Here is a 117,283-nt window from a genome sequence, read left to right as displayed (position 1 = left end):
AGGAGGCTGAGACAGGAGGATCCAGGTTCACGGCCGGCCTCAGCTACTTAGTGAGTCCCTTTGCAACTCAGTGAGACCCTATTTCAAAATAAAGAATAGAAGCCAGGCGTGGTGGCGCACGCTTGTAATCCCTGCACTTGGGAGGCTGAGACAGGAGGATCACACAGGTTCGAAGACAGCCTCAGCTACTTAGTGAGGCTCTCAGCAACTTAGTGAGACCCTGTTTCCAAAAATAGGTCTGGGAGTGTAGCCCGGAGGTAGAAAGCATCTGGGTTCCACCCCCAGTACCACAAAAACAAAAAAATAAAATAAAATAAAATAAAGAATAAAAAATAGCGCTGGAGGTGTAGCTTGGAAGTAGAATGCCTCTGGGTTCTATTCCCAGTACTGCACAAATAAATAAATACATAAAAAATAAAACAAAGAATAAAAAATCGAGCTGGGGATATATCTCAGAGGTAGAATGTCCTTGGGTTCAATCCCAGCACCACAAAAAAAGGAAAAAAAAAGAGGGCTGGTCTGTCTCGGGTGTGGAATGTGTAGAATGTCACTGGGTTCGATCCCCAGGACTATTGCAGGAAAGCAGGCAGGTAAGAAGAAAGGAAGGAAGGATGGATGGATGGGTGGATGGGAAGGAGGGAGAGAGGGAGGGAGGGGAAGAAGGGGCGGACGTGAGCATTAAGGGGAGGATGTGGGTGCAGGGCCCGGCTGGCATGTGGCACAGCAGGTGCCCAAGAGAGGCCACTGCCCTGACGCCCCTTACCCCGTCCAGAGGATGAAGTCTGGCTCCGGCAGGATCTCCTTCATGGCGTAGATGGAGGAGTTGATGAGGACCCAGGGAGAGTCGCAGAGGTAGTCACCCCAGGGGCCTGCATTGGGCACGGGCTGGGAACCAGCCGATGGGCACACCTGGAGGGGGTCTTTGGAGACCGTGTAGTTGGGGTCAAGGTGCAGGTCAGAGATGTGCCAGAACCGCCCTGCAGGGGAAGAGACTCCCTCAGTGCCGGTCCTCCCTGAGCCTGGGTGGGACGGGGTCTGGAGGTGCCCGCTGGGCACCGGTGGACAGAGGCCTTCTCTTTGCACCCAGGTTCAAGGAGGGCCTATGGGCTGGCTTTGCCCAGCACAACCCCGAGCGAGCAGAGGACAGCTGCCCTGTCCTCAACCCATGTGACTTTGGCAAGGCCCCTTATTTTTTGGGGGGGTCTGAGAATGGAACCCGGAGACATTCAACCTCCAAGCTATACCCCTGCCCTATTTTTTATTCTTTATTTTGAAACAGGGTCTCACTGAGTTGCAAAGGGCCTAAGTAGTAGCTGAGGCTGTCCGTGAACCACGATATTTCTGTCTCAGCCTCCCAAATGCTGGGATTTAAAAGCGTGGGGCACCAGGCCTGGCTAAGCCCCCCTCCTTTTTTTTTTTTTTTTTTTTTTTTTGCAATACTGGGGATGGAACCCAGGGGCATTCTACCTCCGAGCTATTCTCCCAGCCCTATTTTTTTTTTTTTTTTTTTTGGTGGTACTGGGGTTCCTGGAAACCCTTCTACCTCCGGGATACACACCCTGGAAACCCTTCTACCTCCGGGTTACACTCCCAGACCTATTTTTTCTATTTTTTTTTAATTTAGAAACAGGGTCTCTTAAGCCAGCGAGGCTGGCTTTGAACCTGCGCGATCCTCCTGTCTCTGCCTCCCAAGCGCGGGGATGACAAGCGTGCGCCACCACGCCTGGCTTCATGACCCCCAAGGTACTCTGAGCAGGCTGCTGGGCTGTTTTATTTTATCTTATTTTACTTTATTGTGGAACTGAGGGGCATTCCACCTCTGAATTGCATCCCCAGACCCACTGTTTGTTTGTTTGTTTGTTTGTTTGTATGTGGGGGTTAAACCTACCTGGTAGAGATTACCTCTACCTCTGAGCTTCATTCCCAGACCTATTTTATTTTTTATTTCGAAACAGGGTCTCACTAAGTTTCTGGGTCTGGCTAAGTTTATGGGGCTGGCCTCAAACCTGTTCCTTCTGTCTCAGACTCCTGGGATTGTGCCACTATATTCAGTGTGGGTGCTGGGTTTGTTTGTTTCTTTGTTTGGGGAGTTATTTTTGTTTGTTTTTGTGTGTGATACTGGGCACAGGCTGGGAGGCATTCCACCTCTGAGCTACACCCCAAACCTTTTTAGCATTTATTTATTTATTTATCTATCTATCTATTTTTTAAATTTGGAATCGGGGTCTGGTTAGGTTGCTGAGAGTCTCATGCCATTACTGAGGCTGGCCTTGAACAAGGGACCCTCCCGTCTCAGCCTCCCACGTACTGGGATTACACATGTGCGCCAGCACTCCTTGACAGATTGGCAGATCTTGCTGGAGAATAGTAAACCCAGGAGAGTATGTGCAGGATAGGCCTGCGTGCCAGAAAGGTGATCTCAGAAGTGGCTGACCAAAACCTGGACTCGTCTCCAAACCAAACAAAGCCAAAAATGCCAAAAAGCAGTTTCAACGGCTGTTTTTGGAAGGAGGGTTGAACGGGTCTGGTGTTTCTGGCTAAGACCGGGCTACAACTCCAGCCCGCTTTTATTTCTAATTTAGAAACACGGTCTCACTAACTTGCTGGGGGCCTCTCTAAGTTGCAGAGGTAGGCTTTGAACCTGCAATCTTGTCTCAGCCTCCTAAATACTGGGATCACAAGCTGTCACCACTCCCAGCTGACCCTGTTTCAAAATAAAAAAATAATAGCCGGGCGTGGTGGCACACACTTGTAATCCCAGCATTCGGAGGCAGAGACAGGAGGATAACAGTTCGCGGACAGCCTCAGCTACTTAGTGAGGCCCTCTGCAACTTAGTGAGACCCTGTTTCAAAATAAAGAATAAAAAATAGGGCAAGGGGTGTAGTTTGGAGGTCGAATGCCCTGGATTCCATCTCCAGACCTGCGGAAGAAAGAAAGAAAGAAAGAAAGAAAGAAAGAAAGAAAGAAAGAAAGAAAGAAAGAAAGAAAGAAAGAAAGGAAGGAAGAAAGAAAGAAAGAATAAGCAGGGGGTATAGCTCAGAGGTCAAATGCCCCTGGGTTCCATCGCCAGATCTGGAAAAAAAAAAAAAAATAGGGCTGAGGATGTAGTTCGGAGGTAGAATGCCCCTGAGTTCCATCCCCAGTACCGCAATAAATAAATAAATAAATAAATAAATAAATAAATAAATAAATAAAATAAACCTTGTCTCAGGAAAGGATTTGAGGCTCTCACTACGGTGTAAATGACTGACCAAGGAAATGAGCACTTCATGTACACTATATGTCATCTTCATCACAACCCTGGAGGGGGTTTTTTTGTTTTGTTTTGTTTTTTGCGGTACTGGGGAATGGAATCCAGGGACATTCTACCTCTGAGCTACACCTCCAGCCCTATTTTTTATTCTTTGTTTTGAAACAGGGTCTCGCTGAGTTGCAAAGGGCCTCACTAGGAGCTGAGGCTGTCCGTGAACTGCGATCCTCAAGTCTCAGCCTCCTGAATGTTGGGATTACAAGTGTGCGCCACCACGCCCGGCTTAACCCTGGAAGGTTCTGATCATTATTCCATTTTATAGCTAAGGAAGCAAAGGTTCAGAGGCCAGAACGCCTGATATTACATTGTAGACGGCGGGATCCTACAGCTCAGATCTTCTCCTGAGAAGATAGATGGAATTGCTAAGGAAGTAAAACGGGTACCTTTTCATTTGAGAGTGCCTTTTCATTGACAAGGCATGCCTGCATTTCGATTATTTTACCCAAACTGAGTCTTATAAACTGAGTGTAAGCCAGGTGTAATGGAACATACGTGTAATCCCAATACTTGGGAGGCTGAGACAGGAGGATCACAGGTTGGAGACCGGCCTCAGCAATTTAGTGAGGCTCAATCCCTGGTACTAAAAAAAAAGACAAAGAAAAAAGAAACATAGGATTTAAGGCACAACCAGACCTGTTCGATTTTTTTTTTTTTTTTTTTTTTTTTTTTTACCCAGGGGCATTCTACCTCCAACTACACCCCAGCTCCATATTTTTATTCCTTATTTTGAAACAGGGTCTCACTGAGTTGCAAGAGGCCTCACTAAGTAGCTGAGGCTGTCCGCAAACTGCGATCCTCTGGCCTCGGCCTCCCGAATGCTGGGATTACAAGCGTGCGCCACCACGCCCGGCCCTATTTGACTTTTCTTCAAAAGCGATTTTGTCTTTTCTGGGATGTGGCCTCCGGTTTCATCTGAAGGCCAAGGCAGACTATCCCTGTGGCTCTGGGTGGCTGTATTATCCCTAAGGAAAGGAGGATGATAAAATGCCATGTCCCTGAACATGTCCTTTCTGTCCCCCCCCTCCAACCTGGCCAAGTTAAGGGAACGAGGCGAGCAGCCAGGCGGGAAGGGCAGCCTCCTGTTAATTTGATGGCTGCCATTCCCCGCGTGCACTGGACCCAGGGTAGGCTGGAGTAGCCTCAGAAGCTCCTTCCTTGCAGGCTGGGACAGGTGCTCTCGGGATGTGGCCTCAGGAGCCAGCCGAGCGAGCCGAGGCTGATGGTCACTGCTCCTGCAGCCTGAGTGGGACGGACGGGAACCGGAGGCCTCTGTGCAGAGGGTGCGAGGCCCTGGTGCAGCGGCCACCGCTGGACGGGCACCCCGAGGGGAGGAGGCGCCGCCTGTCAAGGCGCCCGAGGACAGAGGCGCTACCTGGCAGCCTCCCACCGCAAGCTCCTGGTGGAGCTGAGATCGCTTGTGGTTCCCCCAGTAACCACAGTTCTCACGCGCTGCCTCCAGCTCCTTCTTTGGCCTGCCCACGACCCACCCCACTGCCCTTGCAACTGGCTGCGGCCGTGACAGCGGCTGTTTCTCAATTTCCCACAAACACTGAGCGGCTCCTGGCCCCTCCGACGTCCCGGCATTGAGCATTTCTCCAGACCGGGGTCTGCTGACAGGGGCTTGTGTCAGGTGCAAGTTTCCAGCCAGTGTGTAGAACTGAAACTTCTTCCAGCCCCCCTGGCACTTCCTACTGATGTGTACGTGTAAAAGAGAGCATGTGTGTGTGAGTGTGTGTGTGTGTGCGTGCGCACACATCTTTGCAAGTGTTCAGGGAAAGGCCAGAATTATGGTAAGAATAGCAGAGCATGCAGGGTGTGGTGGCGCACACCTATAATTCCAGTACCCACTCCATCTGGGAAGCCAAGACAGGAGGATCTCGGGTTCAAAACCAGCCTCAGAAGCCGGGCGTGGTGGCGCACGCTTGTAATCCCAGCATTCGGGAGGCTGAGACCAGAGGATCACAGTTCACAGACAGCCTCAGCTACTCAGTGAGGTCCTCTGCAACTCAGTGAGACCTGTTTTCAAAATAAAGAATAAAAAATATGCCCCTGGGTTCCATCCCCAGACCTGCACAAAAAAAAAAAAAAAAAAAAATACAGCCTCAGCAGGGCGTGGTGGCACATGCTTGTAATCCCCACACTTGGGAGGCAGAGACAGGAAGATTGCGCAGGTTTGAAGCCAGCCTCGCTGGCTTAAGAGACCCTATTTCCAAATAAAAAGTATAAAATAGATCTGGGAGTATAGCCCGGAGGCAGAAGGGTTCCATCCCCAGTACCACCAAAAAAAGAAAAAGGAAAAAAACCAGCCTCAATTTAGTGAAACCCTGTTTTTGTTTTTGTTGTTGTTTTGTGTGTGTGTGTGCATGTGCGTGTGTGTGTGTTTGGTACTGGGAATTTTTTTTTCTTTTTTTTTTTTTTTGGTGGTGGTACTAGGGGTGGGACCCAGGGGCTTTTTACCGACAGGCTATACTCCCAGACCTATTTTATATTTTATTTGGAAACAGGGTCTCACTAAGTTGCTGAGAGCCTCACTAAGTAGCTGAGGCTGGCTTCAAACCTGTGTGATCCTCCTGTCTCAGCCTCCCAAGTGCAGGGATTACAAGCGTGCGCCACCACTGGGGATTTGAAACTAAAGACATTCTACCTCCAAGCTATGCCCCCCAGCTCAGTTTTATTTCTTTATTCAGAAACAGGGTCTCATTAGTTTCTGAGAGCCTCCCACATTGCCAAAGCTGACTTTGAACCTGTGATCCACCACCAAGTCCGGCGTGGTGGCGCATGCTTGTAATCCCCGCGCTTGGGAGGCTGAGACAGGAGGATCGCGCAGGTTCGAAGCCATTCTCAGCTACTTAGTGAGGCTCTCCTCAACTTAGTGAGACCCTGTTTCCAAATAAAGTATAAAAAAAATAGGTCTGGGAGTATAGCCTGGAGGTAGAAAGCCTCTGGGTTCCACTCCCCAGTACCACCAATAAATAAATAAATAAATAAATAAATAAATAAATAAATAAAAGTAAGCCAGGCAGGGATAGCACACTCCTATAATCCCAGTAGTTGGGAGGCTGAGACAGGAGGATCACAAGTTCAAGACCCGACTCAATAACCTAGTGAGATCCTATTTCAACAACAACAACAACAACAAAAAAAGGGCTGGGGGTGTAGCTTGGAGGTAGAAAATAAATAGGCTGGAGTTCTAATTCAAAGGTAGAGCATCCCAGGGTTCTAGCCCCAGTAACAAAAACCCAAAAAACAAAAAAAGCCTAGGCAGCAGGAAGGCCCGAGGGTGCAGGCTGCGGCTCACCTCCGCGGCTCCCATGCTCGTGGGGCTCTCGGAGAGCGCACCCCCCGCTCCGCTGACTCGCCGCCTCAGCCGGGGTGCTCTCCTGGCGGGCCTGCCCTGCTCCCCCACAGCCTCCCGGGTCCTCCCGGCACCACCCGGCTGCTGCCGGTCTCCATTCCCTTCTCAGCCCCGGAGGCGGCCTGGGAGCCACCGGGTGGCAGAGGGCACTGCCGCCAGCAGGTGTCGCTGTCACCCCGGGGCGTTTTCTTTGGCAGCCCTCCTCCCTGCGTCACCACCAGAGGGCGCCGGACTCGTCCCCCCTTGTGTCCCCAGCACCAGAGCGGCCTCTGAGATGTGGACGAGGAGTCCAGGTGCACAGGCCAGGGCAGGACTAGACCCGGGGTGCGGGAGGGCGTCCGCGAGGCGCCCGCCCCTCACAAGCGCAGCTCAGGGCAGCCTGGTTCTTCTGTTTGTTTTGGTACTGGAGATTGAACTCAGGGCATTCTATCTCCCAGCTACACTTCCAACCCTATTTTATTATTTTGTTTTGTGATACTGGAGATAGAACTCAGAGGCATTCTACCTTTGAGCTACACCCCTAGCCCCCTTTTTTTATGGTACTGGGGATGGAACCCAGGGGCCTTCTACCTCCGGGTGGCGTGCGCCACCACACCCAGCTTTTATTTTTTATTTTGAAACAGGGAGTGCCTCACTAAATTGCTAAGGCTGTCCTCGAACCTGTGATCCTCCTGTCTCAGTCTCCCAAGTACTAGGATTACAGGTATGTGCCAATATACCCAGCTGTCACTGCACTCTTGCAGCTGTTCTGTGTTAAGGAGAGAGAGACAGACAGACAGACAGACAGACAGACAGACAGACAGACAGACAGAGACAAACAGAGGATTGAAAGGATTGAAGCCATGGGCATTCTACATGGGCTACACACCCACCCCAGCCCTATTTTTAGGGTTTTTTTTGGGGGGGAGTCTGAGGATGGAACCCAGAGAGGCATTCTACCTCCAAGCTACACCTTTTGCCCTATTTTTTTTTTAATTTATTTGAAACAGGGTCTCACTAACTTACGGAGGGCCTCACTAAGCAGCTGAGGCTGTCGGCGAACCGCGATCCTCCTGTCTCAGCCTCCCGAATGCTGGGATTACAAGCGTGCGCCACCACGCCTGTCTCTAGTTCTTTTATTTTTTTAAGTGGGAACTGAACCCAGAGGCATATTACCTCCAAATTATACCCCCAACCCAATTTTATTTATTTGGAAATAGGGTCTCACTAGACTGCTCAGAGCCTCACTAAATTGCTGAGGCTGGCTTTTTTTTTTTTTTTTTTTTCCTTGCAGTACTGGGGATGGAACCCAGGGGCATTCTACTGCATCCAGCTTTGAACCTGCAATCCTCCTGTCTCAGCCTCCCAAGTGCTGGGATTACAAGCGTGCACCACCACGCTGGGCTGGGGGTGTAGCTCAGGGGTAGAATGCCCCTGGGCTCAATCCCCAGTGCCACCAAGAAACTAAAAAATGATCATATGAGCTACATTCTGCCACCAGCTGGCAATATGACCTTGAAGATATTTACATAGAAATCTGTGGGTACCTGGGTCCATAAAACTTGCACGGCACTTTATCATGTACATGCATAATCTCATTTAACTATCACATTTAATCTCTCTGTGTTATTGTTCCTTTTTTTGTTCGTTTGTACTGGGGACTGAACCCAGGGGCATTCTACCTCCGAGCTATACCCCCAAATCTAGTGTGTGTGTGTGTGTGTGTGTGTGTGTGTGTGTGTTACTGAGGATTTAATTTTTTTTTTTGATACTGGGGATTGAACCCAGGAGCATTCTATCACCGACCTACACCTCTGCTTATATTTTATTTTTATATTGAAACAGGGTCTCACTAGGTTGATGAGAGTCTCACTATTTGCTGAAGCTGTCCTCACACCTGGCTTCCTCCTGTCTCAGCCTCCCAAGTACTGGAACTACAGGCAGGTGCCACTACACTCAGCAGTAGATTGTTTTTGAAAGGATATACAGCCCGGCATGGTGCTGCATGCCCGTAATCCCAGGGCTTGGGAGGCTGAGACAAGAGGATTGCAGATTCAGAGCTAGCCTCAGCTGCTTAGTGAGGTCCTCTGTAATTTAGTGAGACCTTGTTTCAAAATAAAGAATAGATAACCAGGTGTGGTGGTGCACGCTTGTAATCCTAACATATGAGAGGCTGATACAGGAGTATAGCGGCTGGGACCGGAGGATCACAGTTCGTGGCCAGCCAGGCCCAGCTACTCAGTGAGGCCCTGTGCAACTCAGTGAGACCCTGTTTCAAAATAAAGAATTAAAAATATGGGCTGGAGCCGGGCATGGTGGTGCACACTTGTAATCCCCACGCTTGGGAAGCAGAGACAGGAGGATCGCGCAGGTTCGAAGCCAGCCGCGCGCGCTGGCTTAAGAGACCCTGTTTCCAAATAAAAATGTAAAAATAGGTCTGGGAGTGTAGCCCGGAGGTAGGAGGCTTCCAGGAACCCCAGTACCACCAAAAAATAAAATAAAATAAATAAAAATATGGGCTGGGGGTGTCGCTTGGAGGTAGAGTGCCCTGGGTTCCATCCCCAAACCCGCAAAAAAAATAAATAAATAAATAAATAAAATAAAATTAATAATAAAAAAATAGGGCTGGGGTGTAGCTCAGAGGTAGCATCCCCAGTCCCACAAAAAAAACAAATAAATAAATAATAATAAATAAAAATAAAGAATAGAGCCAGGCGTGGTGGCGCACATTTGTAATCCCAGTATTTGGGAGGCTGAGACAGGAGGATCATGGTTTGCAAACAGCTTCAACTACTTAGTGAAGCCCTTTGCAACTCAGTGAGACCCCTATTTCAAAATAAAGAATAAAAAAATAAATAGGGCTGGAGGTTTAGCTTGGAGGTAGAATGCCCCTGGGTTCCATCACCAGTACCACTAAATAAATAAATAAAAAGTAGTTGAGGTTGGCCAAGAACCTTTGATCCTTCTTTCTCAGCCTCCCAAATGCTGAGATTACAAGCCTGCGCCACCACGCCCGGCTCTGATTTCTTGTTTTCCACAACACTATTTCTTTGACTAAAAGGAGTTTTGTGTTTTTCCTCCAGTGGAATGCTGCATGAAGACCAAGACTTGGTTTCCTTCCCCCTGATTCCCTGGATAACGCGGGGTATGGAGAAGGCCCTCAGCCAACATTGATTTTGTTTTGTTTTGCAGGGCTGGGGATCAAACCAGGAAATTGGCATGTACCCCTACACCAGACCCCCAGCCCTCAACCAGTGTCCACTGAATGAAGTCATGAATCTGCCCTGCCACCTTCTCCTTCTACCAATTGGCTGGAGTTTAAGTACCCAGACCCTTAGCAAAACCAGGGTCCCACCGCTGGCTAGCCGCCACCCTCACTTAAAACCTCCAGGTTCAAACAGCAGCCTCCAGGGCCAGCTGCCAGCTCTCTCCACTAGGCCTTCCTGCATATCTGATAGCACTTTGCGTTTTCTGGGAGCGCTTTTGAGCAGCCCGGACCCAAGTTCACAGTACAGAACAAAGACATCGCGGACATTCCTGCTGTGTCTTACCTGCTTCAGCCCGAGCGACTCCGCAGTGGGCCAGGAGAAGCAGCCACGTGGACGGCCTCATGCTCGGGCTCACCTCCCAGCCTGCACACCCTGGGACCGGCTGCCCACGGCCACTGCTGCAGGCCACGCGCGAGCAGGACTTCCCGTCCTGTTACCTGCCTCCCAGTGTCCCGGGCGACGGCCCCGCCGCTTTTCCTCCTCTGACCAGCAGGGTGTGAGCAGGGGCCGCCCCGGGACATGCAGCAGTCAGCAGAAAGCAGGCATCTGCGCCCTTCAGTAGGAGCCGCACCAGTCTCGCCAGGTGCTGTGAGTTGGGGGAAAAAAAAAAAAAGTCTGTACCTTTTAGAGATACGTGCTGAACGGTGATGGGCAAAATGATATGTTCTCTGCGCTCTGCTTTGAAATAATCCAGTAGGCTGTGAGGTGTTTTAGTCCAACGGGCAACTGCAGTTTGCAGGTAACTCACCCAGCCTCTGTCACTGAGGCGGGGGTCACCCACTTTCCGATTCTCATTGCCCCGTCCCGGCAGGACTGACCAGCCTGCGCGGCACGGCTGGCTTTGGCCACCAAGGGCACGGAAGTGCTAGTTGGAGTCGCTCAGACACAAATGAAGGGGAACCTAGAGGCCATCCATTCATTCACTGCTGGGAACCCTTTGGCAGGGAGAAGGTGGGGCAGGCAGCACCACCCTGGAGGGCCAAAGGTAACCCGGGCTCACAGCTCAGCAGGTTAGATCAGGGCCAGCTCAGGGGCGGGCGCTCACTCAGAATGAGGCAGGGGAGGAGGCAGAATCCGAAAGAGCACAAGAAGAAACACACAAGAATGGTAACTTTAATAGGATCTGTTTAAGTTTTCCACTTTATTTTGTGGTGGTACTGGGGATGGAACCCAGAGGCTTTCTACCTCCGAGCTACATCTCCAGCCCTATTTTTTTACTCTTTACTTTGAAACAGGGTCTCACTGAGTTGCAGAGGCCTCACTAAGTAGCTGAGGCTGTCCGCCAATTGTGATCCTCCTGTCTCAGCCTCCCAAATGCTGGGGTTACAAGCATGCGCCACCATACCTGGCTTTGCTTCATTTATTGTTTATTTATTTGCACTGAGGATGATTCCATTTCTAGCACTACGAAAAATAAAAATAAAAACAATAAATAAAACACATACACACAGACTTATTCCTGCTTGGGAAAAGAACTTCCAGGTTTGTGTGAAGTCCAATTGTCCCCAAGTAAGAAATGATGGGCAGACTAAGAAGAGCTGGCGACTGGAGGGCTTGTGGGCAGTTACCAAGCAGATGGTGGGGTCAGCAGTGTTCTGAGAAGTAACCGGCCAACAGCCTACGGAGTCTGCGACTGGGGGACTCCATTCCTCCTCTTGCAGGAAGCGAAGCCTCCAGGTGACCCTGAGAATATAACAAAGAATGTGTTCATAGGCATAAAGATAAAATTTTTTGCAGTACTGAGCATGGAACCCAGGGACATTCTACCTCCGAGCTACACCCCCAGCCCTATTTTTTATTCTTTTTTTGAAACAGGGTCTCACTGAGTTGCAAAGGACCTCACTAAGTAGCTGAGGCTGTCCGTGAACTGATATCCTCCTGTCTCGGCCTCCCGAATGCTGGGATTATAAGCGTGCGCCACCACACCCGGCCGGAATAAAGGTACTTTGATGGTGGATGGTGTTACATTCTGATAAACCCGCCCTAAGATGAAAACATCATAAGTTAATATTGCACTGGATCCAGCCTCCTAACTACAGAACAGCCTCCCTTGGCCACGCAGCACACTGGAGCAGGAGCGGCTTCCCTTTGTGGTCACGGGGCTGCTGACCTGCAGGAGGGTGTCAGCAGCTGTGGCCAGCCTGGCAGAAGGTCAGAACCCAGGAACCGAAGGACAGTCGTTTCTCAGTCTTCTGGCTAAGCTCAAGTAAAAACAGTTTCTTTTTCTTCTTTTTTCTTCCCTCCTTCCCTCCCTCCCTTCCATTCATGTGTGTGTGTGTGTGTGTGTGTGTGTGTGTGTGTGTGTGTAGGGAGATGGGATTAAATCCAGGGTCTATCATTTAACCTCCAAACTACCTCCCCATCCCGGGCCCCAGAACTTTTTAATTTTTTCCAGTTTCTCGTTAGGTTGCTGAGAGTACCCCTATGTTGCTGAGACTGCACTGAACCTGTAATCCTCCTGCCTCAGCCTCCCAAGTGTTGAGAAGACCAGTGAGCGCCACCATGCCTGGCTTGTTCTGGCATCTTTTATGTGGTTTCAGCAGTGGTAGAGAGAGAACTCTGGGTGGCCCCTTGGTGTGGTGGGAGCAGATGATTGAGCGGTATGACTAACCGTGTGTGTGTGTGTGTGTGTGTGTGTGTGTGTGTGTATGTGTGTGTGTGTGTGTGTGTGTGTGTGTGTTCAGAGGGGCAAGAGATTGAACCCAGGGGCATTCTACCTCTGACCTACATCCCCAGCCCAGTTTTTAAAATACTTTTTATTTATTTGTGGAACTGGTGATGGAATCCAGGGACATTGTACCTCCCAGCTATACCCCCAGCCCTATTTTTTTTTTTATTTTGAAACAGTCTCACTGAATTACAAAGAACCTCACTAAGTAGCTGAGTCTGGCCTCAAACCATGATCCTCCTGTCTCAGTCTCCCAAATGCTGGGGATCAGAAGCGTGCGCCGCCACCAGGCCTGGCTAAAATGCTTATTATTTATTTGTTTTGGTACTAGGGATTTAATTCAGGGGCATTCTTTCTCCAAGCTACACCCCCAGTCCTATTTTATTTTATTTTATTTTATTTTATTTTATTTTATTTTATTTTATTTTTGCAGTACTGGGATGGAACCCAAGGGCATTCTACTTCCAAGCTACACCCCCAGCCCTATTTTTTAAAATTATTTCTTTTGAAACAGGGTCTCACTGAGTTGCAAAGGGCCTCACTAAGTAGCTGAGGCTGTCCATGAACTGCTATCCTCCTGTCTCAGCCTCCTGAATGCTGGGATTATAAGCATGTGTCACCACGCCCGGCTTATTTTGACTTTTTATTTGCTTTTTTTAAAAAATTTTGCGGTACTGGGGATAAAACCCAGGGGCATTCTACTTCTAAGCTATACCCCCAGCTTATTTTTTATTCTTTATTTTTTGAAACAGGGTCTCACTGAGTTGCAAAGGGCCTCACTAAGTAGCTGAGGCTGTCTGTGAACCACGATTCTCCGGTCTCAGCCTCCTGAATGCTGAGATTACAAGCGCGTGCCACGATGCCCAGCTGGCTTATTTTTATTTTTGAAACAGACTTGCTAGGTTGATGAGAGTCTCACTACTTGTTGAGGCTGGCCTTGAACCTGTGCTCCTCCTTTCTCGGCCTCCCAAGTACTGGGATTATAAATCTGCACCACCATGCCCAGCTTTAAATTTTTATTCTGAAACAAGGTCTCTAGGTTGATGAAAGTCTATTTACTCAAGCTGTCTTCAACCCTTCAATAGTCCTGTCTCAGTCTCCCAAATACTGGGATTATAAACCTGAGCCTCCACACCTGACTATGACTACATAATCTTCTCTCTCCTCTGCCTGCATTACCTAAGAAGGGGGTAAACCCATGGGGAGGGGTCTGTCAAAACCATTATGCCAATCATATTACAATTAGGCAAAGATAACCTGAGGTTAGTATTTAATTTTTTGTTGTTTTGTTTTGTGGCATTAAACCCAAGGTTATTCTGCCTCTGAGCTATATCCCCTATCTCCAACCCTATCTTTTCTTTTCTTTTCCTTTCTTTTCTTCCTTCCTTCTTTCTCTTTCTTTCTTTCTTTCTTTCTTTCCTACTGCAAGTTGAACCCAGAGGTATTCTACCTTTGAACTGTACCCGCAGCCTGACTGTATTTCTTATTTGGAAACAGGGTCTCGCTAGGTGGATGAGAGTCTCAATACTCGCTGAGGCTGTCCTCGAACCTGCCGTTCTCCTGTCTCAACCTCCCAAGTACTGGGATTACAGGCGTGCATCACCACACCCAGCTCTAGCCAAGCTGCTGGGTCCTCGATGAATTGCTAAAGTCGGGCCTCTATTCTGTGAGCTCTGCCTTTGTTCTGTAAGCCTCCTGTTTCAACCTCCCAAGTATTGGGATTAAACTCCGGGCGCTCTACCAAGCCCCACCTCAGGCACTAACTTTTAGCGTGCACGCGTGCGCAGGGACTTTCCACAGGGCTTCACCTTGTGGGTTTTCCTCTCCTGAGCTCCTAGACCACACTGATATCCTGTGTTGGGTGTGTCTTAGACGCTGTTAACTACAAGGAGGTGTCTTTGAGGTGGCGAGGGCGGTCCTCTCTTGCTGCTTGACCTCCCTCCCACGCATCCTATCCTGCCTATATCAAGTCCTCGTCTAATTTATCAGACCATCATGCTTTGCATCTTTATATTTTATTTTAGGGCATTTTGGTTTCTTTTGGTTTGTTTATAAGTGTTATGATCTTTCCAGGCGATTTTTTTTTTTTTTTTTTTTTTGGTGGTACTGGGGTTCCTGGAAGTCCTTCTACCTCCGGGCTACACTCCCAGACCTATTTTTACATTTTTATTTGGAAACAGGGTCTCCTAAGCCAGCGCGCGCGGCTGGCTTCGAACCTGCGCGATCCTCCTGTCTCTGCCTCCCAAGCGCGGGGATTACAAGCGTGCGCCACCACGCCCGGCCTATTTATTTATTATTTATTTATTTATTTATTTATTTATTTATTTATTTATTTATATTAACAGGGTCTCACTGAGTTGCAAAGGGCCTCACTAAGTAGCTGAGGCTGTCTGTGAACCACGATTCTCCGGTCTCAGCCTCCTGAATGCTGAGATTACAAGCGCGTGCCACGATGCCCAGCTGGCTTATTTTTATTTTTGAAACAGACTTGCTAGGTTGATGAGAGTCTCACTACTTGTTGAGGCTGGCCTTGAACCTGTGCTCCTCCTTTCTCGGCCTCCCAAGTACTGGGATTATAAATCTGCACCACCATGCCCAGCTTTAAATTTTTATTCTGAAACAAGGTCTCTAGGTTGATGAAAGTCTATTTACTCAAGCTGTCTTCAACCCTTCAATAGTCCTGTCTCAGTCTCCCAAATACTGGGATTATAAACCTGAGCCTCCACACCTGACTATGACTACATAATCTTCTCTCTCCTCTGCCTGCATTACCTAAGAAGGGGGTAAACCCATGGGGAGGGGTCTGTCAAAACCATTATGCCAATCATATTACAATTAGGCAAAGATAACCTGAGGTTAGTATTTAATTTTTTGTTGTTTTGTTTTGTGGCATTAAACCCAAGGTTATTCTGCCTCTGAGCTATATCCCCTATCTCCAACCCTATCTTTTCTTTTCTTTTCCTTTCTTTTCTTCCTTCCTTCTTTCTCTTTCTTTCTTTCTTTCTTTCTTTCCTACTGCAAGTTGAACCCAGAGGTATTCTACCTTTGAACTGTACCCGCAGCCTGACTGTATTTCTTATTTGGAAACAGGGTCTCGCTAGGTGGATGAGAGTCTCAATACTCGCTGAGGCTGTCCTCGAACCTGCCGTTCTCCTGTCTCAACCTCCCAAGTACTGGGATTACAGGCGTGCATCACCACACCCAGCTCTAGCCAAGCTGCTGGGTCCTCGATGAATTGCTAAAGTCGGGCCTCTATTCTGTGAGCTCTGCCTTTGTTCTGTAAGCCTCCTGTTTCAACCTCCCAAGTATTGGGATTAAACTCCGGGCGCTCTACCAAGCCCCACCTCAGGCACTAACTTTTAGCGTGCACGCGTGCGCAGGGACTTTCCACAGGGCTTCACCTTGTGGGTTTTCCTCTCCTGAGCTCCTAGACCACACTGATATCCTGTGTTGGGTGTGTCTTAGACGCTGTTAACTACAAGGAGGTGTCTTTGAGGTGGCGAGGGCGGTCCTCTCTTGCTGCTTGACCTCCCTCCCACGCATCCTATCCTGCCTATATCAAGTCCTCGTCTAATTTATCAGACCATCATGCTTTGCATCTTTATATTTTATTTTAGGGCATTTTGGTTTCTTTTGGTTTGTTTATAAGTGTTATGATCTTTCCAGGCGATTTTTTTTTTTTTTTTTTTTTTGGTGGTACTGGGGTTCCTGGAAGTCCTTCTACCTCCGGGCTACACTCCCAGACCTATTTTTACATTTTTATTTGGAAACAGGGTCTCCTAAGCCAGCGCGCGCGGCTGGCTTCGAACCTGCGCGATCCTCCTGTCTCTGCCTCCCAAGCGCGGGGATTACAAGCGTGCGCCACCACGCCCGGCCTATTTATTTATTATTTATTTATTTATTTATTTATTTATTTATTTATATTAACAGGGTCTCACTGAGTTGCAAAGGGCCTCACTAAGTAGCTGAGGCTGTCTGTGAACCACGATTCTCCGGTCTCAGCCTCCTGAATGCTGAGATTACAAGCGCGTGCCACGATGCCCAGCTGGCTTATTTTTATTTTTGAAACAGACTTGCTAGGTTGATGAGAGTCTCACTACTTGTTGAGGCTGGCCTTGAACCTGTGCTCCTCCTTTCTCGGCCTCCCAAGTACTGGGATTATAAATCTGCACCACCATGCCCAGCTTTAAATTTTTATTCTGAAACAAGGTCTCTAGGTTGATGAAAGTCTATTTACTCAAGCTGTCTTCAACCCTTCAATAGTCCTGTCTCAGTCTCCCAAATACTGGGATTATAAACCTGAGCCTCCACACCTGACTATGACTACATAATCTTCTCTCTCCTCTGCCTGCATTACCTAAGAAGGGGGTAAACCCATGGGGAGGGGTCTGTCAAAACCATTATGCCAATCATATTACAATTAGGCAAAGATAACCTGAGGTTAGTATTTAATTTTTTGTTGTTTTGTTTTGTGGCATTAAACCCAAGGTTATTCTGCCTCTGAGCTATATCCCCTATCTCCAACCCTATCTTTTCTTTTCTTTTCCTTTCTTTTCTTCCTTCCTTCTTTCTCTTTCTTTCTTTCTTTCTTTCTTTCCTACTGCAAGTTGAACCCAGAGGTATTCTACCTTTGAACTGTACCCGCAGCCTGACTGTATTTCTTATTTGGAAACAGGGTCTCGCTAGGTGGATGAGAGTCTCAATACTCGCTGAGGCTGTCCTCGAACCTGCCGTTCTCCTGTCTCAACCTCCCAAGTACTGGGATTACAGGCGTGCATCACCACACCCAGCTCTAGCCAAGCTGCTGGGTCCTCGATGAATTGCTAAAGTCGGGCCTCTATTCTGTGAGCTCTGCCTTTGTTCTGTAAGCCTCCTGTTTCAACCTCCCAAGTATTGGGATTAAACTCCGGGCGCTCTACCAAGCCCCACCTCAGGCACTAACTTTTAGCGTGCACGCGTGCGCAGGGACTTTCCACAGGGCTTCACCTTGTGGGTTTTCCTCTCCTGAGCTCCTAGACCACACTGATATCCTGTGTTGGGTGTGTCTTAGACGCTGTTAACTACAAGGAGGTGTCTTTGAGGTGGCGAGGGCGGTCCTCTCTTGCTGCTTGACCTCCCTCCCACGCATCCTATCCTGCCTATATCAAGTCCTCGTCTAATTTATCAGACCATCATGCTTTGCATCTTTATATTTTATTTTAGGGCATTTTGGTTTCTTTTGGTTTGTTTATAAGTGTTATGATCTTTCCAGGCGATTTTTTTTTTTTTTTTTTTTTTGGTGGTACTGGGGTTCCTGGAAGTCCTTCTACCTCCGGGCTACACTCCCAGACCTATTTTTACATTTTTATTTGGAAACAGGGTCTCCTAAGCCAGCGCGCGCGGCTGGCTTCGAACCTGCGCGATCCTCCTGTCTCTGCCTCCCAAGCGCGGGGATTACAAGCGTGCGCCACCACGCCCGGCCTATTTATTTATTATTTATTTATTTATTTATTTATTTATTTATTTATTTATATTAACAGGGTCTCACTGAGTTGCAAAGGGCCTCACTAAGTAGCTGAGGCTGTCTGTGAACCACGATTCTCCGGTCTCAGCCTCCTGAATGCTGAGATTACAAGCGCGTGCCACGATGCCCAGCTGGCTTATTTTTATTTTTGAAACAGACTTGCTAGGTTGATGAGAGTCTCACTACTTGTTGAGGCTGGCCTTGAACCTGTGCTCCTCCTTTCTCGGCCTCCCAAGTACTGGGATTATAAATCTGCACCACCATGCCCAGCTTTAAATTTTTATTCTGAAACAAGGTCTCTAGGTTGATGAAAGTCTATTTACTCAAGCTGTCTTCAACCCTTCAATAGTCCTGTCTCAGTCTCCCAAATACTGGGATTATAAACCTGAGCCTCCACACCTGACTATGACTACATAATCTTCTCTCTCCTCTGCCTGCATTACCTAAGAAGGGGGTAAACCCATGGGGAGGGGTCTGTCAAAACCATTATGCCAATCATATTACAATTAGGCAAAGATAACCTGAGGTTAGTATTTAATTTTTTGTTGTTTTGTTTTGTGGCATTAAACCCAAGGTTATTCTGCCTCTGAGCTATATCCCCTATCTCCAACCCTATCTTTTCTTTTCTTTTCCTTTCTTTTCTTCCTTCCTTCTTTCTCTTTCTTTCTTTCTTTCTTTCTTTCCTACTGCAAGTTGAACCCAGAGGTATTCTACCTTTGAACTGTACCCGCAGCCTGACTGTATTTCTTATTTGGAAACAGGGTCTCGCTAGGTGGATGAGAGTCTCAATACTCGCTGAGGCTGTCCTCGAACCTGCCGTTCTCCTGTCTCAACCTCCCAAGTACTGGGATTACAGGCGTGCATCACCACACCCAGCTCTAGCCAAGCTGCTGGGTCCTCGATGAATTGCTAAAGTCGGGCCTCTATTCTGTGAGCTCTGCCTTTGTTCTGTAAGCCTCCTGTTTCAACCTCCCAAGTATTGGGATTAAACTCCGGGCGCTCTACCAAGCCCCACCTCAGGCACTAACTTTTAGCGTGCACGCGTGCGCAGGGACTTTCCACAGGGCTTCACCTTGTGGGTTTTCCTCTCCTGAGCTCCTAGACCACACTGATATCCTGTGTTGGGTGTGTCTTAGACGCTGTTAACTACAAGGAGGTGTCTTTGAGGTGGCGAGGGCGGTCCTCTCTTGCTGCTTGACCTCCCTCCCACGCATCCTATCCTGCCTATATCAAGTCCTCGTCTAATTTATCAGACCATCATGCTTTGCATCTTTATATTTTATTTTAGGGCATTTTGGTTTCTTTTGGTTTGTTTATAAGTGTTATGATCTTTCCAGGCGATTTTTTTTTTTTTTTTTTTTTGGTGGTACTGGGGTTCCTGGAAGTCCTTCTACCTCCGGGCTACACTCCCAGACCTATTTTTACATTTTTTTATTTGGAAACAGGGTCTCCTAAGCCAGCGCGCGCGGCTGGCTTCGAACCTGCGCGATCCTCCTGTCTCTGCCTCCCAAGCGCGGGGATTCCAAGCGTGCGCCACCACGCCCGGCCGATTTTTTTTTTTTTTTAACCAATGATCTTTCCTAGTACTATGCAAACGTGGGCAATTTTTTTGGGGGGGGGTCTGGGGATGGAACCCAGGAGTATTCAACCTCCGAGCTACACCCCCTGCCCTATTTTTTATTCTTTATTTTAAAACCGGGTCTCACTGAGTTGCAGAGGGCCTCACTAAGTAGCTGAGGCTGTCCGTGAACCACGATCCTCTGGTCTCAGCCTCCCGAATGCTGGGATTACAAGGGTGCGCCACCACGCCCGGCTTTCCAGGCTAATTTGTAATTGGACCCCAAATGAGGCCAATTAGCAACTCCATCTTAAATTCCCCATCATATTGTAGTTTTAATTTCAAACATTTTTTCTCCCCTTTGGTGGGTCTGAGGATGGAAGCCAGAGAGGCATTCTACCTCCAAGCTATACCCCCTGCCCTATTTCTTTTTTAATTCTTTATTAGAAACAGGGTCTCACTGAGTTGCAGAGGGCCTCACTAAGTAGCTGAGGCTGGCCGTGAACCGGGACCCTCCTGTCTCAGCCTCCTGAATGCTGAGATTACCAGCATGTGCCACCACGCCTGGTTTAATTTCAAACATTTTATTTGACATGTTAGAAAAATGCTCTTACATAGAAGATATAAACTGGGTGTGATGGCACACGCTTTTAATCCCAGCATTTAGGAGGCTGACACAGGAGGATTCCGGTTCGTGACCAGTCTTAGCTACTTAGTGAGGCCCTTTGCAACTCATTGAGATCCTATTTCAAAAAATAAAAAGACTAAAAATTAGGGCTGGTGTGTGGGGGGGGTGTAGCTTATAGGTACAATGCTCCTGGGTTCCAGTTCTGCAAAAAAAAAAATTTTTTTTAATAAAAAATATATAAAAAAATAAACAGGTTAATGTTTAATGAGACTTTAAGTTGAGGAGACTTTGATGAGAGTCTCATTACTTGCTGAGGCCATCCTCAAACCTTTAATACTCCTGTTTTAGCCTCCCAAGTACTGGGATTACGAATGTTTGCCACCACACCCAGCTTTATTTTATTTATGTATCTATTTATTTATTTTTGCAGTACTGGGGATTAACTCGAGCTGAACCTTGGACCCCATTTTTTTGTGTGTGTGTGATATTGGGGGGTGGAACTCAGAGGCTTTCTACCTCCGGGCTAGACTCCCAGCCCTATTTTATACTTTATTTGGAAACAGGGTCTCACTAAGTTGCTGAGAGTCTCACTAAATAGCTGAGGCTGGCTTCGAACCTGCGTGATCCTCCTGTCTCAGCCTCCCAAGTGCGGGGATTACAAGCGTGCGCCACCACGCCTGGCTTCAGACCTCATTTTTTTTTATTTGAAACAGGGTCTCACTAAGTTGCAGAGGGCCTCACTAAGTAGCTGAGGCTGTCCAGGAACCCGACCCTCCTGTCTCAGCCTCCCGAATGCTGGGATTACAAGCATGCACCACCACGCCCAGCTAAATTTCAAACATTTTATCTTACATGTTAGAAAAATGCTCTTACATAGAAAATATAAGGCAGGCGTGATGGTACACTTTCAGTCCCAGCATTTAGGAGGCTGACATAGGAGGATCCCAGTTCGTGGCCAGTCTTAGCTACTTAGTGAGGCCCTTTGCAACTCACTGAGATCCTGTTTCAAAAAATAAAGACTAGCCGGGCGTGGTGGCGCACGCTTGTAATCCCCGCGCTTGGGAGGCGAGACAGGAGGATCGCGCAGGTTCAAAGCCAGCCGCGCGTGCTGGCTTAGGAGACCCTGTTTCAAAAATATAAAATAGGTCTGGGAGTGTAGCCCGGAGGAAGGAGGGCTTCCAGGAACCCCAGTACCACCAAAAAATAAATAAAATAAAATAAAGACTAAAAAATAGGGCAGGGGTGTAGCTCACAGGTACAATGCTCCTGGGTTGTATTTCCAGTTCTGCCAAAAAAAAATTTTTTTTTAATTTAAAAAATTTAAAAATATAGCGGGGCGTGGTGGCGCATGCTTGTAATCCCAGCATTCGGGAGGCTGAAACCTGGAGGATCGCGGTTCGCAGACAGCCTCGCTACTTAGTGAGGTCCTCTGCAACTCAGTGAGACCCGGTTTCAAAATAAAGAATAAAAAACAGGGCAGGGGGTGTAGCTCAGAGGTAGAATGCCCCTGGGTTCCATCCCCAGACCCGCAAAAAATAAAAATAAAAAATAAAAATTTAAAAATATAAAAAAATAGAGCCAGGCGTTGTGGCACACGCTTATAATCCCAGCATTCGGGAGGCTGAAACCAGAGGATCGTAGCTCGTGGACAGCCTCAGCTATTGAGTGAGGCCCTCTGCAACTCAGTGAGACCCGGTTTCAAAATAAAGAATAAAAAATAGGGCAGGGGGTGTAGCTTGGAGGTAGAATGCCCCATATATATATATATATATATATATATATATATATATATATCAGGTTAATGAGATTTTAAGTTGATGAGATTTTGATGAGAGTGTCTCACTACCTCACTACTTGCTGAGGCCGTTCACAAACCTTTAATACTCCTGTTTTAGCCTCCCAAGTACTGGGATTACAAATGTTTGCCACCACGCCCAACTTTATTTTATTTATCAATAATCATTTTTGCAGTTTTGAGGATTGAACTCCGAGCTAAACCTCAGACCCCATTTTTTATTCTTTTATTTGAAACAGGGTCTCACTAAGTTGCAGAGGGTATCACAAGTAGCTGAGGTTTGCCACAAACCTGTGAACCTCCTGTGTCAGTCCCCCAAATACTGAGATTATTATTATTATTATTATTTTTTTTTTTTTTGCGGGTCTGGGGGTGGAACCCAGGGGCATTTGACCTCCGAGCTACACCCCCTGCCCTGCCCTATTTTTTATTATTTTATTTTTGAAACCGGGTCTCACTGAGTTGCAGAGGGCCTCACTAAGTAGCCGAGGCTGTCTGCGAACCGCGATCCTCCAGGTTTCAGCCTCCCGAATGCTGGGATTACAAGCGTGCGCCACCACACCCGGCTCCAAATACTGAGATTATAAACTTGCACAACCATGCCTGTTCCAGCTTTATTTTTTGTTTTTAAAAAGTTTCACTATGTAGCCGAGGCTGTCCTCAAACCTGCGATACTCCAGTCCTGGTCTCTCAAACACTAGGAATTACAGTCATGTGCCACCCCACCTCGTGTGTCTCGTGTTACTTTGGCAGGAACAGAACACGGAACAAAGGAAGTGACGTTAGCAGAAGCGCTCTAGGACCGGACGGGAGAACCCGGCCTGCGTAGGAATTGTTCTGATTGGCTATTTGCTCGAGATGCCGGCTCATCAGTCTCCCGCACATCCTTCGGAGGATGCTCGTGTTTTGCCCTTAGTAAAGATGGCGGCGGCGACTTCCTGCCTCACTTGACGCAGTGCGCGTCTCCGGAAGTCAGGCCCTAGACGTCAGAAAAAAACCGTAATATCCGCGAGTGTTGATTGGCTGAAGCGGGAAGCGTCTGCGTTGGTGACTGGCTCCGGATTCGCGGGAAGGAGTTTGTGGCGCCAGAGAAAAGTAGATAACCTCCTGCGGCTGCAGCGGGTTTCTGGGGTGTTCGGCGAGCCCGCCGGGTCGGAACCTTCTCGGCCTCTTCCCTGCGGACCTGCGAGCAGCATGTGGAATAGTAATGCTGTGGGGCGGGAGGACCAGGCGGAGGGCGAGCCGAGCTCGGGAGGCGCCGCGGGCAGGTGGCGGGCTGGGGTCCGGGACACTGGTGGGGAAGGTTACGTTTGGGACGCGTGACGATGCAGGGAATCTCTGGATTACCCGGGACTTTGCAGGCAGCACCGAGATTAATACTGTTGTTCACACCCAGGTGGATTCGAGAGCTATAGCAGCTCCTCCGCTTTCGGGGGAGCCAGCAGCTACACGCAGTCCCCGGGGGGCTTCGGATCGCCCACGGCTTCTCAGGCCGCCGAAAAGAAATCAGTAGGTTGAAAGACTTGTTATGTTTTGGTTTGGTCTTGCTGTATCCTGATGCTCCCAACTCATCCTTAGGGACGTTTCTTGAAGCCAAGGAATGGTGTTAAACATGAACTCTTCTAAAAACTGTTGATTATTTTCCCCGTCTCTTCTAACTAAGTACTGTAAACTTTTAAAATTACTTTTGCCGGGCGTGGTGGCGCACGCTTGTAATCCCAGCGCGTGGGAGGCCGAGACCGGAGGATCGCACAGGTTCAAGCCAGCCTCAGCTACTTAATGAGGCTCTCAGCAACTTAGTGAGACCTTGTTTCCAAATAAAGTATAAAATAGGTCTGGGATTGTAGCCCAGAGGTAGAAAGCCTCTGGGTTCCACCCCAAGTACCACCAATAAATAAATACATAAATAAATAAAGCCCCTGGGTTCCATCCCCAGTACCATAAATAAATAAATAAATAAATAAATAAATAGGACTGGGTATGTAACTGGGAAATAGAATGTCCTTGGATTCAATCCCCAGCACCAAAAAATAAACACTTACATAGCTTTCTACAGGTCACACCTACATATTTCCTTACTCATCTATTTTCAGAACCAACCTGTGACTTGAATAAATAGTATTAGTACCCTCATCAGATGAGAACATTGAAAGGTCACAGAGTTCACGTTGCCATCTCTATATTCTGACTCCAGCACCCGTGGTTTTTTTTTCCGGGTCTGGGGATGGAACCCCGAGGGCATTCGAACTCTGAACTTCACTCCTTGCCCTATTTTTTTATTCTTTATTTTGAAACAGGGTCTCACCCTGGTCTCAGCCTCCCGAATGCTGGGATTACAAGTGTGCCCAGGCTCGGCTACCTGTTTTAATATCATAAACCATTTATTCAAAGTAAGTAAAGACAGATACTATGTATTTAATATTCAATCTCACAACAACCTTGTAAAGTAAGTATTAACTCCATTTTCTGGGAACAAAACTGACTTCCCAAGTCAAGAAATGTATACAGTGACACTTTGCAAGCAAAGAGTTAGTAGGGCACACCTGTAATCCCAGTACATGGGAGGCTGAAACAAGAGGACTGCAGGTTTTAGGCCAGCATCAGCAATTTAACAGGATCCTCAGCTACTTTGCAAGACCCTGTTTAAAATAAACAGGGCTGGGCGTGGTGGCATAGGGCTATAATCCCAGTATTTGGGAGGCTGAGATAGGAGAATCATAGGTTCATGGCCAGCCTCAGCAACTTAGGCCTTTCCACAATTTATTAGTGACAGTTTCCAAATAAAAAAATAAAACAGGGCTGAGGGAATAGCTCGGAGATAGAACACCCCTTGGTTCAATCTCCAGCACCAAAAAACAAAAACAAAACAAAAAAAATGAGGCAAGGGTGCAGCTCCTGGGGATGTAGGTGTCAGAGGCTGAATGCTCCAGTACCACTAAAGGGAAAAGGGGAGAGGATATTATATATATGCAGTGTTTTCCTGAGGCTGCTCCGAACCTGTGCGATCCTCCTGTCTCAGCCTCCCAAGCGTGGGGATTACAAGCGTGTAGCACCACGCCCGGCTCCTATTTTTTATTTTGAAATGGTCTCACTGAATTGCAGAGGGCTTTACTTAGTAGCAGAGGCTATCCATGAACTGTGTTCCTCCTGGCTCAGACTCTCAAATTCTGGGATTACAAGGGTGTGCCACCATGCCTGGCTTTTTTTTTTTTTTTTTTTTTTTTAACAGTCTTGCTAAGTTGCTGAGGCTGACCTCCAACCTAGGATCCTCCTGTGTCAGCCTCCCAAGTATTGGTATTACAGGCTTGCACTGTGAGGCCCAGTTCTAAATTTTTATTCATTTATTTATTTATTGCAGTTCTGGGAATTCAATCCAGGGGCATTCTACCTCTGACCTAGTCTTTCTTATTTTTTATTTTGAAACAGGGTCTCCCTGAGTCAGAATGAGCTCACTAAATTGTTGAGGCTGACTTTGAACCTGTGATCTTATTTCAGCCTCCTAAATAACTGGGATTACAGGCATGTGCCACAATGACTAGTTTACTCCCAGTCCTTTTTATATTTTATTTTTGAAAAACAAGGTCTTACTAAGTCGCCGAGAGTCTCGCTTAGTTACCAAGGCTACTCTCAATCCTGCAATCCTCCTCTTTCAGCCTTCCAAGTACTGGGATCACAGGCATGTGCCACCGCCCAGCTAAACTGGGATTTTCCCTTAAAAATCTCATCTGGCCTCAAATTGTCCTGCCTAACTCATCTGCACTCTGGCTTGTGCAATTGGACGAATCTGCAGAACAACACAAACGTGGTCAGTCAGCGGGAGTTTTGGAGTCAGATAAACACGGGTTTTAATTCAGAAGTGTGGCATTTGTTAGCTTTATGACAGAGCTGGGCATGGTTGTGTGCACCTGTAACCCCAATCCTTGGGAGGCCAGGACTGGAGGATCATAGGTTCCGGAACAGCCTCAGCAACCTAGTGAGATGCTGTTTCAGAAGCAAAAAATAAGCCGGGCTGGTGGCACATGCTTGTAATCCCTGCATTTGGGAGGCTGAGACAGGAGGATCACGGTTCGTGGATAGTCTCAACTACTTAGTGAGACTTAGTGCTTTACAACTCAGTGAGACCCTGTTTCAAAATAGATAATGACAGCCGGGCGTGGTGATGCACGCTTAGAATCCCTGCGCTTGGGAAGCAGAGACAGGAGGATCGCGCAGGTTCGAAGCCAGCCGCGCGTGCTGGCTTAGGAGACCCTGTTTCCATATAAAAATGTAAAAATAGGTCTGGGAGTGTAGCCCGGAGGTAGAAGGGCTTCCAGGAACCCCAGTACCACCAAAAAAAAAAAAAAAAATTATATATATATACACACACACACACACACACACACACACACACACACACTAAAAATAGGACCAGGGTTATAGCTTGGAGGTAGAATGCCCCTGGGTTCCATCCCCAGTACCACACACACACAAAATATATATATATATATTGGTGCATTGTAGTCTTAATGCGGTACAAGATGTGGAGGTGTACTTGCACACATCACTTATTTGGACTTTTCCCGTGAAAAATTCAAATACTTTATTTAAACAACTTGGCACTTGGGCAGGTTTTATTGAATGGGTCATACTTGTTTATTCTCCATTGAATCTCTACCTACCTTCTCTTTAGAGAGCCCGCGCTCAGCACATTGTGCCCTGTACCATATCTCAGCTGCTCTCTGCTACTTTGGTTGATGAAATGTTTAAAATTGGGAACGTCGAGATTTCACAGGTACGTAAAATAGTGTATAAAAGTCACTTGATCATAAGAATGAAGTAAGACTTCTTTTAAGAGAATATAAATGTTGCTTTTCTTTCCAGGAGAATCAAACTTTTTTTTCCTCTTTACCTTAACCTAGGTCACTATTGTGGGAATAATCAGACATGCAGAGAAGGCTCCAACCAACATTGTATACAAAATAGATGACATGACTGCGGCGCCCATGGATGTGCGCCAGTGGGTGGACACCGATGTAAGCCATTGTTTTGGGATCCGGGTGGTGGTACTTTGGAGAAGCTGAATTCTTTTAGTCTTACCTTTATTTGTTTATTTATTTATTTATTTTTACAGTACTAGGATGGAACCCAGGGGCATTCTACCTCCAAGCTATACCTCCAGCCCAATTTTTTATTCTTTATTTTGAAACCGGGTCTCCCTGAGTTGCAAAGGGCCTAAGTAGCTGAGGCTGTCTGTGAACCACGGTCCTCTCTTCTCAGCTTCCCAAATGCTGGGATTACAAGCGTCGCCACCATGCCCAGCCTGTGTCATTGTTTTTCTAAGGGTACAGATGCCATAATACTTGGAGAGTATGAATATAAACTCATATAACTGTTTTCCAAAAACAGCATTTATCAGCGCACGCTTGTAATCCCAGCATTTGGGAGGCTAAAACCAGAGGATTCCCATTCACAGACAGCCTCAGTTACTTAGTGAGGCCTTCCGCAACGTAGGAAGACTCTCTTTCAAAATAAAGAATTAAAAAATAGGGCAGGGAGTGTAGCTTCGAGGTCGACAGCCTCAGCTATTTATGAGGCCTTCTGCAACCTAGTGAGACCCTGTTTTAAAATTACCAAAAAAAAAAAAAAAAAAAAAAAAGGCTGAGGGTGTAGCTTGGAGGTAGAATGCCCTGGGTTCCATGCTGATCATAGAGCTGGGCATGTGGTGCACAGGCTGAGATAGGAGGATCATAGGTTCAGGGACATCCTCAGCAACGTGTTGAGACTCAGCAACCTAATGAAACCCTGTTTCAAAATAAAAATATGATGCCGGGCGTGGTGGCACACGCTTGTAATCCCCGCGCTTGGGAGGCAGAGACAGGAGGATCACGCAGGTTCGAAGCCAGCCGCGCGCGCTGGCTTAGGAGACCCTGTTTCAAAATAAAAATGTAAAATAAGTCTGGGAGTGTAGCCCGGAGGTAGAAGGGCTTCCAGGGACCCCAGTACCACCAAAAAAAATAAATAAATAAATAAATAAATAAATAAATAAATAAATAAATAAATAAAATATAATAGGGCTGGAGGTATAGCTCAGAGGTAGAATGCCCCTGGGTTCAATTCCCAGTACTAAAAAAGAAATAAGGTTAAGTAGAATGCCCTTAGATTCCATCTTTAGAACCATAAAAAAGAAAAGGAATGTTGATCATAACTGGGCATGGAGGATCAAAAGTTTGATGCCAACCTCTGCAATTTAGCCATGTCCTATCTCAAGGGTTAGGGATGTAGCTCAGTGGTAGAAGGCTAGTATGTGTAAACTCTGGGTTCATCCTCTAGCATCTTGATTTTTTTTATGGTACTGGGGATGGAACTCAGGGGCATTCAACCTCTGAGCTACACCCCCAGCCCTATTTTTTAGTCTTTTTATTTTTTGAAACAGGGTTTCACTGAGTTGTGATGGGTCTCACTAAAGCTGAGGGTAAGCCAGGCATGGTGGTGCACTTGTAATCCCAGCATTCGGGAGGCTGAGACCGGAGGATTGCAGTTCGCGGACAGCCTCAGCTACTTAGTGAAGCCTTCCGCAATTTAGCGAGACCCTGTTTCAAAAAAAAGAATAAAATATAGGGCAAGGGGTGTAGCTCAGAGGTCAAATGCCTCTGGGTTCCATCCCCAGACCTGTAAAAAAAAAAAAAAAAAAAAGAAGTTGAGGCTATCCTTCAACCGTGATCCTCTGGTCTCTGCCTCCCAAAAGCTGGGATTACAAGTCTGGTCCACCACACCCGGCTCACCTTGATTTAAAAAAAAAAAAAACAGAAGCTGGGCATGGTGGCATATGCCTGTGAAACTAGTTTTTGGGAGGCTGAGACAGAAGGATCGCAAGTTTGCAGCCAGCTTCAGCTACTTAGTGAGGCCCTCTGCAACTTAGTAAGACCCTGTTTTAAAATAAGGAATTAGCCAGGCATGTGGCGCATGCTTGTAAACCCCGCACTCGGGAGGCGGAGACAGAAGGATCGCGCAGGTTCGAAGCCAGCTTTGCTGGCTTAAGAGACCCTGTTTCCAAATAAAAAATATAAAATAGGTCTGGGAGTGTAGCCCGGAGGAGGTAGAAGGGTTTCCAGGAACCCCAGTACCACCAAAAAAAAATAATAAAACAATAAAACAAAATACAAAAACAAAGAATTAGCCGGTGTGGTGGCACACTTGTAATCCCAGCATTTGGGAGGCTGAGACCAGAGGATCGCGGTTCGCAGACAGCCTCAGCCACTTAGTGAGGCACTCCGTAACTTAGACCCTGTTTCAAAATAAAGAATAAAAAACAGGGCAGGGGGTGTAGCTTGGGGGGTCAAATGCCTCTGGGTTTCATCCCCAGACCCACAAAAATAAAATAAAGAGTTAAAAATAGGGCTGGGAACCAGGCATGGTGGCGTACACTTGTAATCCCAGCATTTGGGAAGCTGAGACAGGAGGATCTCAGTTTTGAGTGAGTTTGAGTGAGTTTGAGGACAGCCTCAGCTACTTAGTGAGGCCCTTTGTAGTTCAGTAAGACCCTGTTTCAAAAAATAAAGAATAAAAATTCTGGCTGCGGTAGCTCGGAAGTAGAATGCTCCTGGGTTCAATCCTCAAAAACACCAAAAAAAAAAAAAAAAAAATTAGGGCTGGGGGGTATAGCTTGGAGGTAAAATGCCCTGGGTTCAATCTCAGGTGCTAAATAAAAAAAAAAAAAAGATCTTGAGCTGTGTGGGTGATATTGGGGATTGAACTCAGGAACATCCTGCCTCCAACCTACACCAAATGCCTGGGCTCAGTGATCCTCCTGCTTCAGCCTACAAAACAGCTGGGATTAGCTGGGCGTGGTGGCACATACTTGTAATCCCAGCATTTGGGAGGCAGAGACAGGAGGATCACGGTTTGAGGACAGCCTCAGCTACTTAGGCCCTTCGCAACTTAGTGAGGCCCTGTTTCAAAATAAAGAATAAAAAATAGGGCAGGAAGTGTAGCTCAGAGGTCGAATACCCCTGGGATCCATCCCCAGACCCACCCCCCCAAAAAAAATGTGCTCACGAGTTTTGGATGGAAATGGCCATTAGAAATTGAACTTAAAAAAAAAAAAAACAGCTAGGATTATAGGCACCTACTATCACACCTGGCTGTGATAATTTTAAATCTTAATGTATGTTCTTATTTCCTTAAGTTCCTGAAAGTAGAATCACTTTGCTGAAAAGTCTCCACCAGAAAAATGGTCTTTTTTTTTTTTTTTTTTTGGTACTGGGGATGGAACCCAAGGGGCCTTCTACCTCCTGGCTATACTTCCTCCCAGACCTATTTTATATATTTATTTGGAAACAGGGTCTTACTAAGGTGCTGAGAGCCTTACTAAATAGCTAAGGCTGGCTTCAAACCCGTGTTGTTATCCTGTCTCAGCCTCCCAAGTACTGGGATTACAAGTGTGTGTCACCATGCCCGGCTGGCTTGTTTGCTTGCTTGCTTGCTTTCTTGCTTCCTTTCTTTTTTGTGGGCCTGGGGATGAAACCCAGAGGCATTTGACTTCCAAGCTATACCCCCTGCCCTATTTTTTATGCTTTATTTTTGAAACAGGGTCTCACTAAGTTACAGAGGGCTTCACTAAGTAGCTGAGGCTGTCCGCGAACCGTGATCCTCCGGTCTCAGCCTCCCGAATGCTGGGATTACAAGCGTGCGCCACCACGCCTGGCTTCTAATTCCTTCCTTCCTTCCTTCCTTCCTTCCAGTTTGGGGATGAAAGTAGAGGCATTTAACTTCCAAGTTACACCCCTGCCCTATTTTTATTCTTTATTTTGAAACAGGGTCTCACTAAGTTACAGAGGGCCTCACTAAGTAGCTGAGGCTGTCCACGAACCGCAATCCTCCAGTCTTAGCCTCCCAAATGCTGGGATTACAAGCATGCGCCACCACACCTGGCTTCCTGCTTCTAATTTCTAATTTTACAAAATAAGTTCTAAAACAAGATGGGCTAATTGGTTCTATATAAGGATTTAGCTTTTCTACTTTATAACTTTCTCTTTATAAATCGGGAATTTTAGCGAGGCTTTCACCAGCACCACTAAAACCTTATGATGTGTTTGTATTTATCTGTTAGGATACCAGTGGTGAAAACACCGTGGTTCCTCCAGAGACATATGTGAAAGTGGCTGGCCACCTGAGGTCCTTCCAGGTAAAGTCAGAATCAAATGGCAATTGAAATTTATTTGCTTGAAGCTATTTCTAGATTCCCCTCTGGGTTTGAAATTTTTAATAATCAAGTCTCCATGTTTAATGGGAAGCTATTTTATTATTCTCTTCTTTAGTAGGAAATAACTTTTTACCTTAATATAAAAGTAATAAGCCGCCGGGCGTGGTGTTGAACACTTGTAAACCCAGCATTTGGGAGGCCGAGACAGGAGGATCATGGTTCATGGACAGTCTCAGCTACTTAGTGAGGCCCTTTGCAACTCAGTGAGACCCTGTTTCAAAATAAAGAATAAGAAATCGGGTTGAGGGTGTAGCTCCGAGGTAGAACGCCCCTGGGTTCCATCCCCAGTACTGCAAATTATTTAAAAAAAAAAAAAAAAGTAATTAAGCTGGGAGTGGTAAGACACACTTTTGATTTCAGTACTTGGGAGGCTGAGACAGGAGAATCATGATTCACAGACAGCCTCAGCTACTTAGTGAGGCCCTTTGCAACTCAGTGAGACCCTGTTTCAAAATAAAGAATAAAAAATAGGGCTGGGAGGGTGTAGCTCGGAGGTAGAATGCCCCTGGGTTCAATATCTGGTACTGGAAAAATAAATAAACAAAATAAAATAAGGCTGGGGATGTAGGTTGGAGGTAGAATGCCTCTGGGTTCAATCCCTAGTACTACCAGAAAAAAGGTAACAGAATTATAGAAAAGAAGCAGTATCTCTACCCACGGTTGCCATACACGCCATTCATTAGGTATGCAAGGGAGAGCGCTGGGTTTGGAGTCCACAGATGCGAATTTGCTTGATTTTGTAGACTTGGGCAAGTCGTGGACAGCGCTGAGCTAGTTTTGTTGGTTCCTTCCTATTGACTAAATTTGGATGGCCCCTGAGTCAAAAAGTGTTAAGTGTGTAGCAGACATTTTTCCCATATTAGCAAAATCTTACAAACAAAAAAAGAAAGAGCCATGATGTTTCCACTGAAAATTGACTTGAATCTGCTTGTCCTCTATTAAGATTTTCCTCTCTGTTCTACTAGAACAAAAAGAGCCTGGTAGCCTTTAAGATCATGCCCCTGGAGGACATGAACGAGTTCACCACACACATCCTGGAAGTCGTCAACGCACACATGGTGCTGAGCAGAGCCAGCAGCCAGGTGAGCCGCGCCTTGCCGTCCCCCTTGAGGGCGGAGCCAGGAGAAAGGCTTTGCTCAGTCCTGGGAACGCTCTCCAGCAGGTTTGCCATTGAATGCTGTTCCCAGTAAAGTGTTCCTGTTCGCTCAGATTTACTTTGACCACCCTGGCCTGGAGGGCTGGGGCCTGAGCCGGCCTTCAGGTAGACACACAATTACAGGCTGAGCTCTTCCCTCCAGGATTGTTACATTGTTACTTTATATTTAGAGAAAATCTCAAGTAGAAAAGTGTGTGTGTGTGTGTGTGTGTGTGTGTGTGTGTGTGTGTGTGTGTGTGTGTGTTGTACTGGGGATTGAACCCAGGGACATTCTAGCTTTCAGCTATACCTCCAGTCCTATTTTTTTATTCTTTTTTTGAAACATGGTCTCACTAAGTTGTGGAGGGCCTCACTAAGTTGCTGAGGCTGGCCGCTAACCCGTGATCCTCCTGTCTCCGCCTCCCAAGTACCGAGGACAGCATTTGGTTGCTGTTCTTCCACCCTGTTGCCTGAGTTGAGAAAATATTATTTTTTCCCCTGAAATTATATTTCTTGGTTCATATTGAGATTTCTCTGTATTTGCTGTCGTGCAGATTGACTTTGGCAAATTTCTCTCAGATCACTCAAAGGGTTTGTTGATTTTAGTGTTAGAAAATCCTCAGGTGACTGGGTGTACGGGTACACACCTGTAATCCCAGTATGTGGGAGGCTGAGACAGGAGAATTGCAGGTTTGAGGACACTCTCAGCAAGTATGAGACTTTGATCAACCTAGCAAGACCCTGTTTCCAAATAATAAAGATGACTGGGGATGTAGCTCGGAGGTAGGATGTCCCTGGGTTCCATCCCCAGTACCACACAAAAATAAAAAAGCTCACTTGGAGCCAGGCCTGATGGCACACGCCTGTGCTCCCGGTGCTTGGAAGGCTAAAACAGAAGGAGTACAAGTTTGGGACCAGCCTCAGCAATTTAATGAGACCCTTTTTCAAAATAGAAAGGGTTGGGGGTATAGCTGGGAGGTAGAGTACCCCTGGTTCAACCTCCAGTACCTAAAAATAAGTAAAAATAGCTCATCTGGGTCGCTGCATGGGATTAGAGTGCGGGGCATTGTGAATGGCAGCGGAAGTCCTTCGGGGAGTGGTGGGGCTGCTTGGAAGGGGGCTTTGGATTCCATACACGTGGAAGCAGAGCTGATAGGAGGAATGGGTGGCAGGTCAGTGGCAGAATATGAGGGAAAGTGAGGGTTGAAGAGCAGCTCCTGAGCCTGGGGCTTGGGTGGCCACATGAAGCTAGCCAACCTGGGGGAGCAGCTAGACTCTGCTTTGCGCTTACCAAGTATGAGGTACCAGGTAGCTGTGCGGCTGGGCAGCTGACTGTAAGACTGGGACGTAGGGAGAAGTCAGGCTGCAGATAGAGCTCTGGGCCATCGTTGCCTAGGTGATATTAAGCTGTGGATGGGGAAATAAGAAATTCAGAGACCTGAGCTCTGGGAACTCGAACCTTTAGAAGGCTGGAAGCGGAATAAGAGCAACTGGAAGTCAAAGACGTGCTCGCTAAGCTGAAGAACACCAAGAAACTTGATTTTATAGAGTTTTGGGGGGTTATTTTGTGTGTATGTGGTACTGGGGATGGAACCCAGGGGCATTCTTCCTCCGAGGTACACCCCCTGCCCTAATTTTTAGTCTTTATTTTGAAAAAGGGTTTCACTGAGTTGCAAAAGGCCTAAGTAGCTGAGGCTGTCCACAAACCGTGATCCTCCTGTCTCAGCCTTCAAATGCGAGGATTATAAGCATGTTCCACCACGCCCTACTAGTAGTGGGCATTTAAGGGCATGTGTTGACTGAATGAGTGTGTGAGTCGGCCTGGATAGGACTCCTTTTTTTTTCTTTTGGGTGGTGGTACTGGGGTGGAACCCAGAAGCTTTCTACCTCTGGGCTATACTCCCAGACCTATTTTATACTTTATTTGGAAACAGGGTCTCACTAAGTTGCTAAGAGCCTCACTAAGTAGCTGAAGCTGGCTTCGAACCCGTGCGATCCTCCTGTCTCAGCCTCTGGAGCGCAGGGATTACACGCCTAGCTAAGACTCCTTGATGTGCTTCCATAGTGCTCTTATGTCTGCAGGGAGAACCTACTTTCTTTGATCCTCTCATTTTTATTTAGCCTAACAGATGAAACATTGACAGCAGGTGCACTATTTTTTATTTTGAAACGGTCTCGCTAGATTGTTGAGAGTCTCACTAAGTTGCCGAGGCTGGCCTTGAACCTGCAGTCCTTGTCTCAGTCTCCCAAGTACTGGGATCACAGGTGTGACTACCACATCTGGCTTAAAATACAGATTTTGATTTCTAGTTGGGGTGTCTTGAGTGTCTAGGTGTTGTGTGGTATTTTCACAGGTAGAGGGAGCCACTTGCAAGCTCTAGGTAGAGGGTGACGTGGTAGGAGTTTAAGACCCGTAGCCAAGGCCGGGAGTGGTGCAGAGCTTGTAATCCCAGCTTTTGGGAGGTAGAGATATGAGGATCACGGTTTGGGACAGCCTCAGCTACTTAGTGAGGCCCTTTGCAACTCATTGAGACTTGTTTCAAAAATAAATAATAAAGCTGGGCGTGGTGGCACATGCTTGTAATCCCAGCATTCGGGAGGTTGATACCGGAGGATCGTGGTTCGTGGACAGCCTCCGCTACTTAGTGAGGCCCTCTGCAACTCAGTGAGACCTGGTTTCAAAATAAAAAATAAGAAAAAGTAGGGCAGGAGCTGTAGCTAGGAGGTCAAATGCCCCTGGGTTCCATCCCCAGACCTGAAAGAAATAATAAATAAATGAATAAGTAAATAAATAATAAACTGGGCATGGTGGCGCACGCTTGTAATCCCAGCATTCGTGAGGCCCGAGACCGGAGAATCGCGGTTCGCGGACAGCCTCAGCTCTTAGTGAGGCCCTTTGCAACTCAGTGAGACCGGTTTCAAAATAAAGAATTAAAAAAAAAAAAAAAGTAGGCTGGGCGTGGTGGCGCACGCTTGTAATCCCCGCACTTGGGAAGCAGAGACAGGAGGATCGCGCAGGTTCAAAGCCAGCCATGCACGCTGGCTTAGGAGACCCTGTTTCCAAATAAAAATGGAAAAATAGGTCTGGGAGTGTAGCCCAGAGGTAGAAGGGCTTCCAGGAACCCCAGTACCACCAAAAAAAAAAAAAAACAACAGAATAAAAGATAGGACTGGGGCCGGGCGTGGTGGCGCACACTTGTAATCCCCACGCTTGGGAGGCGGAGACAGGATCGCGCAGGTTCAAAGCCAGCCGCGCTGGCTTAAGAGACCCTGTTTCCAAAAATAAAAAATACAAAATTAGATCTGGGAGTGTATCCCAGAAGTAGAAGGGTTTCCAGAAACCCCAGTACCACCAAAAAAAAAAAAAAAAGATAGGGCTGGGGGTATAGCTTGGAGTTAGAATGTCTCTGGGTTCCATCCTCAGTATCACAAAATAAAAAAGCCGGAGTGGTGGCACACATTTGTAATTCCAATATTTGGGAGGCTGAGACAGGCTGGCCACAGGTTCGTGGCCAGCCTCAGCTTAGTGAAGCCCTCCACAACTTATTCTAAATAAAGAAAAAATAGGCTGGGGTTGTAGCTCAAAGGTAGAATGCGCCTGGGTTCAATCCCCAGTACCACCCAAATAAATAAATAAATATAAAAATTAGGCCGGGCGTGGTGGCGCACGCTTGTAATCCCCGCGCTTGGGAGGCTGAGACAGGAGGATCGCACAGGTTCGAAGCCAGCCTCAGCTACTTAGTGAGGCTCTCAGCAACTTAGTGAGACCCTGTTTCCAAATAAAATAGAAAATAGGTCTGGGAGTATAGCCCGGAGGTAGGAGGCCTCTGGGTTCCACCCCAGTACCACCAAAAAAAAAAAAAATAAATAAAATAAATAAATATAAAAATTAAATAAAAATGATAATAGGGCCTGGAGTGTAGGTCAGAAACACACCACCTTTGGGTTCAACAAATAGTACCACAAAATTTAAAAAAAAAAAAAAAAAAAGTTATTTGAAATAGCGAAGACTGTGAGTATTCTACTGTGAACTTATTCCTTATTTCAGCCCCCTCCAGGGCGACCTTCTATCAGCAACCCAGGAATGAGCGAAGCCGGAAACTTCAGTGGGAACAGCTTCATGCCAGCAAATGGCCTCACTGTGACCCAGAACCAGGTAGCGTGCCCGCCTGGCTCCTGAAGTAGAAACCACCGACGGTCCTCGCCTGAGTACTTCCTCCTGGAGCCAAGCCTGAATTAGGGACTGGCTCCTTTGCTTTTCTTCTTTTCCTTCTCATAAAGGGATTCAAGTTTACAAAGGGTGGCTAATTCAGAGTTGTTGCTGACACCTTCCTAATCTGAATCGCCAGGTGCTGAATTTGATAAAGGCTTGCCCAAGACCCGAGGGGTTGAACTTCCAGGACCTCAGGACGCAGCTCCAGCACGTGCCCGTCGCCTCCATCAAGTGAGTGTGTCCCACGAGCGGGCCCGGAGTTGGCCCGTCTCGCCTCCCCAGTGCTGCCTGGGAATGAGCGCGTATAAAAGGCGAAGCTGTGCCTACCGATGGGATGTGGGTCAGCCCTGGAAGAATTTAAGATGTCTCTACCCGTCATATCAGAGATTCAGTTGCTCATTACATAAACACTAAAACTGTTATGTGTGGGGGATATAATTTTGAACAAAAATTGACCTAACGCTGTGTGGAATTTGTTTGGGAGGAGTGAGATTCCTAGATCCGAGTCCTCCAGGGCAGTAAAGTCAGTGCCCGGCGTGGTTCTGTGTGCTGTGGACTTGAGCACATCAGGCTATCTGGACCTGAAGCCGCTGGACAGTCCTTTCTGTATTCCACATGAAGGAGGAGGCCTCGTGATTCTCGAGTTGTAAAGTCATCGGAGCCGGGTGGTGCTTGTGTTAGTCGTTACTGTAAATCAGTTGATATTCTAGACTGATAGAAAAGAGATGCTGGGAGAGCCGGGCGTGGTTGGCACATGCTTGTAATCCCAGCATTCGGGAGGCTGAGACCCGAGGATCGCGGTTCGCGGACAGCCTCAGCTACTTAGGCCCTCTGCAACTTAGTGAGACCCGGTCTCAAAATAAAGAATAAAAAATTGGGCAGGGGCTGTAGCTCAGAGGTCAAATGGCTCTGGGTTCCATCCCTAGACCCCCCCCCCCCGAAAGAAAAAAAAAGAGATGCTGCGGTCTTTTTACAGTTCTGTCCTGTAAAAGGAAGATAATAATTCCTACCTCAGTTGCTGTGGTGATAAGGTACAGAATCGCCATCACATAGCGGATGCTCTCTAAGTTTGGCCGCTGCTCGCCAGGCTTGGCGTTGCACGTCTATAATCCCAGGAGACTGAGGCAGGAGGATCACAAATTCAAGGGCAGCCTGGGCAACTTTACAAGGCTTTAGCTCAAAATAAAAAAGGACCAGGAGTGTAGCTCAGTGGTAGAGTGCTTGTCTGCCATGTGCGAAGCCCTGCATTCAGCCCTCAGCACCACACACACACACACACACACACAAAAACAGTAAAGAAAAAATATTGTGGCTGTTACTAGACGTGATACTGCACTGGCCCTGAGAACCTGGAAGGATTTGAAGGTATAATACTGTTTCTAGAAGACCTTCCCTTTACTTCCAGCAACTTTCCTTCTTAGAGGAGGAAGGAACAAAAAGGGTTTCAGTGTGTGGGTAGGAAAGGGAGATTTTTAAGAGAATTGTGTAGACTAGGAGATTTCTACACGCACGTTGAACGACAGCTTTAGATTCCTGCTGCACTTTGTATAGCTAGTAATTAAGTGTCGCGCCCTATTTTCTTGCCCCTTGCAATTTGGGAGAAGGGGACAAGGCAGCCCCACGAGCCACTGCCTGCGGGGATTACCTTAATTTTACAATATTACTGGCACTCTCCCTGCAAGAGCCTCCTGTGAGCGAAATGGCTGTGAATTCTTCTTAGATTAAAAAAAAATGAAGAAGCCAGGCATGGTGGCGCACGCTTGTAATCCCAGCATTGGGAGGCTGAGACGGGAGGATCTGGGTTCGCGGACAGCCTCAGCTACTTAGTGAGGCCCTCTGCAACTCAGTGAGACCTGGTTTCAAAAATAAAAGAATAGCCAGGCGTGGTGGTGCACGCTTGTAATCCCTGCACTTGGGAGGCTGAGACAGGAGAATCGCACAGGTTCGAAGCCAGCCTCAGCTACTTAGTGAGGCTCTCGGCAACTTAGTGAGACCCTGTTTCCAAATAAAATATAAAATAGGTCTGGGAGTATAGTCCAGAGGTAGAAAGCCCCTGGGTTCCACCCCCAGTACCACCAAAAAGAAAAGAAAAGAAAAGAATAAAAAATAGGGCTGGAGGTGTAGGTCAGAGGTAGAATGCCTCTGGGTTCCATCCTCAGTACCGCCCAAAAAAAAAAAAAAAGAAGAAGAAGAAAAACTAGATGAAATTTGAATATTAGGCAATATCAAAAGGCAATTTCTTCTGCGCTGGTTTGAAAATGACTTTCTTTTTTCTTCTAGGCAAGCTGTGGATTTTCTTAGCAACGAGGGACACATCTATTCTACTGTGGATGATGACCACTTTAAGTCCACAGATGCGGAGTAACTAGAGCTCGTTCGGCACCTGAGGTTTTTCCAGCTGGGTCTGTGCGCAGTCTGCGGTCTCCAGCTCTGCCTGGGTTTGGCTGGGTGACTTCTAGGAAGGAGGTTTCACCTGGCATCTGTTTGAAACTTACTGCTCTTCTGTTTTTGTATTTCGTCTTTTCAGAGCTCAAAGGGAGATGGACAGTTGACAGGGATGTGCACCAGGGTGGACTTTCTTAAGGAAACCGTACATAAGCTAGTTAGGACAGCAGGAGGGACGGATGAGAAGATGGGTGCCTCCAAGAGAGCGGGCGGTTTGGCCGAATGCTGGGGAGTTTCTGTTCCTGAACCGTTTCCTGTTCAGAGCCGGTGAGCGGGCCGGGGCTGTGGCAGTGTCAGCGAGGGCGCCACCTGCTCCCTGTTTGGCTTCCCATTCTGGTTCTTGTCATCACTTTCAGAATGCACTTAGCGCCTCCTTGCCGTACCTCCCGCTCACGGTGGGTTTCTGTATCCTCAGTGCCCACCGCCCTCCAGAAAAAAGAAGGAAAGAAAGTGGTTTCTATGGACACAAGGTTCTAGAGAGGTGGACCAGGGGCGGAGGGGAAGAAACGTTAGTGCGTTGTGTAAAGTAAGCGCATTCGTGTGTTTAATAAAACAGTCCTGTTATTACGATGGGTTGTGGAGTTGTTCTCATTTTTCTTTCTTTCTCTGATCTATACACCAGCCCATTTATTTGTTTGTTTGTTTGTTTGTTTCTGCAGTACTGAGGATTGCACCCAGGGGCATTTGACCTCTGAGCTCCACCTCCAGTCCTATTTTTATTTTGAAACAGGATCTCGCCAAGTTGTCTAGGTCTTACTAACTTGCCAAGGTTGGCCTCAAACCTGCAATCCTCTTGTCTCAAATACTGGGGTCACAGGCATGCACCACCACACCCACTAAAAAAGATGTTTTGACCACCCCAGAAAGTAAACTGTAATTGAAGTCTAGCAACTGTTTGGGCAAGGCCCCACTGCCCCGGTTTCTAGCAATGGACATCCAGGTTTTATTGTTTAATTTTTTATTTTTTGGTGGTACTGGGGGTGGAACCCAGAGGCCTCCTACCTCCGGGCTATACTCCCAGACCTATTTTATATTTTATTTGGAAACGGGGTCTCACTTAGTTGCGAGAGCCTCACTAAGTAGCTGAGGCTGGCTTCGAACCTGTGCGATCCTCCTGTCTCAGCCTCCCAAGCTCGGGGATTACAAGCGAGCGCCACCACGCCCAGTTCAGGTTTTATTGTTTTAGTTTTTTATGTATGGAACTGAGGATGGAACCCAGAGGCATTCAACCTCTGAGCTACATCCCTAGCCCTATTTTTAAATCTTTATTTTGAAATAGGGTCTCACTGAGTTGCACAGGGCCTCGCTAAGTAGTAGCTAGTAGCTGAGGCTGTCCGCAAACCACGATCTTCCTGTCTCAGTCCCCAAATGCTGGGATACCAGCTTGTGACCCAGCAGTAGTTTCTTCTTAAGTAGCTATGCAAATACACAAAGCTCAGTCAACCAGTATTTGCAAATGTTTCCATTCTTAGAAAAAGAACAGCAGTGGCTAAAGAGGCTTTTCTTTCTTCTTTCAGTACTGGGGATGGAACCCAGGGGCACTGTTCCTCTCCCAGCTATACGGTCCTATTTTTTTATTCTTTATTTTGAAACAGGATCTCACTAAGGTGTAGAGAGCCTCACTAGCTGAGGCTGGCCGTGAACTTGCAAATCTCCTGACTCAGCCTTGCAAGTATTCAGATTATAAGCGTGCACCACCATGCCTGATGCAAGAGGGCGGGCATTCTACCTATGAGCTATACCTCTTGTGTGATTTTTTTTTTTTTTAAAACAGGGTCTCACTAAGTTGTGGAGGGCCTCACTAAGTAGCTGAGGCTGACGGTGAACCCAGATTCTCCTGTCTCAGCCTCCCAAATACTGAGATTACAAGTGTATGTCACCATGCCCAGCTTCAAGAGAGGTTTTAAACATATTTGGGTTTTTTTTTTGTTGTTGTTCTTGTTTTCGTAATACTAGAAATTGAACCAGGGGCGAAGCTATACTCCCATCCCTATTTTTTATTCTTTATTTTGAAACAAGGCCCCACTAAGTAGATGAGGCTGGCCACGAACCTGCAGTTCTCCTGTCTCAGCCTCCCAAGGACTGGGATTACAAGCATGTGCCATCATGCCTGGTTTAAGTGTACATATTTGAGTTTGGAATGTGTGTTAGACTACTTTATGGGTGGTGAACTTCTCTTTCATTATCAGGCTGGTGCCTTCAGGTGGGCAAGACTGTAGCAATGGTCCTGGGTGGAGGTCTCTTTCTTTTTGTAGAATTCAGACGATGACTTGGTAATTACAAAGCTTTACTTACAAATTCGATAAACATTTGTTGGATGCCCTGTGCCAACCCATCGGTCCAGTACTAGGGGTATAAAGCACCGTATGAGATCGGTGTTGCAGGACTTGCCGGTGCGGTGTTCCCGGCAGCACAGAGCAGCTCCACAGTGATTCTGACTTCCCTGCCACCTGGGCCTTTCATGGGCCCTTGGAAGATCTGTGATTGGTGAGCACTGCTGGGTCCTGCGGGGCTGAGCAGGCAGGAGAGCCGGCTGGGCCTCCAGGCAGAGTGGGGCTCCAGCTGTGTGCGCAGGAAGGACATGCGCCTGCGCACTGGTGCTCGCTGAGCACCAGCTCTCGGCACCGCGGAGAGCAGGCACCGCGGTATACCTCATGTTCCCAAGCCCCCGTGTTGTCAGCCTGCTTCTAGAAGTCCCCGGGTCTCCAGGTGGGGAACAGCACTTTATTTGGCTTGAGTAGTGAAACACCAGTAAGAGTTAGTGACGAGCCGGGTGTGGTGGCCCACGCTTGTAATTCCAGCATTGGGAAGGCTGAAACAGGAAGATTCCAGGTTTGTGACCAGCCTCAGCTACTTAGTGAGACCCTTTGCAACTCAGTGAGACCCTGTTTCAAGATAAAGAATAAAAAATAGAGCTGGGGGTGTGGCTCGGAGGTAGAATGCCCCTGGGTTCCATCCCCAGAACCATAAAAATAAAACGCAGCTGGTAGCAGGGCATGGTGGTGACATGGTGGTGCACACCTGTAATCCCAATACTTAGGAGCCTGAGATAGGAGGATTGAAGGTTCTTGGCTAGCCTCAGCTTAGTGAGGTTTTGCACTTAGGGAGACCCTGCTTCATAAATAAAAAGAATAAAAAATAGGGCTCAGAGCCGGGCGTGGTGGCGCACGCTTGTAATCCCAGCATTCGGGAGGCTGAGACCGGAGGATCGCGGTTCGCGGACAGCCTCAGCTACTTAGTGAGGCCCTCTGCAACTCAGTGAGACCCTGTTTCAAAATAAAGAATAAAAAATTGGGCGGGGGGTAGATGCCTCTGGGTTCCATCCCCAAACCCGAAAAAAAAAAAAAAATAGGGCTCAGAGATAGAATGCTCCTGAGTTAAATTCCCAGTACCACCAAAAAGAAAAAAAAAGAAAAAATGCAGCTGGTCCCAGGTATGGTGGTGCATATCTATAATCTCAGTATTTGGGAGGCTGAGACAAGGAGATCACAGGTTTGAGGCCACGCTAAGCAACTTGGAACCTGTTTCAAGATAAAAAATTAAAATAGGGCTGGGGCTCTAGCTCAGAGGTAAAATACCCCTGGGTTCAGCTACACCCCCTGCCCTACTTTTTATTCTTTATTTGTAACCGGGTCTCACTGAGTGCGGAGGGCCTCACTAGGTAGCTGAGGCTGTCGGCAAACCGCAATCCTCCGGTCTCAGCCTCCCAAATGCTGGGATTACAAGTGTGCGCCACCACGCCAGTCTTCAGCTTATTTTTTATTTTGAAACAGGGTCTGGGTGAGTTGAACTGATCCTCCTGTCTCAGCTTCCCAAATGCTGGGCTTACGAGCTTGCACCACCACACCCAGCTCCAATTCTTTTTTTTTTTTTTTAAACCGTCTTGATAAGTTGCTGAAGCTAACCTTGAACCTGTGATCCTCCTGTCTCAGCCTCCCAAGTACTGGGATTACAGGTGTAGGCCAGCATGCTGAATTGCTGAGGCTCCTCGAGTCTTCATCCTCCTGTCTCAGCCTCCCAATAGAAAATGTGTGTGTGTGTGTGTGTGTGTGTGTGTGTGTGTGTGTGTGTGTGTTACTGGGGATGGAACCCAGGGGCATTCTACCTTCAAGCTATACCTCTAGCCCCAATTTTATTTCTTACTTGGAAACAGGGTCTTGCTAGATTGATGAGCGTCTCAGTACTTGCTGAGGCTGTCCACAAACCTGCAATTCTCCTGTGTCAGCTTCCCAAAAACAGGGATTACAGGTGTACTGGGAAATTTAAAAACTCGTTGATAAAAAAAAGTTTAAAGCCAGTGTGGTGCTACACATGTATAATTCCAGTACTTGGGAGGCTGAAACAGGAGGATTTCAGGTTTAAGGACAGCCTCAGCAACCTACCAAGACCCTGTTTCAAAACAAAAAATAAGAAGGGCTGAGCTGGGCGTGGTGGCGCACATTTGTAATCCCAGCATTCGGGAGGCTGAAACAGGAGGATCACAGTTAGCGCACAGCCTCAGCTACTTAGTGAGGCCCTCTGCAACTTTAATGAGACCCTGTTTCAAAATAAGGAATAAAAAAATAGGGCAGGAGGTGTAGCTCGGAGGTCAAATGCCCCCGGGTTCAATCCCCAGTACTACCAAGAGGAAAAAATTTGAGGTCAGGCATGGCCTAGGTGTGGTAGCACATGTGTGCAGTACCAGCACTTAGAAGGCTGGGACAGGAGGATCACAGGTTTGAGACCAGCTTCAGCAAATTAATAGGACCCTTTTAAGAAAGAAAAAACCAGGCTGGGATGTAGCTCAGTGACAAAGCGCTTGCCTGGCAAGTGCACCGCCCTGGGTTCAATTCCCAGTCCAAGGCCGGGCGTGGTGGCACACGCTTGTAATCCCCACACTTGGGAGGCTGAGACAGGAGGATCACGCAGGTTTGAAACCAGCCTCACCTACTTAGGCTCTCAGCAACTTCGTGAGACCCTGTTTCCAAATAAAGTAAAATAGGTCTGGGATTATAGCCCGGAGGTAGAAAGCCTCTGGGTTCCACCCCCAGTACCACCAAAACAAACAAACAAACAAAAAAATCCCCAGTCTAAAAAGACCCCCTTTAAAAGAAAATCTGGCCGGGCGTGGTGGCGCACGCTTGTAATCCCCGTGCTTGGGAGGCAGAGACAGGAAGATTGCGCAGGTTTGAAGCCAGCCTCTGCTGGCATAAGAGACCCTGTTTCCAAATAAAATATAAAATAGGCCTGGGAGTGTAGCCTGGAGGTAGAAGGCCCCTGGGTTCCATCCCCAGTACCACACACACAAAAAAAAATCTGGAGGTAGAACACTCCTGGATCAATCTCTATTACCACAAAACCACAAAAACAGAGAGGCATGGTGGCGCACATCCCTGTAACCAGTACTTGGAGACTGAGTACTTGGAAGCCCGCTCCTCTCCACACTGCAGCATTTGCCAGCTCACAAGCTCACAAGGCCTGTTTCTTTTCTTTTCTTTTTTTTTTTTTTTTTTTTTTTGCAGTACTGGGGATGGATCCCAGGGGCATCCTACCTCCAAACTACATCCCCAGCTCTATTTTTTTATTCTTTATTTTGAAACAGGGTCTCACTGAGTTGCAAAGGGCCATGAACCTGGATCCTCCTCTCTCAGCCTCCCAAATGCTGGGATGGCAAGCGTGTGCCACGATGTCCGGCTTCAGGGCCCATTTCGGAGGAAATTTCTGCTCGTTTTGTTGCTCTGTTACATGCCTTGCTCAGTTTTGGACCCAGATTGAACACACACGACAATGAAAACGGGCATTTTGCATACAGGGGCTCTGCAAAGACTCTCCTGTCTCGCCGTCTTCCTCTCTGATGGCGCCGTCTTCCTCAGGGCCCTCCCATGCAGTGTAGCTTGATCTCTGGAGGAGGGCATGGGGATGGTGCCAGTGCTGGGGAGGAGCCTTGCAGCATGAAGGGGCCAATCAGGAGCCACCTGGAGGACCCCGTGGGGGTGTGAGCCCTGAAGGCTGTGCCCTGGTCCAGGCAGCCAGCGAGGGGCAGCGGAGGAGGATGCGCGCAGAGCTGCGCCTGGGATCCAGGGGCTGGCCTCTCCTTCCTGCTTCTGCCTCGGCTAGGGAGCCAGACCATCTTTTTGTCCATCTCCTCTCTTTTCTGCAGACCTTGAACTAAATTCTGGGCCTGTATCAGCTCACAACCCCAAACCCCAGTATTTCCCAGAGATGGTGGCCCCACTGAACAGGCCCAGAAAGATCTTGGCAGCTGAGTTAGTCTCTGCAAAGACAAAGGTCTGGATTTGTTCCCGCATCTTTGTTGCACTGGTCAGTGAGGCTCAAGCCAGCCAGTGCACTGTTTCTGTTATGTAGGGACTTGATATATTTTCTTTTCTTTTTTCTTTTTCCATACTGGGGATGGGACCCAGGGGCGTTCTACCTCTGATCTACACCCCGCCCCCGGCCCTATTTTTTATTTATTTTGAAACAGGGTCTCACTGCGTTGCAAAGGGCCTCACTAAGGAGCAGCTGAGTCTGTCTTTGAACCACGATCCTCCTATCTCAGCCTCCCAAATGCTGGGATGACAAGCGTGCGCCGCCACACCCAGCTCCGGTATATTTTCAATGTAGGATGAATTCCATGGTAGGAGACTGTAGGTGTGGGAAGAGAACAGCCTTTGGAAGCAGACGCAGTCACAGGATCTTGGTTAGCAGGAACAACACTAAAGCTTTCTGAGTGTTTACTGTGCGCCAGGCACGGTGCTAAATGCTCTGCAAAAGTCATCTTACTGGATCCTTAAACAGTCTCGGAATGTGTCAAGAAACTGAAGGTTAGCGAGGTTGAAATCACATGCTCACAGCCGGGCGTGGTGGCGCACGCTTGTGATCCCAGCATTCGGGAGGCTGAGACCTGGAGGATCACGGTTCGCGGACAGCCTCAGCTACTTAGTGAGGCCCTCTGCAACTCAGAGAGACCCGGTTTCAAAATAAAGAATAAAAAAAATAGGGCAGGGGGTGTAGCTCGGAGGTCAAGCGCCCCTGGGTTCCATCCCCAGACCTGCAAAACAAACAAACAAAAACAAAACAAAAAAAAGAAATCACATGCTCACGGTTAGAGCAGAGAGGTGGCGAGCTGGGATCCTAATCCCGGCTCTTGCTTTTTGGGTCCTCACCCTTAACCACTGCACGGAGCTTCCTCCTGAGGTGCGCAGTCACACCCTGTTTCTTCATCTTTAAAGTCAGGCCGATGTCTCCCTCCAACAGTTTGAGGATTTGGATATGGTTTATAAAGCGCCTGCGCATAGCCAAAACTCAATAAATGACACCACTGATACAGAAGCTCTAATGTCAGTCGGGCATGGTGGCGTACTACTGTAATCCCTATACTTGGGAGGCTGAGACAGGAGGATTGCAGGTTCGCGGCCAGCCTCAGCTACTTAGGCCCTCCGAAACTTAGACCCTGTTTCAAAATAGAGAATAAAAAATGGGGCTAGAGGTGTAGCTCGGAGGTAGCATGCCCCTGGGTTCAATCCCAGTACTGAAAAAGAACAAAAAAGAAAGACACTCCAATGTCTTTTTTTGTTGTTGTTGGCCGAACTGAAGATTGAACCCAGGGGCATGCTACCTCTGAGCTACACCCCCAGTCCTCTCTTTTTTTATTTTTATTTTTTATTTTTTGTGGTGCTGGGGATGGAACCCAGGGGCCTTCTACTTCTGGGCTACATTCCCAGACCTACTTTATATTTTATTTGGAAACAGTGGAACCTGCGCGATCCTCCTGTCTCAGCCTCCCAGGCGCGGGGATTACAAGCGTGCGCCACCACACGCGGCTTTTATTCTTTACAAACAGGGCCTCACTAAGTACCTGAGGCTGGCTGCAAATCTGTGATCCTCCTGTCTCAGCCTCCCAAGTATTGGGACTACACGTGTTCGCCACGACACTTGGCTTTCAATGTCATTTTTATTCTACAGCTTTAGAATGAAATAATCTTGGCAAATCAGCGCTTTAACAAGGGCACCACCCAAAGAAACCTGCCAGCTTTCCACATCTTCAGGTCTCCATAAGGTTCTTTATTAAATTGGTTCCCCTAGTTCAGGCACCAGCTTTTGAGGGTCAAGGGCTATACAGTTCTGTTTTATTTATTTATTTATTTATTTATTATTTATTGGTGGTACTGGGGATCCTGGAAACCCTTCTACCTCCGGGCTACACTCCCAGACCCATTTTATATATATTTTTTTTAATTTTGGAAACAGGGTCTCTTAAACCAGCAAGGCTGGCTTAGAACCAGCGCAATCCTGTCTCCGTCTCCCAAGCACGGGGATTACAAGCGTGCACCACCATGCCCAGCCTGCTTTACTTTTTATACTTAGGGATTCAACCCAGGGATACTCTACCTCCAAATTCCACCTGCAGCCTTTTCTCTCTCTCTCTCTCTTTTTTTTTTTTTTGTGATACTGGGGATGGAACCCAGGGGCATTCTACCTCCAAGCTATACCCCCAGCCCTATTTTTTATTCTTTATTTTGAAACAAGGTCTCATTGAGCTGCAAATAGCCAAACTAAGTAGCTGAGGCTGTCCGTAAACTGAGATCCTCCTGTCTCAGCCTCCCGAATGCTGAGATTACAGGTGTGTGTCACCACGCCCAGCTTGGAGCCCTTTTTGTGTCAAACATGGTCTCTTCTCACTAGGTTGCTGAGGCTGACCTTGAACCTGTGGTCCTCCTGTCTCAGTCTCCCACGTACTGAGATTACAGAAGTGCGCCACTGCTCCCAGCCAAAATTCTGGTCTTGAAGACAAATTCTCACATACATATATGCAAGCCCCAGTAGCAAGTACTGATCATATGCTGGGCGCTCTGTGAGGAGAAAGGCACAGTCCTGGTCTAGAGCCCAGGATGGAGGGCAAGGCGGAGGTAAACAGAGGGATCAGTCGGCAAGGTCAGTGGCCCTTTTTAACTCTTCTGCACCCCAGTGGAACAACTGGTGGGGACTCAAGACTGAGTGGAACCCAGCTGGCTCCTCTGGATGCCAAAGCTCCGAGCCTCAGGTCCTGTGCAGGATGCCGGGCCAAACAACAGCCCTCGACAGCGGGAACTAGAGCCCAGAGGCGCCGGGCAGCATGTGTCCGGGTCATTGTCCCCTGCCGGAGCCGGTTTCCAGGGGCCTGCAAGCGAGGCTGCTGGTGTCCCGATTCGCCAAGGAGAAGCAGCGGTTGTGGGGTGCAGCTCCTCCGGTACCTAGATGGTTTTCCGAAAGCATTCGACTACTTCTTCATAATCGTGTTCATCCACTTCTGCAAAAGGGCCCAGGTCAGAGAGGATCTTGGGCCTTGGGCAAGTTCCTTCCTCAATTTAGTTCCCTCACCCACACAGGGAAAGGCTTGGCCTGGATGCTTTAAAGTTCTTGCTAGCCCAGAACCTGCAGACTGCACCATTGCGTTGTCCCCGATGCCCCAGGAGGGCGTGTCTTGGGGACTGAACTCCGGAGGCCATGGGAGAGAGATTAGTAATGTAGGACCTTTCTACCTGCTCCACTCCCACCCTGGGGAGGGTCCCGGGGCGGGGCCATCAGAGACAAGCCGCACAGGGGTTAGAGTTGGGGGGGCAGCAAGCTCAGGCAGACAGGGCCTTGAAGGACTTACCTGGAGCCTGGGTTTGGAACTTAGGTCTGAGGCCCTTGTGGGCAGGAATCTTGCTGTATACCTCCAGTTTGTTCTGGGAAAACTCTGGCAAGGTCTTCGCCTTGGTTTGGGACAGCAGGGGCATCTTAGGACATTTCTGTTCTAAGACTTGAAAAGACTTTGAATGGGAGAAAAAGCAGAAATCAGCAAGGTGCCAAAGAAAGGGCAGCAGAGTCCAGAAAGTATAACTGACCTACAAAATCACTTCCCTCTGTCCCAAATGCTGGGATTACAAGCCTGCGCCCCCACACCCGGTTATTCTTTTTTTTTTTTTTTTTGGTGGTCCTGGAGGTGGAACCCAGGGGCTTTCTACTTCCAGGCTACACTCCCAGACCTATTTTATACTTTATTTGGAAACAGGGTCTCATTGAGTTGAAGAGGTCCTCACTAAGTAGCTGAGGCTGGCTTCGAACCTATGCGATCCTCCTGTCTCAGCCTCCCAAGCACTGGGATTACAAGTGTGCGCCATCACACTCAGCCTATTCTTTATTTTTGAAACAGGGTCTCATTGAGTTGAAGAGGGCCTCACTGAGTAGCTGAGGTTGGCCACAAACCTGTGACCCTCCTGTCTCAGCCTCCCAAGTACCGGGATTACAAATCTATACCACCACACCCGGCTCTCAGGTGGTTTAATTTGTGATTGGTGGGGGGCACTGGGGATTGAACCCAGAGACACTCCATCTCTGAGCTATATCCCCAACCCTATTTTATTTTTATTTGGAAACAGGGTCTCATAAGGTTTATGAGAGTCTCACTAAGCTGCCAAAACGGTCCTCAAACCTGCGACCCTCCTGTCTCAGTCTCCCAAGTACTGGGATTACAAGTACACCACCACACCCGGCTCCCAGGCGGTTTTAGTACAAGCACATGAAACTCTTTGGCAGAAGAGAAACAGGTCAGAATGGAGGATGAAGATGAGGCCAGGGGCTGAGACAGAGTGTCCCTGGAGTTTTCCAGGGCTCCCAGTGAATGTCTTGAATCCTTGGGGGAATCAAAATGGAGGTGCTCAAGAAAGCAGTGATAGGCCAGGCGTGGTGGCGCACAGCTGTCCTCCAGGACACGGGAGGCACAGACAGGAAGATTGCAAGTTCGTGGCCAGCCACAGCAATCTAGAGAGATCCTGTTTCAAAATTTAGAAAATATGGCTGGGCTCTCAGCAACTTAGTAAGACCCTGTTTCCAAATAAAATATAAGAAAGGTCTGAGAGTATAGCCCGGAGATAGAAAGCCTCTGGGTTCCACCTCCAGTACCACAAAAAAAAAAAAAAAAAAAAAAGAAAGAAAAAAAAAGAAAATATGGCTGGGGGTATAGCTCAGAGGTAGAATGCTTCTTGGTTCAATCCACAGTATAGCCAGATGTGGTAGCGCATGCTTGTAATCCCAATACTTGGGAGGCTAAGACAGGAGAATCATGGGTTTGGGGTCAGCCTCAGCTACTTAGTGAAGCCCTCAGCAATTTAGTGACACCTGTTTCAAAGTAAAAAAAATTAAAAAATGAGGTTAGGGGTATAGTTCAGAGGTAGAATTTCCCTGGGTTCCATCCCCAGTACCACAAAAGAAAGAAAGAGAGAAAGAAAGAAAGAAAGAAAGAAAGAAAGAAAGAAAGAAAGAAAGAAAGAAAGAAACTCCCAGTATAAAACAACAAAATAAAATAAAATAGAAAGCCGGGCGTGGTAGTGCACACTTGTAATCCCAGCATTCGGGGGGCTGAGACAGGAGGATCACAGTTTGTGGCCAGCCTCAACTACTTAGTGAGGCCATTTGCAACTCAGTGAGACCCTGTTTCAAAATAAAGAATAAAAAAATAGGGCTGGGGGTGTAGCTCGTAGGTAGAATGCCCCTGGGTTCCACCCGCAGTACTGCAACATAAATAAATAAATAAATAAATAAATAAATAAATAAATAAATAAATAAATAAGGCTGAGGGTATAGCTCAAAGGTAGAATGCCACGCCAGGCATGGTGGCATACACCTGAAATCCTAGTATTTTGGAGGCTGAGACAGGAAGATTGCAGGTTCAAAGCCAGCCTTAGCAACTTAGGCCCTTGGCAATGTGGTAAGATCATTTCCAAATAAAAAATAAAAAGGGTTGCAGGTATATCTTGGAGGTAGAATACCCCTGGATTCCATCCTCAGTAACACACATACACACACACACACACACACACACACACACACACACACAGAAGGCAGGGATGTAGTTCATTGGTAGAATGCCCCTGGGTTCTCCAAGCATGGTAGCCCACTCTTATAATCCCAGTACTTGGGAGGTTGAAACAGGAGGGTCGCAGGTTCGGTGCCAGCCTCAGCAACTTAGTAAGGCCTTTAGCAACCTAGCAAGACCCTTTTTTCACATAAAATAGGCCTGGAGGTGTGACCTGGAGGTAAGAATACCCCTGGGTTTACAATCCCTAGTACCACCACCACCAAAAGAAAAAAAGTGTGACTTTATAAGCTGCAGACCCCCCCACCGCCTCGGTTACATGGGTACCTTGCTGCTTCCCGCTTTGATGCTCAGTCTCTTCGGCTCTCTGAGGCTCTGGCTTTTGGGGGGCCGGGGCGGGGGCACTTGGGTCTCACAGGCTGGTAACTTCCGGAGGCTGTAGTAGAGGGCGTCCGACAGCTCTTCCACGGTGGCCATGGGGAGCGGCTGAGCCAGCTCGCCTGGCCACCCCTCGGCCTCCACCACAGTCAGGTCCAGCCACCGGGGCGGGATCTCGAAGCACAGCCCTGGCTGGGTGTCCAGGCCCACCACCAGGAAGGGCTCCGTGACCTTCTCCTCCAGCCGCAGGCCAGGGAAGGGGAGCAGAGGGTCAGCGGGGTGGCCGGAGTCCTTGGCCACCACCTTGGCCTCGCAGGGCAGGGAGAACTGGGCGGTGAGCTCCGCCAGGCTGTAGCGCCGGCTGTCCTGCATCTCCTCCACGAAGCCCCCGGGGAGGTAGAGGGGCAGCAAGACCTGTTCTTGGTCCTCTACCTCCTCTTCGCACTCTTCCTCCATTTCCCCCCCGGCCTGGCCACTGAGCCGCTGACAAACCAAGACGTCTATGTCCTGACCTTGAGCCCCGCAGACCCGGTCGGACCCCAGCACCTCCAGCCGGTCGCCCACTGCCACGGAGGAGCCCCCGGGGCTGCCCTCCCCCTCCCACTCCCAGTCTTTGGTGGCCACCACCCGGAGGGGCCGGCCCGGCTGGAGAGCGCCCAGGAGGTCATAGGCCGTGGGGAACTCCCTGGGCCGGCGCCGCAGCTTGCCCCGGTAGGCCCCGGACATCAAGAAGTGCCGGGGCGCCTTCTGGCCCTTGCTCGAGGCCAGGACGTGCCAGGGGGGCGAGGCCGGGCCGTAGATGCAGACCTTCTGGCCTTTCCGCAAGTTGCTGAGCCAGGCGCTGAGGAAGATGGGGGGCCCCTCGGGAACTTCCAAGATCTCCATGGGCAGGGGGAAGGGGCCTCCCTGGGCCAGGACCTCGCTCAGCAGCACTGGTTTGATGAAGTGGACGTGCTGGGAGGAGGCGGTGACATCCTGCACATCGACTTCCAGGGTGGAGGGGATCTTGACCACGGTCCTGCGCACTGCGGGAAGGTCAGGTGAGGGGCACAGCACACATGCCCTGCCTGTGGCAGACCCCAGGCCGGCAAGAGCGAGGTGGCCCGCGCTGGGCTTGCCCGCTCGCGCCCTCGAGTCTCAGCCAGCGTTTTCCTGGCACGGCGTACTGACTCTTCGCTGGCTCCTTCCCCCCAACATTCACTCATTTATTTTGGTGATGCTGTGAATTGAACCCAGGGGTATTCTACCTCCGAGCTACACCCCCAGCCCTATTTTGGTTTTTATTTGGAAACAGGGTCTCACTAAGTTAACCCAAGCCCCACTGAATTGCTGAGGATGGCTTCGAACCTATGATCCTCCTATCTCGGCTGGGATTACAGGTGTGCACCACCACACCTGGCTTTTTTTTTTTTTGGCCAGGCATGGTGATGCATGCCTGTAATTCCAGCACTTGGGAGGCTGAGATAGGAAGATCACAGGTTCAAGACCAGCCTCAACAACTTAGACCCTATTTTAACATAAAAAATAAAATCGGGCTGAGGGTATAGCCCAGAGGTAGAATGCCCCTTAGGGCAGGGGTAGAAAGAAAAAAAAGCTGCTAAACATGAACAGGTTGTTTCTTGGACTTCCTCCGGTCAGGCCGTGGCAGCGAGCAGATTGAAGTTGGGCCAACAGGCTGAACCTGGCCAGTCAGAGGCCAAGCGTAGCAGAGGTAGAAGAATGGGTGTCTGGGAATTCTACAGATAAAATATACCATCAGCCAAGGGTGGTGGCACGTGCTTGTAATCCCAGTACTTGGGAAGCTGAGACAGGAGGATCACAGGTTCGAGGACAGCTTCAGCGCGAAACTCTGTTTCAAAATAAAAATAAAGTAGGGCTGGGGGTGTTGCTTGGAGGTCGAATGCTCCTGGGTTCCATCCCCAGACCAGCAAAAAAAAAAAAAAAAAAAGTAAAGCTGGGCGTGGTGTAATTACTTGGGAGGCCGAGACAGGAGGATTGTGCAGGTTCAAAGGCAGCCTCAGCTACTTAGTGAGACCCTGTTTGCAAAAAAAAAAAAAGAAAAAAAAGAAAAAAAAAAGAAAAAAAGGTCTGGAGTGTAGCTCGGAGGTAGAAAGCCTCTGGGTTCTATCCCAGTACCACACAAATAAACAAACAAATAAAAAATAAGCTGGGCGTGGTGGCACATGCTTGTACTCCCCGCGCTTGGGAGGCAGAGACAGGAGGATCGCGCAGGTTCGAAGCCAGTCGCGCGCGCTGGTTTAGGAAACCCTGTTTCCAAATTTAAAAAATGTAAAAATAGGTCTGGGAGTGTAGCCCGGAGGTAGAAGGGCTTCCCGGAACCCCAGTACCACCAAAAAAAAATAATAATAATAATAATAATATGGCTGGGAGTATAGCTCAAAGGTAGAATGCCCATAGGTTCCATCCCCAGTACCACAAAAGAATATAATAATTAATTTAAAAAAATAAAAGTAGCTGGGAGTATAGCTCAGAGGTATAATGACCCTGGCGTGGTGGCGCACACTTATAAAACCAGCGCTTGGGAGGCTGAGACAGGAGGATCACGCAGATTCGAAGCCAGCCTCAGCTGCTTAATGAGCTTACTTACTTAGACCCTGTTTCCAAATAAAATATAAAATAGGTCTGGGAATACAGCCTGAAGTCGTAGAAAGCCCCTGGGTTCCACCCCCAGTACCACAAAACAAAAACAAATCCCAGGGTCAAAAAAAAAAAAAAAAAAAAAAAAAGAAAGAAAGAAAGAAAAGAAAAGAAGACGAAACCCCACACGCGGCAGCGCAGTGTGCCGGAGGCCCTAACACTGCTCGCTGGCTAAGCGCTGAGCGCTGCGCCGCACGGGCCGTCGGTCCACTGTCCACTCCAGGCAGAAGCCCGGCGCCCGCTTCACTGCAGCGCTGGGCGGCCTTGCCATCCAGCCTGCCCGGGTTCTGCCGGTTTCCCCAATCTCACTCTGCTTGTTGGCTCCAGCCGGCCCTGGGGAACATTCCAAGAAACAATCCACAAAACTGGCTGGGGGTCCACTCCGAGTGTGTCCTCTGTCACTCAAGAGGGGACGTTCAGAATAACCCTGCTCTTCCTCAAGTCAGAAAAAGCCATGTTTCTCCCAAGCCACTCGTCAGCTTGCCTTAGCGACATTGTGCCTCTGTGCCAGCTGCTGGTGAGTTCAGAACCCACTTCTGCCAGTTCTACAAGCACAGGGGACTGCACTACTGGGTGCACCCCACTTTCCTGTCTCCATTTACACCACATTTTCTAGCTTCTTGGGCACCTGTGTGTGTGTGTGTGTGTGTGTGTGTGTGTGTGTGTGTGTGCGCGCGCGCGTGTGGGTGTGGCACTGGGAATTGAATCCAGGGGCATCTCATCCCTGAGTTACACCTCTAGCTTGATTTTCTTTTCTTTTTTATTTTTCAGCACTGGGGATGGACCCCAGGGGCATGTTACCTCTGAGTTACATCCCCAGCCCTATTTTTTTTATCATTTATTTATTTATTTACTTATTTATTTATTTATTGTTTATTTATTTATTTTTTGCAGGGCCTCTAACCTGCGATCCTCCAAACTCAGCTTCCCAAGTTCTAAGTTCTGAGATTACAGGTGTGCACCACCATGCCTGGCTTTAACTATGGATTTTTTTTTTTCCGGTACCGGGGTTGGAACCCAGGGGCATTCACCTCTGAGCTACACCCCCAGCCCTTTTTTTTTTTTTTTTTGGTGGTACTGGGGATGGAACCCTTCTACCTCCGGGCTACACTCCCAGACCTATTTTATATTTTTATTTGGAAACAGGGTAATTTGGAAACAGGGTCTCTTAAGCCAGTGCAGCTGGCTTCGAACCTGCGCGATCCTCCTGTTTCCGCCTTCCAAGCGCAGAGATTACAAGCGTGCGCCACCACACCCGGCTCCCCCAGCCCTGTTTTTTAATCTTTATTTGGAAACAGGGTCTCACTGAGTTGCAAAGGGCCTCACTAAGTAGTAACTGAGGCTCTCTATGAACCGTGATCTTCCTGTCTCAGCCTCCCAAATGCTGGGATTATAAGCATGCACCATCATGCCTGGCTTCAATTTTATTTCTACTTTTATTTTTTAATTAATTATTATTATTATTATTTTTTTTTTTTGGTGGTACTGGGGATGAAACCCAGGGGCCTTCTACCTCCGGACTACACTGTCAGGCCTATTTTATATTTTATTTGGAAACAGGGTCTCACTGAGTTGCTGAGAGCCTCAATAAGTAGCTGAGGCTGGCTTTGAACCTGCGCGATCCTCCTGTCTCCGCCTCCCATGCATGGGGATTACAAGCGTGCGCCACCATGCCTGGCTCGATTTTATTTCTAACTTTGGTTTGTTTGTTTGTTTGTTTATGGTGGTACTGGGGTTCCTGGAAGCCCGTCTACCTCCGGGCTACACTCCCAGACCTATTTTATATTTTTGAAACAGGGTCTCTTACGCCAGCGCGGCTGGCTTCGCGCGATCCTCCTGTCTCCGCCTCCCAAGTGCGGGGATTACAAGCGTGCGCCACCACGCCCGGCTTATTTCTAACTTTGAAACAAGCTCTCACTAAGTTGATATGGCTGGTTTGAACCTGTGATCCTACTGTCTCAGCCTCCTAAATACTATGATTACAGGCATATACCACTCTACCTGACCTGGTATCTTTTTCCTGTTGTACTGTATACAGCTGGCTGGTGCCCTGGGGCCCCCTGGAGGGGGTGTCTTCTGTCAGAGCTGTGCCCCAGGGCCCTCAGCCCCCATGGGCTCTGTCCCCTCGGCTACTCACTGTGCATGACGGCTTGGATCTCATACTGGGGCCTCAGGACCAGGTAGAGCCAGGGCAGGCTGGGGCAGGTGAACGTGCTGTCCTTCAGGGCCGGGTCCTGCACGGCCTGGAGCAGAGTCCGGGGAGTACCAGGCTCCCATTTCCAAAAGAGCCCTGTCTGGGACAGGGGCAGGTGCAGGGTGACCTGCTGGGTCCCTGAGCCCAACACACAGCGTGCGTGGCGGGCCCCCAGGTGCGTTTCCACAGCCGCTAGCAGGAGGGGCTGGCCCTCAGGCAGCACCCCGGTCTTCGTGGTAATGCTGTGGCCCGACACGAAGCAGATGGGCAGTGGCCTGGAGCTCCGGGGCCTGGCCGAGACCACCTCCTCCAGGGTTCTGTAGCTCTGGGTACTTCCCAGGGGGCTGAAGTAGCCTGTGGGGTTCAGCAGAGGATGGGAAGGTCGTCGGGGTTGGGACAGACCTTTGCAGGGTCAGGGGCCCAGGCTCACCCTGCACACCCCGCCAGAGTCCCCTGAGGACAGGTTCAAGGGTGGGCCCACATCTGGACATCCAGCCAGGCTGCAGGGCAGACAGACAGAAGGCAGAGTGAACACATGAATGGACAGGAACTAGTGACACCCGGGGACTGTCGCCAGAGACACAGAGCACAGAACAGGGACAGGTTCCCAGCAGACACAGAATGACACCGCGGCTTCTACCTCCTGACCCCGCTACCTCCAGCTTGGACAATTTTTTTATTTCCTCCAAAGCCATACCACAGCTCCCATCCCACACATCCCAAGCCAAGGCCCCGGCCCGAGCCAGCACCAGTGTCCTCTCCCAAACTAGAACTCCAAAGCAGCTACTGACCACCCTCGACCCTCATCAGGTCTTGTCCGGACTACCAGCAAGGCCGCAGACTCTCCACCGTGTACATCCTGCCCGGCCATTCTCCAGCGCTGGCCTAAACACCCACTCCCGGAAGCGATGGCTTCCTGCCCCAGACTCACACCAATCTCATCAAAGAAACATCACAATATCGGACTGAGAGACATTCTACAAACGCACTGGGCTGCCGGGCGTGGTGGCGCACGCTCGTAATCCCAGCTTTCAGGAGGCCGAAACCGGAGGATCGCGGTTCGCGGACAGCCTCAGCTACTTAGTGAGGCCCTCTGCAACTCAGTGAGACCTGGTTTCAAAAGAAAGAAAAAAATAGGGCAGGGGGTGTAGCTTGGAGGTTGAATGCCCCTGGGTTCCATACCCAGACCCGAAAAAAAAAAAAAAAAGAAAAAAAAAGGGCAGAGGGTACAGCTCAGAGGTCGAATGCCCCTGGGTTCCATCCCCAGACCCGAAAAAAAAAAAAAAAGTTCATGTCGAGCTGGACGTAGGGACGTGTGTTTGTAAAATCTCAGCATTTGGGAGGATTTCAGTTGGCGGACAGCCCCAGCTACTGAGGCCCTTTGCAACTCAGTGAAACCCTGTTTCAAAATAAAGAACGGTGCCAAGCGTGGTGGCGCACACTTGTAATCCCCGTGCTTGGGAGGCGAGACAGGAGGATCGTGTAGGTTCAAAGCCAGCCTCAGCTACTTAGTGAGGCTCTCAGCAACTTAGTGAGACCCTGTTTCTAATAAAATAGAAAATAGGTAGGGGATGTAGCCTGGAGGTAGAGGGCCCCTGGGTTCCATCCCAAGTACCACAAAAACAAAAACAAACCCATTGTTGCCTCAATACCTTCAAAATGGAGACCAAAATGTCAGCGCACCTTAGGGCTAAAGGGCCCTGGCTCCTGCCTCCCCAACTCCTGTCACCTGGACACCACTGCCTTGACCTCACCTAGCGGAAGGGCTCCATTACAGAGGCGCAGCTGAGGTCCAGAGAGGCCCACAGCTGGATTCCCGCCCAGGCCGCGGGCTCCTGGGTGGCGGTGTGAATGTAGGGTGTCCCTGGGTTGGGGAGGAAGGAAGGAATCTAGCTTGTGCCGACTTCTACTGTTGCCCACTGTTGCTGCTGCCCCGGAAGCGCCCGGTTCCCCCGTGCCCCACGGGCAGCACCCCGCAGGGCCTGGCACACCTGGGTGTCAGCAGACATGTGCTGAGGGAGACAGAGAGCGAGTGAGTGAGCGAGCAGGCCTGGTGGGAGGCAGCAGGGGGCGCGTGGCCGCAGGGCTCTGGCCGTCTGACTGGAGGTGGCGGGTGTGGGGCCTCCTGAGCAAAGCCCCAGGGCTGGCAGTGGCCACTGGGGTCAACATGCCCGCCCACGAGGGCCGCAGGCGAGCGTGGCGTGCCAGGCCCGGGAAGGCATGGGGACCACCTTACCCTGGAAGTTGGGGGCCAGCTCCAGGGTCTGCCTGGTCCCGGGGTTCTCGCAGACCACCTTCTGGAGGCGAACCTGGGTGACCTTCAGCAGGTCCCCGGTGGAGAGGCAGCACTCGCTCCCAGAGATCTCGTAGATGGAGCCTGCGGAGACACGGGCTCAGTTTCCCCCTTTAGCCAGGGCCAAGCATCGCGCGGCTGGTGTTCGTGCTGGCAGCAGCCGAGGATGCCCTTCCCTGAATTCCCCCAGCTGATGGCAGGCGGCAGGACCCCATGGCTGCCCTCGCCCTCTGAGGCCCTTCTCTGGCCTCCTACACAATCTGCCTCCTCCGAGGAGGCACAGGTGAGGCTGCTCTCTCAGAGGCACTGGAGCCAGCAAGAGGCCGGCCTCTGAGTATGTTAAGTCCATGACTCTCAGCTCCCTCATCGTACAGCGACGGAATCAGGGCTCACAGATGGCCAGCGGCTTAGGTCGGTCAGCGGTTCCCGGCAGGTCACAGAGCCAGGCAGGGACAGGCCCATAATGCTTTGCTTTCTCCTCCAGAAGAGCTGCACTTACAGGCAGCACAGGAGGAGGCAGCAACGGGAGAGCCCGGTGGGCAAGGTTCTGGGAGCTGCCCTCAGGCTCAGCAGATACCCTTTCTGAGTTTCAAGCACTTGAAGCTGTGCAGAGAATTCAGGCGTGGTGGTGCACACTTGTAATCCCAGTACTTGCGAGGCTGAGACAGGAGGATGGCAGGTTCTCTGCCAGCCTCAGCTACTCAGGGAGGCCTCTGCAACTTAGACCCTGTTTCAAAATAAAAAATAAAGCCTGAGCCGGGCGTGGTGGCGCAGTCTTGTAATCTCCGCGCTTGGGAGGTGGAGACAGGAGGATCGCGCAGGTTTGTAGCCAGTCTGGCTGGCTTAAGAGACCCTGTTTCCAAATAAAAATATAAAAAATAGGTCTGGGAGTGTAGCCCCGAAGTAGAAGGGCTTCCAGGAACCCCAGTACCACACACACACACACACACACACACACACACACACACAAAAGCCAGAGGTCGGGTGTGGTGGTGCACACCTGTAATCCCCGGGCTTGGGAGGCGGAGACAGGAGGATCGTGCAGGTTCGAAGCCAGCCTGGCTGACTTAAGAGACCCTGTTTCCAAATAAAAATATAAAAAATAGGTCTGGGAGTGTAGCCCAGAGGTAGAAGGGTTTCCAGGAACCCCAGCATCACCAAAATAAATAAATAAATAAATAAAATAAATAATAAATAAAGCCGGGCATGGTAATCCCCGTGCATGGGAAGCTGAGACAGGAGGATGGCAGAGGTTCAAAGCTAGCCTCAGCTACTTAGTGAGGCGCTCAACAACTTTGTGAGACCCTGTTTCCAAATAAAATATAAAATAGGTCTGGGAGTATAGCCCGGAGGTAGAAAGCCCCTGGGTTCCATCCCCAGTACCAAATAAATAAATAAATAAATAAATAATAAAGCCAGGGGTGGTGGCACATGCTTGTCATCCTACCATTTGGGAGGCGGAGGCAGTTTGCGGACAGCCTTAGCTACTTAGTGAGGCCCTCTGCAACTCAGTAAGACCCTGTTTCAAATCAAGAATATAAAAATAGGCTGGGGGTGTAGCTCAGAGGTAGAATATCCCTAGGTTCAATCCCCAATACCACACATACACACACAAAAAAGGTGTACACTAAAGCTCTCTCAGCACACAGAAGCACAGGCTCCCCTCAACTGAAGGATGACGGGAAAGTGCCAGGGGCAAGGTCTTGAGGCCCACCTCACCCCAGTGTGCCCCAGAGGACCCTCACCAGCCCCGAGAAACTAAGAAAAACCCCAGTCTTCCCCGCAGGAAATGCACACAGGCTCACAAAGCAGCGCTGAAACCGGCGAGGTGGCGCACCCTTATAATCCCGTACTCGGGAGGCTGACACAGGAGGGTCACAGGTTGAGGGCCAGCCTCAGCAAGTAGTGAGACTCTCAACAACCTAGGGAGACTCTGTTTCAAAATAAAAGTAGCCATGTGTGGTGGCGCACGCTTGTAATCCCAGTATTTGGGAGGCTGAGACAGGAGGATTGCAGGTTCTTGGCCAGCCTCAGATACTTAGTGAGGTCCTCTGCGATTTAGTGGGACCCTATTTCAAAATAAAGAATTAAAAAAAAATAGGATTGGGGGTGTAGCTCGGAGGTAGAATGCCCCTGGGTCCAACTCCCAGTTCTGCAAAATAAATAAATAAATAAATAAATAAATAAATAAATAAATGGTGCCGGGGGTAGCTCAGCAGTAGAAAGCCCTAGGTGCAAACCCCAGTACCACACACATGCATACACGCACACACGGGCGCGCACACACGCACACAAAAGAGGTCAAAGAGGTCGAGAGGGCTGTCCAAGATGATAAAGTAACAGGAGGCAGAACTGGGGGTCAAGCCCAGGTGTTTAGTGCCCCTAAGCACGTGCACGGCCACTCCAGCGTGCCTGCCTGCACCGCCCCACCAGTGTCTGTCCTCTCCACACGCCCCATCTGCACACCCACACCCCTCCAGGCTCTTCTCTAATCCCAGCACCCCACTCTGTCACTTCCCCTCCCCGTTTCCTCATTCTGCCTTAGTATTGTGAAACAGATGTGCAGGGGATGCCGGGAGGACTGGGGGCTCCATCTGTCCTGGGCTAGGGAAGAACAGACCCCAGGGCCAGTCTGCAGGAAGCCCCCAGGGGCAGAGTCAGAACTTGACCCCGTGACCCAGAGAGCCTGGGAGGTGGTGCCCCCAGGGCGGTCTCCTGGAGTCTCAGACCCTCCCAGGTCCTCAGAACATCAGCTAGAGGCTGTGCTGTGCAGCAAGTTCACCCCTTACCCCAGCGGTTCCCTCTCTCCACCTCCCCTTCTCCCACTGGGGCCCACAGTTCCTTCCTCCCCCCAGGCCAGCCCCGCCTCCACCCTCCGTGCAGACACCTCTAACCCTGGCCGGTGTGAAGGGCCGGAGGGAGAGCTGAGAGTTGAGGTGGCGCTGGTTCTAGTACGGCCTCATCTAGCAGAGGCCAAGGGTGGCCGAGGATGGGAGGGCGCAGTGCAGGGAGGAGGCAGAGACTCCTTGGGGGAGACTCTGTCCTTCGGCAGTGGGGTGCTGGGGGCCGTAACAGTGACAGAAGCGTTTGTAGCATGTTCAAAGCCCTGGGTAGGAGCCCAGCACCACTAAGAACCAACCAACAGCGGGCACCGAGGTGCACGCCCGTAATTCCAGGACTTGGGAGGCTGAGACAGGAGGATCACAGGATCCAGGCCGGCGGCGGCTTAGTGAGCCTCGGCCTCAAAAAAAAAAAAAAAAAAAAAAAAAAAAAAAAAATAGAGATTGAGAGAGAGAGAGAGAGAGAGAGAGAGAGAGAGAGAGAGAGAGAGAGAGAGAGATGGGGGCTGGCGGTAGAGCCCCTGGGTTCGATCCCCAGCACACAACAAATCAATAATAAAAGCAAGCTTCTGCAAAGACCACGGGCAGAGGCTGGCCGGCCGGCCTGGCCCACTCACCCTCGGAGTAGACCCCGGAGGACACCCGCAGCACGCGCGGGAGCGAGGCGGGGTCCAGCGCGCGCGCGAAGTCCTGCAGCGACACCGGCTCCATGGTGCTCCAGGCTGCGGGGGGCCGCCCAGGGACCGCTAGCTGCGGCCGGAGCCAGGAAGCCACGCCCCGAGGCCACGCCCGCCAGCGGCCAGGCCACGCCCACCGGGTGGAGGCAAGTCCCCGCTAGGTTTTTGGCATCACCCCTGCTTGTGGCGGAGACCCAGCACTCCTGGGTAAAGCCCTCTCCTCTGGTCTCAGTTTACTCATCTCTAAAATGGGGTTACAGCTGGGAGCGGTGGCACACGCCTATAATCGCAGCTGCTCCGGAGACTGAAGCAGGAGAATCGCAAAATCGAGGCCAGCCTTGGCAACTTTGTGAGACTGTCTCGAAAGAAGACAATAAAGCCGGGCGTGGAGGCGCTCGCTTGTAATCCCCGCGCTTGGGAGGCGGAGACAGGACGATCGCGCAGGTTCAGAGCCAGCGCTGGCTTAAGAGACTCTGTTTCCAAAAAAAAAAAAAAAGTATAAAATAGGTCTGGGAGTGTAGCCCGGAGGTAGAAGGGCTCCCAGGAACCCCAGTACCGGAAAAAAAAAAAAAAAAAAAGACCTGGAGGTGTAGCTCAGTGGTAGAGCACTCCCGGGTTCAATACCCAGTACTGCAAAATTAATTAATTGGCTAATTAATTGAAACAAAATAAAATAGGTTACCTGGCATTGGTTGAACAGCTTAAAACATCTAGATCAGGGCTGGGAGCGTAGCCTAGAGGTAGAAAGCTTCTGGGTTTCATCCCCAGTAACACACACATACACACACACACACACACACACACACACACACACACACACATGGTGCTGAGTGAGGAAAGTCTGGCCCCTCCCCTAGGGCCCCACGGATGCGGACAGGACGAGGCCCCTCCGTGGTGCTGGAGGTTCAAACCAGAAACAGTCGCCTGGTGTCCTTGTGGGTCTCCTCCTTCCGATCTGAGCGAGAATGTGTAGTGTCAGGTTTCCTGAATCCCCTCCAGGCTTCCACCGCGCACACTTCTAGTGATGGGGCGCTCATTACCTGTCCAGGGGTCTCTTTTGGAGAGTTATGATTAAAAATTCTTCTTTTCCCTCCTGCCCAGCTGATTTTTCCAAGTTTTCTCTCTCTCTCTCTCTCTCTCTCTCTCTCTCTCTCTCTCTCTCTCTCTCTCTCTCTCTCTCTTGCGGGTCTGGGGATGGAACCCAGAGGCATTTGACCTCCAAGCTACACCCCTGCCCTATTTTTTATTCTTTATTTTCAAACAGGGTCTCACTAAGTTGTGGAGGGCCTCACTAAGTAGCTGAGGCTGTCCGTGTGTCCGTGAACCGTGATCCTCCGGTCTCAGCCTCCGGAACGCTGGGATCACAAGCGTGCGCCATGCTTCCAAGTTCTCTATCAAGTTAAAACTTATTTTGTGTGTGTGTGTATGGTACTAGGGATTGAACCCAAGGGCATTCTACCTCTGAGCTACAGCCCCCCAGCCCTTATTTTTATTTTGAAACAGAATCTAGGTTGATGAGAGTCTCACTACTTGCTGAGGCTGTCCTATGATTCTCCTGTCTCAGCCTCCCAAATACTGAGATTATAGGCTTAGGCCACCACGCCTGGCCCGAGGTAAAAATTCTTACCCAGGAGAGAGAGAAATCTTTCCACATTGACTGCCCACTTTGAACCCCACAGGATGGCCGAGGCTTTTCCATTTTCCTGTCACCTCGATGGCCTTAAGCAAGTCACTGGTTTGCTGTCTCACTCAATGTCATCATATGTAAAATAGCGGACAGAATCTTCTTAGCTGTGAGAATTCAGTGTGATAATACATGCAAAGCGGTTAATTTCAGTGTGTGCCATCACGCCCAACACTGTAAAAGTAATACAAGACTTCAAATCAGAGATGACAATGAAATCAACCTAGTGAGACAGTTTTTCTTTTAATTAATTAATTTATTTATTTATTTGCAGTACTGGGAATGGAACTCAGGGGCATTCTACCTTCAGCAGCCCTATTTTTTATTCTTTGTTTTGAAACAAGGTCTCACGAAGTTGCAGAGGGCCTCAGTAAGAAGGGGAGGCTGTCCGTGATCCTCCTGTCTCAGCCTCCCCAAGTACTGGGATTACAAGCGTGTACCACCAAGCCCGGCTTGATACTGTTTTGAAATAAAACAGGAGGCCTGGCCTGGTGGTTCACACTTGTAATCCCCCTGCTTGGGAGGCGGAGACAGGAGGATTGTGCAGGTTCTAAGCCAGCCTTGATGGCTTAAGAAACCCTGTTTCCAAATAAAATATAAAAAAAATAGGTCTGGGAGTGTAGCCCAGAGGTAGAAAGTTTCCATCCTCAGTACCGCCAAAAATAAATAAATAAATAAATAAATAAATAAAGTAAAACAGGAAGCCGGGTGTATAAGTATAAAATTAGGTCTGGGAGTATAGCCCAGAGGTTAAAAAAAATGCCCCTGGGTTCCACCCTCAGTACCACTAAATAAATAAATAAATAGTAATATGCAGAATCTAGGAATAAAAGGGGCCATAAGAGGAACTCTAGATGAAGAAGGACTCTAGATGAGCAAATAAGGCGACCTCGCTGAGGGGATGGGAGGGGAAGGGGGAAATTCCCTAACGCACAGGGTGTCCATTCACAGTCTTATCAGTCAGTCACTAAGCCAAGCAGGGGAAGGAGGGAGGGGAGGGAGGCTGAGTGAGTGGTGTGTGCACGTATGCCTCCGCCATCTTGCACCCATTAAGATGTATGATTACAACATGCCATAAAAATAAAACAGGGGTGTAGCTTGGAAATAGAAAGCCCCTGGGTTCCATCCCCAGTGCCCTCCAAAACAAATCTAAGGATTTTCTTTAGGTCACTAGAGGCAGAGATGTTAGGAGTGTGTGTGTGTGTGTGTGTGTGTGTGTGTGTGTGTGGTAGTGGGGATGGAACCCTGGGGTCATTCTACCTCCCAGCTACACCCTCAGCCCTATTTTATATTCTTTATTTTGAAACAGAGTCTCACTGAGTTGCAAAGGGCCTCACTAAGTCCCGGAGGCTGTCCGCGAACACGATCCTCCTGTCTCAGCCTCCCGAATGCTGGGATTACAAGCGTGGGCCGCCACACCCGGCTGAGATGTTAGGATTTTCGCCCAGGGCTGCTAGGTCTGCGGACAGAGCAGTTCAGTTCTTCACGGTTCCCGTGTGATCCAGTGGACTGCGGAGACCCCGCGCATTTCTGCCCAGCCCAGGCTTGCCTGGGACTGCGGTAGAGGATGAAAATAAAATCGTGTCCTTGGAGGCAGACACTGTGGGGCTCACATCCGACCTCTGCCGCTTCCCAGCTGTGTGACCTTGGGCGAACACCTCAGCATCTCTGAGCCTCAGTCTCCTCTCTGTAACAGGAACTGACAGGGCTGACTGAGGGTGTTGGTAAAAATAATGGTGTAACACAAGCACGTGGGAACCAACCCGGGGCTTGATGTCGGCTGTGGTTGTATTTCCCAAGGGCCTCAGCTGCTCTGGTCTGTCTCCAGTATGGAGAATCTCACTGACTGCTCCCAATACCACACTTCCTATTTCAGAAAACAAGATGGGGAAGAAACTGTCTTTCTTGTGGCTGCATAACCTAGGCATGGAGGAACAGAAATACAGCTGCGGGGAACAGCAGGGACACTGCGACCTAGTGCTTGGGAGGCTGAGACAGGAGGAAGGCAGGTTCAAGCACAGCCTCAGCAAGTAGTGAGACTTATTGACCGAGGGGGACCCTATTTCAAAATAAAAATAAAATTGGGCCAGAGGCAGAATGTTCCCAGTACCAAAGGGAGAAAAAAGCCACCTATTCTCTTTTGTCTGTTTTCTAGGATTGCGCATCACAAGGTGAGTCCATTAATTGTGGTAGTGGGGATGGGGCTGTAGAGCTGGGAGAAGAGCTCAGAGGTGAATGCTCCTGGGCTCAATCCCCAAAACCATCACCATGAAGAAGGAGGAGGAGGAGGAGGAGGGAGTGGAGGAGGAAGAGGAAAAAAAAATAAACCGGCTCTCGCTAAGTTGCTGAGGGCCTCTTAAGTTGCTGAGGCTGGCCTTAAATCTGTGATCTTCGTGTCGTAGCCTCCCAAGTACTGGGAGAATAGGCATATGCCACCATGCCCAACTACCTGCTTAGATTGTGTGTGTGTGTGTATGTGTGTGTGTGTGTGTTAGATCTTGTGTGTGTGTGTGTGTTAGATTGTGTGTGTGTGTGTGTGTGTGTGTGTGTGTGTGCGTGTGTGTGGTACCAGGGGTGGAACCCAGTGGCTTTCTACCTCTGAGCTATACTCCTAGACCTAGTTCTATATTTTATTTGGAAACAGGATCTAAGTTGCTAAGAGCCTCACTAAGTAGCTGAGGCTGGCTTTGAACCTGTGCGATCCTCCTGTCTTAGCCTCCCAAGTGTGGGGATTACAAGTGTGGGCCACCTGCTTAGATCTTAAACTCCCCCAGACTTTAACCCCTTTCACTTGTTTTTAGTTGTTGTTGTTATTGCTATTATTATTATTATTATTATTATTATTATTATTACTATTTTGCAGTACTGGGGATTTAACCCAGAGGAATTCTACCTCCAGCTATGCCCCCAGCCCTGTGTTTTTATTCTTTATCTTGAAACAAAGTCTCACTGAGTTGTGGAGGGCCTTACTAAGTAGCTGAGGCTGACAGCAAACTGTGATCCTCCTGTCTCAGACTCCCAAATGCTGGGATTACAAGCATGTGCCACCAGCCTGGCATTATTATTATTATTATTATTATTATTATTATTATTACTACTTTAATTGGTACTGGGGGTGGAGCTCAGAGGCTTTCTACCTCCGAGCTATACTCCCAGCCCTATTTTTTAAAAATATATTTTATTTGGAAACAAGGTCTCACTAAGTTGCTGAGAGCCTCACTAAGTAGCTGAGGCTGGCTTCGAACCTGTGCGATCCTCCTGTCTCAGCCTCCCAAGCACGGGCATTACAGGCGTGCGCCACCACGCCCGACTTATTAATAATTATTATTTTTCAGTGCTGGGGTGGAACCCAGGGCCACATTCATCGCGCTAAGCACATACTCTCCCACTGAGTGATGCTGCCGGCAGTTGCTTGCTTTTAGTTGACTTTATTTATTTGCTTTTGGTCCTGGAGATTGAGCCCACGGGCATTCTACCTCCAAGATACACCCCCAGCCCAATTTTATTTTTATTTTGAAACAGGGTCCCCCCTAGATTGATGAGTTTCACTACTTGCTGAGGCTGTCCTCGAACCTTCCATCCTCCTGTCTCAGTCTCCCAAGTACTGGGATTACAGTCGTGCACTACCATACCCAGCTTAGTTGACTTTTTTTTTTAACGCCCTTGGTTTCAATCCCTAGTACCGCACCCCCCCCACCCCCCAAAAAAAGAGCACTGCTAACACAGTTGAAGTCTCATCGCGCATGCTCAGACCTCTGATTCCTTCCCACTCGCGCCAACGCCCAGAGTCTTTAAAACCTTCGGCTTCATCCTCCGGGCCTGGGTTTAAGCCTCGCTTGGTCTCCACACTTCACACTGGTGAATCAACCCTCTTTCCTTTTGCGAAGCTCCTCCTCCCAGTGGTTGACACAGGCCTGGCTCAGTAGTAACCCCGGGCTCCCTGAGCCTGGGCTGGGACTGGAGGCTGGGGCGGCGGACGCCAAGCAAACGCAGCCCTGGGCCCGGGAGGCGGCGGAGCACCCGGGCCTTTTCTACTTCTTCCTCTTTTTTTTTTTTTTTTTACACGCACACCTCACTCATTTAGCCTTCCCCGATTCCCGCCCCGTCCCCCACCCCTCATGTTTGATGTTTGGGCATGTACATCGTGCACATTAGGGAACCCCATCCCCCATCGAGGTCGCTCATCTGTAGTTTCTCCTCCGTCCAGAGTTCCTCCTCCTTTGACCCATTTTCTCCCTAGCTTCCCCATCTTAGGGAAAGCGTTCGATTTCTTACTTTTTGTGACTGACTAATCTCGCTTAGCATCATGTCCTCCAGTTCCATCCATTTCCCGTAAATGATGTAATTGTGTTTTTCTTTATGGCTGAGTAAAATTCCACTGTGTACATACCCCACAGTTTTGTGATCCATTCATCTGTTGATGGACTTCTTGGCTGGTTCCATAGTTTGGCTATGGTGAATTGTGCAGCTATGAACATAGATACACATGCATTAGTTTGGTAGTTTGGTTTCTTTTCTTTGGGGTAGATACCCAGAAGTGGTATTGCTGGATCAAATGGTAGATTTGTTCCCATTCTTCTGAGGATTCTCCATACTGTTTTCCAAAGTGGTTGCACTAATTTGCAATCCCACCAGCAATGTCTCAGAGTTCCCACTTCTCCACACCCTCGCCAGCATTTGTCGTTTGTGTTTTGAACGATTGCCATTCTAGTTGGAGTTAGGTGAAATCTCAGGGTAGTTTTGATTTGCATCTCCATGATTGCCATCGATGGTGAGTATTTTTTCACACATTTATTGACCATTTGAATTTCGTCTTTTGTGAAGTGCCATTTTTTGATTGGGTTGTTTTCTTTTCTTTACTTTTTTTTTTTTTTTTCAATACTGGGGATGGAACCCAGGGGCATTCTACCTCTGCGCAGCACTCTCAGCCCTATTTTTTTTTATTATTTATTTTAAAACAGGGTCTCAATGAGTTGCAAAGGGCCTAACTAAGTAGGTGAAGCTGTCAGCAAACCATGATCCTCCTTCTCAGCCTCCCAAATGCTGAGATAACAAGTGTGCACCACCACGCCTGGCTGGGTTATTTGTTTTCTTAGTACTGAGTTTCTTGAGTTCTCTGTATATTCTAGATATTAGTCCTCTATTAGAGGAATGGTTGGCAAAATTTTCTTCCATCATTCTTTTTTTTTCCTTTCTTTTTTTTTTTTTTTTGGTGCTAGGGATTGAACCCAGGGGCATTCGACCTCCAAGCCTCATCTCTAGCCCTACTTTTTTTTTTTGGTGGTACTGGGGATGGAACACAGGGGCCTCTACCTCCGGGCTACACTCCCAGACCTATTTTATATTTTATTTGGAAACAAGGTCTCTTAAGCCAGCTGAGGCTGGCTTCGAACCTGCGTGATCTTCCTGTCTCAGCCTCCCAAGCGCAGGGATTACAAGCGTGCACCACCACGCCCGGCTTTTAGCCCTACTTTTTATTCTTTATTTTGAAGCAGGGTCTCACTAAGTTGTAGAGGGCCTCACTAAGTAGCTGATGAACCTGTGACCCTCCTGTCTCAGCCTCCCAAGTATGGGGATTACAAGCATGTGTCACCACACCGGCTTCTGTTAAGGTTCTTCACAGTTCCTTTGCTTTACAGAAGCTCTTCAGTTTCATTCAATCCCACGTATTGATCTGCCGTTTAGTTTCTTGTGCCTTTGGGGTTTATTGAGAAAGTTTTTACCTGTGCCTATGTATTGGAGTGTTGGTCCTATGCCCTTTTCAAGGAGCAGCAAGGTCTGTGGTCTGATTTCCAAGTCTTTGATCCATCTTGAATTGACTCTTGTGCAGGGTGAGAAAGTGGGATTTATTTTCATTTTTCTGCATATGATTAACCAGTTGTGCCAACAGCATTGTTGAAGAGGCTATGTTTTTTTCCAGTGTATGTTTTGGGCCCCTTTGTCAAAACTCAATTGGCTCTAAGTGTGTGGATTTGTTTCTGAACCTTCTATTCTAGGCCTCATTGGTCTGTGTATCTGTTTTTGTGCCAGTACCAGCCTGTTTATTACTATGGCTTTGTAGTATAGTTTGAAATCAGGTATTGTGATTTCTCCTGCATGGTTTTTGTTGCTGAGAATAACTTTGGCTACTCTGTTTTTTGTTTGTTTGTTTGGTTTTGTTTTGTTCCAAATGAATTTAAGGACTGACTCTCCTTTTTTCTTTTTCTTTTTCTTTTTTTTTTTTTTTTTTTTTGCGGGTCTAGGGATGGAACCCAGAGGCATTTGACCTCCGAGCTACACCCCCTGCCCTATTTTTTATTCTTTATTTTGAAATAGGGCCTCATTAAGTTGCAGAGGGCCTCACTAAGTATCTGAGGCTGTCCACGAACCCGGATCCTCCAGTCTCAGCCTCCCGAATGCTGGGATTACAAGCGTGCACCACCACGCCTGGTTTAAGATTGATTTTGTATACAGACACTTTGCCGAATTTGTTGATCACTTTTATAAGCCTTTTGGTTGAGTTTGTTGGGTCTTCTAAGTATAATATCAGGTCATCTGCAAATAGTGATAGCTTTAGTTCTTCCTTTCCTATTTGTTCTCCACTGATTTACTTCTCTTGTTTTACTGCTCTGGCCAGAGTGGTGAGGCCGGGCGTGGTGGCGCACGCTTGTAATCCCCGCGCTTGGGAGGCAGAGACAGGAGGATCGGGCAGGTTCGAAGCCAGCCGCGCGCGCTGGTTTAGGAGACCCTGTTTCCAAATAAAAATGTAAAAATAGGTCTGGGAGTGTAGCCCGGAGGTAGAAGGGCTTCCAGGAACCCCAGTACCACCAAAAAAAAAAAAAAAAAAAAAGAAAAGAAAAGGAGTGGTGATAGCCAGGTATGGCGCTGCACCCTTTTGTAATCCCAGAATTTTGTAGGCTGAGACAGAAGGATCGTGGTTCAAGGACAGCCTCAGCTTACAGAGGCCCTTTGCAACTCAGTGAGACCCTGTTTCAAAAAAAGAATAAAAAATATGTTTGGGGGTATAGCTTGGAGGTAGAATGCTCCTGGGTTCCAACCCCAGTACCACGAAACACACACACACAAAAGAAGTGGTGATAATTGACATCCTTGTCTTGTTCCTGTTTTTAGGGGGAATTCTCACAGTTTTTCATTTATTTATTTATTTATTTATTTATTTATTTATTTATTTATTTATTGTGGTACTGAGGATGGAACTCAGGGGCATTCTACTTCCTAGCTACACTCCTAGCCCTATTTTTTATTCTTTATTTTGAAACAGGGTGTCACTGGGTTGCAGAGGGCCTGAGTGGCTGAGGCTGTCCATGAATTCATAATCTTCCTATCTGAGCCTCCCGAATGCTGGGATTACAAACGTGCACCACCGTGCCAGGCTTGCTTCAATTTTTTTTATTTTATTTATTTATTTTTTTTTTTGCGGGTCAGTAAGCTTTTGGTTTTGTTGACTTTCTGCATTTTTAAAATTCCCTCCTTCATTGATTTCTGATCTGATTTTAATAATCCATCTTCTTCTGGCTTTGGGGTTGGACTGTTCCTGTTTTTCAGGGCTTTGAGGTGTATTATTAGCTTATTTATTTGAAGATTTTTCTGTTCTTATGTGGGCACTCCGTGCTATGAATTTTCCCTTTAATACTGCCTTCAACATGTATGCCAATACCATTTTGTTCTTTATTAAGATGTATGACTAGCCGGGCGTTGTGGTGCACGCTTGTAATCCCAGCATTCGGGAGGCTGAGACCTGGAGGATCGTGGTTCTTGGACAGCCTCAGCTACTTAGTGAGGCCCTCTGCAACTCAGTGAGACCCTGTTTCAAAATAAAGAATAAAAAATAGGGCAGGGGGTGTAGCTTGGAGGTCAAATGCCCCTGGGTTTCATCCTCAGACCAGAAAAATAAAAAAAGATGTCTGACTACAATGCACCAATAAACAATTAAAAAAAAATACTGCCAGGTGTGGTGGCCCACGCTTGTAATCCCAGCTTTTGGGAGGCTGTGACAGGAGGATGATAGCCTCAGCTATTTAGTGAAGCCCTCTGTAACTTAGTGAGGCCCTATTTAAAAATAAAGAATAAGGGAAAAAAAGGCAAGGGGTGTAGCTCAGAGGTTGAATGCTCCTGGGTTCCATCCCCAGACCCATAAAAAAAAAAATAGGGCTGGGAGTGTCAGTCAGAGTTAAAATGCCCCTAGGTTCCATCCCCAGTACTGAAAAAAAAAATTAAAAAGGGGCTGGGGTGTAGGTCAGAGGTCAAATGCCCCTGGGTTCAGTTCCAGCACCACACAGTGACACACACACAGTCCCTTGTCCCTTGGGGTTTCCAGCCCCAGGGCCCTGTCCCACTGCCCACAGGTAGCGCATCGCTCTCCTGTCCTCTGTCCCCTCAGGCTGGGTCGTCCCCACCAACCCAGCCTGAGCATCAAGACTGGAATCTCCCCGGATACGCTGCTGGGACTGGTGAGCAGACCAGGGGGCCAGAAGGGGGATCCTTGCCGCCTCCTGGGGCGCACAGCAAGGCTGGGGGGTGAGCATCACAGTCTTTGCATTTCCCAGAGGAGAAAGCCTGCTGTCTAGAAAGAGTGAGAAAGCCAAGCACCTGGACTCCCAGCCAGTGAGAGGGCAACTTCCCCTTCTCAGACAGCGCCGCCCCGAAACCCCTGCCGGTCCCCTGGCTGCTCCTTCTTCCCTGAAGGGTTGAGTTTCCTTGAACTGTGTCAGGCCTGGCAGAGTCTCCCCCAGGCCCTGGGTCACTGGGCTGGGCTAAGTCCGCCTGGGTGGCCCCGGTGAAGGGCCAGGCGCATACAGGGGGCGCTCCTGAGGGAGTGCGGCCCGGGACAGCAGGGAGGGGAGGTAGGGAGGGGAGGCAGGGAGGGAGGCCGGGAGCCAGGCTGGGGCTCAGGAAGGAGTCTGGCCTTGTTCCTGGAAGTTTTGAGGATGAACTCTTTGATTTTGAAATGGGGGTTTCTTGAGAGAAAACCCGGCGAGTTCTTGTCGACGGTGAGCAAAGAATGACACCCGCAGACCTCAGGAAGGGGAGTAAAAGGTTTATTGGAAGGAGCAGGGAATGGGGCAAGGGTGGCTGAACACCCCCAAAGGGGCTGGAACTCTGGGTCCAGCAGCTGCCTTCAGGACAATTCTTGAGAGTAGCCCAAGACGAATTGCCTTCAGGTGCAGGCTGCTTTCTTCCGGAGTCCACGGGAGGGGAGGTCGGAACTCCGGGGTCCAGTAGCTGCCTTCAGGGTCACTACCCGAGTGTCGCCCGAGCCAAGTGCCCATCAGTTGCAAACTACTTTCTCCCAGAGTCCACACGATCTGCCAGAAAAGAGGTGTAGGTCACCCCTAGGGGCCTGGTCAGCCATGATGTCCAGCAGAGGCCTTTAGGTCACTACTCGAGAGTCGCCCGAGCCATGTGCCCTCAGGTGCACTCTGCCTTCTCTCAGGGCCAATACGACCTGACCTGCGAGAGAGAAAACAGCTCCCCAAAAGGGGAGGGGGTCCCCGAGCAGGAAAGTCCCCCCTTTGCCATCTGACTGGCCAAAGCCTGACCGCTTGCAAGTTCGCTTTTGGTTAGGGTGACTTTGGGGATTCCAAGGAGAATTTGCATAGGGCATTTGCAAGTCTTTTGAAGGGTCTCCTTTCAGGAATGCCAGACTTGCTCGGTGGGTTTGTTGATTAGGAAACTCAGGATGGCTTTGTGAAGCTCTGGCCTTCTTATCTCTGAGCCTTTGGAGTTTCAGGCATTTGTCGCCCCTCAGGAAACTCAGGAAATTAACTTTTTTCTACCAAGGCCTTTTCCCTATCTGCCTCTTTCCTTTCTATCTCCTCAATTTGACTGAGGAACAATGTAAATTGCATTTGTGTGTGTGTGTAACTGGGGATGGAACCCAGGCGCATTTGACCTCTGAGCTACACTCCAGCCCTATTTATTTATTTATTGGTACTGGAGATTGAATCCAGGGGCATTCTGCCTCCAAGCTACACTTCCTGCCTATTTTTTTTCTTTATTTTGATTTATTGTTAACTTTTGTACTGGGGGTGGAACCCAGGGACATTCTACCAGCATATGTGTGTGTGTGTGTGTGTGTGTGTGTGTGTGTGTGTGTGTGTACTGGGAGTGGAACCCCAGGGGCTTTTCTACCTTGGAGATATATTCCCAGTCCTATTTTATACTTTATTTGGAAACAGGGTCTCACTAAGCTGCTGAGAAGCCGGGCATGGTGGTGCACTCTTGTATCCCAGCATTTGGGAGGCTGAGCCAGTTCGAGGACAGCCTCAGCTACTTTGTGAGGCTCTTTGCAACTCAGTGAGACCCTGTTTCTAAATAAAGAATAAAATATAGGGCTGAGGGTGTAGCTTGGAGAGCTTGGAGGAAGAATGCCTCTGGGTTCCATCCCCAGTAACGCAAAAAGAAAAAAAAATTGAGCTAGAGGTGTAGCTCAGGGATAGGATGCCCCGGATTCAGTCCCCAGTAACACACACACACACACACACACACACACACACACACACACACACGTGCTGAGAAGCTAGAAGATTTGATGTAAAAGGAGACATAAAAATGGGGTGTAAGCCGGGCGTGGTGTCGCAATCCCAGCATTCGGTGTACTAGTATTGGGAAGAGATTTTAAAATGTATTAATGTATCAGTATTGGGAAAGATTTCCAATTTTAAAAATATATCGTTTGTACTAGAAAAACCAGGATTGGTAGGAAGGAGGGACTTGTAATTTACATTTCTAAAGAGAAGGAAGAAAGCTGGAGCCAGGAATGGGAGGAAATCACAGATCCCGGAGAAACAACATCACACATCTTGGGGGATTGGAACAAGAGGTGTAGGGTACTGGAGGCAGGACAGCCCCCCATTCTGGGGCAAATCCGGCTGGAGACAGCAGAATACTGGGCTAGAGATAGGGCTAGCGATATCTACAGATCAAAGGACCTGCCGCAGAATTGGTCTGGATAAAAACACTCAGTATACTGGAGCTCTTTGGTATTTTTCATTCGAATTACCCCCCTGTGCCCCCCTCTCGGGCACAGGGCTGTGACTATCTCCTGTATTTCTATCTTTTTAATAAACTTCTTTAAATCTTCAGCCACTGTCCAACCTATGGATATTTATTCTTAGCTTAGGACAAGAATCCGCGGTCTCTCTGTTTTTCAGTTTGTGTGGTTGTGGCGGGGGAATTACTTCTCCCCTCACACACACCAAACACATCTCACCGCAACATTCGGGAGGCTGAGACCTGAGGATGGCAGCCTCAGCTACTTAGTGAGGCTCTCTGCAACTTAGTGAGACCCTGTTTCAAAATAAAGAATAAAAATAGGGCAGGGGATGTGGCTCGGAGTTCGAATGCCCCTGGGTTCCATTCCCAGACACCCTCCCCCAAAAAAATAAAAAAATGGGGTGCACATAGTGCAGTCCCCGTGCTTGTAGAAGCACACACCGTGAGGGGCCTGAGCAACGCAGGGCAGGGTGTTGGGAAGGGCATAAATGGTTTGGGCTGAGCCGGGTGGGCGTGGAGACCTGCACCACACAAAACAAAACAAAATATGGAAGAAAAAGAAAGAAAAAAAAGGGCTGGGGGGGCAGCTTGTAGCTAGAATGTCCCTGGGTTCAATCCCTAATACAAAAAGAAAAAAAAAAAAAATCCAGGCTTGGGTTACATGATTTGAGAAGTCTCTGCTCTGGACTGGCAATACTGTCAGAAAGCAGGGGTGATTCTATGGCTTTTTTTTTTTTTTTTTTTGTACTGGAGATTGAACCCAGGGGGCATGCTACTTCTGAGCTACACCTCCAGTCCTATATTATTTATTTATTTGCTTATTTTATTTTTTATTTTATTTTTGTGTGTGTATGGGTCTGGGGATGGAACCCAGGGGCATTCAACCTGAGCTACACCTCCTGCCCTATTTTTTATTCTTTGTTTTGAAACCGGGTCTCACTGAGTTGCAGAGGGCCTAAGTAGCTGAGGCTGCCATCCTCAGGTCTCAGCCTCCCGAATGCTGGGATGATTACAAGCGTGCACCACCATGCCCAGCTTGCTTATTTTATTATTATTTTTGCAGTACTGGGGATTGAACCTAGGGGCATTCTACGTTCCTACTATACCCCCAGCCCTAGTTTTTATTCTTTATTTTGAAACAGGGTCTCACAAAATTGTGGAGAGTTTAAGTAGTTCAGGCTGACTATGAACCTGTGATCTTCCTGTCTCAGCTTCCCAAGTACTAGGATTACAAGAGTGTGCCACCACACCTGGCTGTATTTTATTTTATTTTATTTTATTTTCAGGTCTGGGGATGGAACCCAGGAGCATTCGACATCTGAGCTACACCTCCTGCCCTATTAAATTTTGAAATAGGGTCTCACTGAGTTGTGGAGGGCCTAAGTAGCTGAGGTTGTTCACGAACCGCAATCCTCCAATCTCAGCCTCTTGGATGCTGGGATTACAAGCGTGCACCACCACGCCCAGTTTATTTTATTTTGAAACAGGGTCTTGCTAACTTGTCCAAGCTGGCCTTGAGCATGCAATCCTCCTGTCTCAGCCTTCCATGCCCTGAAATTGCAGTTGTGCACACCACGCCCAGCAAGGAGGTTCTCTTCTGATGGCTTCCTCTGGCATCTTGCCTGCACTGCTGTTAGAAACCTTCCCCAGAGCCGGGAGTGGGTGGCGCACGCTTGTCATCCCCGCGCTTGGGAGGCGGAGACAGGAGGATCACATTGGTTCAAAGCCAGCCCCGCTGGCTTAAGAGACCCTGTTTCAAGAAAAAAAAAAAGTATAAAATAGGTCTGGGAGTGTAGCCCCGAGGTAGAAGGGCTTCCAGGAACCCCAGTACCACCAAAAAAAACCAAACAAACAAAAAAAAAACCACCAAAAATAAAACAAAGCCAGCCTTAGCTACTTAGTGAGGCTCTCAGCAACTTAGTGAGACCCTGTTTCCAATAAAATATAAAAAAGGTCTGGGAGTATAGCCCAGAGGTAGAAAGCCTCTGGGTTCCACCCCAGCACCACCAAAAAAAATAAAATAAAATAACCTTCCCCAGAGCCGGGCGTGGTGGCGCACGCTTGTAATCCCTGAGTTTGGGAGGCTGAGACAGGAGGATCGCTCAGGTTCGAAGCCAGCCTCAGCTGGTTTAAGAGACCCTGTTTCCAAATAAAGTATAAAATAGGTCAGGGAGTGTAGCCCGGAGGTAGAAGGCCCCTGGGTTCCACCCCAGTACCAAAAAAAAAAAAAAAAAAAAGAAAAAGAAACCTTCCTCAGGGCTGGGCAGGTGTCTAGAGAGCCTCCTGGCCCCCACCTGGCCTATACATGAAGACTCAGCTCCTAAAGCCCCACGGGCCACAAAAGGGACTGGAGATGGAGACAAGAGGGGAGGAAATCAAGTGAAAGAAAAATCAGAAAGGAAAATCCAGTCTCTCCCGCACCCTGGGAACACAGGCAGCAGCTTCAGTCAGGTCCAACTGCGAGCTCTGTGCCAGGTTTGACCTTGGCCTGTGTCCTCTGAGACTCAAACTCTCCATCTGTAAAATGGAGAGGCCTTAACCTCCTCACAGGGCTCTTGAGGAAACAGAGGCAGGTAATGCACAGGAAGGGCCTGGCAGAGGACCCAACAACGAGTCCTTTCTTTGGCTTCCCTCTGTTCTTTCCCTCACATCTCCAGCTCGAGGGCACTGGAGGTCCTCGCTGGTTATCACAGTGGCTCCAAGGGTAGGCACAGGGCCCCACCTCCTGGTGGACGCTGGAACTGCACCTTTCCAGAGCAAAGGTAGAAACACTTTTTTCCAGGGAAAAGGCAGGGATTTTTCCTTCCTTCCTTCCCTTCCTTCCCTTTTCTTTCTTTCTTTCTTTCTTTCTTTCTTTCTTTCTTTCTTTCTTTCTTTCTTTCTTTCCTTCCTTCCTTCCTTCCTTCCTTCCTTTTTTTTTTTTGGTACTGGGAATGGAACCCAGGGGCATTCTACCTCCTAGGTACACCCACAGCCCTATTTTTTTTTTTTTTTTTTTTTGGTGGTACTGGGGTTCCTGGAAGGCCTTCTACCTCTGGGCTACACTCCCAGACCTATTTTTACATTTTTATTTGGAAACGGGGTCTCCTAAGCCAGCGCACACGGCTGGCTTCGAACCTGCGCGATCCTCCTGTCTGCCTCCCAAGCGTAGGGATTACAAGCCTGCACCACCACGCCCGGCACCAGGGATTTTTTTCTTTATCTTTTCCTTTTCGTACTGAGGAATAAATCCCGGGACATTCTACCTTTTAGCTATACCCTCAGCTTTTTTTTTCTTTTTTCTTTTTTTCAGTACTCGGGTTGAACCCAGGTGCAGTCTACCTCTGAGCCACACCCCCAGGCCTATTTTAAATTAATTAGTGGTATGGGGGATTTAACCCAGGGACATTCTACTTCCAAGATATACCTATACCTCCAGCCCTATTTTCTTAATTCTTTATTTTTTATTTTACTTTCTGTGTGGTACTGGGGATTGAACCCAGGGGCATTTTATCCCCAGCCCTATTTTTTATTCTTTTTTGCAGTCTGAGCTATATCCCCATCCTGCGTTTTTATTTATTTTTGGTGGTACCAGGGTTCCTGGAAACCCTTCTACCTCCGGGCTATACTCCCAGACCTATTTTATATTTTTATTTGGAAACAGGGTCTCTTAAGCCAGCAAGGCTGGCTTTGAACCTGCACCATCCTCCTGTCTCCGCCTCCCAAGCATGGGGATTACAAGTGTGCGGCACCATGCCCAGCTTTATTCTTTATTTTGAAACAGGGTCTCACTAAACTGCAGAGGGCCTAAGTAGCTGAGGCTGTCGGAGAACCTGGATCCTCTTGTCTCAGCCTCCCAAATGCTGGGATTACAAGCCTGAGGCTTTTATTCTTCATTTTGAAACAGGGTCTAAGTTGTAGAGGGCCTAAGTAGCTGAGGCTGGCCAGGAATCTGCCATCCTCTTGTCTCAACCTCCCAAATACTGGGATTACAAGCATGCATCACCACGCCCAGCTTCTTGGTTCATTTTTTTTTTTTTTTTTTGGTGGTGCTGGGGGTGGAACCCAGAGGATTTCTACCTCCAGGCTATACTCCCAGACCTATTTTTTTTATATATATATTTTATTTGGAAACAGGGTCTCACTAAGTTGCTGAGAGCCTCACTAAGTAGCTGAGGCTGGCTTCGAACCTGTGCGATCCTCCTGTCTCAGCCTCCCAAGCGCAGGGATTACAAGCGTGCGCCACCACGCCCGGCTTCTTGGTTCCTTTTTTTGAAGGGAACAAAATGCTTCCTGGTACTTTCAAATTCCCCAGCAAATTCCCTGCATCCAGCCACTGGCATCCTCACGCCATGTCCTCCTTCTGTAGGGGCTGGGGGTTAGCTCAGAGGTAGAATGGCCCTGGCCTCAATCCCCAGTACTGAAAAAAGGGCAGTAAACAGCTCTTAGCCCACTCGACTCAGTGAGGCTGTCGGGAGACAAGCATCTCTAATAGGTTCCACATTCATTAGGGGTTCTTTATTTGTGGTAATAAACGACTGGCTTATTTGCTTACTTCTTGTGGCACTGAAGATGGAACTCAGGAGCTTGAGGTTATTTATTTGGAATCAGAGTCTTGCTAAGTCGCTGAGGCTGGCTTCAAACCTGTGGTCTTCCTGTCTCAGCCTCCCAAGCAAGCGCTCAGATTTCAGGCATGCACCACCGCGCCCAGCTATTTGTGGTAACAAAAAGGGGACAGAACATCAGCTCCCAAGCCCGGCTCTAACGTTAATGTGCCCTGATGGCAGTGGGAAATCAGTGATGGTGGTGACAGACTCCAGACCACACCGGGTGACAAAAGTTACGTTTAATTTACAATGTAATAAAGGTTACAGGTAAAAAGCTACACATAAAGCTGAAAAGGCCTATTACACAAATGTACAAGTCTCTGTACAAGCTCCTAGCAATGTTTCCTGCCTTTGTCTCCTATTTGTCGGCCAGGTCCGGCCTGGGGCTCTGGCTACCAGAGCTCTCCATCCAGGGGGAAGAGCCTCCAAACCAACAGCTAGACGTCCTCTTAGAGCATCCATTACTTGCAAAGCAAAACCTTTTCCTTTCTGAGCTGCCCTAACAGGTCATATGTATCCTAAAAAAATGCCTCGTAACACACTCAAAAAGGGAAGTAATGCCTTAAAATGCAGAGGACAGGACTCTGGAATTAAATGAAACTTAAGTGGAGTGCTCAGGTTTGACAAGAAAAACAGGTAGAGTTCAAACAATACTGTAAGTCAGAACTATAACCTGTGCCCATGGCACTGGTCACAAACGAAGGGAAATCAGAATGTTTGACGCCAACAGAAAGGACAAAAGAGAAAAACCGAACTACTGGACCTCAAAACCAAAGACCCAAGAAAACATTTTGGCTTTAAAGTTTAGCTTAACTGAAGAGCACTACCCCTTTGTGCTCACCCTGGGGCCCGTGGCGACCCTTCTGCAACCTGGGACTCGGAGTCCGGTAAACGAGGCTGCAGGGATCCCAGGACCACTGAGGCCACTGCCACCTCCAGAGCTCTGGATCCAACTGGGGCACGTGACTTTAACAGAAATACTCCTAGAAAGCGAAAAGAGAGCAGGCCCTAGAGGGCCTGGGAAAGAGCCAGCGCAGCCTACTTAAAAGGACCTAGAACCTTTCTCTACGTGGAAGGTGTCCTGAAGACAGGTCCTCAAGGGATACCTCGCCCACTCCTGTCTTCCCGTCACAAGGTCAGGGCCCCAGGAGACATTCTGAAAGACGATACTGCACACATGGAACGTTTCTCCCTAGTTCATTAGCATCCCCCAAACCCTTCCACCCCATTCCCACCCATCCCCACCCTTCTCCATGACCAAAAATATCAAATCAATAGGGACGGTGTGGGCTTCTTGCCCGGCCAGGCCTCCTTTGCATATTTCTTCTTCTTGGGTTCATTAACGGCTTCGGGGTTGTAGACGGCAGGGTTGGGCGTGGGGTTGAGGGTCACAGCTGATGGCACGACGGGGGTCAAGTCCACGTCTGGGGCGAGGTTCGGGTATGGCATGGGCAAGCCACCGATGAGCGCTGTCCCGTGGATGCCGTGTGGCTGGGAGCCCGCTTCGTGGTGTGTGGGGGGCAGGCCCCCATAGAGTCCTCCGCTAAAGGCAAAGTTCTGCATGCGCCTACTCCCTGGTTCCTCCAGGCCCAGGGAGCCAGGGCCATCCACCCGCTTCTTCTGTGGTTGGCCATGAGGAGAGGGGAGAGACAAGGGAGAGGAGAAAGGAGGTGAAACACAAGAACAGGTTTCTCTACCCCGCCTTGGAATGGCCTTTGGGAGAGGTCCGCCTGTTCGTTTCCCAGCCAACCTATTTCATGGTCCTAAAATCTTAAAAAAAATTTTTTTTGGCAGTACTAGGGATTGAACCCTGGGGAATTCTATGTCTGAGCTACACCCCCAGCCCTATTTTTTATTCTTTATTTTGAAACAGGGTTTCACTGAGTTGCAGAGGGCCTAAGTAGCTGAGGCTGTCCATGAACTGCAAACCTCCTGTCTCAGCCTCCCAAATGCTGGGGATGGAATGCAGGGGCATTCTACCTCTTAGCTACACACCCAGCCTCATTTTTAAAATTTTGAAACAGGGTCTCACTGAGGTGCAAAGGGCCTCACTAAGTAGCTGAGGCTGTCTGCGAACCGCGATCCTCTCAGTCCCCCAAATGCTGGGATTACAAGTGTGTGTCACCACTACCGGCTCTGTGCCTAGTTTTTTTCCCCCCCTTTTGTGGTACTGGAACCCAGGGGTATTCTACTCTACCTCTGAGCTATACCCTCAGCTGGGATGACAATGAATGCTGGGATTACAAGTGTGTGTCACCACGCCCGGCTTTAACACATCTATTTATTATCAGGGATCTTACTACTTTAAGGGGTAGTTTTGTTCTCTTTTGGACAGTTCTACCCATGAAGTTCCTCCACATGCTGGGAAACGGAGCAGCTCTAATCATCACTTCTTTTTTTCAGCACCCCTGATGTTTAAACCTAAACCAGAGCTGGGCGTGGTGGCGCACGCTTGTAATCCCAGCATTCCAGCATTCGGGAGGCTGAGACAGGAGGATCATGGTTTGTGGACAGCTTCAACTACTTAGTGAGGCCCTGTTTCAAAATAAAGAATAAAAAATAAGGCAGGGGGTGTAGCTCAAAGGTCGAATGCCCCTGGGTTCCATCCCCAGACCTGCAAAAACAAACAAACAAACAAACAACACCCCTAAACCAGAACTTGAGTGATCTTCCTATCTCTTCTACTCCTGTTCACAAAATAATGTCCTGGCAAAGCCACAAAAGCCACAGGTGCACGCAGTACTGCAATGATGCTTCTCTCCCTCACCTAAGGAAAGGACGGCCATCAGAAGGTGGGCCTCTCTGCACCCTTTGGGAAGGTAAAGTTACAGACTCATGTAGCACATAATTTAATGTCATTTTAAGCTGGCTCGTCACCTGCAGCCTTTTTTTGTTTGTGTGTGTGGCACTAGGGATTGAACCCAGAGGCACTCTACCTCTGAGCCACACCCCCAGGCTGATTTTATTTCTTATTTGGAAAGAGTATCTCACTAAGTTAGAGAGGGCCGAGGCTGGTCTGAACCTGCGATCCTCCTGTCTCAGCCTCCCAAGTACTGAGATTATAAGCAGGCACCACCATGCCATCTCTGGAATATGTTTCAAAGCTATATTCTAAGGCTACTGATGTGGCTCAGTAGTAGAGCACTTGCCTAGAACGTGCAAAGCTTCTGGTTCAATCCCCAGCAAGGCAACACACACACACACACACACACACACACACACACACACAGGCACGCACACACACCCGACATGTCTACACGTTACAGAGTGTGTTATTCTCCCCCAACCCCTAAAGCCGAGGATCGAATCAAGAGTCTCACACATTCAGCACACACTCTGCCATTAAGATGCTTCCAGCCCGCACAGTGGGTTTTTAATCCTAACTGTACGGTGTTTGAAATACTGTTAAAACGCGCTTCCTACCTTGACCGGGACCACCGCGGTTTGCACCATGTTCCGGAAGCGACCAACTGAGGGATCCACGTCCTCTGCAAAAAGAGACGAGGGCAGGGTTGGTTCTCTAATGGGAGGAGTAAGGGCACAGAACTCACTGCAACCAAACAACCGGACTCAAATGTTAACAGTAAAAGACGGGTAACACTGCAAAGTGTTTACTGTGTACTGGGCACTGTGCTAAATCCTCCCCCAAACGCAGGCGGTAGGTGCTAATGCAATCATCACCATGTAGACAGAGCAAACAGACGGAGGCGAGGGACTGGCCGCCCCTGCTGGAGGCGGGAGAGGCCGGGCCCCTGAACAGTCACCACAGGCCTGTGCTCGGGACGCAGTGCCAAGCTGCCTTCCCAAGCTTTCCTCTAACCTGTGCATTTCCTCTTTTGAGACATTAGGAATCTCCTGTTAGTGATGAACACGCCACACTTCTTGCTAATGCCTACTTGATGTTAAGATCAGATTTAGGACTTGGACCCAGGGCCTCAAACTTACCCTGAACTTTTTTTTTGGCACCAGGGTGGAACCCAGGGCTTTCTACCTTTGGCTATACTCACACCACTGCCCTCCAGAGAGTCTGCTTCATTCCCTCCGCAGGGAGAAAGTGCTGAGCCCTGGAAGGACTTGCTTTGTAGTCACTCTGTCAGGCACCTTGTGCTGGTCATCAGGCAAGGAAATCAAGAGCAAGGTCCTGTCCTGCCTTGAGGACAGCAGACAGATACATGCAGAGGTCCTTCAAGACAGATGCGAATCGGTGGGCCTGAGCAGAGGACGGCTGGGGTGTGCCACCTACGATGCGGGGGTCTCCTCACTAAGGGCTGAGTCTGAAGAAAAGGGCAGGCGCAGTCTTAGCATCACTGCCGCAGAAAACTACTGTACGCCCCTTCAGTTTAATACTGAGGCGAGAAGGACTTGTTTCCCTAACAGATGCTGTACATACTATCTTAACGGCACTGACATGGCTTGCTATTGGAAACACACTCCTATAAATCCCACTGGAAAACAATACTATGAGTAATAATGCCTATATGAGTAATTAATTTCTGGTTTATTTTTTATCTACTTTTATTTATTTGTGTGGTACTGGGGGAGGAACCCAGGGGCTTTCTACCTCTGGTCACTCCCAGACCTATTTTATATTTTATTTGGAAACAGGGCCTCACTAAGTTGCTGAGGCTGGCTTTGAACCTGTGTGATTCTCCTGTCTCAGCCTCCTAAGTGCTGGGACTACAAGCGTGTGCTACCACGCCCAGCAATTTCTGATTTATTTAAATCTATCTTTTCACATATTAGGATAACTCTAAAGAATAAACCTTGCTATTATGCTCATAATCAACCTTCATACAATAAATAATGAATGGATTCTGGGCCAGGGTGTGGTGGTGAATGCTTGTAATCCCAGAACTTGGGAGGCTGAGACAGGAGGATAGCAGGTTTAAGAACAACCTCGGGAGCCCTCGGCCATGGTGGCGCACGCTTGTAATTCCAGCATTTGGGAGGCCGAGACTGGGGTAGAGTGGTTCACGGGCAGCCTCAGCTACTTAGTGAGGCCCTCTGCAACTTAGTGACACCCTGTTTCAAAATAAAGAATAAAAAATAGGGCAGGGGGCGTAGCTCAGAGGTAAAATGCCCCTGGGTTCCATCCCTATACCCACAAATAAATAAATAAATAAATAAATAAATAAATAAATATATAAATAGTAACTGAAGCCTAGCAGAGCGCTAATGGGCAATGGGCACCATGCTCCCCACAGGCCTGTATCAGAGTAAAGCTGTTCCAGGCACTCAGCTGAAGGGCGCACAGGCTCTCATCCTCTGTTCCTTCCAACCACTCCAGTCTGAGAAAGATAGCTGTGCTCCTGAAAACCTACCCATGAACTCCTTGCTAATTCTGCCTCTAAAACAGAAAAGAGTTGCACTGGTGAAAGGCAAATGATGATGCTGATAATAGTTAATATCTATCCAGGGCTTACTGAGAGTTAAACACTGATAATCATTGTGTGTGTGTGTGTGTGTGTGTGTGTGTGTGTGTGTGTGTGTGTGTGTGTAACGAACTGAAGCCAGGGGCATTCTATCTCCAAGCTACATCATCTCCAGCCCTCTTTTTTTTCTTTTGCAGAACTAGAGGTTGAACCCAGGGGGATTCTACTGAGCTACACCCCCAGCCGCATTTTTTACTCTTAATTTTGAAACAGAGAACCTAAGTAGCTGAGGCTGGCTGAGAACCTGTATCTTCTTGTCTCAGCCTTCCAAGTACTGGGATTACAAGTGTGTGCCACCACACCTGGCAATCCTATTTCTTTTCTTTTCTCTCCTTCCTTCCTTCCTTCCTTCCTTCCTTCCTTCCTTCCTTCCTTCCTTCCTTCCCCTCTCTCGGCCCTATTTTTTTTTTTTTTCCAGTACTGGGAATGAAACCCAGGGGCATTCTACCTCCGAGCTACACCCCAGCCAATAGTCTCACTGAGCTGCAAAGGGCCTCATTAAGTAGCTGAAGCTGGCCATGAACCATAATCCTCCTGTTTTAGCCTCCCAAATGCTGAGATTACAAATGTGCTCCACCATGCCCGGCTCCCTATTTCTTTTTGAAACAGGGTCTTGCTAGGTTGATGAGAGTCTCACTACTCTCTGAGTTACATCCCAGCCCTATTTTATTATTTTGAACAGGATATTGCTAAGTTGTGGAGGGCCTCACTAAGTCCTTGAGTCTGTCCTGAAACCTGCAATCCTGTACTGGGATTACAAGCATCACTGTGTATGTCTGCATCATTGTATAATTTAGATAGACCTCCCTCCTCTGTGTCACCCTTGTACCAGAGTACTTGAGATGTACTAGGAGCCCAATAAACGAATGTGTCTTTATTGATGTAACAAACTGGCCAATTCAGTAGCTGCCCCATAAACTGAAGCTTAATCTTGATATTTCCGTACTGAGAAGCAACTCTTCAGTGTGAATAATGGTTGGTAGAAGTTGCTGCAACCTTGAAGCGCTCCAATCCTACTCAGAACCTCATAACAATAGTAATGCTCTACTTTGAGATAAAGGTAATACCCGTATTCTACTTAAATCCCTATTACGATAGAGACATACTGAGCAGCAGGAAGAGAACCACCCTTGTTCTACACACTGCGTCACGTAGGCCCCCCAGCTTTTCTTTCATAGTGTAACTAGATGATGCTTGGGTGGTCAAGGTCCTCTGCCACTGAACTACACAAACATACCTAACCTCAGTGTAACACCTCTTATCCTATGACCGCTGGCCGTGTACTCTCTGAAACCACCACACCTCATTAGAAGAAACTAGGAGGGGCCCTCACCTGGGTTGATGATCTCGTCATCCTCACTGAAGGTCACCCGTGAGTTCTTCCTCTTCCTCTTTGGTCTCTGGATGTCCAGATTCCCCTCCTCAATAGTGAGGGTAGAAATCCGCTTATTGTGAGCAGTATTGAACTCTGTCAGGTTCTGGGCCCAGGTCCAGAAGAAAGAGAGAAGTTAGTGCATAGGAAATCTGGTGGAGGAAATAGTAGTAATAAAAGGCAAGAAGTACTTGGGGGTAACTCTGACCTCCAAGGCGGATGAGACTGCTCTACGTTTAGAGAAGACGCATACTGCCCTTAGACTGCGAATACAAGTGTCATTTGAAAGAAAGTGAAGCATCCGCATTGACTAGCAAGGGAGTGCTATTCAAAGGAGGGGAAGAGCCTCGACTGACATCAGGTCCTCTGCACAAATGCCCTGCGTTAAGGTTTTTTAATTTGTTAAAAAAAAAAAAAAAAAGGCTAGCCAGCCATGGTGGCGCACACTTGCAATCTCAGCGTTTGGAAGGCTGAGACAGGAGGATCACACAGGTTCAAAGCAGCCTCAGCTACTGAGTGAGGCTCTCAGCAATTTAGTGAACCCTGTTTCCAAATAAAGTTTAAAACAGGTCTGGGACTATAGCCCGGAGATAGAAAAGCGAAAAGCCCCTGGGTTCCATCCCCAGTACCACATTAAAAAAAAAAAAAAAAAAAAAAAAAACAGGAAAAATGCTATAAAGCCGGGCATAGTGGTTCATGCTTGTAATCCCAGGATTGGAGAGGCTGAGACCAGAGGATCACAGTTTGCGGCCAGCCTCAGCTACTTAGTGAGGCTCTCTTTCAAAATAAAGACTAAAAATAGGGCAAGGGGTGTAGCTTGGAGGTCAAATGCCCCTGGGTTACATCCTCAGACCCACAAAAACAAACAAAAAAACCCAAAAAACAAAAAAATAAAAATAAAACAAGCCAGGCGTGGTGGCGCACGCTTGTAATCCCAGCATTCGGGAGGTGGAAACCCTAGCAACTCAGTGAAAACCTGTTTCAAAAAATACAAAGAATAAAAAAATAGGACCAGGGGGTATAGCTTCAAGGTAGAATGCCTCTGGTACCATCCCTAGTACCACACACACACACACACACACACACACACACACACACACACAAAAAGGTGGGTGTGGTGGTGCATGCTTAGGAGGCTGAGACAGGAGGACTATAGGTTCAAAGCCAGTCTCAGCAACTTAGTGAGAACCTGTTTAAAAAAAAAAATACAGCTGGAGACGCAGCTCAGAGGTGGACTGCCCCTGGATTCAATTCTCAGTATCACACACACAGAGACACACAAAACATGAAAAAAGACAATGGATTATTTCATTCTCAGGAGCTCTCTCCTTTGAAATTATTATTATTTTTTTTTAATTTTATTTTTTCAGTACTGGTGATAGAACCCAGGGGCATTCTTCCTCTGAGATACACCCTCAGCCCTATTTTTTTATTCTTTATTTGGAAACAGGGTCTCACTGAATTGCAAAGGGCCTAAGTAGCTGAGGGTGTCCTCGAACTGCGATCCTCCTGTCTCAGCCTCCCAAATGCTGGGATTACAAGCGTGCGCCACCACGCCCGGCTTTCCTTCAAAATTCTTAAGGACACTGTGAGTGCACTTAATTCTTGGCATTAATATTTTCTTGTTCTCTTTCCTGTGTCTGGCCTAGTTCTATTCATAAGCATCCATCCATCCATCTTGATGAACCTGGCCTTAGCAAGGCTGCCTGCCTCTTTTTCAATTCACTGGTTTAATCTAATCTGCACTGTAGTTTAAAATATTCTAAATATCTTAGAATGAAGATCCAGAGAAACAGGGAAGCTGGGCTGGGATGTAGCTCAGTGGTAGAGTGCTTGTCTAGAATGCACTGAGTTTAATCTACATTACTGCAAAACAAAACCAAAAACAAACAAAAAAGCTACAAAACAACCTAACAGGAAAGCAGAGAAACAGCTGGAGGGGAAAAGGTCAGAGTGACTGTCAACGAGGTCCTTAAACCTCGTTAGAAATGAGGCCATTTCTAGCATCATGACGTCCACTTGTAAGATTTACATTGTGCTTTTCTTCCTAAACACTAGGAAACTGACTTGGTGTACAGGACAGTCGATACACGTGGGTGGTTACAGAGCAGCAACTGGCCTGCTCTGTTGGGTCTACTTGAACAGACAAGTCACACCACACAGTGACACACGCAAAGGACAAGAGCAGGTCGCAACTACTGGACGTGGCCTCTACAAAAGGAAACCAGGCTGGGGGTAGCGTGCATGTTTAACCTGTACAAGGGCCTGAGTTCAAGCCCTATGGGGGGGACACTTTTAGCACTTTAAAAATTAAATTTTATAAAGTTCATGGCCTTCAGGTCATCTGATCCCTATAGCAGTCTAATTCTATTGGGATTCCTGGGCTATTTATACCCAAAAAAGCTACACAAATGAACAAGAGTGTCATTCTTACTAAGCTAGTAGTGCCTAACAGACCTTTGTATGACGATGGAAATACACTGTCCCTGAGTTTCTAAAGGGGATTACTTCCAGGATGTCCTGAACACTAAAATTTGCATACGCTCGAGTCCCTCAAATAAAATGCATACAACAAGCCAGGTGTGGTGGCGCATGCTTTTAATCCCAGCATTCAGGAGGCTGAGATGGGAGGATCGCAATTCACAGACAGCCTCAGCTGCTTAGCAAGGCCCTGTTTCAAAATAAAGAAAAAAAAATAGGGCAGGGGGTGTAGCTGGGAGGTCAAATGCCTTTGGGTTCCATCCCCAGACCCACAAAAATAAATAAAATGCATACAACATAAGCACATCCTCCCATATACTGCCATCTCTAGATTATTAATAACACCTAATACAATGTAAACACTGTGCAGTTATTATACTGTATTTGTATTGTTCAAAGCAATGACAAGAAAAGATCTGTACCATTCTGTATAGAAGCAATGTGTCCCTCAGGACATCATCAATCTGCTGCTGGTTGAATCCGTGAATGCAGATCCTGCTGACAGAGGGCTGATGGTATTCTCTACTTGTGCTAGCCAAAGTGGTATCCACTTGCTATATGTAACTAATGAAAACTTTGGCTTCTAATAGCCAGTGAAGGAGCACAAGACACCTAAGAGGGTCTAGTGAAGGCACCCCAATCACAGCCACAGTGCTGAGGACTCATTACTGGTCTCAAAGAACCTCCTGCTGCTAAGTCATTGGCATTTCAACGCCTACATACTGCAAAAGGCAGGGTCCCAAACGACAAAATAACGACATAAACATGGAATTACATCAAGCTCGGTTTCCTCTTCTGGAAGCCCCAATAAGCCCTTGAGTTCATCATCCTCTCCACCCATCTTCTCATCTCCTTTCACAGCTGACGGCAACGTCTGAGGCTTCTCACGCAGAGTGTATGCTCTTGTGGAGGCGCCAAATGAGACCGTAGAATCAATGGGAATTTGCTGAGGCTTGTGAGGTTCTAACCGAATATGACCTAAGAAAGTGCCGTGCGCTGGGAATAACCAAATCAGAAACGTAAGGGGATAAACAAAAAACAACTTGAGTTTTAGAAAGACAGCATCAGGTGTAGTGGCATGCTCCTGTAATTCCTGTACTCGGGAGGCTAAGACAGGAGGATAACAGGTTCGAGGCCAGCCTCAGCAACTTAGCAAGATTCTGTTTCCAAATAAAAAATAAAATAGGGCTGAGGGTATAGCTCATGAGGTAGAATGGCCCTGGGTTCAATTTCAAGTACCAAGAAAGAGAAAGAAGAAAGAGTGTTTTTTGTTTTTCTCACAGCACTGGGGATGGAACCTAGGGGCATTCTACCTCGGAGCTACTCTCCCAGCCCTATTTTTGATTCTTTATTTTGAAACAGGGTTCTACTGAGTTGCAAAGGGCCTCAAGTAGCTGAGGCTGTCCTTGAACCGCAAACCTCCTGTCTCACCCTCCCAAATGCTGGGATTACAAGAGTGTGCGACCATGCCTGGCTTTGTTAGTTAGTATTTAAATGATTAAAAATGCCCACCTTCACTGGGTGTGGTGGTGTATGCTTGTAATCCCAGTACTTGGGAGGCTGAGGGAGGAGAATTTCAGGTTTGAGACCAGCCTCAGCAATTTAGTGAGGCTCTCAGCAATTTAGTAAGACCCTGTTTCAAAATAAAAAAGTAAGCTGGGTGTGGTGGTACATGCCTGTGATCCCAGTACTTGGGAGGCTGAGACAGGAGGATCCAGGCTGATCTCAGGTTTGAGATCAGACTCAGCAAGTAGTGAAACCCTGTTTCAAAACAAAAAAGAATAGCCAGGTATGGTGGCAGAACACACTTATAATCCCAGTATTTGGGAGGTTGAGACAGAAAGATCGCAGGTTCAAAGCCAGCCTCAGCAATTAAGTAAGACCCTGCTTCCAAATAACAAATAAAATCCAAAGTTGAGCGTGGTGGAGCACGCTTGTAATCCCAGCATTCGGGAGGCGGAGACTGGAGGATCGCGGTTTGTGGACAGCCTCAGCTACTTAGTGAGACCCTTTGCAACTCAGTGAGACCCTGTTTCAAAATAAAGAATAAAAAATAGGGCAGGGGGTGTAGCTCGGAGGTCAAATGCCTCTGGGTTCCAATGCCAGACCCGCAAAAAAGAAAAAAAATTCAGCTGGGGGTATAACTTGGAGGTAGAATGCCTCTGGGTTTAGTCCCCAGCACTCACCGCCCCCCAAAGAATAAAACAGAGCTGGAGTTGTAACTCGGAGATATAATGTCCCTAGGTTCAATTCCCAGTACCACAAAACAAACATCTGGCTGGGGGTGTAGGTCAGAGGTAGAGTGCCCTGGATTCAATCCTCAGTAACACACACACACACACACACACACACACACACCCCTTCAGGATTATGATATGAAAACAAGTTTTTTATTTATTTTTTAGGTACTAGGCATTCTACCTTCGAGCTATATCTCCAGCCGTGTGTGTGTGTGTGTGTGTGTGTGTGTGTGTGTGTGTGTGTATGTGTATGTATGTATGTATTTAGCGGTACCAGGGATGGAATCCAGGGGCATTCTACCTCCAAGCTGCACCCCTGGCCCTATTTTTTTATTCTTTTATTTTGAAACTGGGTCTCACTGAGTTGCAAAGGGCCTCACTGAGTAGCTGAGGCTGCTCGCGAACTGCAATTCTCCGATCTCAGCCTCCCGAATGCGTGTGCTCCACACCCGGATTTTTATATATATATATATATATATATATATATATATATATATATATATATATATATATATATATATATTTTTTTTTTTTTTTTTTTTAAATTTTGAAACAGGGTCTAGCTAGGCTGATGAAATCTTACTATTTGATGAGGCTATACTAAAACTTGAAATTTTCCTGTCTCAGCCTCCTAAGTACTGGGATTATGGGTGTGTGCCACTATACTTGGCAAGTTTTTAAAAATGAAAATAGCACTGGGTCCACTGCATCCTCCACCATGTGTTACAATAAGGAAAACTGCACTGAACTTTAAGTCTCTTCTGGTGATTTTTTCTTCTTCTTCTTTTTTTTTTTTTTTTGTTAAGATAAGGTCTCACTATGTTGCCTAGGCCTCAAACTTGCAATCCTCCTGCCTAAGCCTCCTGAGAGGCTGGGATTAGGGGCATTCTCTTATATATAGAAAAACATTTCCAGCCCTATTTTTTTTTTGGGGGGGGGGGCGGCTCTGAGGATGGAACCCAGGTGTATTCAACCTCTGAGCTACACCCCCGCCCTATTTTTTCTTCTTTATTTTGAAACAGGGTCTCACTGAGTTGCAGAGGGCCTCACTAAGTAGCTGAGGCTGTCCGCGAACCGCGATCCTCCAGTCTCAGCCTCCCAAATGCTGGGATTACAAGCATACGCCACCATGCCAGGCTTTCAGTGGATTTCTTACACATCTTCAGACCTGTGGCTCCTCCATACACCAACTACCACTCACTGCCTGTTCTCTGCTAACATATAGGCTTGGCTCCATTCTGGGTCTATCAGGAGTGGTTCCAACCCCCAGAAGCTACATCTCCTGCAGCACAGGCATTGCCGTGCTCTGCCTTTCTCTAACTCCAAGTGTAAGCAACATGAAAATTGTTGGCCTAAGCCAAGCATAGTGGAGCACACTTGTAATCCCAGCATTCGGGAGGCTGAGACAGGAAGATCACAGTTCATGAAAAGCCTCAGCTAAACTTAGTGAGGCCCTTTGCAAAGCAGTGAGACCCTGTTTCAAAATAAAGACTAAAAAGAGCTGGGCGTGGTGGCACAAGCTTGTAATCCCAGCATTTGGGAAGCTGAGACAGGAGGATCGGTTCACAGCCAGCTTCAGCTACTTAGTAGCTTTGCAACTCAGTGAGACCCTGTTTCAAAATAAAAAAATAAAAAATAGGGCCGGAGCCGGGTGTGGTGGCACACACTTGTAATCCCAGCATTCGGGAGGCTGAGACTGGAGGATCGTGGTTCGCGGACAGCCTCAGCTACTTAGTGAGACCCTCTGCAACTCAGTGAGACCTGGTTTCAAAATAAAGAATAAAATATAGGGTAAAGGCTGTAGCTTGGAGGGCAAATGCCCCTGGGTTCCATCCCCAGACCTGCAATAAAAAAAAAAAAAAAAAAAAAAAAAAAAGGCTGGGTGTGTAGCTCAGCAGCAGAATGCGCCTAGGGTTTCATTCTCCATACCACCAAAAAAAAAAAAAAACCTTATTAGTTGGAGTATAGTCATAAAATTAAAATTGACATAATTCAGTCAAAACAAAATGTAGTTAGAATATAGTTTGTTAAAAAAATTTTTTTTTTTCCAGATGGAACCCAGGGGCATTTTACCTCCAAGCTACACCCCCAGCCCTAATGTTTATTCTTTATTTTGAAACAGGGTCTCACTGGGTTGCAGAGGGCCTCACTATGTAGATGAGGCTGTCTGAGAACCGGGATCCTCCTATCTCAGTCTCCCAAATGCTGAGATTACAAGCCTGCGCCACCACACCAGCTCAAAGAAGAATTTGTTTTTTAATGTCTTGAATTACTGCTCTACCACAGTAATGAAGTTAATTTAGGTTTCTGCTTAAACTGTGCTGTAATTTATTTATTTTTATTTTTATTTATTTATTTATTTATTTATTTATTTATTTTTTGCGGGTCTGGGGATGGAACCCAGGGGCATTCAACCTCCGAGCTACACCCCCTGCCCAATTTTTATTCTTTATTTTGAAACCGGGTCTCACTGAGTTGCAGAGGGCCTCACTAAGTAGCTGAGGCTGTCCGCGAACCGCGAACCGCGATCCACCGGTCTCAGCCTCCCAAATGCTGGGATTACAAGCGTGTGCCACCACGCCCAGCTGTAATTTATTTTTTAATTTTTTTTTGTGGGTATGGGGATGAAACCCAGGGGTATTCGACCTCCAAGCTGTACCCCCTGCCCTGTTTTTTTATTCTTTAGTTTGAGTTGCGGAGGGCCTCACTAAGTAGCTGAGGCTGTCTGTGAACTGTGATCCTCCGGTCTCAGCCTCCCAAATGCTGGGATTACAAGTGTGCGCCACCACACCCGGCTTGTACTGTAATTTATCATGGCCATATAAACACTTGAATACCAATACTCTCTAGTTCTTAGGTGCTGTTTTTTCTTTATTCTTTTTTCGTGTTACTGGAGATGGAACCCAAGTGCATTCTACCTGCCAGCTACACCCTCAGCCCTATTTTTTTTGTTTTGTGGGTCTGGGGATGGGACCCAGGGGCATTTGACCTCCAAGCTACACTCCCTGCCTTATTTTTTATTCTTTATTTTGAAACAGGGTCTCACTAAGTTGTGGAGGGCCTCACTAAGTAGCTGAGGCTGTCTGCAAACTGCAATCCTCCAGTCTCAGCCTTTTCTACCTACCAGCTCTACTCCCAGATCTATTTTGTGTGTGTGTGTGTGTGTGTGTGTGTGGTACTGGGGGTGAAACCCAGAGGCTTTCTACCTCTGGGCTATACTCCCAGACCTATTTTATATTTTTTATTTGGAAACAGGGTCTAACTAAGTTGCTGAGAGCCTCACTAAGTAGCTGAGGCTGGCTTCGAACCTGTGCGATCCTCCTGTCTCAGCCTCCCAAGTGCTAGGATTACAAGCATAAACCACCACGCCCAGCTTTTTATTCTTTATTTTGAAACAGGGTTTCACTGAGTTGCAAAGGACCTCAATAAGTAGCTGAGGCTGTCCTCAAACCGCAATCGTCCTCCCTAATACTGGGATTACAAGCATGCGCCACCACACCATTCTTAGGTGCTATTTTTCTTCTGTGTATATTTAGTGCCTCCCCCAGGACAGAACTCCTCAAAGCCTTCTTCTATCCTCAGTCATTACTTATTTCAGAAAAATAAAAGGATCACTGAAATACAGAAGGGCTAATTTAAAGGCAAAATAACTTGTTCCTTGATGAAAAATAAAACGTAGCTGGGTGTGGTAACGCACGCTTTTAATCCCCACACTTGGGAGGCTGAGACAGGAGGATTGCACAGGTTCGAAGCCAGCCTTAGCTACTTAGGCTTTCAGCAACTTAGTGAGACCCTGTTTCTAAATAAAATATAAAATAGGCTTGGGAATATAGCCCAGAGGTAGAAAGCCTCTGGGTTCCACCCCTAGTACCACCACCACCAAAAAAAAAAAAAAAAAAAAGATGTTTTCCAAATTAAAACTCCCAAGAGCCTTTTCACTCTGCCCACAGGGAACTGAGAACTGGGAGAAAGATACTTACTACTGTTGAGATCTATCAGGAAAACTCTCTTCAGATGTTTGTGGTAGACCAATGCGGCGTGGACCCGAGAGCAAGACTGGTGGTCAATGGTAAAGTCACACAAATCAGGGTTTCTCCCAAATAAGTAATACTTCTTCTCATCAATAATCAGTTTCTAAACAAATATTAAATCAAATATTACTTAAATCTTGTTAGAATAGGGTTTATCAAAAACTCCCAATCAAATAAGGAGTACATAATATTTCTTGTAAAGTCATCTTTTTAAAATTCAGGAGCTTTTTTTTTCTAAACCACAATCTCAGAGTTCATCTGATGGCAATTCTCAAAGTCTAATCAGTCACATAAAATACCACATGGGAGCTGGGCGTGGTGGCGCATGCTTGTAATCATTGTATTTGGGAGGCTGAGACAGGAGGATCGCGGTTTGCGGCCAGCCTCAGCTATTATTTAGGGAGGCCCTTTGCAACTCAGCGAGACCCTGTTTCAAAATAAGGAATAAAAAAAAAATAGGGCTGGGGGTGTAGATCAGAGGTAGAATACCCCTGGGTTCCATCCCCAGTACTGTAAAAAAAAAAAAAAAAAGATTTCACATGGAGACAATATTTCAATATGTTGCATATTTATTTTCTTTTTGTACTGGGGACTGAACCCAGGGGAATTCAATCTCCAGAGTGACACCCCTAGCCCTTTAACCCCCCCCCCCCAATCTGGGGATAGAACCTAGGGGCATTCTACCTCTGAGCTACACCACCTGCATTATTTTTTATTTATTAATTTATTTATTTTTGGTGGTACTGGGGTTCCTGGGAACCCTTCTACTCCAGACTTCACTCTCAGACCTATTTTATATTTTTATTTGGAAACAGGGTCTCTTAAGCCAGTGAGACTGGCTTCGAACCTGTGCCATCTTCCTGTCTCCACCTCCTAAAACCTGCGATTACAAGCGTGTGCCACCATGCCCCGCTATTCTTTTTTTTTTTTTTTTTTTTTTTTTTTAGTGGTATTGGGGTTTCTGGAAGCCCTTCTACCTCCGGGCTACACTCCCAGACCTATTTTTACATTTTTATTTGGAAACAGGGTCTCCTAAGCCAGCGCGCACGGCTGGCTTTGAACCTGCGCGATCCTCCTCCTAATGCTGGGATTACTTAGGAGCACGTGCCACCACAACTGGCTTAATTTTTTTGAACTAGTGCCTCAGAAAGTTACTGAGGGTCTCCTAAACTGCTGAGACTGGCTTTGACCTGAGACCCTCCTGTCTCAGCATCCCAAGTACTGGAATTTTGGGCATGTGCCACCACGCCTAGCCATTGCACATAATTTCTAAATGGTCAATGCTTTCTGATTGATTAGTTAACCCACTTGCTCCTGAGGATACTGACCAACTCTGATATTACAAAAATATCGTCTATGAGCCAGGCACAGTGGTGCATACTTGTAATCCCAGTACTTGAGAGGCTGAGAAAGGAGAATTGCAGGGTGTTGGCCAGCCTCAAGTATTTAGTGAGGCCTCCCAACTTGGTGAGACCCTGTTTCAAAATAAAGAATAAAAGCTGGGCATGGTGGCACACGCTTGTAATCCCAGTGCTTGGGAAGCTGAGACAGGAAGACTGCACAGCTTTGAAGCCAGCCTCAGCTACTGAGGCTCTCAGCAACTTTGCAAGGTCCTGTTTCCAAATAAAATATAAAACAGGTCTGGGAGTATAGCCCAGAGGTAGAAAAGCCCCTGGGTTCCATCGCCAGACCCGAAAAAAAAAAAAAAAAAAAAGAAAAAAAGAAAAAAAGAAAAAAAAAGGAATAAAAAAATAAGCCAGGCGTGGTGGCACAAACTTGTAATCCTAGCATTCAGGAGACTAAGAGAGGAGGATTGTGGTTCACAGACAGCCTCAGCTACTTAGTGAGGTCCTTTGCAACTCAGTGAAACCCTGTTTCAAAATAAAAAATTAGCCGGGTGTGGTCCTTTGCAACTCAGTGAAACCCTGTTTCAAAATAAAAAATTAGCCGGGTGTGGTGACGAACACTTGTAATCCCAGCATTCCGGAGGCTGAGACTGGAGGATCGCGGTTCGCGGACAGCCTCAGCTACTTAGTGAGGCCCTCTGCAACTCAGTGAGACCCAGTTTCAAAATAAAGGAAAAAAAAAAAAAAAAGTCGGGCAGAGCGTGTAGCTCGGAGGTCAATGCCCCTGGGTTCGATCCCCAGACCCAGGCGCAAAAAAAAAAAAAAAAAAAAAAAAAAGTGGGGCGTAGTGGCGCACGCTTGTAATCCCATCATCGGGGAGGCTGAAACCAAAGGATCGTGGTTCGCGGACAGCCTCAGCTACTTAGTGAGGCCCTCTGCAACTTAGTGAGACCCTTTTTCAAAACAAAATATAAAAAATAGGGCAGGGGGTGTAGCCTGGAGGTTGAATGCCCCTTGGTTCCATCCCCAGACCAGCCACAATAAATAAATAAATAAATGAATAAATAAATAAAAATAGGGGTGGGGGTGTAACCTGGAGATAGACTACCCCTGGGCTCCATCCCCAATACTGGGAGGGGGGGTGTAGCTTAGAGGTAAAATGCCCCCAGGTTTAATCCCCAGTACCACACACACACACACACACACACACACACACACACACACACACGTCATCAATGTCTTGAATGATGAAACTTCTCTAGGGCACCTGACTCATCCACATTCATCAGAAAACTACTTAATGGCAGGATCACAGGTTGAAGAGCTGAGGTCAGGGCTATCGAGCCCATTTTATAATACTCTTTTCCAGACACTGACCATCGTTTTTAGTCCGAAGGTGCAGATGCCCTCAGGACTGCTCCACCCATAGACCCAACTGTATTCAGTGTCTCTGTTGTTCTCTTTTTTCCTTCCTTTTTTTGTGGCACTGGGAATTGAACTCGGGCATTTTACCTCTGAGATACACCTCAGCCCTACTTTATTTCTATTTTGAAACAGGGTCTTACTAGGTTGACGAAAGTCTATTTGCTGAGACTGTTCCTGAACCTGCGATCCTCCTGTCTCAGCCTCCCAAGTACTGGGATTATAGGCGTGTGTCACCATACCCGGCTCCCATTATTATTTTGGTGGTACTGGGGATTGAACCCAGGGATGTTTTACCACTGAGGCACACCCCCAGTCTTTTGAGATAGGGTCTCACTAAGTTGCCCAGGCTGGCCTTGAGTTTGCAATCCTCCCATCTCAGCTTCCCAGGTACTGGCATTAAGTGTATGCCAATGTGCCTGACCCTATTCTTCCAGATGAAGGGTAATTTACTTGTCAGGTGTGGCGCACATTTGTAATTCCAGTACTTGGGATGTTGAGACAGGAGGCTCACAGGTTTAAGGCCAGCCTCGGCAACTTAGCAAACCTTGTTTCAACCTGAAAAATAAAAACCAGGCTGGGGGTAATGTTCTGAGTTAGAATGTCCCTGGGCCAATCCCCAGTACTACAAGAAACAAACAATGTGATCTAGCAAGTTAAACTGAAAAACTGGGATTTATTTTATTTTTGTGGTACTGGGGATTGAACCCAGGGTCAGTCTAACTCTAAGCAACTTCCTACGACCCTTTTATTATTTTTTATGTTGAAAGAGGATCTTGCTAGTCGGGCATGGGGGTGCACACCTGTAATCCCAGCATTTGGGAGGCTGAGATTGGAGGATCACGCTTTCCAGACAACCTCAGCTACTTAGTGAGGCCCTTTGCAACTCAGTGAGATCCTGTTTCAAAACAAAGGAAAAAAAAAGGCCTGGAGGGGTATAGGTTGGAGATAGAATGCCCCTGGGTTCCATCCTCAGTACCCCCCCCAAAAAAGAAACAGGACCTTGCTAAATTGCTGAGATTGACCTCAAGCCTGTTATCCTTCTCTCTCAGATTCTCAAGTACCAAGTTTACAGGCATGTGCTACTGCTCCTGGCTGAGAGCTGGGGAATTTTTTTTGGGGGGAAGGGGTGCTGGAGATGGAACCCAGAGCATTCTATTTCTGAAATATACCACTGGCCCTTTCATTTTTTTTTTTTTTAATTCTGAAACAGGCTCTTGCTAAGTTGCCAAGGCTAGCTTCAAACCTGTGGTTCTCCTGTCTCAAACTCCCAAATACACGCATACAACATCATGTATGGCTGAGAGTTGGAATTAAAACCCAGAAGTGATTGATTTGCAATAATTCTAAACAATGTGCCATAAATCCAGAATAATTTCTAAGAAGAGCTCCACAATATTTTCAGCTTCTGGTGTGGCTCTGGGGAAAAATATTCAATAATGCTCCAATATAATGAAAGAAAGATGGATTTCATATATCAGCAAGCTATTATTAAGAAATTGTGAGGTGAGAGGCTGAGACAGGAGGATTGCAGGTTTGAGGCCAGCATCAGCAACTTAGATACTGTTTCAAAAAAATAAAACAAGGCTAAGAGTTTAGCTCAGAGGTAGAATGCCCCTGGGTTCAATCCCTAGTATTAAAAACAAAAAAACAAACAAAAAACACACACAAAAAACTTGCTGGGTGTGGTGGCCTACTTCTGTAATCCTAGCACTTGGAAGCCTAAGATTGGGAGATTGCAGGTTTAGATGCCAGTCTACTAAGAAGGACCTTGTTTCTCTTTTCTTTTGTGGTGCTGGGGACATTCTACCTCTGAGCCACACCCCCCAGGCTTATTTATTTTTTATTTGAAAACTGGGTATCGCTAAATTGATGCAGGACTCACTGAGTTGCCGAGGCTGGCTTTAACCTGTGATCCTCTTGTCTCAGCTTCCCAAGTGCTGGGACTACAGGCGTGTCTCATCATACCTAGCTTAGGACCCTGTTTCAAAATAAAAATAAGCAGGGGATGGTGTTGCATGCTTGTAATCCCAGTACTTGGGAAGCTGAGACAAGAGGATTGCAGGTTTGTGGCCAGCCCCAGCTACTTAGTGAGATCCCCTGCAATTTAGTGAGACCTTGTTTCAAAATAAAGAATAAAAGCTGGGCATGGTGGCACATGCTTGTAACTCCAACATCTGGGAGGCCAAGACAGGAGAATTGCAATTTGCAGACAGCCTTAGCTACTTAGTAAGGCCCTCCGCAACTCAGTAAGACCTGTTTCAAAATAAAGAATAAAAAAAAACAACAACAAAAAAATTGGGCAGGGGTGTAGCTCGGAGGTCAAATGCCTCTGGGTTCCATCCCCAGACCCGCAAAAAATTTTATATATATATATATATATATATATATATATACATACATACATACATATATAAAATAGGACTAGTGTTGCCCATGGGTTCAATCCCCAGTACCGAAAAAAAAAAAAAATAAAAAATAAAAAAATAAGGCTGGAGTGTAGCTCAGAGGTGGGACACCCCTGGGTTTAATCTCCAATACCATCCCCCCACACACAAGAAATTGTAAGGGATGGATTTGATCCCTAGCACCAGGAAACAACAACAACAGGGTAGGGAAAAAAGGGGATAAAATGAAATATTAACTATTTTTTTGGGGTACTGGGGATTGAACCCAGGGGTATGCTACCTCTAAGCTACACTCTAGCCTTATTTTTTATTTTGAGATACAGTCCTACTAAGTTAAGGCTGGCCTTAAACTTATGATACTCTTGTCTTAGTTTCCCAAGTGCTAGGATTACAGTCATGTGCCACCACACTCAGTTAGGTATTAACTTATTATTTTGTCAAATGAAGACCGTGTTTGCACGTGGTGCTGGGGACTGAATGCAGGGCTTCATGCACACTAGGCAAGCGGTACCGCAATCCCAGGTCATTCTATACAAAAAGATCACTTTATTAGAAAATAAATAGGAAGAAAAAGGACTAAAGATCATTCACTGAGCTGAATTTAGCTTTATGTAAACTCACCACTTCGTCCTTACATTTCTTTTCTTTTGTGGTATTAGGGATGGAACCCAGGGGCATTCTACCTCTGAGCTACTCCCCCAGCCCTGTTTTTTGGTCTTTTTTAAAAATTAAACTAAATTAAATTTTAGTTTTTTTCGCAGTACTGGGGGTGGAACCCAGGGGCTTTCTCCAGGCTATACTCCCAGACCTATTTTCTATTTTATTTGGAAACAGGGTCTCACTAAGTTGCTGAGAGCCTAAGTAGCTGAGGCTGGCTTCGAACCTGTGTGATCCTCCTGTCTCAGCTTCCCAGGTGCAGGGATTACAAGTGTAAGCCACCAAGCCCAGCTTGGGTCTTTTTATTTTTGAAACAAGGTCTGAGTTGCAAAGGGCCTAGCTAAGTAGCTGAGGCTGTCCGTGAACTGTGATCTTCCAGTCTCTGCCTCCCCAATGCTGGGATTACAAGCATGCGCCACCAGGCCTGGCTTCTTACATTCCTTTTAATCCTGATCAGTAAAGCTGTTACCACAGATTGGTTATAAACCAGACTGTCTTAGGGAAGGGCTCCAGGAGAATTCTTGCTAATACTTCTAGTAGTCTAGACCACTGCTGGTGGTTTAACTATTTACTGTGACCATAGAAGAAAAACTCATTCAGATATGCTTTTTCCTGTAAGTACAACGTCCCATAAAGCTCTAGTACATATTTCACACTACACTCCTTTCAAAATCCCCGAGAAAAGATAGCACAAAGCTGAGAAGTATAGTCAGATTAGCACCAGGTCAGGAATTAAGTTTATACTTCCAGGCATAGTAGCACACACTTGTAATCCCAGTACTTGGGAGGCTGAGACAGTAGGACAAGAGGTTCTCAGCCAGCCTCAGCTACTTAGTGAGGCCCTCCACAACTTAGTTAAACCCTGTTTCAAAATAAAGAATAAAAAATAGGGCTCTAGGTGTAGCTCAGAGGTAGAATACTCCTGAGTCTAATTCCCAGCAAAACACACACACACACACACACACACACACACACACACACACACACACACACACACGAAGCTTATATTTATTTCTACTTCCCTGAACCCAGAGCAGGCTACTATTCTTCTCTATGCTCTTAGTAGCCTTACCTCCCATGCAGACTCTCAGACTGACAACAGTAACAACTGCTGAGCACTGATTTGCCACATGCTGTGCTCTAAGTTCTACTTTGTCATTTCATATGAGGACGATCACCCTAGGATGGGGGGGCACTTCTTCCTGTTTTCATAGATGGCAAAATTGAGGCAAAAAGAAATTAATTAACCCACTCAAGTTACGCAGGTAGATATTTGGGCTGGGTGAAAAACTCAAATCGCTCTCATTTTAGAGCCTAAACTCTCTAAACCACTATATTATATATCTTTCTTATTCCACTTACATGAAAAGATGTACCATATGCAAGATTTTTTTTTTCTTGGTGGGTCTGGGGATGGAACCTAGGGGCATTTGACCTCCAAGCTACAGCCCCCGCCCTATTTTTTCTTCTTTATTTTGAAACCGGGTCTCACTGAGTTGCAGAGGGCCCCACTAAGTAGCTGAGGCTGTCTGTGAACCACGATCCTCCAGTCTCAGCCTCCCGAATGCTGGGATTACAAGCGTGCGCCACCACACCCAGCCCGTGCAAGAATATTTTAAGGAGTGAATAAGGACTGTTGGGTCACACTCTTGATTTTTCTTTAAATAACAATTTACCCAGCTTCTTTTAAGTTTATCTTTAAGACTGAATGAATTCAAGTTAGCATGATATGTGGGTTCCCTCTGGGAAGTCCTGTCCAGCAGTGTTGACAGAGTTTGTTCCAGGCCCATACTTCTACAGAGCACCAAGATTTAACAAGAGCCTGACAGCTAAGTCACCCTTATGTCTGCTTTGGCCTAAGTTCTTTTTCTTTTTTCTTTTTTTGCAGTACTGACTTGGAACCCAGGGGCATTCTACCTCTGAGATACACCCCCAGCCCTATTTTTTATTCTTTATTTTAAAACAGGGTCTCAGCCAGGCGTGGTGGCGCTCGCTTGTAATCCCCGCGCTTGGGAGGCTGAGACAGGAGGATCGCACAGGTTCGAAGACAGCCCCAGCTACTTAGTGAGGCTCTCAGCAACTTAGTGAGACCCTGTTTCCAAATAAAATATAAAAAAGGTCTGGGAGTATAGCCTGGGGGTAGAAAGCCTCTAGGTTCCACCCCCAGTACCATAAAAAAAATAAAAAAAATAAAAATAAATAAAATAAAACAGGGTCTCATTGAGTTGCAAAGGGCCTCACTAAGTAGTAGCTGAGGCTGTACAAACAACAATCCTCCTCCAGGATCCAAATGCTGGATCCTTGTCTCAGCCTCCAAATGATGGGATGATAAACATTCGCCACCATGCCTGGCTCTTAAATTCTTTTTTCTGTGTGTGGTGCTAGGGATGGAAACCCAGGGGCATTCTACCTTTGAGTTACACCCTCAGCCCTATTTTTATTATTTTATTTGGAAACAGGGTCTCACTAAATTGCTGAGTTTGGACTTGAATTTGTGATCCTCCTGTCTCAATCTCCCAAGTACTGGGATTACAAGTATGAGCCACCAGGCCCAGCTTATTTATTTTTGGTACTGGAGATTGAACCCAGGGGCAATCTACCTCCAAGCTACTCCTCATTCCTTTTTATTTTGAAATAGGGTCTCACTAAATTGCCAAGGCTGTCCTCAAACCTACAATGCTCTTGTCCTAGCCTCCCAACTACCGGGATGACAGATGTGTGCCACCATGCCTGGCATGGCCTAAATTTTAAGATTTGGGTAAAAAATATCACACTGCTTTAGAACTAAAAGCGAGGCCTGAAATTTCAACATCTCTCTCTCTTTTTTTTTTTTTGTGGTGCTGGGGTTCCTGGAAGCCCTTCTACCTCCGGGCTACACTCCCAGACCTATTTTTACATTTTTATTTGGAAACAGGAAACAGGGTCTCCTAAGCCAGCGCGCGCGGCTGGCTTCGAACCTGCGCGATCCTCCTGTCTCTGCCTCCCAAGCGCGGGGATTACAAGCGTGTGCCACCACGCCCGGCCTCAACATCTTATTCTAAGTAATATTTATTTAGGTAGACTCACTACTTTTTTCATTCAAACTTATATGCATATAGATTATGTTCTCACAGACTTAATTTGCTAAACATGCTGCTCATAGTTGGTTGAAGAATATTTTCATAACCCATCAATTCTTGGGTTCTGATATAAGAATTACTGAATTTCTGATTCAGTCATCAAATTTCGGATTCTACGGTGTCAAAAACATACTAGAAGCCAGGCGTAGTGGTGTATGCCTGTAATCCCAGTGTTTCGGAGACTGAGACAAGAGAATCATAAGTTCAAAGTCAGCCTCAGTAACTCAGTGAGGCTTTCTGTACTAGATCCTGTTTAAACAAACAAACAAACAAATAAAATAGGGCCGGGAGTATAGCTCAGAGGTTGAATGCCTTTGGGTTTAAGCCCCAGTACAACACACATACATACATACATACACACACATACACACACACACACACACACACACACACACACACACTCACACACCAAAACAAAACAAAGAGATTGAGATACTTGTTTAAGAGCCCCCAAACTAAAGGTATACATTCAATACTAAAGGCATTCCAATTACAGAAATATCAAAATGTATATAAGTTTCATGGAAAATACTATGTCTTAGAATTAAGGAAAGACGCTAACAGGTAAATTAAATAACATACAGATCTTTCCATAGTCTCTGAGGCCATAACTCTTTGACTAGTGTGGCTAGTACCACTATCCAGTTGTGCCTCTGAGTTATAACTCAGAGTGTATCTTTACACACTGGGCTTAAAAGACTCATGGCTTTGTTTTAATATTGCACCTTTTCAACCCAGCTACCACAAAATATCACAAGCCTTTGACACAGGCTAGGATATAGATAGCTCGGTTAGTATCGAGTGCTGATCAAGTCTAAATTCTTAAAAATAAACACATCTGGAGCTGAATGTGGTGGTGCACGCTTGTAATTCCAGCATTTGGGAGGCTGAGACAGGAGGATTGTGGTTTGAGGACAGCCCCAGCTACTTAGTGAGGCCCTTCACAATTCAGTGAGACCCTGTTTGAAAATAAAGAATAGCTGGGCGTGGTGGCGCACGCTTGTAATCCCAGCATTCGGGAGGCTGAAACCTGGAGGATCGCGGTTCGCGGACAGCCTCAGCTACTCAGTGAGGCCCTCTGCAACTCAGTGAGACCCAGTTTCAAAATAAAGAATAAAAACTAGGGCAGGGGGTGTAGCTCGGAGTTCGAATGCCCCTGGGTTCCATCCCCAGACCCGCAAAAAAAAAAAAAAAAAAAAAAAAGAATAGCGGGGCATGGTGGCACACGCTTGTAATCCCCGCGCTTGGGAGGCAGAGACAGGATCGCGCTGGTTCGAAGCCAGCCATGCTGGCTTAAGAGACCCTGTTTCCAAATAAAAATATAAAAACTAGGTCTGGGAGTGTAGCCTGGAAGTAGAAAAAAAAAGAGAAGAAAAGAAAAAAGAAATAAAAGAATAAAAAATAGGTCTGAGGGGGAGGTAGAATGTGTCTGGGTTCCATCCTCAGTACTGAAAAAAAAAAAAAATAAAAATAAAAAAGAATAAAAAATAGGGCTGAGAGCCAGGCGTGGTGGCGCACACTTGTAATCCCTGCATTTGGGAGGCTGAGACAGGAGGATTGCACAGGTTCGAAGCGGGACTCAGCTACTTAGTGAGGCTCTCAGCAACTTAGTGAGACCTTGTTTCCAAATAAAATATAGGTCTGGGAGTATAGCCTGAAGATAGAAAGCCCCTGGGTCCCACCCCCAGAACCACCAAAAAAAAAAAAAAAAAAAAAAGGGCTCAGAGTATAGTTCAGAGGTAGAATGCCCCTGGGTTCAATCCCCAGTTCTGCAAAATAAAAAAAATAAACAACAATAAAAAATAATTTAAAAAAACACATCTGGACTGGGGATGTAGCTCACTGATAACAGTGTTTGCCTATGATGCAAGAGGTCCTAGGTTTGTTCTCTCTCTGGTCTACTCTTGTCAAGAACAAGACAGTGATGTCTAAAGACTGTAACTAAAGCCAGGCATGGTGGTGCATGCCTGTAAATCTAGTATTTGGAAGGCTCAGACAGAAGGATCACAAGTTAGAAGCCAGCCTTAGTAATTAGTGAAGCTATTTCAAAATAAAAAATAAAACTGAACTGGATGTGGTGGCACATGGTTGTAATCCCAGTACTTGGGAGGCTGAGAGGGAGGATCATAGGTTGCTGCCAGGCTCAGAAACTTGGTGAGGCCCTTGCCAACTCAGGGAGACTCTGTTTCAAAATAAAAAAATAAAATAGGGCTGAAGGTGTAGCTTAGAGGTAGAATGCCTCTAGGTTCAACCCCCAGAACAACAACAAACAAACATACATATAAGGCTGGGCGTGGTGGTGCATACCGTAATCCCAGCATTTGGGAGGCTGAGACAGGAGGATAGCAGTTTGAGGACAGTCTGAGTTACTTAGTGAGACCCTTTGCAACTCAGAGAAACCCTGTTTCAAAATAAAAAGAATAAAATATAGGGCCAGGGGTGTCGCTTGGAGGCAGAATGCCCCTGGTTCAATCTTAGCACTAAAGAAATAGTGAATAAATACGTAAAGATCGCAACTTAGCCTAGTGTGATGGCACATGCCTTACGTGGCTGAGACAGGAGGATCATAGTTTTGAGGACGGCCTCACCAAGTAATGACATTCTTATCAAACTAGTGAGACCGTTTCAAAATAAAAGTAAAATAAAGTAGGGCTGAGGTGTAGCTCAGAGGAAAAAAGCCCCTGGCTTCAATCCTCATGATAAATAAGCAATACATAAACAAACAAACAAACACTGCAGACTGACAACTGTGTGGCAAGCCAGCACACTAAGAACACTAGAGAGTGCATTACCAGCAAACGGAAACCAGGAATCTTTAGGGGTGTTGGATACATTACAGTCCTTTGAAAATAAAAATAACTTCACCAAGGAATATGATATTATGATATTATCATTAAGGCTAGCCTCTTGGCCTACTTCTCATTGTAAACAGAAGGTCTAAATTCTAGTAATGAAACAGATTCCCATGTCTTTAAGCTTCATGTTATTTTACTTGGCAAAAGTATTTTTTATTTGTGGAACCATCTATAGTAAACTAGGTTTTACAGGTATTTGGGTTAAATTATTTTACCTCTGAGCTACACCCCAGCTGTTTTATTATTCTTTATTTTGAAATGGCGTCTCACTGAGTTGCAAAGGACCTCACTAAGTAGCTGAGGCTGTCTGCAAGCCGCGATCCTCCTGTCTCAGCCTCCCGAATACTGGGATTACAAGCGTGTACACTGTGCCCCGCTATTTTGAACCTTTAAGACAAAAGTGTCATTGACCAAAGGACTGTGTGTGAAAAGCTGAAGGCATGGTGAATTAATAACAGGAGAATTAATTACAAATCATATATGTCTTCAGGTTTTGCAGAATACCTATCTATACAACACCCTGAAATTAACAATATATTTAAAGAGCACCCTTCAGAAGATCTCATTAATTTTTTTAAGCTTGCAATGGAATTGCAGTGTTTGAATTCTACACATCAAAGAAAAGCAACTGCAATCAAGAATGGGGCTTAATCCTCAATTTTACGTGAGTAGCTAGTGAGATTAATCTCCATTTCTTGGCACATAAATGACACAATATAAATAAATAAATATTATTTATGGTACTGGCAATTGAACCCAGGGACATTCTACCTCTGAACTGCACCTTCAGCCCTTTTTAGTGTGTGTGTGTGTGCGTGTGCGTGTGTGTGTGTGTGTTTCTGGGGATTGAACCCAGAGACATTCTACCTCTGAGCTACACCCCCAGCCCTATTTCTTATTATTTATTTTGAAACAGGGTCTCAATAAGTTGGTACAGCCTCACCAAGTACCTGAGGTTGGCTTTGAACCTTCACGATACTTCTGTCTCAACCACCCAAGCACTGGGATTACAAACATGCGCCACCACGCTCAGTTCCTTTCTACTTTTGTTGTGAAAGAGGGTCTTTCTAGGTTGCCAGTTTGGCCTTGAACCTGTAATCCTTCTGTCTCAGCTTCCCAAGAACTGGGATTACAGGTGTGCATCACCACTAGGGCAATATACATTTTTAAAAACTTACACATAAAGCTGGGTGTGGTGGTGCAGGATTGTAATCCAAATACTTGGGAGGCTAAGACAAGAGGATCACAGGTTCAAAGCTAGTCTCAGCAATTTAGTGAGGCCCTCTGTAACATAATGAGACCCTGTTTCCAAATAAAAAGAATAAAATAGGTCTGGGGGTGTAGCTCGGAGGTAGAATGCTCAGAGGTAGAATGCCTCTGTATTCCACCCCCAGTACCACTAAAAAAAAAAAAAACTTATATGATATAGAGCTGGGTATGGTGGTGCATGCTTGTACTCCCAATATTTGGAAGGCCAAGACAGGAGGATTGCAGGTTCCAAGCCAACTTCAGAAACTTAGTGAGGCGGTCAGTAACTTAGGGAGAGCCTGTTTCCAAATAAAAAATAAAATAGGTCTGAGGATGTAGCCTAGAGGTAGAAAGCCTATAGGGCTCCATCCCTAGTACTAATAAATAAATCTTTTTTTTTTTTTTGGCGGTACTGGGAGTGGAACCCAGAGGCTTTCTACCTCTGGGTTATATTCCCAGACCATTTTTATATTTTATTTGGAAACAGGGTCTCACTAAGTTGCTGAGAGCCTCACTAAGTAGCTGAGGCTGGCTTCGAACCTGTGCAATCCTCCTGTCTCAGCCTCCCAAGTGTGGGGATTACAAGCGTGCGCCACCATGCCCGGCTTAAATCTTTTTTTTGTTTGTTTGTTTTTTTGCAGGTCTAGGAATGGAACCCAGGAATATTCAACCACCGAGCTACACTCCCTGCCCTATTTTTTATTCTTTATTTTGAGACAGGGTCTCACTAAGTTGAATAAATCTTACTCAATGTAATAGCTAATAAAAACTCATGGTCTCAAGCCAGACATGGTGGCCCATGCTTGTAATCCCAGCATTTGGGAGGCTGAGACCGGAGGATCGCAGTTCACGGACAGCCTCAGCTACATAGTGAGGCCCTCTGCAACTCAGTAAGACCGGTTTCAAAATAAAGAATAAAAAATAGGACAGGGGTGTGGCTTGGAGGTAGAATGCCCCTGGGTTCCATCCCCAGACCCGCAAAAAAAAAAAAAAAAAAAAAAGAAACTCATGGTCTCTTGAAATTCTACATGTTATTTACTCTAGAGACTTAAATAAAAACTGGAATTCTAGCTGGGCATGGTGGCGCATATTTGTAATCACAATACTTGGGAGGCTGGAACAGAATCATACAGGTTTAAAACCATCCTCAGCTACTTACTGAGGCTTTTAGCAACATAGTAAGACTCTGTTTCCAAATAAAATATAAAAAATAGGTCTGGGAGTATAGCCCAGAGGTAGAAGCCCCTGGGTTCCATCCCCAGTACCAAAACAACAACAACAAATGGAATTCTGCCAAATTTTTCCTTTATATTTTAATTACAATTATGTAATCTTTTGCTATTCTGTCTCTCCCACCAGATGATTTGAGAATAGAGGTCACATCTGTTTTGCTCTGTTGTAGCCTGTTCTGCTGACCTCAATGACTGGCACATACTAAACACATAGTAAATGTTTTGAATGAATGAATGAATTTATTAATGAATGAAACATTTTTTGGTCCTGGGGATTGAATCCAGGGGCATTCTAAACTACAGCCCCACTCTATTTTATTTATTTATTTAGCAGTACTGAGGCTACTTTATTTTTTATTTGAAACAGAGACTCACTAAGTTGCTGAAACTGGCTTCAAACTTGTGATCCTCATGTCTCAGCCTCTTAAGTACTGGGATTACAGGAGTGCATCACCATACCTGGCTAATGAATGAATTTTACTACTGTTCAATTCTCTTTTCTGAGCAAGTGGCTTTGTTTACCACACTTCTTTGAAGGTGCTGAGCATTTATCTCATAGAGGAAAAGTTAAATTCAATCTATATCATTCACTTTTCTTCATGATCACATACCTTATCCATCCAATTCCCTGTATTTAGAGAGAAATAATTCACCACGTTAGAGGGTTTCCAGTTTGCTTGGGACTCCCAGGCTCATGATCTATTACTTATTTTTTTGTGATACTGATGGTTGAAACCAGGGACTTTCTACCTCTGAGTTATATTCCCAAACCTATTTTATTTTAAAACAGGGTCTCACTAAGTTGTAGAGCCTAAGTTGCAGGCTGGCCGTGAATTTGAGATCCTCAGGTCTCAGCCTCCCATGTACTGGGATACAAGTGTGTGCCACCATGCATGGCACCTGTCACCTATTAAAACTCTTCGTCTGGAAGGTGAGAGAAGTCACAGAAAACTGACTGCCTGTGGGAGATATGAGCTTTGGATGTGTTATATCATAAGCTTTTAATTGGAAAAAAAATCAGGATGAAAGAAAGTAGCATTGCTAGAAAACAAAGCACAGGAGAGGGGGTGGAAAAGTGAGTCACTGGCAAAATCTTTAGAATGGGGGAAAAGGGAAAGACATGTATTAACATACCTCAATTAATTTGTCTCCTTTGACTACATCCAGATGTAAACCAGGTGGAGGTTTACCCGCCCTAAAATTAAAAAAAATTTTTAAAAAAGTGAAAAAAGCATTTTCGGGATGAGTTCATAAATGTTATTTACAACCATTGTTCCATTCAACATCACAGCTCTTCTACCAGGCTATAATTAGTTCATGTTCAGGCAGAAATGTCATCGACTTCACTGTTAAGAGCTCCTTTCTACATTTGACACTTACTTCCCAAGTGATTCAGTTGCTCTCAAACAGATTTTAGTGGATCTGTATTTAGAGCAGCACCAAAGAAACCTCTATTTTAACACTCGATCTCTTCAAAGAGAAAGCAGCAGAGTGAAAAGTACGATAGATAGGGCAGTCACCTGAAATTTGAATCTAAGATGTTATGACTCCAATATAATATAAAAGTACAATAAATCAATCACTTTGGGCTGGCCAAGATTAGTCTCACCATACAATTAGCAGAAGGTATTTTCCTAAGCTCGGAGACCAAGTCGGAGGTACATAGTTAGGGAACTGGGACAATTCAAAACCATGCTAAGAAACCAGATACCAAATGAAAGCACAGCATGGTGGCACATGCTTGTAATCCCAGAACCTGGAAGGCTGAGACGGGAGGATCGCAGGTTCATGGCCAGCCTCAGCAACTTAGTGAGGCCCTCTGAAATTTAGTGAGATTCTGTTTCAAAATTAAGAATAAAAAATAGGGCGGAGGGTGTAGCTTAGAGATAGAATGCCCCCGGGGCATTAAAAAAAAGAAGCCAGATACCAAATGAAAAAGTGTTTTTTTTTTTTGGTGTGGTACTGAAGATTGAACCCAGGGGCCTATTACCTCTGAGCTATATCCCCAGCCCAATTTTATTCTTTATTTTGAAACAGGATCTCACTAAGCTGCAGAGGGCCTCACTAAGTAGCTGAGGCTGGCTGCGAACCAGGATCCTCCTGTCTCAGCCTCCCAAGTACTGAAATTATGGCATGGGCCACCACGCCAGGCAACAAGTAGATTACCTTTAAATAGGCCTTTCTAAAACAATGTGATTAAGCAAACATCTCTCTACACTCCACTATATAATTCAACGGGATACATATATATCAAAGCACCTAGCATATCCAGTTCAGAGAGCCTCCTTCTATGTTGGCTGTTCTGGCCCAAACTTGAAATCATGCAGCCACGGATGAAAACGGACACAGAAATTGTAGACTGAAGAAACTGGATGTTACAAAAGTGTAAAGGAGAAAACAGTCACACATTCACTTGCTTCCTGAATTTGTCTTTTTTTTTTTTTTTTTAATGGTACCTGGGATGGAACCCAGTGGCATTTTTCTCGGAGCTACACCCCTAGCCCTGTTTTTTGTTTTTGCGGTACTGGGGATGGAACCTAAGGGCATTCTATCTTCGAGCTATATCCCCAGCCCTATTTTTATTCTTTATTTTGAAACAGGGTCTCACTGTGTTGCAAAGGGCCTAAGTAGCTGAGGCTGTTCGTGAACCTCCATCCTCCTGTCTCTGCCTCCCAAATGCTGGGATTACAAGAGTGCGCTACAACGCCAGGCCAGCCCTGTTTTTTATTTTATTTTGAAACAGGGTCTCAATGAATTGCAAAGGGCCTCAGCAGCCGAGGCAATCCACGAACCGGGATCCTCCGGTCTCAGCCTCCCAAATGCTGGGATTACAAGCCTGTGCCACCACGCCCGGCTCTCATACTTTTTGAACTCCTACTATGTGCCTGACTCGGGCGTAGGACCCGAGAATACAAAGATGCATCAATCTTTGCCCTCGATGATTCTCAATATAACGGAATGGAGACAACTAACACGTTAATACACTGTGATGAGCTACAGCAGAAAAAGCTCAAATTGGGAAGCGTCTCGTTGCACAGCAAGTCTTATTTATTCATCGTGTACCTTACTCAAGCACTCAAATTACTCCATCATTCCCAAGAACTTTTCAAGGGACGAAAAAGGGCTCATCCCAACAACCACTGATGCCTTTTGTGCAGGGCTTCCTGCAGGCCACTGAAAACAAGGGGGTGGGTAGGTCAGCGTCATCCCTGCCCTCAGAGAACTCCCCATCTGCGGGAGACAAGTGCCGCACGCCGGGTGCAGCAGTGACCGAGGGATGCAGGGCTCGGGTGCTGGGCTGGGGTCGGAGGCTGGCTCGCGCGCGCTCGGGACGCACAGCCGGGACCGGGCTCGGCGCTCTCCAAGAGCACCGCTCAGCCAGGAGTTGGGCGCAAGTTCGAGGCCAAGGCCCCTCGGCACACCACCACCCCTCGGGGCTGCCCCTGTAGGATTTTCTGCGTCCTCCACTCCAGGTTTCCAGGTTATGGGCCCGGGCTCCAGGTTCCCGGTTCTCCACACGTCGCCCGGCCCCGCACAGCGGACAGTTTTCCCTCAACCATCCCAGGGTCTTTCGAGTCGTTCGCTTCGCCGCGACAAACAGAGCCGCCTTTCACCCCAGGTTTGCTCAGGCCAGGCCACTCCAGCCCGGCCGCCCCGCCACTCACCAGGTCGGGCAATCGAACAGCGGGAGGCTGGAGCCGGAGTTCGCGGCTGCCGCCATCTTGCGTCTCCCCCTCCCATTTGGCGGCCCCGAAGCACGCCGGGAAACTGGAAGACTGGGAGGGACGAGGCGACTTCCCGGCAGCCTGTGCGACCGCGCGCGCGCGCGCACGCACGCACGCACGCACGCACGCGGGGCGGTGCCCCTAGAGGGGACTGAAGCTGATCTTTCAGTGTTAAGGTGGACCTTGGGCGTCTGCGGAGGTTGGTTCTCCTTAGCCGAGAGGCGTCAGAGGAAAGAGAAGGGTTTGTAGAGGAGGAGGGTGTCAGTGCACCTGCAAACGCTCTGGAGTTCTGATCTCTGGCGACTGCATCGTTCCCTGGGCCTTGCCCTCAATCTGCACGAAACCTAGGGGGGCAAACTTCAGAGATCGGAGAGAGCACGCATTCTGTTTCTCCCCTTGTAGCCTTTCCCCGGAAAGCTGCACCCTACTCATTTGCCCTTTCTAACCTATGTGTGGCTCCTGTGGACCTCTGTAAATTACCTGCGGATGTGCAATAGAGGTCATCAAGTCTGTCTGGACAAGCTGGAGACAGGAACAAATCCAACCAGAAGACAGGTGTCTACATTTTCATTGTGCGTGGCTCAAACGGTTAATGAGGTCATGGTCCTTGAGATTTTTTTGCTTTTGGTCCTAGTGACCATTCTGTGCAAGAAAGCATTAGGATTGCAGTCTTTCCCTAGGCCACTAGTTGGCTGAAGGAGCCCATTAGCCAGGCCACCTGTTGTAATGGCTTTGTCTATTGAGCATTTACTTAATCTATGTACGTATTGTTTTATATGGGTCGACTCATTCAATCACAACATTCTTAATCTCTTGTGGGGATTATTATGCCCTCCGAGAGGCTCAGAGGTCGAGCGGCCCAGCCTAGAACAAGTGGTGAATGTTATTCAAACCAGAATTTATATGATACCAAAGGCCTTGCTCATTGATTGCTACTCTCTCAAACTTTGTTAGTGCAACCATATTTACTTGCATGCAGCTGGTGAAGCCTTTTCATTTTTGCAGAAAACTTCAGAAGATTATTTTACCGTCTTTCTGGAACCCAGAGGCATTCTACCTTCCAGCTACACTCCAACCCTTTTTATTTTGAAACAAAGTTTTACTAAATTGCTGAGGCTGGCCTCGAATCTGAGATCCTCTTGTCTGGGTTTGCCAAATACTGAGATTACAGCCCCTGTGTGCCACCACACCTGATTTTTTTCTCTAGTACTGGGGGTTAAACCTAGGTGTATTTTATCTGTGATCAACACCCCAGCCCTTTTTTTTTTTTCCCAGTATGAATGGAATACAGGTGCATTTTACCTCCGAGCTACACCCCAGCCCTATTTTTTTATTCTTTATTTTGAAACAAGATCTCGCTAAGTTGCAGAGGGCCTCAATAAGAGGCTAGAGCTGAGCATGGTGAGGCACATTTGTAATCCCAGCATTTGGGAGGCTGAGAGAAGGATGGTGGTTTGGAGACAGGAGGATGGCACTTGTAGATAGCCTGCTACTACATATTTAGGCCCTCTGCAACTCAGTGAGAACGTTTCAAAATAAAGAGAAAAAATAGGGCTGAGGTGTAGCTTGGAGGTAGAATGCCCTTGGGTTCCATCCCAGTACCGGGGTGTGGGTGTGTGTGTGTGTGTGTGTGTGTGTGTGTGTGTGTGTGTGTAAGTAGCAGAGGCTGGCTGCGAACCTATAATCCTCCAGTTTCAGCCTTCCAAGTGCTGGAATTACAAGCATGCACCTCCATGTCCAGCTTACTTTTTATTTTGAAATAGGATCTCGCTAAGTTGCTGAAGCTGGCCTTTAACCTGCAGTCTTCCTGTCTCAGCCTCTCAAGTACTAGGGTAACAGACATATGCCACCATGCCTGGCTTATTGTGTGTGTGTGTGTGTGTGTGTGTGTGTGTGTGTGTGTGTGTGTGTGTTTGCTTGTGTTACTGGGGATGGAACCCAGGGACATTCTACCTCAGAACTACATCCCACAGGTTGCTAGGTTGATGAGAGTTTCACTACTTTCTGAGGCTGTCCTCAAACCTGTGATCCTCCTGGATCAGCCTTCAAGCACTGGAATTTCAGACGTGTGCTACCATGCCTGGCAGTCCACTACTAGATTTTAATTCCAGTAATTCCAGTACTTGGGAGGCTGAGACAGGAGGATTGTGGTTTACGGCCAGCCTCAGCTACTTAGTGAGGCCCTCAGCAACTTAAGACTTTTTTCAAAATAAAGAATAAAAAATAGAGCCAGGTGTGGTGACACACACCTGTAATCCCAGCACTTGGGAGGCTGAGACAGGAAGATCACACAGGTTGAAGCCAGTCTCAGCTACTTAGTGAGGCTCTCAGCAACTTAGTGAGACCCTGTTTCCAAATAAAATAGAAAATAGGTCTGGGAGTATAGCCTGGAGGTAGAAAAGCCCTTGGGTTCCACCCCCAGTACCACACACACACACACACACACACACACACACACAGGGCTGGGGGGAGGGTGTAGCTTGGAGGTAGAATGCCCCTGGGTTCAATCCCCAGTACTGGGAAAAAAAATTTGCCCTTGGCAAAGTCTAGGACTCAAGATTGAACTGCAGTATAACATCCACTTGGATTTTAAAGTTATCAATGCGTAGGTAGATTGGAGAATCACCTTTTTCTCTGTCCTTCAAACCACATCTCATCCAAGGATAGCTAATCAGGTCACTACCAAGTAGTCTGTTAATCCGTTTATCCCACTGTCCAAGATGTGAAACACCTATAAAAACTTAAACTGAGCAACAAAGATACCACTTGTAGTAATTTTGAAATATTATGCTTTTAGAGATGTATTTATTTATTTTTATTATTATTATTTTTTGGTGGTACTGGGGTTCCTGGAAGCCCTTCTCCCTCCGGGCTACACTCCCAGACCTTTTTTATATTTTTATTTGAAAACAGGGTCTCTTAAAGCCAGCGAGGCTGACTACGAACCTGCGCGATCTTCCTGTCTCCGCCTCCCAAGCGCGGGGATTACAAGCGTGCGCCACCATGCCCGGCTAGAGATTTATTTATTTTTAGCCAGATGTGGTGATGCACGCTTGTAATCCCAGCATTTGGGAGGCTGGGACAGGAGGATTGTGGTTCGTGGACAGCCTCAGCTACTTAGGCCCTTTGCAATTCAGTAAGATTCTGTTTCAAAATAAAGAATAAAAAATAGGGCTGAGGGTATAGCTTGGAGGTAGAAAGCTCCTAGGTTCCATCCCCAATACCACAAAAAGATTTACAGCCAGGCGTGGTGGCACATACTGAGACGGGAGGATCGCACGGGTTCGAAGGCAGCCTCAGCTACTTAGTGAGGCTCTCAGAAACTTAGTGAGACCCTGTTTCCAAATAAAAATATAAAAAGTAGGTCTGGAAGTATAGCCTGGAGGTAGAAAGCCACTGGGTTCCACCCCAGTACCACCAAATAAGAAAAAAAAATTTTTTTTTTTGGTGAGTCTGGGGATGGAACACAGAGGCATTCAACCTCTGAGCTACACCCCCTACCCTATTCTTTTTTTTATTTATTCTTCTCTTTTTTGAGACAGTGTTTCACTAGTTGCGGAGGGCTGTCCACAAAACGCGATCCTCCAGTCTCAGCCTCCCAAATGCTGGAATTACAAGCATGCGCCACCACACCCGGCTAAGAGATTTATTTTTTGAGAAAACAGGCAAATGATTAGAACACTAGAATATATATTTCACATATGTCAAATATACAAAGGATTTATAAGCTCTAGATTATGATTTCCAACTTATTTAGATGCATCAGTGTTAATTGTTGAAATATTTGCAGAAATGAAAATTTGGGACTAGATCAACAGCCTTCTTTTTAGCCTTGTGATTCCAAAGTAAAACGAGGCTGATAGAAAAAAAAAAAATCCTGTCAGGCGTGGTGGCACACGCTTGTAACCCCCGCGCTTGGGAGGCAGAGACAGTAGCCGCGCTGGCTTAGGAGACCCTGTTTCCAAATAAAAATGTAAAAATAGGTCTGGGAGTGTAGCCCGGAGGTAGAAGGGCTTCCAGGAACCCCAGTACCACCAAAAAATAAAAAAGAAAAAAGAAAAAGAAAAAGAAAAAGGGCGAGGGGAAGCCAGACATGGAGGCGCATGCTTGTAATCCCAGCATTTGGGAGGCTGAGACAGGAGGATCGCAGTTCAAAGCCAGCCTCAGCTATTAAGTGGGGCTCTCCGCAATTTAGTGAGACCCTGTTTCAAAATAAGGAATAAAAAATAGGGCTGGGGTGCAGCTTGGAGGTTGAATGCCCCTGGGTTCCATCCCCAGACCTGCCAAAAAAAAAAAAAAAAAAGGTGAGGGGTGTGGCTCAGAGGTAGAATGTTCCTGGGTTCAATCCCTAGCATTAAAAAAAAAAAAGCTTTGAATATACTTTTATCGACAAAGACTGTGTTATGCCTTTGAGGTTCCATACCATGTTCAGGCATGGATAGTGTTGAAGCCATTTCTAACTCTTAGCGACTTGACGAAATCTTTTGCCAAC

General features: G+C 47.3%; 3 protein-coding genes across 4 annotated transcripts; 1 reads left to right on the top strand and 2 right to left on the bottom strand.

The window, feature by feature from the left end:
* Positions 1-23,260: 23,260 nt before the first annotated feature.
* Positions 23,261-39,020, top strand: RPA2 (replication protein A2; the record flags this gene model as incomplete). The annotated part of the gene is made up of 9 exons (XM_080693102.1): positions 23,261-23,270; positions 23,463-23,575; positions 26,736-26,837; positions 26,965-27,078; positions 31,155-31,229; positions 32,273-32,389; positions 36,491-36,598; positions 36,792-36,886; positions 38,936-39,020. 9 exons carry the CDS (start codon positions 23,261-23,263, stop codon positions 39,018-39,020), a joined length of 819 nt encoding a protein of 272 aa, XP_080549228.1.
* Positions 39,021-48,312: 9,292 nt separating this feature from the next.
* Positions 48,313-61,992, bottom strand: THEMIS2 (thymocyte selection associated family member 2; the record flags this gene model as incomplete). The annotated part of the gene is made up of 6 exons (XM_080691364.1): positions 48,313-48,416; positions 48,717-48,873; positions 51,246-52,321; positions 56,092-56,502; positions 58,385-58,525; positions 61,899-61,992. The coding sequence occupies 6 exons, from the start codon at positions 61,990-61,992 to the stop codon at positions 48,313-48,315; spliced, it is 1,983 nt and encodes a 660-aa protein (XP_080547490.1).
* An 18,497-nt stretch (positions 61,993-80,489) lies between these two features.
* On the bottom strand, positions 80,490-112,787 carry PPP1R8 (protein phosphatase 1 regulatory subunit 8; the record flags this gene model as incomplete). Of its 2 annotated transcripts, none has more annotated exons than XM_080693001.1 (7): positions 80,490-80,843; positions 82,647-82,711; positions 85,989-86,133; positions 89,284-89,504; positions 94,729-94,882; positions 110,201-110,261; positions 112,732-112,787. In XM_080693001.1, 7 exons carry the CDS (start codon positions 112,785-112,787, stop codon positions 80,490-80,492), a joined length of 1,056 nt encoding a protein of 351 aa, XP_080549127.1. The 2 variants fall into 2 exon arrangements, with proteins under 2 accessions (XP_080549127.1, XP_080549128.1); XM_080693002.1 differs by having other exon boundaries at positions 80,490-80,840.
* Positions 112,788-117,283: the final 4,496 nt, after the last annotated feature.

The sequence above is a fragment of the Muscardinus avellanarius genome, assembly GCF_963383645.1.
Source record: "Muscardinus avellanarius genome assembly, chromosome: 3".
NCBI lineage: Eukaryota > Metazoa > Chordata > Mammalia > Rodentia > Gliridae > Muscardinus > Muscardinus avellanarius.
This window is presented reverse-complemented; position numbering and strand designations above follow the sequence as displayed.